General features: G+C 46.8%; 18 protein-coding genes and 2 pseudogenes across 18 annotated transcripts; 18 read left to right on the forward strand and 2 right to left on the reverse strand.

Annotated features, from left to right (window-relative positions):
* The first annotated feature begins 3,750 nt into the window (after positions 1–3,750).
* Positions 3,751–4,710, forward strand: LOC117436087 (olfactory receptor 1020-like). Its single transcript, XM_034062187.1, has one exon. It carries the CDS (start codon positions 3,751–3,753, stop codon positions 4,708–4,710), a length of 960 nt encoding a protein of 319 aa, XP_033918078.1.
* Positions 4,711–9,527: 4,817 nt separating this feature from the next.
* On the forward strand, positions 9,528–12,188 carry LOC101875302 (olfactory receptor 1020-like). Its single transcript, XM_034061568.1, has 2 exons — positions 9,528–10,315; positions 12,170–12,188. The coding sequence occupies exons 1-2, from the start codon at positions 9,528–9,530 to the stop codon at positions 12,186–12,188; spliced, it is 807 nt and encodes a 268-aa protein (XP_033917459.1).
* A 2,147-nt stretch (positions 12,189–14,335) lies between these two features.
* On the forward strand, positions 14,336–15,295 carry LOC101874493 (olfactory receptor 1044-like). The gene has a single exon (XM_005140505.2). It carries the CDS (start codon positions 14,336–14,338, stop codon positions 15,293–15,295), a length of 960 nt encoding a protein of 319 aa, XP_005140562.2.
* Positions 15,296–23,959: 8,664 nt separating this feature from the next.
* LOC101871145 (olfactory receptor 1020-like) lies at positions 23,960–24,919 on the forward strand. The gene has a single exon (XM_034062189.1). The coding sequence runs from the start codon at positions 23,960–23,962 to the stop codon at positions 24,917–24,919; it is 960 nt and encodes a 319-aa protein (XP_033918080.1).
* Positions 24,920–28,411: 3,492 nt separating this feature from the next.
* LOC117436089 (olfactory receptor 1013-like) lies at positions 28,412–29,368 on the forward strand (annotated as a pseudogene).
* Positions 29,369–37,532: 8,164 nt separating this feature from the next.
* On the forward strand, positions 37,533–38,483 carry LOC117436092 (olfactory receptor 1020-like). Its single transcript, XM_034062197.1, has one exon. It carries the CDS (start codon positions 37,533–37,535, stop codon positions 38,481–38,483), a length of 951 nt encoding a protein of 316 aa, XP_033918088.1.
* Positions 38,484–42,439: 3,956 nt separating this feature from the next.
* On the forward strand, positions 42,440–43,405 carry LOC117436093 (olfactory receptor 1020-like). The gene has a single exon (XM_034062201.1). It carries the CDS (start codon positions 42,440–42,442, stop codon positions 43,403–43,405), a length of 966 nt encoding a protein of 321 aa, XP_033918092.1.
* A 5,822-nt stretch (positions 43,406–49,227) lies between these two features.
* LOC117436094 (olfactory receptor 1020-like) lies at positions 49,228–50,187 on the forward strand. The gene has a single exon (XM_034062206.1). The coding sequence runs from the start codon at positions 49,228–49,230 to the stop codon at positions 50,185–50,187; it is 960 nt and encodes a 319-aa protein (XP_033918097.1).
* A 4,871-nt stretch (positions 50,188–55,058) lies between these two features.
* Positions 55,059–55,951, forward strand: LOC117436095 (olfactory receptor 1013-like). Its single transcript, XM_034062207.1, is given in 6 exon segments — positions 55,059–55,097; positions 55,177–55,381; positions 55,384–55,515; positions 55,518–55,717; positions 55,719–55,851; positions 55,854–55,951. Coding segments are annotated over 6 exon segments (807 nt in total).
* Positions 55,952–64,573: 8,622 nt separating this feature from the next.
* LOC117436096 (olfactory receptor 1038-like) lies at positions 64,574–65,533 on the forward strand. Its single transcript, XM_034062209.1, has one exon. It carries the CDS (start codon positions 64,574–64,576, stop codon positions 65,531–65,533), a length of 960 nt encoding a protein of 319 aa, XP_033918100.1.
* A 4,763-nt stretch (positions 65,534–70,296) lies between these two features.
* Positions 70,297–75,144, forward strand: LOC117436097 (olfactory receptor 1038-like). The gene is made up of 2 exons (XM_034062210.1): positions 70,297–71,222; positions 75,093–75,144. Exons 1-2 carry the CDS (start codon positions 70,297–70,299, stop codon positions 75,142–75,144), a joined length of 978 nt encoding a protein of 325 aa, XP_033918101.1.
* Positions 75,145–75,472: 328 nt separating this feature from the next.
* On the forward strand, positions 75,473–76,399 carry LOC117436098 (olfactory receptor 5G3-like). The gene has a single exon (XM_034062212.1). The coding sequence runs from the start codon at positions 75,473–75,475 to the stop codon at positions 76,397–76,399; it is 927 nt and encodes a 308-aa protein (XP_033918103.1).
* A 9,229-nt stretch (positions 76,400–85,628) lies between these two features.
* LOC117436099 (olfactory receptor 1020-like) lies at positions 85,629–86,606 on the forward strand. Its single transcript, XM_034062214.1, has one exon. The coding sequence runs from the start codon at positions 85,629–85,631 to the stop codon at positions 86,604–86,606; it is 978 nt and encodes a 325-aa protein (XP_033918105.1).
* Positions 86,607–91,801: 5,195 nt separating this feature from the next.
* Positions 91,802–92,557, forward strand: LOC117436100 (olfactory receptor 9G9-like; annotated as a pseudogene).
* A 6,618-nt stretch (positions 92,558–99,175) lies between these two features.
* Positions 99,176–124,739, reverse strand: LOC117436101 (olfactory receptor 1020-like). The gene is made up of 3 exons (XM_034062225.1): positions 124,158–124,739; positions 116,356–116,368; positions 99,176–100,128 (listed from the first exon to the last, which is right to left on the reverse strand). Exons 1-3 carry the CDS (start codon positions 124,737–124,739, stop codon positions 99,176–99,178), a joined length of 1,548 nt encoding a protein of 515 aa, XP_033918116.1.
* On the forward strand, positions 104,893–105,834 carry LOC117435997 (olfactory receptor 5F1-like). Its single transcript, XM_034061453.1, has one exon. It carries the CDS (start codon positions 104,893–104,895, stop codon positions 105,832–105,834), a length of 942 nt encoding a protein of 313 aa, XP_033917344.1.
* On the forward strand, positions 111,051–111,989 carry LOC117436005 (olfactory receptor 1052-like). The gene has a single exon (XM_034061550.1). It carries the CDS (start codon positions 111,051–111,053, stop codon positions 111,987–111,989), a length of 939 nt encoding a protein of 312 aa, XP_033917441.1.
* LOC117436065 (olfactory receptor 1038-like) lies at positions 117,736–118,689 on the forward strand. Its single transcript, XM_034062030.1, has one exon. It carries the CDS (start codon positions 117,736–117,738, stop codon positions 118,687–118,689), a length of 954 nt encoding a protein of 317 aa, XP_033917921.1.
* An 8,928-nt stretch (positions 124,740–133,667) lies between the features above and the next one.
* On the forward strand, positions 133,668–134,597 carry LOC117436008 (olfactory receptor 1102-like). Its single transcript, XM_034061556.1, has one exon. The coding sequence runs from the start codon at positions 133,668–133,670 to the stop codon at positions 134,595–134,597; it is 930 nt and encodes a 309-aa protein (XP_033917447.1).
* Positions 134,598–137,084: 2,487 nt separating this feature from the next.
* Positions 137,085–138,059, reverse strand: LOC101868559 (olfactory receptor 1020-like). Its single transcript, XM_034062226.1, has one exon. It carries the CDS (start codon positions 138,057–138,059, stop codon positions 137,085–137,087), a length of 975 nt encoding a protein of 324 aa, XP_033918117.1.
* Between the last annotated feature and the right edge of the window lie 2,771 nt (positions 138,060–140,830).

The following is a 140,830-nucleotide window of genomic DNA, read 5'->3' on the forward strand; positions in this document are numbered from 1 at the left end:
TTTTCCCATGAACATCCAAACCCTTTATAACAAGTAGGCTTGTTGGGGATGATTTCTTTCCTGTTGGGAGGATTGCTCTTCTTTAAGGACAAGTAAATACAATAATATGATGCCTTCATTTGCCACATGAATTAGTGATGCATTAAATAGATAAGAGGTCACATTGCAGTGATTTTCTGACTCTGTAGTCATGTTTGGGTCAATTAAAGAGAGACCAGATCCCTGATTGCAGTTCCATGGACTTGTAGCTTCAAGGGATAAACCAGCCCCTTCTCATCTCAATTATACTTGCATGTATTTCATCCTCTGTTCTTAGACTTAAAGAACATGTGTATATATAAACCTGTATGACAAGATGACTGCTGCTCATGTTACCCTTAAATATGCATTGACCTTAAAATGATGAGATGACCTTAAAATACACATGGTGCCTGTTGAGGAATGAGCATTACTCCTCCTTCCCCTCCCACTTCCCTCTTCCCATCAGCCCCTTTCCCAGCAAGATGACCATTTCTTCAGCACAATTCACCTTCTCCCTCCACCCTTCCCAAAGCAGCTTTGACTTCCCCATTCCCCAGCCTGTGCTCAGATGGTCACTGCACAAAGGCCCTTGACCCACCACCAATGCTCTTCTCAGGGTGCTGGTGGCTGCCTCTGCTGCAAGGACACATTGATGGCTCCTTTCAACACAGAGGACACCACAACCACCTTGTCCCTCTCTGCTAAGGTGCCCCCAGCCTGTCTTGGTGCTTGGAGCAACTGTTCCCCATGGGCAGGACTCAGCATTTTCCCTTTTTGAAGTCTCTGTGATTCCACCTGCACATTTTGGACCCAAAATTAGCCTTTGAAAAGCCATTTTGCTTCATATTCTCCAAATTTAAATATCCTCAGGGTGGCTCTTTGGTGCTCACAAGAGGAGGAAATGAAACCAAGAGTGGGACATATTGCATGGAGAGAACAGCAGCTGACAGCAGACAGGGTTTTGCTAAAGCTTTAACCCCTTTAAATGGGTTCAGAAGGTCCAGCTGAAGTTGTCTACACCAACCTCAGGCAGGGAGATGGAAGCATCTGCTGTTTCCCATTGCTAATGGCTCACACACTCAATGGCCATCTCCTCATCCCTATTTATCTCCTTCACCTTGGGTAGTACTTATATAACTAAGTTATAGATATATAAAGAGTAGAGGTCTGAAACATACACCTTGTATCTAACACCACTGAAAGCAGCCATTCTCAATACCACTGCTTGTGTAAACAGTGCAAAACATCACCCATCACACATCAAATACCCACATCTTCTCATACACAGAAGCATCCTTTTCTTTCTGGTCTCAGCTTTACACACACATGCTGACACTGCAGGTGTCTAAAGCCAGCTGAATGCAGTCCTGCCCATGGGTCTGTCCTTGCTCAACCCAACCTTCCCCTTCTCACTTTCACCCTTCCTCAAGATACAGGAAATGCAAATTTCTCCTTCTTGGGTTCAAAAACCATAAATCAGAATCTCAGGGAGGTTTGGGTTGCAAGGGCCAAAGCCACTTCCAACACAAAGTGTTGCCAACCTACTGAAGAATGAAAGTCTAATGTTGTACTTGGTAAAGGAGAAGTCACTAAGGAAAAGATAATAACAACTAAATATAAGGTTCAGTTTATTACTCTACTCACCTCACTGAAAATACTATCTCCTCATTTGCCCATGTAGGGACATGGTCTGGATGCAGAAGGACTGGCAGAGCAGTGAGCACTGCCTGGGCTGTTGGGTGCAGAGGGTGATGGGTTCTGCTCTGCAGGAGCCTGGAGAGTGCACAGGGGTTTGTGTCTTGAATCTCTATCAAGAGAACCCAAGGAGAACACCCTGGTGTGCAGGGCCCATCCCACAGTACCTGAGCAAGACAAGTAGGGCAGGAACACAGACCTGGGCCAAGTTCAACCAAGGCTCCAGAGCATCAGCAGTGCTGGTGATGAGGAGGCAGATTCAAGACCAAGCCAAGTCAGGTCGAGTCAATCCCTTGGGCAGGATCAGGTGCAAAAACTGCTAGGAAGGTGTGTGAGAAATCCTTGGTCACCCCCAACAGATTCCATAGGTGTGCTGAACTGCTGCTAAACTGGAAACCACAACTGCTCTAGGAAAGCTCAATCTGCCTGTTCTGAGCTTAAATAGAGATGGGGGAAAATAGGAAGAGGGTGAGGATGGAGCCCCAGCTGAGGCTGCTCAGGGGGATGAAGGCCTATTAGTTACAGCTGGGATAATTCCTCCCTGCCTCAAAATGCCTGTTTCTCACCCTTGAATACATTGGAAGTCCTGAGGCACCAGCTCAGCTGCAGGACATCCAGGCACTACATGTGGATAACCCCAGTGGGGATGGAAAACTGGGCTTTCCCTCCACAGAGGGACATCAGCAGCTGCAGAGATGGAGTCACTTGTGCTTCATGTCCCTTTTGAGGACTGTGTGCAAGATCTGGAATGTCTCTCAACCCATTCTCATTGTGTCAGTCTGTTCAGACCAAAACCTTTGCATGGTCCACAAGTATGTCAGAAGCATCCTATGAGCCCTCATCACTGCTGCTGTGCAGCTGTGCTCAGGCATGGCTCATCCATGCCATGTCTCTCAGATGCCCAAGCACCACAATGCCTTTCAGAGCTGATTTCACACCCTTTGCTTTTCCTTCTCTTTGTTTTCCTCTGCTAAAGCATGAGCAGCCCTGGAGGCTTCCTCCCAGGAGAGCACATGCAACTGTATTTACAGCCCCAGCACCACAAGCTGGGCTCTTGCAGTCTGCCAGGAGCTCACCTCTCTTCACATCAGGAGCTGAACAGAGCTGATGCTGGCACCTGGATGTTCTCTGCTGCACTGGGGATAAACCCTTGGCTCCCATCACTCGGTGGCAGAAGGAAGGCACAGGAGGTAACACCAGCACAAAGCACAGCCTCACCTGCACTGAGGCAGTGGGCTTGATTCTGCATGTTCTCGGGTCGTCTTTGGGAAAGCTGTGCCAAAAAATAGCTTTTCTCATTTCTTTATAATAAGATGGAGCAATGTCTGATGCAGGTTGTGTTTCTTTTTCATAGGCAGCTAAAGCAGATGCACTGAATTACTCAAGAGTTCAATGATGATGAATCTTATTTTGTTCTAAAGAAATGCAACATTTCAGATTCTCAGCAGAATACAGTCGCTGACAAATCGGCCTTTGGAATCAGCACGTTTTAACATCAACTCAGTTTACAAGCAAGCAAGTTAATGCCCATGAGTTTAGGAGGCTTCAGCGTGATGGAGCTCAGAGAGGTATAGATTATATCTTTACTATTGTGAATATTATGTGTTGTGAATGATCACAAATAGCTTCATAAATGGGATTTGGTGATTGAAATGATAATTACAAGCCAAGGGAAAATGTGTGCAGGTCATTAATATCTAAGCTGGGATTTCACAGGGAGTGTGGCTTTCTTTTGCTTCAGGTTTACATGCACTCCTATAAGGTCCCCCTGAGTTGTCTTCCAACACATATTGCCTCCACACTGAAAGTGAATAAACATCTGATTCTCTTAAATCTAAAAAGCACAAGTGTTACAAGGAATCTATAATTTTTAGTGTCCCATTGTATAGAATTGGGGTTAGAAAATACAGTAGAACATACTGAAACATGACAGTGAAACTACTCATTGGAGTAAAAAATGGTCCAGAAGTGCATATCTATATTTAATTGGTGTGATACTTCCCTTCCTTTTTTCTCAGAAAGTAATACATGATAATGGGAGGGAATCAGACACAGACTAAATTCATCCTGTTGGGAATTACAGACAGCCCTCATGCACAGACCCCGCTGTTTGTGATTCTTCTGCTGATTTATATTGTCACTTTGGTGGGGAACGTTGGCATTATCACATTGGTTCAGGTGTCTCCCAGCCTCCACACCCCCATGTACTTCTTCCTCACCCATTTTGCCTTCACTGACATCTGCTATTCCACAGTCATCTCCCCCAGGATGCTGGCAGACCTCTTATCAGAGGACAAAACCATTTCTTTCACTGCCTGCATGATGCAGTTCTTCACCTTTGTTTTCTTTGGCAGTGCCGAGTGTCACCTGCTGGCCATGATGGCCTACGACCGGCACGTTGCCATCTGCCAGCCCCTGCTCTATGTGACCATCATCTCCAGCCGTGTCTGCTGGCAGCTGGTAGCATCATCCTACCTATTTGCCTTCCTCAGTGCCATCATCTACACATGGTGTGTGTTTGGAGGTTCCTTCTGTGGTCCCAGCCACATTGACCACTTCTTCTGTGATGTTGTCCCTGTTCTAAAGCTCATGTGCTCTGACACCCACAGCAGTGAGATGATCATCTTTGCCTTATACACCATCAATGTGGTGGGCGCAAGCGTGGTCATTTTGCTCTCCTACATCTCTATTATCCGCACTGTTCTAAGGATGTGCTCAGCACACAGCAGGGACAGAGCTTTCCACACCTGCTCATCCCATTTGATGGTTGTTTCCATATTCTTTGGGTCAGGATTCTTCATATACCTGCAACCTCCATCTAGCCATGGCAGCCTGGATAAGGTGGCCTCCATCTTTTACACCGTGGTCACTCCCATGCTCAACCCATTCATCTACAGCCTGAGGAACAAGGAGGTGAAGGGAGCTCTGATCAAGTGTGTGAGGAGGTTGTTCAACAGCTGGCAACATACAAGACTTGTATCATGCAGGACATGAATACTCTACATCAAGTGAGAAAGACTAAACTAATGGGGTTTTCCACTCATCCTCATGACTTTATACCTGTTCTTTCACAGTTCCTGCACTAAAGTCAATGATGGTACTTAATGAGAAACAGAACCCCCCTTACATCTTCCTTGGAAGGAAACCAGGAGGAGCAGGAACCTCAAACCTCATTTCACTTCTCAGCTACCAGCATCTAGGAAAACATGACCTTGAATTATCCCAGGCCTCCTTTTCCTCACAGCAAACACCAATCAGCTTTATTCATTTCTCACTTCTGGCACTGATAAATAGCCACTTTTCTTGCAAGATTCTGGACCTTTTCCCTCAGCTCCAATATCTGTCATATGTGTCTATGTGTGTAAATAGATGTATGTGTGACAGAGGAATACACATTAAATGTATAAAACTGGTATTGCAAGTAAAGTGACACACACAGACTTGGACTCCATGTGTGGATCTACATGACTGTCCTGCACAGAATCATCTCTACCTTGAGACAAAACTTCTTTTCTCACCTCCTGGCTTGTTCTATAAATCAAAGGTTCACAAAAGTAAGTCCTCCAAGTGTCCTTTTCACCTCTGTTCAGTTCTACAGGTGTTGGGTGTCAGTGTTTGGCTGCATCTAATAGAGACTCCTGTTCTTTACTGTTTATTACTTTCTACCTTGGATGGTTGGGATACGCTGCCAGCAGCCTCACTGCTCACATCACCCCATGTCTGTCTTGTTTTCTCTCCCCTTCACGTCTAACTGAAGAACTTCTTTAGTGAGTTCATAAGTTAAACATGTGGAGCTGTTAAGTTACTTTGGAGATGAGTTGTGTTCTGGGAGACAGAATAGAACAAGATCAGAAACTGCTCTGAAGTTACTGACAAAGAGCATTTCTTAGGGATGGCAGCTCAGCATCTTCCAAGTAAGGAAACACTCAAGCTGGAAAGATTAAAGAGTCTTGACTAAGACTTGAAACCCATTTCCAAATAAAAGTGCTGCCCATCTATTCAAGAGCTGTCATGGTTTAAACCCAGTCTGCCATAAATCACACAGTCCCTCTCTCACCCCCCACCCCCTTCTTGCCCTCCCCCTGCTCCTGGAGGGATGGGGAGGAGAATCAAATGAAGGTAACTCCCATGGGTTGACATAAGAACAGTTCAGTAACCAAGGTATAACACAAATCACTGCTACTACCACCAGTAATAGTAATGATAAAGGAAACAACAAGTGAAGAGAATACAACACCTCACCAATTGCTGACTGATAACTCACCCCACCCTGCCGGACCGAACACCCAGTCCAACCACACCATCCCCTAGCCCTTCTGGGTAACTCCCCATTACATCCTGGCCATGATGTGCTGTGGTATGGAATACCTCTTTAGCTAGCCTGGGTCAGGTGTCCTGTCTCTGCTTCCTCCCGGCTTCCCCTCCTCCCTGGCAGAGCATGAGGCTCAGAAAGGCCTTGGTCAGACTGAACATTTGAGCAGTATCTACAAACATCAGTGTTATCAGTGTTGTTCCCAGGCTGAAAGTCAAAACCACAGCACTGCACCAGCTACTGAGGAGATAAAATGACTGTTACTGCTGAACCCAGGACAAGACCAGAATTCTAACATCATAGTTCAAAATGGAGGAGATACTAATGACCAGAGAATAACACTGAATGGAATGGTCAGTTGGTTATTTGCCTCACTGAGAAGACTATCTCCTCATTTGCTCATGCAGGGACATACTCTGAATGGAGAGGGACTGCAGAGCAGTGAGCCCTGGCTGGGATGTTGGGTGCAGCCAGAGAAAGGTTCTCATTTCATAGAATCATAGAATAGTTCAGGTTAGAAAGGACCTTCAGAGCATCCAGTTCCAACCCCCCTGCTATGGGCAGGGACCCCTCACACTAAACCATGGCACCCAAGGATGGTTTGCAGAAAGCTGGCCGGTACCACAGGGGTTTGTCTCTTTCATCTCTTTAAACAGAGTCTAAGGGGAAAACCCTGGTGTGCAGGGAGCATCGCACAGTACCTGAGCAAGAGAAGTAGAGCAGGAACAGAGAGCTGGGCCACGGTCAACCAATCATCAGGCAGGTTGGTGATGACAAGACAGGTACGAGACCAGGCCAAGTCAGATCAAGTCAATCCCTGGATCATGCTCAGGTCCAGCAATTGCTAGGAAAGTCTATGAGCAAACAGAGGTCTTCATCAAAGGATGTCACAGGTGTGCACAGCACCTGCCAAACTGGGAACCAGAACTCCTCTTATGAAGTTCAACCTCACTGGGCTGAGATTAAACAGAGAAGGGGACAAATGTGCAGAGGGTGGGGATGGAGCTGCAGCTGAGGCTCCTCAGGGAGATAAAGGCCTATTAGTTCAGCCTGGGATAATTCATCATTGCCTCAAAATGTGCATTTTTCATCATTGAATACAGTGGAAGCCCAGAGTCACCAGCTCAGCTGTTGGACATCCAGGCACTGCATGTGGGTAACCCCAGTGGGGATGGAAAACTGGGCTTGTGAGTGTCTGCAGATGGACATGAGCAACTCCAGAGATGGAGTCACTTGTGCCTCATATCCCATTTGGAGACCCACTGCAAGGTCAGAAATCTCTAAGCCCATTCTCATTCTGTTGGCAGGTCAAAGTGAAACCTTTGCAGAGTCCACAAGTATGTCAGAAGCATCCTATGAGCCCTCATCACTGCTGCTGTGCAGCTGTGCTCAGGCATGGCTCATCCATGCCATGTCTCTCAGATGCCCAAGCACCACAATGCCTTTCAGAGCTGATTTCACACCCTTTGCTTTTCCTTCTCTTTGTTTTCCTCTGCTAAAGCATGAGCAGCCCTGGAGGCTTCCTCCCAGGAGAGCACATGCAACTGTATTTACAGCCCCAGCACCACAAGCTGGGCTCTTGCAGTCTGGCAGGAGCTCACCTCTCTTCACATCAGGAGCTGAACAGAGCTGATGCTGGCACCTGGATGTTCTCTGCTGCACTGGGGATAAACCCTTGGCTCCCATCACTCGGTGGCAGAAGGAAGGCACAGGAGGTAACACCAACACAAAGCACAGCCTCACCTGCACTGAGGCAGTGGGCTTGCTTCTGCATGTCCTCTTTTCCTCTTTAGTAAAGCTGCATCAGAAATCAGCCTTACCTGTGTTGGGTTTCTTTAGAAGAAGAGGAAGCAATGGTTTGTGCAGGTTGTTTTCTTTCCCATAGGCAGCTACAGCAAGATGCTGTTATTTATTCAAGAGTACAATGAGGATGAATCTTATTTTGTTCTAAAGAAATGCAACATTCCAGATTGTCAGCAGAATGTAGTCACTAACAAATCAGCACATTGTAACATCAACATGTTTTTAATGCAAGCAGCTTGATGCTCATAGATTTAGGATGCTTCAATGTGCTGGAGCTCAGAAAACTATAAATCATGTGAATGTTTCTGTTAGGAATGATCTCAAACAGTTTGATAAATGTGGTTTGTTGATTGGAATGATAACTAAAAGCCAAGTGAAAATGGGTGCAGTTCATTCATGCGTAAGCTGGATTTCACTGGGACTGGGACTTTCTATCCCCCTGGTTTACATGTGTTACTATGAGGTTTTCAGGTGTCTTCTGAACAAATCACCTCTGAAAACTGAAAAGTGAAAGTGAAGAAAGATCTGATTCTTTTCTTTAATCTGAAAACACATGTGCTTGAATGAATTGATAGTTTTAAGGGTCCTAGCACTGAAAATGCCATTTGTTCCTTGAATGTGCTCCTTGTTCTTTTCAAGATACCTCAACTGTATAACACAAAATATATGTAATTTGGGTTAGAAAATTGTCCTGGTTTGAGCAGTAGCAGTCATTGTTCTCCTCCTTGGTAGCTGGTGCAGTTCTGTGGTTTGACTTTGGGGCTGGGAACGGTTGCTGATAGCAAGTATGTTTTGAGTTACTGCTCAAGTGTTTGGTTTGTCCAAGGCCTTTTCTGAGCTCATGCTCTGCCAGGGAGGAAGCAGAGACAGGACACCTGACCCAGGCTAGCCAGAGAGGTATTCCATACCATAGCACGTCATGGCCAGGATGTAATTGGGAGAGACCCGGAAGGGCTGGAGCTCTGGGGGGATGGAGGAGGTATCAGTTGGTGCTCGGTCGGGCAGGGTGGGGTGAGTTATGGGTCGGTGGCTGGTGAGGTGTTGTATTCTCTTCACTTGTTATTGGCTTTATCACTATTGTTTGTAGTAGTAATGGCAGTAGTGATTTGTGTTATACCTTAGCTATTAAACTGTGCTTATCTCAACCCGTGGGGGCTACATTCTTTGGATTCTCCTTCCTAAATCTCCAGGGAGCAAAGGGGGGAGTGAGTGAACGAACTGTGTGGACTTGGTTTAAACTGCGACAGTAGAATATACAGTAATTTAGCAATTGAACTGGCCATTGTTTGGATTAAACTGTGGTCCAAAAGTGCCTAAATAAATCCCTCGTTTTAAGTGTTCCAGCATAGAAAACCAAAGACACCATTTGTTGCTTCAGTTGCTTCCTGTTCTTTTAGAAATACTTCCACTGAAAACCAGAAAAACATAATTTGGGGTTAAAACTATAGCAGAATATGTGAATTTAACCAAAATGTGGAATCTAAAATAGTGACTGATAGTCAATAAATATGGTCCAAAAGTGAATGTCAACTTTTTAAAAGTGTTCTGTTTCTCTTCCTTTTGCCTCAGCAGGTAACACCAGGTGATGGGAGGAAATCAAACCCAGATTAAATTCATCCTGTTAGGAATTACAGACAGACCATGTGCACAGACCCCTCTGTTCGTGTTGTTTCTGTTGATTTACATTGTCACTCTGATGGGGAACGTTGGCATTATCACATTGGTTCGGGTGTCTCCCAGCCTCCACACCCCCATGTACTTCTTCCTCACCCATTTCGCCTTCATTGACATCTGCTATTCCACAGTCATCTCCCCCAGGATGCTGGCAGACCTCTTATCAGAGGACAAAACCATTTCTTTCACTGCCTGCATGATGCAGTTCCTTACCTTTGTTTTCTTTGGCAGTGCCGAGTGTCACCTGCTGGCCATGATGGCCTACGACCGGCACGTTGCCATCTGCCAGCCCCTGCTCTATGTGACCATCATCTCCAGCCGTGTCTGCTGGCAGCTGGTAGCATCATCCTACCTATTCGCCTTCCTCAGTGCCATCATCTACACATGGTGTGTGTTTGGAGGTTCCTTCTGTGGTCCCAATCACATCGACCACTTCTTCTGTGATAAAGTTCCTGTTCTAAAGCTCATGTGCTCTGACACCCACAGCAGTGAGATGGTCATCTTTGCCTTATACACCATCAATGTGGTGGGTGCAAGCGTGGTCATTTTGCTCTCCTACATCTCTATCATCCGCACAGTGCTGAGGATGTGCTCAGCACAGAGCAGGGACAGAGCCTTCCACACCTGTGCTTCCCATTTGATGGCTGTTTCCATATTCTTTGGGTCAGGATTCTTCATATACCTGCAACCCTCTTCTAGCCACAGGAGCCTGGATAAGGTGGCCTCCATCTTTTACACCGTGGTCACTCCCATGCTCAACCCATTCATCTACAGCCTGAGGAACAAGGAGGTGAAGGGAGCTCTGATCAAGTGTGTGAGCAGGTTGTTCAACCAGTGGCAACATACAAGACTTGTATCATGCAGGGCATAAATACCCTACATCAAGTGAGAAAGTCTAAACTAATGGGGTTTTCCACTCATCCTCATGACTTTATACATGTTCTTTCACAGTTCCTGCACTAAAGTCAATGATGGTACTTAATGAGAAACAGAACCCCCCTTACATCTTCCTTGGAAGGAAACCAGGAGGAGCAGGAACCTCAAACCTCATTTCAGTTCTCAGCTACCAGCATCTAGGAAAACATTACCTTGAATTATCCCAGGCCTCCTTTTCCTCACAGCAAACACCAATCAGCTTTATTCATTGCTCACTTCTGGCACTGATAAATAGCCACTTTTCTTGACAGATTCTGGACCTTTTCCCTCAGCTCCAATATCTGTCATATGTGTCTATGTGTGTAAATAGATGTATGTGTGACAGAGGAATACACATTAAATGTATAAAACTGGTATTGCAAGTAAAGTGACACACACAGACTTGGACTCCATGTGTGGATCTACATGACTGTCCTGCACAGAATCATCTCTACCTTGAGACAAAACTTCTTTTCTCACCTCCTGGCTTGTTCTATAAATCAGAGCTTCACGAAAGTAAGTCCTTCAAGTGTCCTTTTCACCTCTGTTCAGTTCTACAGGTGTTGGGTGTCAGTGTTTGGCTGCATCTAATAGAGACTCCTGTTCTTTACTGTTTATTACTTTCTACCTTGGATGGTTGGGATACGCTGCCAGCAGCCTCATTGCTCACATCACCCCATGTCAGTCTTGTTTTCTCTCCCTTCACGTGTAACTGAAGAACTTCTTTAGTGAGTTCATAAGTTAAACATGTGGAGCTGTTAAGTTACATTGGAGATGAGTTGTGTTCTGGGAGACAGAATAGAACAAGATCAGAAACTGCTCTGAAGTTACTGACAAAGAGCATTTCTTAGGGATGGCAGCTCAGCATCTTCCAAGTAAGGAAACACTCAAGCTGGAAAGATTAAAGAGTCTTGACTAAGACGTGAAACCCATTTCCAAACAAAAGTGCTGCCCATCTATTCAAGAGCTGTCGTGGTTTAAACCCAGTCTGCCATAAATCACACAGTCCCTCTCTCACCCCCCACCCCCTTCTTGCCCTCCCCCTGCTCCTGGAGGGATGGGGAGGAGAATCAAAAGAAGGTAACTCCCACAGGTTGAGATAAGAGCAGTCCAGTAACCAAGGTATAACACAAATCACTGCTGCTACCACCAGTAATAGTAATGATAAAGGAAACAACAAGTGAAGAGAATACAATACCTCACCAATTGCTGAGTGATAACTCACCCCACCCTGCCAGACCAAACACCTAGTCCAACCACACCGTCCCCTAGCCCTTCAGGGTAGCTCTCCATTACATCCTGGCCATGATGTGCTATGGTATGGAATACTTTTTTGGCTAGCCTGGGTCAGGTGTCCTGTCTCTGCTTCCTCCCGGCTTCCCCTCCTCCCTGGCAGAGCATGAGGCTCAGAAAGGCCTTGGTCAGACTAAACATTTGAGCAGTATCTACAAACATCAGTGTTATCAGTGTTGTTCCCAGGCTGAAAGTCAAAACCACAGCTCTGCACCAGCTACTGAGGAGATAAAATGACTGTTACTGCTGAACCCAGGACAAGACCAGAATTCTAACATCATAGTTCAAAATGGAGGAGATACTAATGACCAGAGAATAACACTGAATGGAATGGTCAGTTGATTATTTGCCTCACTGAGAAGACTATCTCCTCATTTGCTCATGCAGGGACATACTCTGAATGGAGAGGGACTGCAGAGCAGTGAGCCCTGGCTGGGATGTTGGGTGCAGCCAGAGAAAGGTTCTCATTTCATAGAATCATAGAATAGTTCAGGTTAGAAAGGACCTTCAGAGCATCCAGTTCCAACCCCCCTGCTATGGGCAGGGACCCCTCACACTAAACCATGGCACCCAAGGATGGTTTGCAGAAAGCTGGCCAGTACCACAGGGGTTTCTCTCTTTAAACAGAGTCTAAGGGGAACACCCTGGTGTGCAGGGAGCATCGCACAGTACCTGAGCAAGAGAAGTATGGCAGGAACAGAGAGCTGGGCCACGGTCAGCCAAGACTCCAGAGCATCAGGCAGGTTGGTGATGACAAGACAGGTACGAGACCAGGACAAGTCAGATCAAGTCAATCCCTGGATCATGCTCAGGTCCAGCAATTGCTAGGAAAGTCTATGAGCAAACAGAGGTCTTCATCAAAGGATGTCACAGGTGTGCACAGCACCTGCCAAACTGGGAACCAGAACTGCTCTTATGAAGTTCAACCTCACTGGGCTGAGATTAAACAGAGAAGGGGGACAAATGTGCAGAGGGTGGGGATGGAGCTGCAGCTGAGGCTGCTCAGGGAGATAAAGGCCTATTAGTTCAGCCTGGGGCAACTCATCATTGCCTGGAAATGGCCATTTTTCATCATTGAATACAGTGGAAGCCCAGAGTCACCAGCTCAGCTGTTGGACATCCAGGCCCTGCATGTGGGTAACCCCAGTGGGGATGGAAAACTGGGCTCGTGAGTGTCTGCAGATGGACATGAGCAACTCCAGAGATGGAGTCACTTGTGCCTCATATCCCATTTGGAGACCCTCTGCAAGATCAGAAACCTCTAAGCCCATTCTCATTCTGTTGGCAGGTCAAAGTGAAACCTTTGCACAGTCCACAAGTATGTCAGAAGCATCCTATGAGCCCTCATCACTGCTGCTGTGCAGCTGTGCTCAGGCATGGCTCATCCATGCCATGTCTCTCAGATGCCCAAGCACCACAATGCCTTTCAGAGCTGATTTCACACCCTTTGCTTTTCCTTCTCTTTGTTTTCCTCTGCTAAAGCATGAGCAGCCCTGGAGGCTTCCTCCCAGGAGAGCACATGCAACTGTATTTACAGCCCCAGCACCACAAGCTGGGCTCTTGCAGTCTGGCAGGAGCTCACCTCTCTTCACATCAGGAGCTGAACAGAGCTGATGCTGGCACCTGGATGTTCTCTGCTGCACTGGGGATAAACCCTTGGCTCCCATCACTCGGTGGCAGAAGGAAGGCACAGGAGGTAACACCAACACAAAGCACAGCCTCACCTGCACTGAGGCTTCTGCATGTCCTCTTGTCCTCTTCAGTAAAGCTGTGCCAGAGAACAGCCTTACCAATGTGGGTTTTCTTCATAAGAAGGGGGAGCAATGTCTTATATAGGTTGTTTTTCTATTACATAGGCAGCTGAAGCAAGATGCACTGATTTATTTGATACTTAAATGAGAATGAGTGTTAGTCTGTTATACAGAAATGCAACATTTCAGACTGTTAGGTGAATATAGTCACTAATAAATCACCCTTTAGAATCAGCCTGTTAGAACATCAACTCCTTTTTAAAGCAAGAAACTGAATGCCCATTGGTTTAGGTGCTTTATTGTGCTGGAGCTCAGGAAGGTATAAATCATGAATTTACCAATGTCAATGTTATTTGTTGTAAATGATCTCAAACAGTTTGTTAAATGTGATTTGGTGACTGGAATGATAATCAAAAGCCAAAGGAAAATGTCTGTAGGTAATGCATGTGTAAGCTGGGCTGTCACTGGGACTGAGAAATCCTCTTGCTCCACATTGATGTGCAATGCTGTGAGGATCCTCTGAGGTGTCTTCTGACACAAGTTTCCTTCACATTGCAAGTGATTAAAGATCTGATTCTCTGTTCAAACACATGTGCTTGACTAAATCCACAGCTTTAATTGTCCCAGCATAGAAAAATTAAAATGCCATTTACTGCTTCAACAAACTCCCTGTTCTGTTCTGAATACCTCATCTGAAAAACATAACACATATATATGTATGTCTATATGGTTAGAAAGTATATTGGAATAATAGAAAATGTAACAGGTACAGTTGTCATTGATTGCAGATAGATATGGTCCAGATCTGAATCTCCATTTTTGATCAGTTTGATGTTTCTCTTCCTTTTGCCTCAGCAGGTAACACCTGGTCATGGCCGGAAATCACACACAGATTGAATTCATCCTGTTGGGAATCACAGACAGACCATGTGCACAAACTCCTCTTTTTGTCTTGTTTCTGTTGATTTACATTGTCACTCTGGTGGGAAACGTTGGCATTATCTCATTGGTTCGGGTGTCTCCCATCCTCCACACCCCCATGTACTTCTTCCTCACCCATTTTGCCTTCACTGACATCTGCTATTCCACAGTCATCTCCCCCAGGATGCTGGCAGACCTCTTATCAGAGGACAAAACCATTTCTTTCACTGCCTGCATGATGCAGTTCTTCACCTTTGTTTTCTTTGGCAGTGCCGAGTGTCACCTGCTGGCCATGATGGCCTACGACCGGCACGTTGCCATCTGCCAGCCCCTGCTCTATGTGACCATCATCTCCAGCCGTGTCTGCTGGCAGCTGGTAGCATCATCCTACCTATTTGCCTTCCTCAGTGCCATTATCTGCACATTGTACACATTTGGAGGTTCCTTCTGTGGTTCCAACCACATCAACCATTTCTTTTGTGATGTTGTCCCTGTGCTAAAACTTGTGTGCCCTGATAACCACAGCAGTGAGATGCTCATCTTTGCCTTTCTTACCATCAATGTGGTGGGCACAAGCGTGGTCATTTTTCTCTCCTACATCTCTATCATTCGCACAGTGCTGAGGATGTGCTCAGCAGAGAGCAGGGCCAGAGCCTTCCACACGTGTGGCTCTCATTTGATGGCTCTTTCCTTGTTCTTTGGAACAGCATTCTTCATGTACCTACAACCTCCATCTAGACACAGGAGTCTGGATAAGGTGGCTTCCATCATCTACACCGTGGTCACCCCCATGCTCAACCCATTCATCTACAGCCTGAGGAACAAGGAGGTGAAGGGGGCTCTGGTCAAGATCAGGAGGAGGTTCTTAAACCACTGGCAACACGGAAAGGTTGTATCATCCAGGACATGAGCAGTTCATGTCAAGTGAGAAAGCCTATGGGACATTAAAACTATGTTTTTTTCCACTAATCTTCAAGATTTAATCTAGGTCCTTACACAGTTCCTGCACAAAAGTCAATGACAGCATTGAATGAGATACAGACCACTCAAATCACATCTCCCTTGGAAGGAAACCAAGGGGAGACTGAGCCTCAAACTTCATTTCACTTAAGATTCCCCAGCCTGGGGGAAGAAATTACCCCCAGTTATCCCAGGTTTCTTTCCCTCACAGAAAACTCCAATCAGCTTTATCCAGTTATAACTTTTGTCACTGATAAATATCTGTGTTTCTTGCAAGATTCTTGACCTTGTCCCTCAGCTCCAATAAAATTCCTCACTCTGACCTGTGAGCTCTTTATTAAAGCTGCTGGGGTGGGAGGGAACAGGAAGTGCAGTTTGACATTTGTTTGCTGGGAAACAGAGGAAAGGTTTCAAAAGATTCACTGCATTTGTTTGTGCCTTTCAAAGACCAAAATCTGGTGGGAATCAAGGTCTAAGCTGGACCCATTGAATATGTCGTGGTTTAAACCAAATCCTCACAGTACTCTCACTCATTCCCCCCTTTGCTCCCCCAACTCCCAGAGAGTTAGGAAGGAGAATCCAAAGAATGTAACCCCCATGGGTTTAGATAAGCACAGTTTAATAGCTAAGGCACAACACAAATCACTACTGCCATTACTACTACAAATAATAATGATAAAGCCAATAACAAGTGAAGAGAATACAACATCTCACCAGCCACTGACCCATAACTCACCCCACCCTGCCCTGCCGAGCACCAACCAATACCTCCTCCATTTCCCTTCAGAGCTCCATCCTTCCAGCTCTCTCTCCCAGTTGCATCCTGGGCATCACGTGCTATGGTATGGAATACCTCATTGGCTAGCCTGAGTCAGGTGTCCTGTCTCTTCTTCCTCCCAGCCTCCCCTCATCCCCAGCAGAGCATGTGCTCAGAAAAGGCCTTGAACAAAAACACCTTCAAAACATGCTGATATCAGCAACTGTTCCCAGCCCAGAAGTCAAACCACAGAACTGCACCAGGTACATGAAGGAGAAAAATGACTGGATGGCTGAACCCATGACATTATCCACCCCTTATTCCATACCATTCACGTCATGCTCAGATCTCACATTTTCAATACACCATCACTCTTAAGTCCACCCCTCGATCATGAGTCTATCTCTATGTTGCATCTCTGGACTGATGGCCTGAAGTATCTGGGCCCACCAGGCTCAAAATCATTCACCATCCCCTTCAGCAGTTCTACAGTTTGCTGCTGGGGACTCCATACAGCTGCCTTCCACTTCCAATGCTTCCAAAGCACAGGAGGTGCCCAGTGGACCAGATACTCGCCCATACTGTCCCACATGCCCTTCCATTCATGACTGTCCAGCCTTGGGGACAGTCTCCTGCTGCCCCTATATCCTTGTCTAACCCTAGACAAGACCCAAACCTGACTCTGCTTAACTTTGGGATCAGACAAATTGGTTGTGTGTAGAACACACTCTGTGTGTGTGCCACCATGCTGATCCCTAACACAATCAGCAGGCAGGTCCCAAGGGCACCCAAAAGCCATTCATAACCATCAGAACTCTCAGCTGCTGCTGCTGCACTTGTCACTGGGGCTGATGTAGCTGCCCTGCTTGCCAGCTCTCCCACCACCAGCTTCTCTTCTCCCGAGTCCGGATCTTCCTCCACTGCCTTGCTGGGAAGTGCTGTGTGGTCTCCTGCATCCTGCTGGGGCTCGGCGGGTGACTTCCGGGGGGACAATCTCGGCCGTCGCAGGGTTGGGAAGAACCGCGGGACTCACCTCCCCCGCTGCCTGGTCCTGCTGCTCAGCTACAGCTTCTCTCTGCTCCTCCTCCACGTCCTCCCACTTCTCTGCCACAGCCGTTTGGTTCCCGGAGCCGCTCTCTCTGGCAGCCTCAGCTGGTGCTGCCGGCTCCTGGGGCTGCTCCTTCCTGGCTTCACGCAGCCTCACGCAGATGGAGGCGAGGACAAGGGCAAGGATGGTGAAGAGCAGCAGGACGGCCTGGTACAAGTCCAAGTCCACTGCCACGTCCATCCCCCACTGCTGCCAGAGCCACACCATATTACAAGCCTCCGACACAAAGTACAGTGAAACAAAATCTTTAGCCCAAGCCCTATGACTGATAAACACAAATACATCTAATCTATACACAAAGTACCTGGCAAAATCCTGAAACTGTGAGAACCAGAGAAAAAACTCTAAGAGCCAATAAATCAGCATTGTGACAAGAGACCATAAATCCGCTCAGATCTGTTCTTATCTCAAACCCTCGGGCCCCACGTTGGGTGCCAAAAATGTCGTGGTTTAAACTAAATCTGCACAGTTCCCCCTTTGATTCCCCAGCTCCTGGAGAGTTAGGAAGAAGAACCCAAAGAATGTAGCCCCCACGGGTTGAGATAAGAACGGTTTAATTGCTAAGGCACAACACAGATCACTACTGCCATTCCTATTACAAATAATAATGATAAAGCCAATAACAAGTGAAGAGAATACAACACCTCACCAGCCACCGACCCATAACTCACCCCACCCTGCCTGATAGAGCACCGACCAATACCTTCTCCATTTCCCTTCAGAACTCCACCCTTCCAGCTCTCTCTCCCAGTTGCATGCTGGGCATCATGTGCTATGGTATGGAATACCTCATTGGCTAGCCTGGGTCAGGTGTCCTGTCTCTCCTCCCTCCCAGCCTCCCCTCCTCCCCAGCAGAGCACGTGCTCAGAAAAGGCCTTGAACAAAAACACCCCAAAACATGCTGATATCAGCAACTGTTCCCAGCCCAGAAGTCAAACCACAGAACTGCACCAGGTACATGAAGGAGAAACATGACTGATACTGCTGAACCCAGGACAGTGTCCTTTATCTGTCTAAAGAGAACCAGAAGAGAACACCCTGGTGTGCAGGGACCATCCCACAGTACCTGAGCAAGAGAAGTAGAGCAGGAACACAGACATGGGCCAAGTTCAGCCAAGACTCCAGAGCATCAGGCAAGTTGGGGATTATGAGGCAAGTCGAGCCTAAGCCAAAGCAAGACAACACAAATCAAGTCAATCACTGAATTAGGGTCAGGCCCAGCAGTTGCTGGGAAGGTACATGAGCAAGCTCTGGTCACCATCAAAGGATTCCTTAGATGTGCACAACTCCTGTTAAACTGGAAACCAAAACACAAACATATCCAAGCTTCCCTGGGCTGAGATTAAATAGAGGTGGGGGACAAATGGGCAGAGGGTGAGGATGGAGCCAAAGCTGAGATTGATCAGAAGGATAAATTCCTATTAGTTCAGCCTGGGACAATTCATCATTGCCTGGAAATGCCCATTTCTCACCCTTCAATACACTGGAAGCCCAGAGTCAGCAGCTTTGAATATCAATCAGAATCCCTCCCCAGGATGTAGCTTCACATATAAGAATTAATTCTGTAGAAATCTTCCACTGTTTAAAGACAACCCTGAACACTGAATCCAGGGTAACTGAGAGCTTTCTGGGTTTGAAAATAGCCAAAACGCAATGATGGGGGAAAATATCTTTCCTTTAGCTGTTGTGAGAATTAACTTATATTTCTGAAGTATATGGATTGTGAACAGACTGTTTATGTGCTCTGAAAAACAACAGTATGAAAGAACACATCACCTTAGGTGTAGGGGGAACATGGCTTCTACCTGCGGTCAATGAAGGAGCCAAAACCTATATCTTTAAATGCTATAGAGTTTGCAGGAGAAAGATCTTTGATATCAGAGAACTTCCTTTGAAAACTTCACCAAACTTTGTTTTCTTCTGATCTACTTTATTGGATATTTCTGCTTAGCCTGTATGTATGGAATCTTAGAGCCACAAAAAGCCCAAATCTGGCCTCAAAATAGAGGTACTGGAGAGGCACAATTGTGAATTCCAGCAATACATTGCCAGAGGATGTTATCACTCCCTACACCTGCCTGAGAGGAGGATGGAGCCTGGAGGGGACTCTTCCCTGCTCAAAAAGAACAAGGGATGGGACAAGAGGAAACGGCCTCAAGCTGCACCAGGGCAGGTTCAGATGGAGCTGAGGAACAATTCCTGCCCCACAGGGTGCTCAGCATTGGAACAGGCTGCCCAGGGCAGGGCTGCAGGCACCGGCCCTGCAAGGGTTCACCCCCCTCAGTGCCATGGGTTAGGGGTGGCCTTGGCAGGGCTGGGAATGGTTGGACTGGATGAGCTTGAAGCTCTTCTCCTTTTTGTCTCCCTTTTGCTTGGCCAATCAGAACAAACAGAAAGTGAATTCTACTGTTCCACTGAATCAACCTCCATTTCTAGACAGTGTTGTTAAACTCATTCAAGGACTTAAGGAAAGGACAAAACCACCTTTAGCCAGAGAAACAGAGATGGAAGCAAATAAGTGTGATGCTATGCAGGGAGATTTTTAGGTTTTGATGTACAAACCTCATTCAATGGTTTCCAGCACCATTAACCTCATCTCATTTCAGACAGCAAAGAATTTAAGTGTGTGACCTCTGTTATGAAAGAAGGATCGTTGAAAGTGTTTTAAGACGTGGTAGTGATGAATTCCCACCAAAGGGCAGATACTAACAAGGAACCCCTGTCCCCTGCTGCACACCATTGCTTTCTGTTCCCCTGTTGGCAGCAATAAAAGCCATGATCTCCATGGCAGCCTGACCACAGCAGAGCACACGAGCTGTGGTGTTGCTCAGCAGCCTTCAGACTTAATACATGACAACCTGGAGCAATGGCATTGCCTGCCCTGATGTCTACCCTGCTGCTTTCCTGCACAGAGAGTTGGTCCTTGCTGGAAAAACATGGTGTACACATAAAACCCCAAATACTCCAGTTTGTCTATGACCCCTGATCATAGAGCTGCAGCCTCTGTCAAGGCCATAGAGAAACTAGGAATTATGGCTGAGCCATAGAACTATCCCAGAGACATGGAATCATAGAAGGGTTTGGGTTGGAAGGGAGCTTAAAGCTCCTCCAGCCCCAACCCCTGCCACAGGCAGGGACCCCTTCCCATGGAGCAGCTGCTCCAAGCCCCTGTGTCCAACCTGGCCTTGAGCACTGCCAGGGATGGGGCAGCCACAGCTTCTCTGGGCACCCTGTGCCAGCGCCTCAGCACCCTCCCAGGGAACAGCTTCTGCCTCAGAGCTCAGCTCAGTCTCTCCTCTGTCAGGTTAAAGCCTTCATGGGGGTTATGGGGAACCTCCATCTACAGCCAAACATGACAGGAAAGTGCATGTCACACGGATCAGCCTGATCCCCCAGCAGTGCACACTGACACAGTCTTGGCATCATTTGGGGTTCCAATCCCTTCCAGAGCCATGTCAAGTGTACATCTGAACAGACAAAGATGGAGAGGAAATAAACCAACAGGCAATAAACAAGTAGATAAATCAGATTATCTGTGGCCTTCTTGCCCAAACCAGGTGTAGGGAGAAAGGAAGACTTAGAAATGGTTCCAAACCAACCCTGGAAGCCTAAGGAAGAGGCTGAGGAAACCAAAGTCCTTGGTGTCAGTGAAGCTCTGGTGTCCTCTGCCACAAAACCAGCAGATAAACATTGAGCCAAAGCCACTTCCAACACAAAGTGTTGCCAATCTACTGAAGAATGAAAGTCTAATGTTGTACTTGGTAAAGGAGAAGGCACTAAGGAAAAGATAATAACAACTGAATATAAGGTTCAGTTTATTACTCTACTCACCTCACTGAAAATACTATCTCCTCATTTGCCCATGTAGGGACATGGTCTGGATGCAGAAGGACTGGCAGAGCAGTGAGCACTGCCTGGGCTGTTGGGTGCAGAGGGTGATGGGTTCTGCTCTGCAGGAGCCTGGAGAGTGCCCAGGGGTTTGTGTCTTGAATCTCTATACAGAGAACCAAAGGAGAACACCCTGGTGTGCAGGGCCCATCCCACAGTACCTGAGCAAGACAAGTAGGGCAGGAACACAGACCTGGGCCAAGTTCAACCAAGGCTCCAGAGCATCAGCAGAGCTGGTGATGAGGAGGCAGATTCAAGACCAAGCCAAGTCAGGTCGAGTCAATCCCTTGTGCAGGAGCAGGTGAAACAACTGCTAGGAAGGTGTGTGAGAAATCCTTGGTCACCCCCAACAGATTCCATAGGTTTGCTGAACTGCTGCTAAACTGGAAACCACAACTGCTCTAGGAAAGCTCAATCTGCCTGTTCTGAGCTTAAATAGAGATGGGGGAAAATAGGAAGAGGGTGGGGATGGAGCCCCAGCTGAGGCTGCTCAGGGGGATGAAGGCCTATTAGTTACAGCTGGGATAATTCCTCCCTGACTCAGGATGCCTTTATTCCACCCTTGAATACAGGGGAAGTCCTGAGGCACCAGCTCAGCTGCAGGACATCCAGGCACTACATGTGGATAACCCCAGTGGGGATGGAAAACTGGGCTTTCCCTTCACAGAGGGACATGAGCAGCTCCAGAGATGGAGTCACTTGTGCTTCATGTCCCTTTTGAGGACTGTGTGCAAGATCTGGAATGTCTCTCAACCCATTCTCATTGTGTCAGTCTGTTCAGACCAAAACCTTTGCATGGTCCACAAGTATGTCAGAAGCATCCTATGAGCCCTCATCACTGCTGCTGTGCAGCTGTGCTCAGGCATGGCTCATCCATGCCATGTCTCTCAGATGCCCAAGCACCACAATGCCTTTCAGAGCTGATTTCACACCCTTTGCTTTTCCTTCTCTTTGTTTTCCTCTGCTAAAGCATGAGCAGCCCTGGAGGCTTCCTCCCAGGAGAGCACATGCAACTGTATTTACAGCCCCAGCACCACAAGCTGGGCTCTTGCAGTCTGGCAGGAGCTCACCTCTCTTCACATCAGGAGCTGAACAGAGCTGATGCTGGCACCTGGATGTTCTCTGCTGCACTGGGGATAAACCCTTGGCTCCCATCACTGTGTGGCAGAGGGAAGGCACAGGAGGTAACACCAACACAAAGCACAGCCTCACCTGCATTGAGGCAATGGGCTTGATTCTGAATGTCCTTGTGTCCTCTTCAGTAAAGCTGCATCAGAAATCAGCCTTACCTGTGTGGGTTTTCTTTATAAGAAGAGGAAGCAATGGTTTCTGCAGGTTGTTTTCTTTCCCATAGGCAGCTACAGCAGATGCACTGAATTACTCAAGAATTAATGAGGATGAATCTTATTTTGTTCTAAAGAAATGCAACATTCCAGATTGTCAGCAGAATGTAGTCACTAACAAATCAGCACATTCTAACATCAACTCCTTTTTAATGCAAGCAGCTGAATGCTCATAGATTTAGGATGCTTCAATGTGCTGGAGCTCAGAAAACTATAAATCATGTGAATGTTTCTGTTAGGAATGATCTCAAACAGTTTGATAAATGTGGTTTGTTGATTGGAATGATAACTAAAAGCCAAGTGAAAATGGGTGCAGTTCATTCATGTGTAAGCTGGATTTCACTGGGACTGGGACTTTCTATCCCCCTGGTTTACATGTGTTACTATGAGGTTTTCAGGTGTCTTCTGACCAAATTAGCTCTGAAGACTGAAAAGTGAAAGTGAAGAAAGATCTGATTCTTTTCTTTAATCTGAAAACACATGTGCTTGAATGAATTGATAGTTTTAAGGGTCCTAGCACTGAAAATGCCATTTGTTCCTTGAATGTGCTCCTTGTTCTTTTCAAGACACCTCAACTGTATAACATAAAATATATGTAATTTGGGTTACAAAATTGTCCTGGTTTGAGCAGTAACAGTCATTGTTCTCCTCCTTGGTAGCTGGTGCAGTTCTGTGGTTTGACTTTCGGGCTGGGAACGGTTGCTGATAGCAAGTATGTTTTGAGTTACTGCTCAAGTGTTTGGTTTGTCCAAGGCCTTTTCTGAGCTCATGCTCTGCCAGGGAGGAAGCAGAGACAGGACACCTGACCCAGGCTAGCCAAAGAGGTATTCCATACCATAGCACGTCATACCCAGGATGTAACTGAGAGTTACCCGGAAGGGCTGAGCTCTGGGGGGATGGAGGAGGTATCAGTCGGTGCTCGGTCAGGCAGGGTGGGGTGAGTTATGGGTCGGTGGCTGGTGAGGTGTTGTATTCTCTTCACTTGTTATTGGCTTTATCACTATAATTTGTAGCAGTAGCAGCAGTAGTGATTTGTGTTATACCTTAGCTATTAAACTGTGCTTATCTCAACCCGTGGGGGCTACATGCTTTGGATTCTCCTTCCTAACTCTCTGGGAGTTGGGGGAGCAAAGGGGGGAGTGAGTGAACGACCTGTGTGGACTTGGTTTAAACCACAGCAGTAGAATATACAGTAATTTAGCAATTAAACTGCCCATTGTTTGGATTAAACTATGGTCCAAAAGTGTCTAAATAAATCCATCGTTTTAAGTGTTCCAGCATAGAAAACCAAAGACACCATTTGTTGCTTCAGTTGCTTCTGGTATTTTAGAAATACTTCCAATGAAAACCAGAAAAACATAATTTGGGGTTAAAACTATAGCAGAATATGTGAATTTAACCAAAATGTGGCAGTTAAAATAGTGACTGATAGTCATTAAATATGGTCCAAAAGTGAATGTCCACTTTTTAAAAGTGTTCTATTTTTCTTCCTTTTGCCTCAGCAGGTAACACCAGGTGATGGGAGGAAATCAAACCCACATTAAATTCATCCTGTTAGGAATTACAGGCAGACCCTGTGCACAGACCCCTCTGTTCGTGTTGTTTCTATTGATTTACATTGTCACTCTGGTGGGGAACGTTGGCATTATCACATTGGTTCGGGTGTCTCCCAGCCTCCACACCCCCATGTACTTCTTCCTCACCCATTTTGCCTTCATGGACATCTGCTATTCCACAGTCATCTCCCCCAGGATGCTGGCAGACCTCTTATCAGAGGACAAAACCATTTCTTTCACTGCCTGCATGATGCAGTTCTTCACCTTTGCTTTCTTTGGTGTTAGTGAGTGTCACCTGCTGGCCATGATGGCCTACGACCGGCACGTTGCCATCTGCCAGCCCCTGCTCTATGTGACCATCATCTCCAGCCGTGTCTGCTGGCAACTGGTAGCATCATCCTACCTATTTGCCTTCCTCAGTGCCATCATCTACACATGGTGTGTGTTTGGAGGTTCCTTCTGTGGTCCCAACCACATTGACCACTTCTTCTGTGATGAAGTTCCTGTGCTAAAGCTCATGTGCTCTGACACCCACAGCAGTGAGATGATCATCTTTGCCTTTGTCACCATCAATGTGGTGGGTGCAGTTGTTGTCATTTTGCTCTCCTACATCTCTATCATTCACACAGTGCTGAGGATGTGCTCAGCACAGAGCAGGGCCAAAGCTTTCCACACCTGTGCTTCCCATTTGATGGCTGTATCCATGTACTTTGGGTCAGGATTCTTCATGTACCTACAACCCTCTTCTAGCCACAGGAGTCTGGATAAGGTGGTCTCCATCATCTACACAGTGGTCACCCCCATGCTCAACCCATTCATCTACAGCCTGAGGAACAAGGAGGTGAAGGGGGCTCTGATCAAGTGCAGGAGGAGATTGTTCAACCATAGGCAACTGAGACGAGTTCTGTCATCCAGGACATGAACAGTTCATGTCCAGTGTGAAAGCCTATGGGGCACTGAAATATTGAGATTTTCCAGTGATACTCATGACTTTATGGAAGTTCTTCTGCAGGTCCTGCACAAAAGTCAATGACAGTATTGAATGAGAAACAGACCCTCAATATGACACCATTCTTGGAAGAAAACAAGAGGAGGCTGAGCTTCAAACTTCATTTGTGTTCACAGTCCCCAGCCTGGAGGAAGAAATAACCCCCAGTTATCCCTGACATCATTTCCTCACAGGAAACACCAATGAGCTTCATTGAGTTACAACTTTTGTCATTCATAAACATGTCTCTCTTGCAAGATTCTTGCCCTTGTCCCTCAGCTCCAATAAAATTCCTCACTCTGACCTGTGAGCTCTTTATTAAAGCTGCTGGGGTGGGAGGGAACAGGAAGTGCAGTTTGACATTTGCTGGCTGAGAAAGAGTCAGAGAAAAGGTTTCAAAAGATTCATTGCATTTGTTTGTGCCTTTCAAAGAGCAGAAGTTGGTGGGAATCAAGGTCTAAGCTGCTCCTCTGAATAACAAGGACAATCCCTCCCCAGGCTTCAGCTTCACAAGAGATTCCATTTCAAAGAAGGCACCTATAGAGAATAGAAATCATAACTCAGAATGATGAATGTGCTGAGACCACCCAGTGGTAAGGACAATCTGGGTACATCAGGGGCTCATCCCATTCATTTTAAGGGGTGTTTGCTTTCATCTTAAGTCCTGTTTACTTAAATGGTGAGATCAATGGAATTCCTCTTGGAGATAAGCACCCACATCCCATGTCCATGCCCAGCTCATGCTAAAGCACACCAGGGAAAACCAAATTGTCTATGTCACCTACAAATTAAGCCTATTGATGGTGACTTAGGTCTGGGGCGAAAGTGTCTTCTACTTGTGGTCAACAAAGGAGCCACAATCAATGTAATTAAATGCTGAAAAGCCAGGAAGAACAAAGGCCTTTGAAATCAGAGCTTCCTTGGAAACCTTCACCACACCTTGGTTTCTTCCTTCTAGTTTGTCCTATACATGCAGTATGTATCTTAAAAGACCAACAGGAAGGGGAAAAGTGATACGTAATGACATAGAGCAGAGAAATCAGATTGTCTGTGGTCTTGTAGCACAAGCCAGTACTAGAAACCAAGCAAGACTTGCAAATCATTGCAAACCAAGTCTGTAAGCACAAGAAATCAGGTGGGGAAACAAAAGTCCTTGGTGTCAAGTGAAGCCCTGGACTCTTCTGTCACAAAATCAGCAGGTAAACATCATGCCAAAGCTATTTCCAAAGCAAAGTGCTGCCAATCAACTGAACACTGAAGACCTAATATTATACTTGGTAAAGGAGAATGCACCAAAGACCAGAAAATAACACTTGAATGTCATGTTCAGTTTCTCACTCTAATTTCCATCACTGATTGGATTATATCTTCATTTCCTCATGCAGGGATATGGTGTGGATGGAGAGGGACTGGCAGAGCAGTGATCCCTGGCTGGGCTGTTGGGTGCAGAGAGTAATGGGTTCTGCTCTGCAGGAGCCTGGAAAGTACCACAGGGGTTTGTGTCCTTAATCCATCTAAACAGAACAGAAGGAGAACACCCTGGTGTGCAGGGACCATCCCACAGTACCTGAGCAAGACAAGTAGGGCAGGAACAGGGACCTGGGCCAAGTTCATCCAAGACTCCAGAGCATCAGGCAAGTTGGAGATTATGAGGCAGGTCAAGCCTAAGCCAAAGCAAGACAACACAAATCAAGTCAATCACTGAATTAGGGTCAGGTGCAGCAATTGCTGGGAAGGTACATGAGCACATGAGCAAGCTTTGGTCACCATCAAAGGATTCCTTAGATGTGCACAACTCCTGTTAAACTGGAAACCAAAACACAAACAGAGCCCAGCTTCCCTGGGCTGAGATTAAATAGAGATTGGGGGACAAATGGGCAGAGAGTGGGGATGGAGCCAAAGCTGAGGCTGCTCAGGGGGATAAAGGCCTATTAGTTCAGCCTGGGACAATTCATCATTGCCGAGAAATGCCCATTGCTCACCCTTTAATACACTGGAAGCCAAGAGTCACCAGCTTTGAATATCAAGCAGAATCCCTCCCAAGGATGTAGATTCACAAGACATTTCAGAGAGAGGAAGAAATAGTAGATTTAATTAATATATTATACCTAATGTCAATATAATTAATTCTTGCATTTCATTAATGTTCAAATAATATAGAATAAAGGGTGAACTGTTCTGAGACCACACAGCATCAAGACACTTTGGGCACATCAGGGAGTCCTCCCATTGATTTTAAGTGCTCTATACTTAAATGGTGAGACAAATGGAATTCCAGCTGGAGAAAAATACCCACATCCCATATCCATGCCCAGCTCATGTTAAAGTACACCAGGGAAAGTAAATGGTGCATTTCACTGACAAATGAAGCCATTTCCATAGATGAAAGTCACTCTTGAGCACAGAATTGCTGGTAACTGAGAGCTGTCTGGGTCTGAAAGAAGCCAAAACATACAGATGGGGGAAAACAGCTTTCCTTTACCTGTTGGAGTTGGAATTAACTTGTATTTGAAAGGTGTATGGATGGTGAACAGTGTCTTTAGTGTACTCTGGCAAAGCACAGCAAGAGAGGAGATGTAGTCTAAGGTCTCAGGGAAAAGTGGTTTCTACCTGTGGCCAATGATGGAGACAGCATATAGACATATATAGAATCATAAAGCCACAGAAAAGCTCAAGCTGGACCTCAAAAGGTCATCTGGTCTGAGCTTTCATGGGAAAAGGAGCCTAGATGAGAAGCGTGATGTGTAGGGCTCATCCCTGCTTGATGAATTACCCCACTCTGCTGTCCTTATCTCCTGTTTGGTTTAACAAAGTTCCCAAAGCAGAGGGAACTGGAATGCTCAAAGGTTTACCCACACTTGATGCTAGGCTCCTAAGAGAGCTCTGCATTGCCATAGTCTTGTGTGTGGTGGATCCCACTCAGTGAACTGGCAATAGGAACCTCAGTTCAACATGCAGGGGAAGCAGAACTGTGAATTCCAGCAACACAAGAAACAACCTTGAGGTTTTGGAAATACATTTTATACTGGGAGCATCATTGCATGATTCTGCTTCAATCTGTGCACAGAAAGCACCTGCAAAATGCAGACAGCCCTGCCTATAGACACACACTTCCCACATCACATACATAAAGGAGATCCTCTCCAGAAAAGTTCAACATCATACATGGTAAAGGAGAAAGCTCTGAGGACAAGAGAATAATACATGAATTTAATGTGCACTTGATTACTCAACTTCCCCAACTGAGAGGACTATCTCCAAATCTGCCCATTCAGGCACATGGTCTAGATAGAAAGGGAATGCCAGAGGAGTGATCCCTGGCTGGGCTGTTGAGTGCAGTGTGATGGGTTCTGCTCTGCAGGAGCCTGGGGAGTTCCACAGGAGTTTCTTTCTTTAATCTCTTTAAGTAAAGCCAAAAAGGACCACATGGTGCACAGGGAGCATCCCACAGGACCTGAGCAAGAGAAGTATGGCAGGAACAGGGACCTGAGCCCAGTTCAGCCCAGACTCCAGAGCATCAGGCAAGTTGGTGATGATAGGAAAGATTCAGGTCTAGAACTAAGACAAACAATGTCAGATCAAGCCAAGTCAATCCCTTGTTCAGGATCAATTTGAGCAATTGTACTTCTCCATTGGCAACTTGTCCTTCCTCGACCTCTGCTATTCCTCTGTCTACACCCCCAAGATCCTTCTGAACTGCATCTCTGAGGACAAGAGCATCTCCTTTGCTGGGTGTGCTGCTCAGTTCTTTGTCTCTGCTGGCCTGGCCTGCACTGAGAGCTACCTGCTGGCAGCCATGGCCTATGACAGGTAAGGGCCATCTCCAACCCACTGCTCTATGCTGCTGCCATGTCCAAGAAGCTCTGCATAGGGCTGGTGCTCACCTCCTACCTCAGTGGCTTTGCCAGCTCTACCCTCATTGCCAGCTACAGGTTCACCCTCAGCTTTGTGACTCCATCGTCATTGATGACTTCTTCTGTGACCTGCTCCCACTGCTGAAGCTCTCCTGTGATGTCACAGACAGCTACCAGGCCCACCTCTACTTCATCCTCACCTTCAACATCATCCTCCCCTCTGCACTCATCCTCATGTCCTACGTCTCCATCCTGGTTGTTATCCTGAGGATGCTCTCAACCGAGGGGCAGTGCAAACAAAGCCTTCTCCCCCTCTGACACCCACCTCACCACCATCACCCTTTACTATGGCTCCATCCTCTTCAGTTACACTCAGCACAGCTCCTCCTGTGTCCTGGAGAGGGACAAGGTGGTCTCTGTGCTTTACACCGTGGGGACTCCCATGCTGAACCCCTTCATCTACAGCCTGAGGAACCAGGAGGTGAAGGAGGCACTGAAGACACTGCTCAAGAGACAGACAGCTTCCTAACAGAAGGATCCAGGGGTTATGGCCCCAAAGATGCTCACAGTGAGAAGTGCACCAACCTTGTCTTCCTTGTGTTTTCCTTTGTCACTTTTCCCATTACATGCAGGAACAGAAGCTCTTGTGATCCTGAAGTGCACCATGATGGACAGGAGATGTCACTGTGCACACAGACCTCCTGTCCTGCCCACCTCTCCCCACCCACAGTTTATATCTGCTATAAAATGGGATGTCAGCAGTAGCTGGGCTTGTTGCACATCACCTTCACACTGTGCTTTGTCTGAATTAAACACTCATTACTTAGGCCCAAACCAGTAGCTCAGCTGGAGCAAAATGTGTCAGAATCACTGAGTGGTTTGGGTTGGAAAGTACCTTAAGATCATCCAGTCCCAACCCCTGCCATGGGCAGGGACACCTTCCACTGGAGCAGCTGCTCCAAGCCCCTGTGTCCAACCTGGCGTTGAGCACTGCCAGGGATGGAGCATTTACCACTGCTCTGGGCAACCAGAAGTCATGAAGTAACATGTACCTGTGCCTGAGCTGTCCCAGTTATTTCTTCACAATGATGCCAGCTCCACATAGACATAATTCCATAGTCCTAGACTATTATCCCAATGAAACATTCACATGAGCATGGGTAGAGCAGGTCAAATTGGATGAACCAGGTGTAAGAAGCATAAATGCATCTGGGACTGAGTTCAGCTGCCTCAACATTGACTATTAACAACTGGAGATGCCCTGAGTCTGCCTCTGAGCTTTCAGATGCTGCTCCAGAACAACCCAACCCTTCTGAAGGTTGCATGATGTCCATGTCAAGTGCATGGCCATGTCCTTGGCCCTTCAGGACAGAGCAAATGGCAACACATTTCTATCTGAGGGCAACCAAAGCTGACTTGGGACATTTCACTGCATCTGTCTCTTGTTCTGCAGCTTAAGTGACAGTGCCCTGGTGCAGCTTGAGGCTGTTTCCTCTTGTCCCATCCTTTGGGTTCAAACAAACTGGAAACAGGTTTGAGGGGGGCAGCTGATCCAGTTTGACCTCCAGGAGGCTTCAGATCCTGACTGCAATTAGTTTAACCCAGAGAAAGCTGTTCTGAGATGCACAGACCATGCACAGAGGGTCCATGGTACAAGTCCTTCTGATGCTCAGACCTGTTCTGGACCACATCCATCCTCCCCAACTGCCCTAGGATGGGAGAAAACATCCTTTTATTCCCATCCATTCTAGAAGGGACCTGACTAGCTCATAACTAGACAAGGAATTGTAGATGCTGAGTCAGGTGACCCCATTCCCAGGCTTATTCTACAATCCACATTGATAATGGTAGAAAAACCACATTTCTGAAAGCCAGTCAGGGATGGAGGATGGATGTAGTGGACTTGAGCTTGACTCACAGCTGAACAGACACAAGCAAATCCATCCCAAGGCAAATAATGGCAAGAAGTTTAAAGTATGAGGTGTCATTGAGGAGGTTCAAAGGTGAGGAGAAATGAAATGAGCATCCCCAGCTCTCTATATTAGGGGGTCAACAGCAGGAAGGGACAAAGCACCCCATGAGCAAGAACCACATTATCTGCACATGTCATGCAGACAAGGATGTCTCTTTACAGAGAGAGTCTGACCAAGCTTGCATGGGCACAGAAAGCCTCCAGCAGGCCCCACATCCAGGCTTGCACAAGACAAGCACTCACAGCTATTTCCATCCCAAGTGATGCTGCTCACTGGCCCAAAGCAAGAAGTGCTCCTTGGGGCCCAACCACCTTCCAGGAGTCATCAGCTTTAACAAGACCTTCTGGGCTTTACCAAGGAACTTTCCTCATCACCACAACAGCTTCTCACAACACTTGCATGTGACTTACCTCATTCTTCAGAACAAGCCCTCAGAGATTCATTAGCTGGGAGAACAAGACAGAAACTTTCTCCTTTGTTAACCAAGTTCACTTCTACAGCTGCCTTGCTTGACAGAGCTGGTCCATGCCCAAAGGCAGTGAGTTGGAGGGTCAGTGTGTTGGCATCTTTGTGTATGAAGGACAAGTTCATGGGCCTGGATCATAGAATCCCAGCCTGGTTTGGGTTGGAAGGAGCTTAAAGCTCCTCCAGCTCCAACCCAGGGACCCCTTCCCATGGAGCAGCTGCTCCAAGCCCCTGTGTCCAACCTGGCCTTGAGCACTGCCAGGGATGGGGCAGCCACAGCTTCTCTGGGCACCCTGTGCCAGCGCCTCAGCACCCTCCCAGGGAACAGCTTCTGCCTCAGAGCTCAGCTCAGTCTCCCCTCTCTTGGGCAGGTTCAAGCCATTCCCCTTGTTCTGTCCCTACATCCCTTGTCCCAAGCCCCTCTCCAGCTTTCCTGCAGCCCCTTCAGGCACAGACAGGTTTATGGAGGAAAGTTTCTCTCTTATTGCTCTCAAATGAGCAAACCAACACCAGTATTTTCTAAGGAAGAATTTCCTATCCATCTATGCAGAATATAAACCCTTCTTCACTAACATAATATCTGCTATTAGGAACCCTTGTAAAATCAAACACACAACCAGGACACTGCACACATCCATTTTGCTTTCCTGCTCTGTCCAGGAAGTGTTTTATGGATGCTGAGCATTGAGGCTCTGCTGCATAAGAAGTCATTGTTCAATAGCACTGATGGATGCCAGGTTGGATGGGGCTTGGAGCAGCTGCTCCAGTGGAATGTGCCCCTGTCTGTAGCAGGGGATGGAACTGGATGAACTTTAAGCTCCTTTCCAACCCAAACCATCCCATGGCTGCATGAAAGCTGCTTTCACCTCCTCACTTTGGAGTGGGGTTTCTGAAGGACCCCAACACATCAGCACAGTGAGCTCATGTTTCCCATTAGGCTTAAACTGACTCTTCAGGCTATGGCCTGTGTCTGCTCTCAACACAACCACATTGGAGCTGTGTCTGCCCATCACCCTTCACTGCAAGTGCAGAGAAACAAACACTTGTTCCAGAAGAAACCCCTGATATGGAGGTTTAAAATAGATCCAAGCTGAATCCAAGCCCCAGATGCATCCTTGTCTGCATAAGGGGAACCTACAGTGACTAATACAGATGTGGAAACTTACAATTAGATAAGATAACCCCTTGGACCAGTGTGACTCAACCCTCAGACCATGGAATGAGAAATCATGAGTAAGGTGCAGCTGGGATGGAAAATCAGCTTTGCCTGGATGGACAGACATAAGGAGAAGAGGAGGTGATGGGGGAGCTCTGGACAACACTGAGAGTCTTTGAGCCATGAAACATGTTGGGCACATCTGGATACAACCTATGGCCAGAAGCATGGAGCATCTGTGTCATCAGCACCAGATGACATCCAAGGAGAAGCCAACACTGCTCAGACAGTGTCTGCAAAGGCTGTTCCCAGACCAAGTTGGGTGACTGCTTATCACAGGGGATGAAATTCCAGCCTGCTCCTAGGTCAGCATGGTGGTAGCTTTCCATGGGACAGACCCACCCAGGAAAGCAAGACACCAGCTACATCCTATGGAGGAAATAAGTACATTTCCTAGGAGGAAATGAGCAGATGGGCACATGAAGCTGAGAGCTGCTCTGGATGAGGTTCCCACCACCATGGGGATGGAGACCAGTAAAACAGTCACAAAGAGCAGCTTCTACAGGTTGGAGAAGCCCAAGAGGACAAACGTGGTCACACTCAAGTGGTTTCCTCCAGCCACTCTCTTGGCAGCAGGAGACAAAGAAACATGGGAAGAGGTTGGATCACTTCTCCCAGCTCATAGGAACACACAGGGCATGAGGTTAAGGCAGGATTTGGGGTTTGCTCTGTGAATGCACCAATGACTTGCAGATAAAACCATGATGGGTGAAGGTCATAAATAATATATTGAAAATAAAACCTTGATAAAATAATAGTCAATAGATCATGTATGGAAAGAAATTAAATTCAGGCTTAAATGCTAAAGCTCTGGCTGGGCTGTTACAGAAGGACTTGGTCCTGCAAAACAGAAGCATCTTCTCATGAACATCCAAACACTTCATAACAAGTAGGCTTGTTTGGGATGATTTCTTTCCTGTTGGGAGGATTGCTCTTCTTTAAGGACAAGTAAATACAATAATATCCTGCCTTCATTTGCCACATGAATTAGTGTTGCATTAAATAGATAAGAGGTCACATTGCAGTGAATTTCTGACTCTACAGGTATGTTTGGGTCTGGCCTCTGGTCAAATGTTCACTGCACAAAGGCCCTTGACCCACCACCAATGCTCTTCTCAGGGTGCTGGTGGCTGCCTCTGCTGCAAGGACACATTGATGGCTCCTTTCAACACAGAGGACACCACAACCACCTTGTCCCTCTCTGCTAAGGTGCCCCCAGCCTGTCTTGGTGCTTGGAGCAACTGTTCCCCATGGGCAGGACTCAGCATTTTCCCTTTTTGAAGTCTCTGTGATTCCACCTGCACATTTTGGACCCAAAATTGGCCTTTGAAAAGCCATTTTGCTTCATATTCTCCAAATTTAAATATCCTCAGGGTGGCTCTTTGGTGCTCACAAAAGGAGGAAACAAAACCAAGAGTGGGACATATTGCATGTAGAGAAAAGCAGCTGACAGCAGACAGGGTTTTGCTAAAGCTTTAACACCTTTAAATGGGTTCAGAAGTTCCAGCTGAAGTTGTCTACACCAACCTCAGGCAGGGGGATGAAGGCAACTGCTGTTTCCCATTGCTAATGGCTCACACACTCAATGGCCATCTCCTCATCCCTATTTATGTCCTTCACCTTGGGTAGTACTTATATAACTAAGATATAGATACATAAAGACCAGACATTTCAAATATCCACCTTGCATCTAACAACAGCACACCAGCTATTCTCAATACCACTGGTTGTGTAAACAGTGCAAAACATCACCCATCCCACATCTTCTCATACACAGAAGCATCCTTTTCTCTCTGGTCTCAGCTTTACACACACATGCTGACACTGCAGGTGTCTAAAGCAGCTGAATGCAGTCCTGCCCATGGGTCTGTCCTTGCTCAACCCAACCTTCCCCTTCTCACTTTCACCATTTCTCATGATACAGGAAATGCAAATTTCTCCTTCTTGGGTTCAAAAACCATAAATCAGAATCTCAGAGAGGTTTGGGCTGGAAGGGCCAAAGCCACTTCCAACACAAAGTGTTGCCAATCTACTGAAGAATGAAAGTCTAATGTTGTACTTGGTAAAGGAGAAGGCACTAAGGAAAAGATAATAACAACTGAATATAAGGTTCAGTTTATTACTCTACTCACCTCACTGAAAATACTATCTCCTCATTTGCCCATGTAGGGACATGGTCTGGATGCAGAAGGACTGGCAGAGCAGTGAGCACTGCCTGGGCTGTTGGGTGCAGAGGGTGATGGGTTCTGCTCTGCAGGAGCCTGGAGAGTGCACAGGGGTTTGTGTCTTGAATCTCTATCAAGAGATCCAAAGGAGAACACCCTGGTGTGCAGGGCCCATCCCACAGTACCTGAGCAAGACAAGTAGGGCAGGAACACAGACCTGGGCCAAGTTCAACCAAGGCTCCAGAGCATCAGCAGAGCTGGTGATGAGGAGGCAGATTCAAGACCAAGCCAAGTCAGGTCGAGTCAATCCCTTGTGCAGGATCAGGTGAAACAACTGCTAGGAAGGTGTGTGAGAAATCCTTGGTCACCCCCAACAGATTCCATAGGTGTGCTGAACTGCTGCTAAACTGGAAACCACAACTGCTCTAGGAAAGCTCAATCTGCCTGTTCTGAGCTTAAATAGAGATGGGGGAAAATAGGAAGAGGGTGGGGATGGAGCCCCAGCTGAGGCTGCTCAGGGGGATGAAGGCCTATTAGTTAAAGCTGGGATAATTCCTCCCTGCCTCAAAATGCCTTTTTTCCACCTTTGAATACAGTGAAGTCCTGAGGCACCAGCTCAGCTGCAGGACATCCAGGCACTACATGTGGATAACCCCAGTGGGGATGGAAAACTGGGCTTTCCCTTCACAGAGGGACATCAGCAGCTCCAGAGATGGAGTCACTTGTGCTTCATGTCCCTTTTGAGGACTGTGTGCAAGATCTGGAATGTCTCTCAACCCATTCTCATTGTGTCAGTCTGTTCAGACCAAAACCTTTGCATGGTCCACAAGTATGTCAGAAGCATCCTATGAGCCCTCATCACTGCTGCTGTGCAGCTGTGCTCAGGCATGGCTCATCCATGCCATGTCTCTCAGATGCCCAAGCACCACAATGCCTTTCAGAGCTGATTTCACACCCTTTGCTTTTCCTTCTCTTTGTTTTCCTCTGCTAAAGCATGAGCAGCCCTGGAGGCTTCCTCCCAGGAGAGCACATGCAACTGTATTTACAGCCCCAGCACCACAAGCTGGGCTCTTGCAGTCTGGCAGGAGCTCACCTCTCTTCACATCAGGAGCTGAACAGAGCTGATGCTGGCACCTGGATGTTCTCTGCTGCACTGGGGATAAACCCTTGGCTCCCATCACTCGGTGGCAGAAGGAAGGCACAGGAGGTAAGACCAACACAAAGCACAGCCTCACCTGCACTGAGGCAGTGGGCTTGCTTCTGCATGTCCTCAGGTCCTCTTTAGGAAAGCTGCATCAGAAATCAGCCTCACCAATGTGGGTTTTCTTTATAAGAGGAAGCAATGGTTTGTGCAGGTTGTTTTCTTTCCCATAGGCAGCTACAGCAGATGCACTGATTTATTCAAGAGTTCAGTGAGGATGAGTCTTATTTTGTTCTAAAGAAATGCAACATTCCAGATTGTCAGCAGAATGTAGTCACTAACAAATCAGCACATTGTAACATCAACATGTTTTTAATGCAAGCAGCTGAATGCTCATAGATTTAGGATGCTTCAATGTGCAGGAGCTCAGAAAACTATAAATCATGTGAATGTTTCTGTTAGGAATGATCTCAAACAGTTTGATAAATGTGGTTTGTTGATTGGAATGATAACTAAAAGCCAAGTGAAAATGGGTGCAGTTCATTCATGTGTAAACTGGATTTCACTGGGATTGGGACTTTCTATCCCCCTGGTTTACATGTGTTACTATGAGGTTTTCAGGTGTCTTCGGAACAAATTAGCTCTGAAAACTGAAAAGTGAAAGTGAAGAAAGATCTGATTCTTTTCTTTAATCTGAAAACACATGTGCTTGAATGAATTGATAGTTTTAAGAGTCCTAGCACTGAAAATGCCATTTGTTCCTTGAATGTGCTCCTTGTTCTTTTCAAGATACCTCAAATGTATAACATAAAATATATGTAATTTGGGTTAGAAATAGTCCTGGTTTGAGCAGTATCAGTCATTGTTCTCCTCCTTGGTAGCTGGTGCAGTTCTGTGGTTTGACTTTCGGGCTGGGAACGGTTGCTGATAGCAAGTATGTTTTGAGTTACTGCTCAAGTGTTTGGTTTGTCCAAGGCCTTTTCTGAGCTCATGCTCTGCCAGGGAGGAAGCAGAGACAGGACACCTGACCCAGGCTAGCCAAAGAGCTATTCCATACCATAGCACGTCATGTGCAGGATGTAACTGGGAGAGATGCGGAAGGGCTGAGCTCTGGGGGGATGGAGGAGGTGTCGGTCGGTGCTCGGTGGGGCAGGGTGGGGTGAGTTATGGGTCGGTGGCTGGTGAGGTGTTGTGTTCTCTTCACTTGTTCTTGGCTTTATCATTATTATTTGTAGTAGTAATGGCAGTAGTGATTCGTGTTATACCTTAGCTATTAAACTGTGCTTGTCTCAACCTGTGGGGGCTACATTCTTTGGATTCTCCTTCCTAACTCTCCAGGGAGCAAAGGGGGGGAGTGAGTGAACGAACTGTGTGGACTTGGTTTAAACCACGACAGTAGAATATACAGTAATTTAGCAATTAAACCGGCCATTGTTTGGATTAAACTATGGTCCAAAAGTGCCTAAATAAATCCATCGTTTTAAGTGTTCCAGCATAGAAAACCAAAAAAGACATTTTTTTGCTTCAGTTGCTTCCTGTTCTTTTAGAAATACCTTCACTGAAAACCAGAGAAAAATAATTTGGGGTTAAATATATAGCAGAATATGTGAAATTAACCAAAATGTGGAAGCCAAAATAGTGACTGATAGTCATTAAATATGGTCCAAAAGTGAATGTCCACTTTTTAAGTGTTCTATTTCTCTTCCTTTTGCCTCAGCAGGTAACACCAGGTGATGGGAGGAAATCAAACCCAGATTAAATTCATCCTGTTGGGAATCACAGACAGCCCTCGTGCACAGACCCCTCTGTTCGTGTTGTTTCTGTTGATTTACACTGTCACTCTGGTGGGGAACGTTGGCATTATCACATTGGTTCGGGTGTCTCCCATCCTCCACACCCCCATGTACTTCTTCCTCACCCATTTCGCCTTCACTGACATCTGCTATTCCACAGTCATCTCCCCCAGGATGCTGGCAGACCTCTTATCAGAGGACAAAACCATTTCTTTCACTGCCTGCATGATGCAGTACCTCATGTTTGGTTTCTTTGGTGTTGTTGAGTGTCACTTGCTGGCCATGATGGCCTACGACCGGCACGTTGCCATCTGCCAGCCCCTGCTCTATGTGACCATCATCTCCAGCCGTGTCTGCTGGCAGCTGGTAGCATCATCCTACCTATTCGCCTTCCTCAGTGCCATCATCTACACATGGTGTGTGTTTGGAGGTTCCTTCTGTGGTCCCAACCACATTGACCACTTCTTCTGTGATGTTGTCCCTGTGCTAAAGCTCATGTGCTCTGACACCCACAGCAGTGAGATGATCATCTTTGCCTTATTCACCATCAATGTGGTGGGTGCAAGCATGGTCATTTTGCTGTCCTACATGTCTATCATTCGCACTGTTCTAAGGATGTGCTCAGCACAGAGCAGGGACAGAGCTTTTCACATGTGTGCCTCCCATTTAATGGTTGTTTCCATATTCTTTGGGTCAGGATTCTTCATATACCTGCAACCCTCTTCTAGCCACAGGAGCCTGGATAAGGTGGCCTCCATCTTTTACACCGTGGTCACCCCCATGCTCAACCCATTCATCTACAGCCTGAGGAACAAGGAGGTGAAGGGAGCTCTGATCAAGTGTGTGAGGAGGTTGTTCAACCCGTGGCACCGTACAAGAGCTGTATCATGAAGGACATGAATACCCTACATCAAGTGAGAATGTCTAAACTAATGGGGTTTTCCACTCATCCTCATGACTTTATACATGTTCTTTCACAGTTCCTGCACTAAAGTCAATGATGGTACTTAATGAGAAACAGAACCCCCCTTACATCTTCCTTGGAAGGAAACCAGGAGGAGCAGGAACCTCAAACCTCATTTCACTTCTCAGCTACCAGCATCTAGGAAAACATGACCTTGAATTATCCCAGGCCTCCTTTTCCTCACAGCAAACACCAATCAGCTTTATTCATTTCTCACTTCTGGCACTGAGAAATAGCCACTTTTCTTGACAGATTCTGGACCTTTTCCCTCAGCTCCAATATCTGTCATATGTGTGTCTGTGTGTAAATAGATGTATGTGTGACAGAGGAATACACATTAAATGTATAAAACTGGTATTGCAAGTAAAGTGACACACACAGACCTGGACTCCATGTGTGGATCTACATGACTGTCCTGCACAGAATCATCTCTACCTTGAGACAAAACTTCTTTTCTCACCTCCTGGCTTGTTCTATAAATCAGAGCTTCACGAAAGTAAGTCCTCCAAGTGTCCTTTTCACCTCTGTTCAGTTCTACAGGTGTTGGGTGTCAATGTTTGGCTGCATCTAATAGAGACTCCTGTTCTTTACTGTTTATTACTTTCTACCTTGGATGGTTGGGATACGCTGCCAGCAGCCTCATTGCTCACATCACCCCATGTCAGTCTTGTTTTCTCTCCCTTCATGTGTAACTGAAGAATTTCTTTAGTGAGTTCATAAGTTAAACATCTGGAGCTGTTAAGTTACATTGGAGATGAGTTGTGTTCTGGGAGACAGAATAGAACAAGATCAGAAACTGCTCTGAAGTTACTGAGAAAGAGCATTTCTTAGGGATGGCAGCTCAGCATCTTCCAAGTAAGGAAACACTCAAGCTGGAAAGATTAAAGAGTCTTGACTAAGACTTGAAACCCATTTCCAAACAAAAGTGCTGCCCATCTATTCAAGAGCTGTCGTGGTTTAAACCCAGTCTGCCATAAATCACACAGTCCCTCTCTCACCCCCCAGCCCTTCTTGCCCTCCCCCTGCTCCTGGAGGGATGGGGAGGAGAATCAAAAGAAGGTAACTCCCATGGGTTGAGATAAGAGCAGTTCAGTAACCAAGGTATAACACAAATCACTACTGCTACCACCAGTAATGGTAATGATAAAGGAAACAACAAGTGAAGAGAATACAACACCTCACCAGCCACCGCCCCATAACTCAACCCACCCTGCCAGACTGAACACCTAGTCCAACCACACCATCCCCTAGCCCTTCCGGGTAACTCTCCATTACATCCTGGCCATGATGTGCTGTGGTCTGGAATACCTCTTAGGCTAGCCTGGGTCAGGTGTCCTGTCTCTGCTTCCTCCCTGGCAGAGCATGAGGCTCAGAAAGGCCTTGGTCAGACTAAACATTTGAGCAGTATCTACAAACATGGGTGTTATCAGTGTTGTTCCCAGGCTGAAAGTCAAAACCACAGCACTGCACCAGCTACTGAGGAGAAAAAATGACTGTTACTGCTGAACCCAGGACAAGACCAGAATTCTAACATCATAGTTCAAAATGGAGGAGATACTAATGACCAGAGAATAACACTGAATGGAATGGTCAGTTGGTTATTTGCCTCACTGAGAAGACTATCTCCTCATTTGCTCATGCAGGGACATACTCTGAATGGAGAGGGACTGGCAGAGCAGTGAGCCCTGGCTGGGATGTTGGGTGCAGCCAGAGAAAGGTTCTCATTTCATAGAATCATAGAATAGTTCAGGTTAGAAAGGACCTTCAGAGCATCCAGTTCCAACCCCCCTGCTATGGGCAGGGACCCCTCACACTAAACCATGGCACCCAAGGATGGTTTGCAGCAAGCTGGCCAGTACCACAGGGGTTTCTCTCTTTCATCTCTTTAAACAGAGTCTAAGGGGAGCACCCTGGTGTGCAGGGAGCATCGCACAGTACCTGAGCAAGAGAAGTATGGCAGGAACAGAGAGCTGGGCCACGGTCAGCCAAGACTCCAAATCATCAGGCAGGTTGGTGATGACAAGACAGGTACGAGACCAGGCCAAGTCAGATCAAGTCAATCCCTGGATCATGCTCAGGTCCAGCAATTGCTAGGAAAGTCTATGAGCAAACAGAGGTCTTCATCAGAGGATGTCACAGGTGTGCACAGCACCTGCCAAACTGGGAACCAGAACTCCTCTTATGAAGTTCAACCTCACTGGGCTGAGATTAAACAGAGAAGGGGGACAAATGTGCAGAGGGTGGGGATGGAGCTCCAGCTGAGGCTGCTCAGGGAGATAAAAGCCTATTAGTTCACCCTGGGATAATTCATCATTGCCTCAAAATGTGCATTTTTCATCATTGAATACAGTGAAAGCCCAGAGTCACCAGCTCAGCTGTTGGACATCCAGGCACTGCATGTGGGTAACCCTAGTGAGGATGGAAAACTGGGCTCGTGAGTGTCTGCAGATGGACATGAGCAACTCCAGAGATGGAGTCACTTGTGCTTCATGTCCCATTTGGAGACCCTCTGCAAGATCAGAAATCTCTAAGCCCATTCTCATTCTGTTGGCAGGTCAAAGTGAAACCTTTGCACAGTCCACAAGTATGTCAGAAGCATCCTATGAGCCCTCATCACTGCTGCTGTGCAGCTGTGCTCAGGCATGGCTCATCCATGCCATGTCTCTCAGATGCCCAAGCACCACAATGCCTTTCAGAGCTGATTTCACACCCTTTGCTTTTCCTTCTCTTTGTTTTCCTCTGCTAAAGCATGAGCAGCCCTGGAGGCTTCCTCCCAGGAGAGCACATGCAACTGTATTTACAGCCCCAGCACCACAAGCTGGGCTCTTGCAGTCTGGCAGGAGCTCACCTCTCTTCACATCAGGAGCTGAACAGAGCTGATGCTGGCACCTGGATGTTCTCTGCTGCACTGGGGATAAACCCTTGGCTCCCATCACTCGGTGGCAGAAGGAAGGCACAGGAGGTAACACCAACACAAAGCACAGCCTCACCTGCACTGAGGCAATGGGCTTGATTCTGCATGTCCTTGGATTGTCTTTAGTAAAGCTGTGTCAGAAAACAGCCTTACCTGTGTGGGTCTTCTTTATAATAATAGGGAGCATTTGCTTTTGCAGGTTGGTTTTCTTTTACATAGGCAGCTAAAGCAAGAGGCACTGAATTACTCAAGAGTTAAATGAGAATGAATCTTGTTTTGTTATAAAGAATTGAAGCATTCCAGATTGTCAGCAGAATATGGTCACTAACAATTCAGCCTTTGGAATCAGCACATTTAAACACCAACTCTGTTTTCAAGTAAGCAACTGAATGCCTATGGGTTTAGGGAGCTTCAGTGTGCTGGAACTCAGAGAGATATAAATCATGACTTCAGCAATGTGAATTTTATCCTTTTTGAATTACATTTAACACTTTACTAAATGCGAATTTAAGACTGGCATTAGAATTAAAAACAAAACCAAAATGTGTGGAGGTCATTAGTGTGTAAGCTGGGATTTCATTGGCAATGTGACTTTCTCTTGCTCCAGGTTTACTTGCACTCCTATGAGGTTCCTCCAAGCTGTCTTCTGATGCAAATTGCTCCAATCTGAAAGTGAGTAAAGATCTGATTCTTCAGTCAAACCTTAAGAATCAGGTGCTTGAATAAACTCATAGTTTATGTTTCTCAACAAAGAACAAATATGCCTTTTTTTTCTTCAACACCCTCTCTGTTCTCTTCCAAGTACCTCCTATGAAAAACAAAATCATATCATTTTGGTTACTAAATATTAATTCCACCAAAACATGTCAGTTAAACTGGTGATCGATTGTTGTTAAATATCCTCCAAAAGTGAATTTCTATTTGCAATGGTTTTGATATTTCCCTTCCTTTTCCATTTGTAGGTAACATATGGACATGAGAGGAAATCACACACAGATTAAATTCATCCTGTTGGGAATTACAGAAAAACCATGGGCACAAACTGCTCTTTTTGTCTTGTTTCTATTGATTTACATTGTCACTCTGGTGGGGAACGTTGGCATTATCACATTGGTTCGGGTGTCTCCCAGCCTCCACACCCCCATGTACTTCTTCCTCACCCATTTTGCCTTCACTGACATCTGCTATTCCACAGTCATCTCCCCCAGGATGCTGGCAGACCTCTTATCAGAGGACAAAACCATTTCTTTCACTGCCTGCATGATGCAGTTCTTCACCTTTGCTTTCTTTGCTACTGTTGAGTGTCACCTGCTGGCCATGATGGCCTACGACCGGCACGTTGCCATCTGCCAGCCCCTGCTCTATGTGACCATCATCTCCAGCCGTGTCTGCTGGCAGCTGGTAGCATCATCCTACCTATTTGCCTTCCTCAGTGTCATCATCTGCACATGGAGTATGTTTGGAGGCTCCTTCTGTGGTCCCAACCACATTGACCACTTCTTCTGTGATGAATTTCCTGTGCTAAAGCTCATGTGCTCTGACACCCACAGCAGTGAGATGATCATCTTTGCCTTATTCACCATCAATGCGGTGAGTGCAGTTGTTGTCATTTTGCTCTCCTACATCTCTATCATTCGCACAGTGCTGAGGATGTGCTCAGCACAGAGCAGGGCCAAAGCTTTCCACACCTGTGCTTCCCATTTGATGGCTGTTTGCTTGTTCTTTGGGTCAGGATTCTTCATGTACCTACAACCCTCTTCTAGCCACAGGAGCCTGGATAAGGTGGCCTCCATCATCTACACAGTGGTCACCCCCATGCTCAACCCATTCATCTACAGCCTGAGGAACAAGGAGGTGAAGGGGGCTCTGATCAAGTGTGGGAGGAGATTGCTCCACCATAGGCAACACAGACGAGTTCTGTCATCCAGGACATGAACAGTTCATGTCCAGTGTGAAAGCCTATGGGGCACTGAAATATTGAGATTTTCCAGTGATACTCATGACTTTATGGAAGTTCTTCTGCAGGTCCTGCACAAAAGTCAATGACAGTATTGAATGAGAAACAGACCCTCAATATGACACCATTCTTGGAAGAAAACAAGAGGAGACTGAGCTTCAAACTTCATTTCTCTTCACACTCTCCAGCCTGGAGGAAGAAATAACCCCCAGTTATCCCTGACATCATTTCCACACAGGAAGCACAAATGAGCTTCATTGAGTTACAACTTTTGTCATTCATAAACATGTCTCTCTTGCAAGATTCTTGACCTTGTCCCTCAGCTCCAATAAAATTCCTCACTCTGACCTGTGAGCTCTTTATTAAAGCTGCTGGGGTGGGAGGGAACAGGAAGTGCAGTTTTACATTTGCTTGCTGAGAAAGAGTCAGAGAAAAGGTTTCAAAAGATTCACTGCATTTGTTTGTGCCTTTCAAAGAGCAGAAGCTGGTGGGAATCAAGGTCTAAGCTGGACCTTTGAATATGTCGTGGTTTAAACCAAATCCTCACAGTACTCTCACTCATTCCCCCCCCTTGCTCCCCCAATTCCCGGAGAGTTAGGAAGGAGAATCCAAAGAATGTAACCCCCATGGGTTGAGATAAGCACAGTTTAATAGCTAAGGCACAACACAAATCACTACTGCCATTACTACTACAAATAATCATGATAATTCCAATAACAAGTGAAGAGAATACAACACCTCACCAGCCACTGACCCATAACTCACTCCACCCTGCCCGGCTGAGCACCAACCAATACCTCCTCCATTTCCCTTCAGAGCTCCATCCTTCCAGCTCTCTCCCCCAGTTGCATCCTGGGCATCACGTGCTATGGTATGGAATACCTCATTGGCTAGCCTGGGTCAGGTGTCCTGCCTCTCCTTCCTCCCAGCCTCCCCTCCTCCCCAGCAGAGCATGTGCTCAGAAAAGGCCTTGAACAAAAACACCCCAAAACATGCTGATATCAGCAACTGTTCCCAGCCCAGAGGTCAAACCACAGAACTGCACCAGCTACATGAAGGAGAAAAATGACTGGATGGCTGAACCCAGGACATTATCCACCCCTTATTCCATACCATTCACGTCATGCCCAGATCCCACATTTTCAATACACCATCACTCTTAAGTCCACCCCTCGATCATGAGTCAATCTCTATGTTGCATCTCTGGACTGATGGCCTGAAATATCTGGGCCGACCAGGCTCAAAATCATTCACCATCCCCTTCAGCAGTTCTACAGCTTGCTGCTGGGGACTCCATACAGCTGCCTTCCACTTCCAATGCTTCCAAAGCACAGGAGGGTTCCAGTGGACCAGATACTCGCCCATACTGTCCCACATGCCCTTCCATTCATGACTGTCCAGCCTTGGGGACAGTCTCCTGGTGCCCCTATATCCTTGTCTAACCCTAGACAAGACCCAAACCTGACTCTGCTTAACTTTGGGATCAGACAAAATGGTTGTGTGTAGAACACACTCTGTGTGTGTGCCACCATGCTGATCCCTAACACAATCAGCAGGCAAGTCCCAAGGGCACCCAAAAGCCATTCATAACCATCAGAACTCTCAGATGATGCTGCTGCACTTGTCACTGGGGCTGATGTAGCTGCCCTGCTTGCCAGTTCTCCAACCACCAGCTTCTCTTCTCCCGAGTCCGGATCTTCCTCCACTGCCTTGCTGGGAAGTGCTGTGTGGTCTCCTGCATCCTGCTGGGGGTCGGCAGGTGACTTCCGGGGGGACAATCTCGGCCGTCGCAGGGTTGGGAACAACCGCGGGACACACCTCCCCCGCTGCCTAGTCCCGCTGCTCAGCTACAGCTTCTCTCTGCTCCTCCTCCACGTCCTCCCACTTCTCTGCCACAGCCGTTTGGTTCCCGGAGCCACTCTCCCTGGCAGCCTCAGCCACAGGCGGTTCCCGGGGCCGCTCCTTCCTGGCTTCACGCAGCCTCATGCAGACGGAGGCGAGGACAAGGGCAAGGATGGTGAAGAGCAGCAGGACGGCCTGGTACAAGTCCAAGTCCACAGCCATGTCCATCACCCCCTGCTGCCGGAGCCCCACCGTATTACAAGTCTCTGACATAAAGTACAGTGAAACAAAAACTTTAGCCCAAGCCCCATGATTGTTAAACACAAATACATCTAATCCATACACAAAGTACCTGGCAAAATCCTGAAACTGTGAGATCCAGAGAAAAAAATGTGAGAGCCAATAAATCAGCACTGTGATGAGTGACTATAATTCCACTCAGATCTGTTGTTATCTCAACCCCTTGTGCCCCATGTTGGGTGCCAAAAAGAGCTGTCATGGTTTAAACCAAGTCCACACACAGCTCGTTCACTCACTCCCAACATCGCTCCCCCATCTCCCGGGGATTAGGAAGGAGAATCCAAAGAATGTAGCCCCCACGGATTGAGATAAGCACAGTTTAATAGCTAAGGTATAACACAAATCACTACTGCCATTACTACTACAAATAATAATGATAAAGCCAATAACAAGTGACAAGAATACAACACCTCACCAGCCACGAACCCATAACCCACACCACCCTGCCTGACTGAGCACCGACTGATACATCCTCCATTCCCCCAGACCTCAGCCCTTCCGGGTCTCTCCTGGTCACCTCCTGGGTATCACGTGCTATGGTATGGAATAGCTCTTTGGCTAGCCTGGGTCAGGTGTCCTGTCTCTGCTTCCTCCCTGGCAGAGCATGAGCTCAGAAAAGGCCTTGGACAAACCAAACATTGGAGCAGTAACTCAAAACATACTTGCTATCAGCAACCGTTCCCAGCCCGAAAGTCAAACCACAGAACTGCACCAGCTACCAAGGAGGAGAGCAATGACTGCTACTGCTCAAACCAGGACACCCACCTACTCAAAAACATTCTACAGTTACATTTAGGAAATGGAGGTGATACTAATGACCAGAGAATAACACTTGAGCATAAAGTTCAAGTGATGACTCTAATTCTCTCACTGAATAGACTATCTCCTATTTTGCCCATGCATGGATATGGTCTGGATGGAGAGGGACTGGCAGAAGAGTGAGCACTGGCTGGGCTGTTGGGTGCAGAGGTTGATAGAGTCTATCCTGCAGGAGGCTGGAGAGTACCACAGGGGTTTATCTCCTTAATCTATCTAAACTGAACAGAAGGAGAGCACCACGGTGTGCAGGGACCATAACACAGTACCTGAGCAAGAGAAGTAGGGCAGGAACAGAGACCTGGGCCAAGCGCAGCCAAGACAAGCAAGCTGGGGATTACAAGACAGGTCCACAACCAAGCTAAAACAGATCAAATCAATCCCCTGGTCAGGTTTAAGTCCAGCATTTGCTAGGAAAGACCATGAGCAAACCTAGGTCTAAGGATCATCAAAGGATTTCATAGGTGTGCACACCTCCTGCTAAACCAGAAATCCTCAAGTATAGTCCAACCACCTTGGCCTGAGCTTAAATAGAGATGTTGGGAAAATGGGCAGAGGGTGAGGATGGAGAACCAGCTGAGGCTGCTCAGGGGGATAACGGCCTGGGACAATTCATCAATGCCTCAAACTGCCCATTTCTCACCCTTCAATACAGTGGAAGCCAAGAGTCACCAGCTCAGCTCTTGGACATCCAGGCACTGCATGTGGATAACCCCAGTGGGGATGGAAAACTGGACTGTCAAGTGTGCACAGAGGGAAAACAGCAGCTGCAGAGATGGAGTCACTTGTGCTTCATGTCCCTTTTGAGGACTGTGTGCAAGATCTGGAATGTCTCTCAACCCATTCTCATTGTGTCAGTCTGTTCAGACCAAAACCTTTGCATGGTCCACAAGTATGTCAGAAGCATCCTATGAGCCCTCATCACTGCTGCTGTGCAGCTGTGCTCAGGCATGGCTCATCCATGCCATGTCTCTCAGATGCCCAAGCACCACAATGCCTTTCAGAGCTGATTTCACACCCTTTGCTTTTCCTTCTCTTTGTTTTCCTCTGCTAAAGCATGAGCAGCCCTGGAGGCTTCCTCCCAGGAGAGCACATGCAACTGTATTTACAGCCCCAGCACCACAAGCTGGGCTCTTGCAGTCTGGCAGGAGCTCACCTCTCTTCACATCAGGAGCTGAACAGAGCTGATGCTGGCACCTGGATGTTCTCTGCTGCACTGGGGATAAACCCTTGGCTCCCATCACTCGGTGGCAGAAGGAAGGCACAGGAGGTAACATCACGACAAAGCACAGCCTGACCTGCACTGAGGCAGTGGGCTTGCTTCTGCATGTCCTCTTTATCTCTTTAGTAAAGCTGCATCAGAAATCAGCCTTACCTGTGTGGGTTTTCTTTATAAGAAGAGGAAGCAATGGTTTCTGCAGGTTGTTTTCTTTCCCATAGGCAGCTAAAGCAGATGCACTGAATTACTCAAGAGTTAATGAGGATGAATCTTATTTTGTTCTAAAGAAATGCAACATTCCAGATTGTCAGCAGAATGTAGTCACTAACAAATCAGCACATTGTAACATCAACTCCTTTTTAATGCAAGCAGCTGAATGCTCATAGATTTAGGATGCTTCAATGTGCAGGAGCTCAGAAAACTATAAATCATGTGAATGTTTCTGTTAGGAATGATCTCAAACAGTTTGATAAATGTGGTTTGTTGATTGGAATGATAACTAAAAGCCAAGTGAAAATGGGTGCAGTTCATTCATGTGTAAGCTGGATTTCACTGGGACTGGGACTTTCTATCCCCCTGGTTTACATGTGTTACTATGAGGTTTTCAGGTGTCTTCGGAACAAATTAGCTCTGAAAACTGAAAAGTGAAAGTGAAGAAAGATCTGATTCTTTTCTTTAATCTGAAAACACATGTGCTTGAATGAATTGATAGTTTTAAGGGTCCTAGCACTGGAAATGCCATTTGTTGGCAATGACTTGTGTCCTTGTGTCCTCTTTAGTAAAGCTGCGTTTGAAAACATCCTTACCAACGTGGGTTTTCTTTACAGTAAGAGAGACCAATGCCTGACGCAGGTTGTGTTTGGTTTACACAGGCAGCTAAAGCAGATGCACTGAATTACTCCAGACTTAAATGAGAATGATTCTTCTTTTGTTGTAAAGAAATGTAACATTTCATATTGTCAGCAGAATACAGTCACTAACAAATGAGCCTTTGGTATCAGCCTGTTATAACATCAACTATTTTAATGCAAGCAACTTAATGTCCATAGGTTTAGGTGCTTTATTGTGCTGGAGCTCAGGAAGGTATAAATCATGAATTTAACAATGTCAATTTTATCTGCCGTGAATGATCTCTAATAATTTGATTAATGTGGTTTGATAACTGGAATGATAACCAAAAGCCAAGGGAAAATAGATGCATGTCATTAATGTGTAAGGTGGGTTTACAACCGGGATTGGGACTTTCTCTTGATTCATGTTAATGTGCACTCTTCTGAGGTTCCTCTGAGGTTTACTCTGGCACAAATTGTCTGTGAACTTAAAGTGATTGAAGATCTGATTCTTTTCTCAAATCTGGCAAACCCAAGTCCTTGAATAAATCCATAGTTTGAGTGTCCCAGCATAGAAATCTAACAATGACATTTGCTCCTGGTTCTTTCTGAAATACCTCAACTTAAATCCATTAAGTATATATAATGTGGGTTACAAAATGTAGTAGCATACACTAAAATGTAGAATCTCAAATATTCACTGACTGGAGATAGATGTGGTCCAGATTTGAATCTGAATTCTTGATCATTGTGATAATTCTCTTGCTTTTGCCTCAGCAGGTAACACCTGGTCATGGGAGGAAATCACACTCAGACTAAATTCATCCTGTTGGGAATTACAGAGAGCCCATATGTGCAAACTCCTCTTTTTCTCTTCTTTCTGTTGACTTACATTGTCACTTTGGTGGGGAATGTTGGGATTATCATCTTGGTTCGGGTGTCTCCCAGCCTCCACACCCCCATGTACTTCTTCCTCACCCATTTCGCCTTCACTGACATCTGCTATTCCACAGTCATCTCCCCCAGGATGCTGGCAGACCTCTTATCAGAGGACAAAACCATTTCTTTCACTGCCTGCATGATGCAGTTCTTCACCTTTGCTTTTTTCAGTACTATTGAGTGTCACCTGCTGGCCATGATGGCCTACGACCGGCACGTTGCCATCTGCCAGCCCCTGCTCTATGTGACCATCATCTCCAGCCGTGTCTGCTGGCAGCTGGTAGCATCATCCTACCTATTCGCCTTCCTCAGTGTCATCATCTACACATGGTGTGTGTTTGGAGGTTCCTTCTGTGGTCCCAACCACATTGACCACTTCTTCTGTGATGTTGTCCCTGTTCTAAAGCTCGTGTGCTCTGACACCCACAGCAGTGAGATGATCATCTTTGCCTTATACACCATCAATGTGGTGAGTGCAGTTGTTGTCATTTTGCTCTCGTACATCTCTATCATTCACACAGTGCTGAGGATGTGCTCAGCACAGAGCAGGGCCAGAGCCTTCCACACCTGCTCATCCCATTTGATGGCTGTTTCCTTGTACTTTGGGCCAGCATTCTTCATGTACCTACAACCTCCATCTAGCCACAGGAGCCTGGATAAGGTGGCCTCCATCTTTTACACCGTAGTCACCCCCATGCTCAACCCATTCATCTACAGCCTGAGGAACAAGGAAGTGAAGGGGGCTCTGATCAAGTGCAGGAGGAGATTGTTCAACCATAGGCAACTGAGACGAGTTCTGTCATCCAGGACATGAATAGTTCATGTCCAGTATGAAAGCCTATGGGGCACTGAAATATTGAGATTTTCCAGTGATACTCATGACTTTATGGAAGTTCTTCTGCAGGTCCTGCACAAAAGTCAATGACAGTATTGAATGAGAAACAGACCCTCAATATGACACCATTCTTGGAAGAAAACAAGAGGAGACTGAGCTTCAATCTTCATTTCTGTTCACAGTCCCCAGCCTGGAGGAAGAAATCACCCCCAGTTATCCCAGGCATCATTTCCACACAGGAAGTACCAATGAGCTTCATTGAGTTACAACTTTTGTCATTCATAAACATGTCTCTCTTGCAAGATCCTTGACCTTGTCCCTCAGCTCCAATAAAATTCCTCACTCTGACCTGTGAGCTCTTTATTAAAGCTGCTGGGGTGGGAGGGAACAGGAAGTGCAGTTTGACATTTGCTGGCTGAGAAAGAGTCAGAGAAAAGGTTTCAAAAGATTCATTGCATTTGTTTGTGCCTTTCAAAGACCAAAATCTGGTGGGAATCAAGGTCTAAGCTGGACCTTTGAATATGTCGTGGTTTAAACCAAATCCTCACAGTACTCTCACTCATTCCCCCCTTTGCTCCCCCAACTCCCGGAGAGTTAGGAAGGAGAATCCAAAGAATGTAGCCCCCACGGGTTTAGATAAGAACGGTTTAATTGCTAAGTTATAACACAAATCACTACTGCCATTACTACTACAAATAATAATGATAATTCCAATAACAAGTGAAGAGAATACAACACCTCACCAGCCACCGACCCATAACTCACCCCAACCCTGCCCAGCTGAGCACCAACCAATACCTCCTCCATTTCCCTTCAGAGCTCCATCCTTCCAGCTCTCTCCCCCAGTTGCATCCTGGGCATCACGTGCTATGGTATGGAATACCTCATTGGCTAGCCTGGGTCAGGTGTCCTGTCTCTCCTTCCTCCCAGCCTCCCGTCCTCCCCAGCAGAGCATGTGCTCAGAAAAGGCCTTGAACAAAAACACCCCAAAACATGCTGATATCAGCAACTGTTCCCAGCCCAGAAGTCAAACCACAGAACTGCACCAGGTACATGAAGGAGAAAAATGACTGGATGGCTGAACCCAGGACATTATCCACCCCTTATTCCATACCATTCACGTCATGCCCAGATCTCACATTTCCAATACACCATCACTCTTAAGTCCACCCCTCGATCATGAGTCAATCTCTATGTTGCATCTCTGGACTGATGGCCTGAAATATCTGGGCCCACCAGGCTCAAAATTATTCACTGTCCCCTTCAGCAGTTCTACAGCTTGCTGCTGGGGACTCCATACAGCTGCCTTCCATCTCCAATGCTTCCAAAGCACTGGAGGGTTCCAGTGGACCAGATACTCACCCATACTGTCCCACATGCCCTTCCATTCATGACTGTCCAGCCTTGGGGACAGTCTCCTGGTGCCCCTATATCCTTGTCTAACCCTAGACAAGACCCAAACCTGACTCTGCTTAACTTTGGGATCAGACAAAATGGTTGTGTGTAGAACACACTCTGTGTGTGTGCCACCATGCTGATCCCTATCACAATCAGCAGGCAGGTCCCAAGGGCACCCAAAAGCCATTCATAACCATCAGAACTCTCAGCTGCTGCTGCTGCACTTGTCACTGGGGCTGATGTAGCTGCCCTGCTTGCCAGCTCTCCCACCACCAGCTTCTCTTCTCCCGAGTCCGGATCTTCCTCCACTGCCTTGCTGGGAAGTGCTGTGTGGTCTCCTGCATCCTGCTGGGGCTCGGCGGGTGACTTCCGGGGGACACTCTCGGCCGTCGCAGGGTCCGGAACGGCCGCGGGACTCGGCTCTTCCGGCGCCTGCTCCCCCTGCTTGGCTACTGCCCCTCTCTGCTCCTCTGCCGCCTCCCCCGGATGCTCTGCTACAGCCGTTTGGTTCCCGGGGCCGCTCTCTCTGGCAGCCTCAGCTGGTGCTGCCGGCTCCTGGGGCTGCTCCTTCCTGGCTTCACACAGCCTCACGCAGACGGAGGCGAGGACAAGGGCAAGGATGGTGAAGAGCAGCAGGACGGCCTGGTACAAGTCCAAGTCCATGGCCATGTCCATCCCTCCCTGCTGCTGGAGCCCCACCGTATTACAAGTCAGTGCTGTAAAGTACAGTGAAACAAAAACTTTAGCCCAAGCTCCATGACTGATAAACACAAATACATCTAATCCATACTTAAAGTACCTGGCAAAATCCTGAAACTGTGAGATCCAGAGAAAAACCTCTAAGAGCCAATAAATCAGCATTGTGACAAGAGACCATAAATCTGCTCAGATCTGTTCTTATCTCAAGCCCCGGGCCCCATGTTGGGCACTAAAAATGTCATGGTTTAAACCAAAATCCGCACCATTCCTCACTCACTCCCCCCCTTTGCTCCACCAACTCCCGGAGAGTTAGGAAGGAGAATACAAAGAATGTGGCCCCCACGGGTTGAGACAAGAACGATTTAATTGCTAAGGCACAACACAAATCACTACTGCCATTACTATTACAAATAATAATGATAAAGCCAATAACAAGCGAAAAGAATACAACACCTCAAAAGCCACCGACCCATAACTCACTCCACCCTGCCCAGCCGGGCACCAACCAATACCTCCTCCATTTCACTTCAGAGCTCCCCCCTTCCAGCTCTCTCCCCCAGTTGCATCCTGGGCATCACGTGCTATGGTATGGAATACCTCATTGCCTAGCCTGGGTCAGGTGTCCTGTCTCTCCTTCCTCCCAGCCTCCCCTCCTCCCCAGCAGAGCATGTGCTCAGAAAAGGCCTTGGACAAAAACACCCCCAAAACATGCTGATATCAGCAACTGTTCCCAGCACAGAAGTCAAACCACAGAACTGCAACAGGTACAAGAAGGAGAAACATGACTGATAACTGCTGAACCCAGGACAGTGTCCTTTATCTGTCTAAAGAGAAGCAGAAGAGAACACCCTGGTGTGCAGGGCCCATCCCACAGTATCTGAGCAAGACAAGTAGAGCAGGAACAGAGACATGGGCCAAGCTCAGCCAAGACTCCAGAGCATCAGGCAAGTTGGGGATTATGAGGCAGGTCGAGCCTAAGCCAAAGCAAGACAACACAAATCAAGTCAATCACTGAATTAGGGTCAGGCCCAGCAATTGCTGGGAAGGTACATGAGCAAGCTTTGGTCACCATCAAAGGATTCCTTAGATGTGCACAACTCCTGTTAAACTGGAAACCAAAACACAAACAGAGCCCAGCTTCCCTGGGCTGAGATTAAATAGAGGTGGGGGACAAGTGGGCCGAAGGTGGGGATGGAGCCTCACATGAGGCTGGTCAGGGGTATAAAGGCCTATTAGTTCAGCCTGGGAGAATTCATCATTGCCTCAAATGCCCATTTCTCACCCTTCAATACACTGGAAGCCCAGAGTCACCAGCTTTGAATATCAAGGAGAATCCCTCCCCAGGATGTAGCTTCACAAGACATGTCAGAGAGAGGAAGAAATAGTAGATTTAATTAATATATTATACCTAATGTCAATATAATTAATTCTTGCATTTCATTAATGTTCAAATAATATAGAATAAAGGGTGAACTGTTCTGAGACCACACAGCATCAAGACACTTTGGGCACATCAGGGAGTCCTCCCATTGATTTTAAGTGCCCTATACTTAAATGGTGAGACAAATGGAATTCCAGCTGGAGAAAAACACCCACATCCCATATCCATGCCCAGCTCATGTTAAAGTACACCAGGGAAAGTAAATGGTGCATTTCACTGACAAATGAAGCCATTTCCATAGATGAAAGTCACTCTTGAGCACAGAATTGCTGGTAACTGAGAGCTGTCTGGGTCTGAAAGAAGCCAAAACATACAGATGGGGGAAAACAGCTTTCCTTTACCTGTTGGAGTTGGAATTAACTTGTATTTGAAAGTGTATGGATGGTGAACAGTGTCTTTAGTGTACTCTGGCAAAGCACAGCAAGAGAGGAGATGTAGACTAAGGTCTCAGGGAAAAGTGGTTTCTACCTGTGGCCAATGATGGAGACAGCATATATACACATATAGAATCATAGAGCCACAGAAAAGATCGAGCTGGACCTCAAAAGATCATCTGGTCTGAGCTTTCATGGGAAAAGGAGCCTAGATGAGAAGTGTGATGTGTAGGGCTCATCCCTGCTTGAAGAATTACCCCACTCTGCTGTCCTTATCTCCTGTTTGCTTTAACAAAGTTCCCAAAGCAGAGGGAACTGGAATGTTCAAAGGTTTACCCACACTTGATGCTAGGCTCCTAAGAGAGCTCTGCATTGCCATAGTTGTGTGTGGTGGATCCCACTCAGTGAACTGGAAATAGGAACCTCAGTCTAACATGCAGGGGAGGCAGAACTGTGAATTCCAGCAACATAAGAATCAGGCTTGAGGTTTTGGAAATACATTTTATACTGGGAGCATCATTGCATGATTCTGCTTCAATCTGTGCACAGAAAGGACCAGCAAAATGCAGAAAGCCCTGCCTGTAGACACACACTTCCCACATCACACACATAAAGGAGATCCTCTCCAGAAAAGTTCAATATCATACATGGTAAAGGAGAAAGCTCTGAGGACAAGAGAATAATACATGAATTTAATGTGCACTTGATTACTCAACTTCCCCAACTGGCACATGGTCTAGATAGAAAGGGAATGGCAGAGGAGTGATCCCTGGCTGGGCTGTTGAGTGCAGTGTGATGGGTTCTGCTCTGCAGGAGCATGGGGAGTTCCACAGGTGTTTCTTTCTTTAATCTCTTTAAGTAGAGCCAAAAAGGACCATAAGGTGCACAGGGAGCATCCCACAGGACCTGAGCAAGAGAAGTATGGCAGGAACAGGGACATGGGCCAAGTTCAGCCAAGACTCCAGAGCATCACGCAAGTTGGTGATGATAGGAGAGATTCAGGTCCAGGACTAAGCCAAAGAATGTCAGATCAAACCAAGTCAATCCCCTGTTCAGGAGCAATTTGAGCAATTGTACTTCTCCATTGGCAACTTGTCCTTCCTCGACCTCTGCTATTCCTCTGTCTACACCCCCAAGATCCTTCTGAACTGCATCTCTGAGGACAAGAGCATCTCCTTTGCTGGGTGTGCTGCTCAGTTCTTTGTCTCTGCTGGCCTGGCCTGCACTGAGAGCTACCTGCTGGCAGCGATGGCCTATGACAGGTAAGGGCCATCTCCAACCCACTGCTCTATGCTGCTGCCATGTCCAAGAAGCTCTGCATAGGGCTGGTGCTCACCTCCTACCTCAGTGGCTTTGCCAGCTCTACCCTCATTGCCAGCTACACGTTCACCCTCAGCTTTGTGACTCCAATGTCATCCATGACTTCTGCGACCTGCTCCCACTGCTGAAGCTCTCCTGTGATGTCACACACAGCTACCAGGCCCTCCTCTACTTCATCCTCACCTTCAACATCATCCTCCCCTCTGCACTCATCCTCAAGTCCTACGTCTCCATCCTGCTTGTTATCCTGAGGATGCTCTCGACCGAGGGGCAGCGCAAACAAAGCCTTCTCCCCCTCTGACACCCACCTCACCACCATCACCCTTTACTATGGCTCCATCCTCTTCATTTACACTCAGCACAGCTCCTCCTGTGTCCTGGAGAGGGACAAGGTGGTCTCTGTGCTTTACACCGTGTGACTCCCATGCTGAACCCCTTCATCTACAGCCTGAGGAACCAGGAGGTGAAGGAGGCACTGAAGACACTGCTCAAGAGACAGACAGCTTCCTAACAGAAGGATCCAGGGGTTATGGCCCCAGAGATGCTCACAGTGAGAAGTGCACCAACCTTGTCTTCCTTGTGTTTTCCTTTGTCACTTTACCCATTACATGCAGGAGCATCAGCTCTTCTGATCCTGAGGTGAACCATGATGGACAGGAGGTGTCACTGTGCAGACAGACCTCCTGCCCTGCCCACCTCTCCCCACACACAGTTTATATCTGCTATAAAATGGGATGTCAGCAGCAGCTGGGCTTGTTGCACATCACCTTCACACTGTGCTTTGTCTGAATTAAACACTCATTACTTAGGCCCAAACCAGTGGCTCAGCTGGAGCAAAATGTGTCAGAGAATCACTGAGTGGTTTGGGTTGGAAAGTACCTTAAGATCATCCAGTCCCAACCCCTGCCATGGGCAGGGACACCTTCCACTGGAGCAGCTGCTCCAAGCCCCTGTGTCCAACATGGCCTTGAGCACTGCCAGGGATGGAGCATTTACCACTGCTTTGGGCAACCAGAAGTCATGAGGTAACATGTACCTGTGCCTGAGCTATCCCAGTTGTTTCTTCACGATGATGCCAGCACCACATAGACATAATTCCATAGTCCTAGACTATTATCCCAATGAAACATTCACATGAGCATGGGTAGAGCAGGTCAAACTGCATGAACCAGGGTCAAGAAGCATAAAGGCATCTGGGACTGAGTTCAGCTGCCTCAACATTGACTATTAACAACTGGAGATGCCCCTGAGTCTGCCTCTGAGCTTTCAGATGTTGCTCCAGAACAACCCAACCCTTCTGAAGGTTGCATGATGTCCATGTCAAGTGCATGGCCATGTCCTTGGCCCTTCAGGACACAGCAAATGGCAACACATTTCTATCTGAGGGCAACCAAAGCTGACTTGGGACATTTCACTGCATCTGTCTCCTGTTCTGCAGCTTAAGTGACAGTGCCCTGGTGCAGCTTGAGGCTGTTTCCTCTTGTCCCATCTCTTGGATTCAAACAAACTGGAAACAGGTTTGAGGGGGGCAGCTGATCCAGTTTGACCTCCAGGAGGCTTCAGATCCTGACTGCAATTAGTTTAATCCAGAGAAAGCTGTTCTGAGATGCACAGACCATGCACAGAGGGTCCATGGTACAAGTCCTTCTGATGGTCAGACCTGTTCTGGACCACATCCATCCTCCCCAACTGCCCTAGGATGGGAGAAAACATCCTTTTATTCCCATCCATTCTAGAAGGGACCTGACTAGCTCATAACAAGACAAGGAATTGTAGATGCTGAGTCAGGTGACCCCATTCCCAGGCTTATTCTACAATCCACATTGATAATGGGAGAAAACCCACATTTCTGAAAGCCAGTCAGGATGGAGGATGGATGTAGTGGACTTGAGCTTGTCTCACAGCTGAACAGACACAAGCAAATCCATCCCAAGGCAAATAATGGCAAGAAGTTTAAAGGATGAGGTGTCATTGAGGAGGTTCAAAGGTGAGGAGAAATGCAATGAGCTTCCCCAGCTCCCTTTATCAGGGGGTCAAAAGCAGGAAGGGACAAAGCAGCCCATGAGCAAGAACCACATTATCTGCACATGTCATGCAGACAAGGATGTCTCTTTACAGAGAGAGTCTGACCAAGCTTGTATGGGCACAGAAAGCCTCCAGCAGGCCCCACATCCAGGCTTGCACAAGACAAGCACTCACAGCTATTTCCATCCCAAGTGATGCTGCTCACTGGCCCAAAGCAAGAAGTGCTCCTTGGGGCCCAACCACCTTCCAGGAGTCATCAGCTTTAACAAGACCTTCTGGGCTTTACCAAGGAACTTTCCTCATCACCACAACAGCTTCTCACAACACTTGCATGTGACTTACCTCATTCTTCAGAACAAGCCCTCAGAGATTCATTAGCTGGGAGAACAAGACAGAAACTTTCTCCTTTGTTAACCAAGTTCACTTCTACAGCTGCCTTGCTTGACAGAGCTGGTCCATGCCCAAAGGCAGTGAGTTGGAGGGTCAGTGTGTTGGCATCTTTGTGTATGAAGGACAAGTTCATGGGCCTGGATCATAGAATCCCAGCCTGGTTTGGGTTGGAAGGAGCTTAAAGCTCCTCCAGCTCCAATCCCAACCCCTTCCATGGAGCAGCTGCTCCAAGCCCCTGTGTCCAACCTGGCCTTGAGCACTGCCAGGGATGGGGCAGCCACAGCTTCTCTGGGCACCCTGTGCCAGCGCCTCAGCACCCTCCCAGGGAACAGCTTCTGCCTCAGAGCTCAGCTCAGTCTCCCCTCTCTTGGGCAGGTTCAAGCCATTCCCCTTGGCCTGTCCCTACATCCCTTGTCCCAAGCCCCTCTCCAGCTTTCCTGCAGCCCCTTTAGCCACAGACAGGTTTATGGAGAAAAGTTTCTCTCTTATTGCTCTCAAAGGAGCAAACCAACACCAGTATTTTCTAAGGAAGAATTTCCTATCCATCTATGCAGAATATAAACCCTTCTTCATTAAGTTGATATCTGCTATTAGCAACCTTGATAAAATCAAACACACAGCCAGGACACTGCACACATCCATTTTGCTTTCCTGCTCTGTCCAGGAAGTGTTTTATGGATGCTGAGCATTGAGGCTCTGCTGCATAAGAAATTATTGATCAATAGAACTGATGGATGCCAGGTTGGATGGGGCTTGGAGCAACCTGCTCCAGTGGAATGTGCCCCTGTCTGTGGCAGGGGATGGAACTGGATGAACTTTAAGCTCCTTTCCAACCCAAACCATCCCATGGTTGCATGAAAGCTGCTTTCACCTCCTCACTTTGGAGTGGGGTTTCTGAAGGACCCCAACACATCAGCACAGTGAGCTCATGTTTCCCATTAGACTTCAACTGACTCTCCAGGCTATGGCCTGTGTCTGCTCTCAACACAACCACATTGGAGCTGTGTCTGCCCATCACCCTTCACTGCAAGTGCAGAGAACCAAACACTTGTTCCAGAAGAAACCCTGATATGGAGGTTTAAAATAGATCCAAGCTGAATCCAAGCCCCAGATGCATCCTTGTCTCCATTAGGGGAACCTACAGTGACTAATTCAGATGTGGAAACTTACAATTAGATAAGATAACCCCTTGGACCAGTGTGACTCAACCCTCAGACCATGGAATGAGAAATCATGAGTAAGCAGGTGCTGGGATGGAAAATCAGCTTTGCCTGGATGGACAGACATAAGGAGAAGAGGAGGTGATGGGGGAGCTCTGGACAATGTTAAGAGTCTTTGAGCCATGAAACAACTTGGGCACCTCTGGATACAACCTATGTCCAGAAGCATGGAGCATCTGTGTCATCAGCACCAGGTGACATCCAAGCAAAAGCCAACACTGCTCAGACAGTGTCTGCAAAGGCTGTTCCCAGACCAAGTTGGGTGACTGCTTATCACAGGGGATGAAATTCCACCCTGCTCCTAGGTCAGCATGGTGGTAGCTTTCCATGGGACAGGCCCACCCAGGAAAGCAAGACACCAGCTACATCCTATGGAGGAAATAAGTACATTTCCTAGGAGGAAATGAGCAGATGGGCACATGAAGCTGAGAGCTGCTCTGGATGAGGTTCCCACCACCATGGGGATGGAGACCAGTAAAACAGTCACAAAGAGCAGCTTCTACAGGTTGGAGAAGCCCAAGAGGACAAACGTGGTCACACTCAAGTGGTTTCCTCCAGCCACTCTCTTGGCAGCAGGAGACAAAGAAACATGGGAAGAGGTTGGATCACTTCTCCCAGCTCATAAGAACACACAGGGCATGAGGTTAAGGCAGGATCTGGGGTTTGCTCTGTGAATGCACCCAATGACTTGCAGATAAAACCATGATGGCTGAAGGTCATAAATAATATATTGAATAATAATAACTTGATAAAATAACAGTCAATAGTTCATGTATGGAAAAAATTGTATTAAGGTTTAAATGCTAAAGCTCTGGCTGGGCTGTTATGGAAGGAATTGGTCCTGCAAAACAGAAGCATCTTCCCATGAACAACCAAATCATTTATAACAAGTAGGCTTGTTTGGGATGATTTCTTTCCTGTTGGGAGGATTGCTCTTCTTTAAGGACAAGTAAATACAATAATATGATGCTTTCATTTGCCACATGAATTCCTGTTGCATTACATAGATAAGAGGTCACATTGCAGTGATTTTCTGACTCTGTAGTCATGTTTGTGTCAGTTAAAGAGAGACCAGATCCCTGATTGCAGTTCCATGGACTTGTAGCTTCAAGGGACAAACCAGCCCCTTCTCATCTCAATTACACTTGCATGTATTTCATCCTCTGTTCTTATACTTAAAGAACATGTGTATATATAAACCTGTATGACAAGATGACTGCTGCTCATGTTACCCTTAAATATGCATTGACCTTAAAATGATGAGATGACCTTAAAATACACATGGTGCCTGTTGAGAACTGAGCATTACTCCTCCTTCCCCTCCCACTTCCCTCTTCCCATCAGCCCTTTCCCAGCAAGATGACCATTTCTTCAGCACAATTCACCTTCTCCCTCCACCCTTCCCAAAGCAGCTTTGACTTCCCCATTCCCCAGCCTGTGCTCAGATGGTCACTGCACAAAGGCCCTTGACCCACCACCAATGCTCTTCTCAGGGTGCTGGTGGCTGCCTCTGCTGCAAGGACACATTGATGGCTCCTTTCAACACAGAGGACACCACAACCACCTTGTCCCTCTCTGCTAAGGTGCCCCCAGCCTGTCTTGGTGCTTGGAGCAACTGTTCCCCATGGGCAGGACTCAGCATTTTCCCTTTTTGAAGTCTCTGTGATTCCACCTGCACATTTTGGACCCAAAATTGGCCTTTGAAAAGCCATTTTGCTTCATATTCTCCAGTTTTAAATATCCTCAGGGTGGCTCTTTGGTGTGTGCAAGAGGAGGAAATGAAACCAAGAGTGGGACATATTGCATGGAGAGAAAAGCAGCTGACAGCAGACAGGGTTTTGCTAAAGCTTTAACACCTTTAAATGGGTTCAGAAGATCCAGCTGAAGTTGTCTACACCAACCTCAGGCAGGGGGATGAAGGAAACTGCTGTTTCCCATTGCTAATGGCTCACACACTCAATGGCCATCTCCTCATCCTCATTCATCTCCTTCACTTCAGGTAATACTTATATAACTAAATTATAGATATATAAAGAGTAGACGTCTGAATCATACACCTTGTATCTAACACCACTGAAAGCAGCCATTCTCAATACCACTGCTTGTGTAAACAGTGCAAAACATCACCCATCCCACATCAAATACCCACATCTTCTCATACACAGAAGCATCCTTTTCTCTGTGGTCTCAGCTTTACACACACATGCTGACACTGCAGGTGTCTAAAGCCAGCTGAATGCAGTCCTGCCCATGGGTCTGTCCTTGCTCAACCCAACCTTCCCCTTCTCACTTTCACCCTTTCTCATGATACAGGAAATGCAAATTTCTCTTTCTTGGGTTCAAAAACCATAAATCAGAATCTCAGAGAGGTTTGGGTTGGAAGGGCCAAAGCCACTTCCAACACAAAGTGTTGCCAATCTACTGAAGAATGAAAGTCTAATGTTGTACTTGGTAAAGGAGAAGGCACTAAGGAAAAGATAATAACAACTGAATATAAGGTTCAGTTTATTACTCTACTCACCTCACTGAAAATACTCTCTCCTCATTTGCCCATGTAGGGACATGTTCTGGATGCAGAAGGACTGGCAGAGCAGTGAGCACTGCCTGGGCTGTTGGGTGCAGAGGGTGATGGGTTCTGCTCTGCAGGAGCCTGGAGAGTGCACAGGGGTTTGTGTCTTGAATCTCTATCAAGAGAACCAAAGGAGAACACCCTGGTGTGCAGGGCCCATCCCACAGTACCTGAGCAAGACAAGTAGGGCAGGAACAGAAGACCTGGAATAAGTACAGCAGAATAAGTGGAATAAGTTGACACAGCATCAGGCAAGTAGGTGATGATGAGGCAGATCCAGGAACAAGCCTATAGAGGTCAAGTCAATTTCTTGGTCAGGAACAGGTCCAAAATTTCCTAAGAAAATAAATGAGAAAGCCAAAATCACCATAGAATCATAGAATAGTCAGGGTTGGAAAGGACCTTGAGATCATCCAGTTCCAAACCCCCTGCCATGGGCAGGGACACCTCACACTAAACCATATCACCCAAGGCTTCATCCAACCTGGCCTTGGACCATCAAAGCATTCCAAAGGTTTGCAGAACTCCAGATAAATTAGAAAATAAAACTCCCCTAGAAAAACCTCAACCTCCCTGAGCTTCGATAGAGATAGGGGACAAATGGGCAAAGGCTCAGGATGGAACCCAGAGGAGACTGCTCACAGGCATAAAGGTGTATTAGTTAAAGCTGGGACAATTCATCACTGTGTGAAAATGCCCATTTCTCAGCCTTGAATACAGTGGAAGCCCAGAGTCACCAGCTCAGCTGTTGGACATCCAAGCACTGCATATCTGTGTAACCTCACTAGGAATGGAAATCTGGGCTCTCAAGTGTGCACAGATGGATGTTAGCAGCTCCAGAGATGGAGTCACTTGTGCTCCATTTACCATTTCCAGACCATCCTCAAGGTCAGATCTGTTTCTGAGCCCATTTTGTTGTGTCAGCGAGTTGAGACCAAAACTGTTACACAGTCCACAAGTATGTCAGAAGCATCCTATGAGCCCTCATCACTGCTGCTGTGCAGCTGTGCTCAGGCATGGCTCATCCATGCCATGTCTCTCAGATGCCCAAGCACCACAATGCCTTTCAGAGCTGATTTCACACCCTTTGCTTTTCCTTCTCTTTGTTTTCCTCTGCTAAAGCATGAGCAGCCCTGGAGGCTTCCTCCCAGGAGAGCACATGCAACTGTATTTACAGCCCCAGCACCACAAGCTGGGCTCTTGCAGTCTGGCAGGAGCTCACCTCTCTTCACATCAGGAGCTGAACAGAGCTGATGCTGGCACCTGGATGTTCTCTGCTGCACTGGGGATAAACCTTTGGCTCCCATCACTCGGTGGCAGAAGGAAGGCACAGGAGGTAACACCAACACAAAGCACAGCCTCACCTGCACTGAGGCAATGGGCTTGCTTCTGCATGACCACTTTTCCTCTTCAGTAAAGCTGTGCCAGAGAACAGCCTTACCAATGTGGGTTTTCTGTATAAGAAATGGGAGGAATGTGTGATGCAGTTTGGTTTTTCTTTTACATATGCAGCTAAAGCAAGATGCACTGATTTATTTGATACTTAAATGAGGATGAATCTTAGTCTGTTACACATAAATGCAACATTTCAGACTGTTAGGAGAATATAGTCACTAATAAATCAGCCTTTAGAATCAGCCTGTTAGAACATCAACTCCTTTTTAAAGCAAGAAACTGAATGCCCATTGGTTTAGGTGCTTTATTGTGCTGGAGCTCAGGAAGGTTTAAATCATGAATTTACCAATGTCAATGTTATTTGTTGTAAATGATCTCAAACAGTTTGTTAAATGTGATTTGGTGACTGGAATGATAATCAAAAGCCAAAGGAAAATGTCTGTAGGTAATGCATGTGTAAGCTGGGCTGTCACTGGGACTGAGAAATCCTCTTGCTCCACATTTATGTGCAATGCTGTGAGGATCCTCTGAGGTGTCTTCTGACACAAGTTTCCTTCACATTACAAGTGATTAAAGACCTGATTCTCTGTTCAAACACATGTGCTTGACTAAATCCATAGCTTTAATTGTCCCAGCATAGAAAAATTAAAATGCCATTTACTGCTTCAACAAACTCCCTGTTCTGTTCTGAATACCTCATCTGAAAAACATAATATATATATGTATAGGTATATTTGGTTAGAAAATATTTTGAAATAATGGAAAATGTAGCAGGTACAGTTGTCATTGACTGGGGATAGACATGGTCCAGATCTGAATCTTCATTCAGAATCCAGGAACAAACTTGCCAACACAGTTTTCAAGCTGACAAGCAGGTATTCTTTATTGCGGCGCCGGGAGACACGGGGGATAACTCCTCCTAACGTGTGTCTCCCTATTGCTACACAAGCCATCCTCATATAGTCCCTGGGCACGCATACATATTCATGAGGCTACGTATGGATTACATCCCTTTCCAGAAAGCTCCCTGCATGTGTACAGAACTGTGGTGGTCTCTGAGGGTCGTTTACTTCTTCCAACGATCTCCATCACTTCTGGCAGCCTTTGAAGCACGCGCAGTAGATGCTTGTACCAGTTTAATTGGTTTGTTAGCACCAGAACCATATTAATCCTCCTATCCTCCTACTTATCAGTTAGTTTACCCGCAGCCTATCCCGGACACCTGCTATTCCCAGATACTCCTTATCCCTGTGTCCTGTTAATCTAGACTGTTTTTCTTAAGACCACATCAACTATAACGATTTATCTTGTGCCAGTATGTTCTCTAGCTGTGCTCTATTTTTTCTATGTATTATGCACCTCAGTAATTTTCCACTGCTACTGTTACAAAGCCATTGAACTTAACATTGCATAAAACTAATTCTAAAGGTTTATATATTCTATTTTGTGATTTTTGTCTTCCCCTTGTTTCAATCTCCATTTTTGATCATTTTGATAATTCTCTTCCTTTTGTCTCAGCAGGCAACAGCTGATCATGGGAGGAAATCACACACAGATTGAATTCATCCTGTTGGGAATTACAGACAGACCATGTGCACAAACTCCTCTTTTTGTCTTGTTTCTTTTGATTTACATTGTCACTCTGGTGGGGAACGTTGGCATTATCACATTGGTTCGGGTGTCTCCCAGCCTCCACACCCCCATGTACTTCTTCCTCACCCATTTCGCCTTCATTGACATCTGCTATTCCACAGTCATCTCCCCCAGGATGCTGGCAGACCTCTTATCAGAGGACAAAACCATTTCTTTCACTGCCTGCATGATGCAGTTCTTCACCTTTGCTTTCTTTGCTACTGTTGAGTGTCACCTGCTGGCCATGATGGCCTACGACCGGCACGTTGCCATCTGCCAGCCCCTGCTCTATGTGACCATCATCTCCAGCCGTGTCTGCTGGCAGCTGGTAGCATCATCCTACCTATTCGCCTTCCTCAGTGCCATCGTCTACACATGGTTTGTGTTTGGAGGTTCCTTCTGTGGTCCCAGCCACATTGACCACTTCTTCTGTGATGTTGTCCCTGTGCTAAAGCTCGTGTGCTCTGACACCCACAGCAGTGAGATGATCATCTTTGCCTTTCTCACTATCAACGATGTGGGCACAAGTGCAATCATTTTGCTCTCCTACATCTCTATAATTCACACAGTGCTGAGGATGTGCTCAGCACAGAGCAGGGCCAGAGCCTTCCACACCTGCTCATCCCATTTGATGGCTGTTTCCTTGTACTTTGGGCCAGCATTCTTCATGTACCTGCAACCTCCATCTAGCCACAGGAGCCTGGATAAGGTGGTCTCCATCATCTACACCGTGGTCACCCCCATGCTCAACCCATTCATCTACGGCCTGAGGAACAAGGAAGTGAAGGGAGCTCTGATCAAGTGCAGGAGGAGATTGTTCAACCATAGGCAACTGAGACGAGTTCTGTCATCCAGAACATAGGTAGGATGATGCTACCAGCTGCCACTTCATGTCCAGTGTGAAAGCCTATGGGGCACTGAAATATTGAGATTTTCCAGTGATACTCATGACTTTATGGAAGTTCTTCTGCAGGTCCTGCACAAAAGTCAATGACAGTATTGAATGAGAAACAGACCCTCAATATGACACCATTCTTGGAAGAAAACAAGAGGAGACTGAGCTTCAAACTTCATTTCTGTTCACAGTCCCCAGCCTGGAGGAAGAAATCACCCTCAGTTATCCCTGACATCATTTCCTCACAGGAAGCACCAATGAGCTTCATTGAGTTACAACTTTTGTCATTCATAAACATGTCTCTCTTGCAAGATTCTTGACCTTGTCCCTCAGCTCCAATAAAATTCCTCACTCTGACCTGTGAGCTCTTTATTAAAGCTGCTGGGGTGGGAGGGAACAGGAAGTGCAGTTTTACATTTGCTGGCTGAGAAAGAGTCAGAGAAAAGGCTTCAAAAGATTCACTGCATTTGTTTGTGCCTTTCAAAGAGCATAAGTTGGTGGGAATCAAGGTCTCAAGCTGCTCCTTTGAATATCAAGGGGAATCCCTCCCCAGGCTGCAGCTTCAGACTGAGTTTCAGCTCAAGGAAGAAATTGTTGACTTAATTCATTGTAACTAATGTCAGGATGGTTAATAAATATAATTATGTTACATTAATCATAATATTAATAATAGAGGCTGAACTGTGCTAACACCACCCATTGTTAAGTGCAATTGGGGCACATCAAGGGGTCCTCCTACTCATCCTAAGTGCCCTATGCTTACATGGAGAGATACATGGAATTCCAGCTGGAGATAAGCACCCATATCCCTTTAGCATGAGCTGGGCATGAACAAGCACAAAAGGAAAAGGATGTATTTCATTGACAAATGAAGCCTGTGGCTCGTTTCCATAGATGAAAGACCATCTTGAGCACAGAATTGCTGGTAACTGAGAGCTGTATGGGTCTCAAAGCAGCCAACACACACTGGTGTGGGATAATAACTTTCCTTTGCCTGTTTGAGTGGGAATTAACTTATATTGAGAAAGTATATGGATGGTGAACAGTCTCTTTTGTGTGCTCTGGCAAAGCACAGCAAGAGAGGAGATGTTGCCTTAGGTCTCAGGGAAATGTGGTTTCTACCTGTGGCCAATGATGGAGACAAGAACAAATGTAATTAAATGCTGAAGAACTTGACAGGACCTTTGATATTAGACAGATTCACCATAACATGTTTTCCTACTTCTTGTTACATGGATATCTTGGTTAAGATTATATGTATAGAATCACAGAGCCACAGGAATCCCAAGTTGGACCTCAAAGGATCATCTGATCCAATCTTTTGTGGGAAAGGGAGCCTAGATGAGCAGTGTGATGTGTAGGGCTCATCCCTGCTTGATGAATTACCCCACTCTGGTGTCCTTATCTCCTCTTGGGATTCAGGAAGCTTCCAAAGCAGAGACACCTGAAATGCTTAAAGGTTTACCCACACTTGGTGCTACATTGCTAAGGGAGGCCTGGATTGCCATAGTCTTGTGTGTGATGGATCCAAACCAGGGAACTGTCCAGGGGAGGCACAATTGTCAATTCCAGCAATACAAGAAGCAGCCCTCAGGTTTTGGGATACATTTTATACTGAGAGCATCACTGCATGATTCTGCTTCAGTCATTGCAGGGGAAAGGGTCTACACAATGCACAAACTCCTGCTGGAGACACAAAATGCACACACCAAATATATACCAGATTTCATCTCAATCAAAGTCTAAAATTACACTTCAAAAAGGAGAACTCACTATGGACCAGAGAATGACACTTGTATATAATGTTCAGTTCATTACCCTATTGCCCTCACTGAGAACACTAGCTCCTATTTTGCCCATGCAGGGACATGTTCCAAATAGAGAGGGACAGTCAGAGCAGTGAGCACTGTTGGGTGCAGAGGGTGATAGGTCTGCTCTGCAGGAGCCTGGGGGCCACCACAGGGGTTTGTATCATTCATCACTTTAAACAGAGCCAAAGGGGACACCACAGTGAGCAGGGACCATCCCACAGTACCTGAACTACAGAAATATGGCAGGAACAGAGACATGGGCCAAGTTCAGCCAAGACTCCAGAGCATCAGCAGAGCAGGTGATGATGAGACAGGTCCAAGACCAAAACAAGATCCAGATGAAGTAAAGTCCCTGGTCAGGATCAGGTCCAGCAGCAGTTAGGGAAATCCATTAACAGACCTAGGTCACCATCAAAGGATTTTCTAAGTATGCACAACTCCTTCTAAACTGGGAACCACAATGCCTCTAATAAAACTCAACCTCCCTGGAGTGAGCTTAAATAGAGATGGGGGCAATTGGGCAGAGGGTGGGGATGGAGACCCAGCTGAGGCTGCTCAGGGGGATAAAGGCCTATTAGTTCAGTCTGGGACAATTCATCATTGCCTGGAAATGCCCATTTCTCACCCTTGAGTACAGTGGAAGCCCAGAGGCACCAGCTCAGCTGCAGGACATCCAGGCACTGCATGTGGATAACCCCAGTGGGTCTGGAAACTGGGCTCTCAAGTGTGCACAGAGGGAAAACAGCAGCTCCAGAGAAGGAGTCACTTGTGCTTCAGTTGCATTTAGGGATCCTTTGCAAGATCTGAAATGTCTCTAAACACACTCTCATTCTGTTGGCAACAACAGACAGAAACCTTTGCACAGTCAGAAGTATGTCAGAAGCATCCTATGAGCCCTCATCAGTGCTGCTGTGCAGCTGTGCTCAGGCATGGCTCATCCATGCCATGTCTCTCAGATGCCCAAGCACCACAATGCCTTTCAGAGCTGATTTCACACCCTTTGCTTTTCCTTCTCTTTGTTTTCCTCTGCTAAAGCATGAGCAGCCCTGGAGGCTTCCTCCCAGGAGAGCACATGCAACTGTATTTACAGCCCCAGCACCACAAGCTGGGCTCTTGCAGTCTGGCAGGAGCTCACCTCTCTTCACATCAGGAGCTGAACAGAGCTGATGCTGGCACCTGGATGTTCTCTGCTGCACTGGGGATAAACCCTTGGCTCCCATCACTCGGTGGCAGAAGGAAGGCACAGGAGGTAACACCAGCACAAAGCACAGCCTCACCTGCACTGAGGCAGTGGGCTTGCTTCTGCATGTCTTCGGGTCCTCTTTAGGAAAGCTGCATCAGAAATCAGCCTTACCTGTGTGGGGTTTCTTTATAAGAAGAGGAAGCAATGGTTCATGCAGGTTGTTTTCTTTCCCATAGGCAGCTAACACAAGATGCACTGAATTACTGAAGAGTTAATGAGGATGAATCTTCTTTTGTTCTAAAGAAATGCAACATTCCAGATTGTCAGCAGAATGTAGTCACTAACAAATCAGCACATTCTAACATCAACCCCTTTCTAATGCAAGCAGCTGAATGCTCATAGATTTAGGATGCTTCAGTGTGCAGGAGCTCAGAAAACTATAAATCATGTGAATGTTTCTGTTAGGAATGATCTCAAACAGTTTGATAAATGTGGTTTGTTGATTGGAATGATAACTAAAAGCCAAGTGAAAATGTGTGCAGTTCATTCATGTGTAAGCTGGATTTCACTGGGACTGGGACTTTCTATCCCCCTGGTTTACATGTGTTACTATGAGGTTTTCAGGTGTCTTCTGACCAAATTAGCTCTGAAAACTGAAAAGTGAAAGTGAAGAAAGATCTGATTCTTTTCTTTAATCTGAAAACACATGTGCTTGAATGAATTGATAGTTTTAAGGGTCCTAGCACTGAAAATGCCATTTGTTCCTTGAATGTGCTCCTTGTTCTTTTCAAGATACCTCAACTGTATAACATAAAATATATGTAATTTGGGTTACAAAACTGTCCTGGTTTGAGCAGTAGCAGTCATTGTTCTCCTCCTTGGTAGCTGGTGCAGTTCTGTGGTTTGACTTTCGGGCTGGGAACGGTTGCTGATAGCAAGTATGTTTTGAGTTACTGCTCAAGTGTTTGGTTTGTCCAAGGCCTTTTCTGAGCTCATGCTCTGCCAGGGAGGAAGGAGGGACAGGACACCTGACCCAGGCTAGCCAAAGAGGTATTCCAGACCATAGCACGTCATACCCAGGATGTAACTGGGGAGATTCGGAAGGGCTGGAGCTCTGGGGGGATGGAGGAGGTATCGGTCAGTGCTCGGTCAGGCAGGGTGGGGTTAGTTATGGGTCGGTGGCTGGTGAGGTGTTGTATTCTCTTCACTTGTTATTGGCTTTATCACTATTGTTTGTAGCAGTAGTAGCAGTAGTGATTTGTGTTATACCTTAGCTATTAAACCGTTCTTATCTCAACCCGTGGGGGCTTCATTCTTTGGATTCTCTTTCCTAACTCTCCGGGGAGCAAAGGGGGGGAGTGAGAGAACGAACTGTGTGGACTTGGTTTAAACCATGACAGTAGAATATACAGTAATTTAGCAATTAAACTGGCCATTGTTTGGATTAAACTATGATACAGAAGTGCCTAAATAAATCCATCGTTTTAAGTCTTCCAGCATAGAAAACCAAAAATGCCATTTGTTGCTTCAGTTGCTTCCTGGTATTTTAGAAATACCTTCACTGAAAACCAGAGAAAAATAATTTGGGGTTAAACCTATAGCAGAATATGTGAATTTAACCAAAATGTGGCAGGTAAAATAGTGACTGATAGTCATTAAATATGGTCCAAAAGTGAATGTCAACTTTTTAAGTGTTCTGTTTCTCTTCCTTTTGCCTCAGCAGGTAACACCAAGTGATGGGAGGAAATCAAACCCAGATTAAATTCATCCTGTTAGGAATTACAGACAGACCATGTGCACAGACCCCTCTGTTCGTGTTGTTTCTGTTGATTTACATTGTCACTCTGGTGGGGAACGTTGGCATTATCACATTGGTTCGGGTGTCTCCCAGCCTCCACACCCCCATGTACTTCTTCCTCACCCATTTTGCCTTCACTGACACCTGCTATTCCACAGTCATCTCCCCCAGGATGCTGGCAGACCTCTTATCAGAGGACAAAACCATTTCTTTCACTGCCTGCATGATGCAGTACCTCTTGTTCGCTATCTTTGGTGTTGTTGAGTGTCACCTGCTGGCCATGATGGCCTATGACCGGCACGTTGCCATCTGCCAGCCCCTGCTCTATGTGACCATCATCTCCAGCCGTGTCTGCTGGCAGCTGGTAGCATCATCCTACCTATTTGCCTTCCTCAGTGTCATCATCTGCACATGGTGTGTGTTTGGAGGTTCCTTCTGTGGTCCCAACCACATTGACCACTTCTTCTGTGATGTTGTCCCTGTGCTAAAGCTCATGTGCTCTGACACCCACAGCAGTGAGATGATCATCTTTGCCTTATTCACCATCAATGTGGTGGGTTCAAGCGTGGTCATTTTGCTCTCCTACATCTCTATCATCCGCACTGTTCTAAGGATGTGCTCAGCAGAGAGCAGGGCCAGAGCCTTCCACACCTGTGCCTCCCATTTAATGGTTGTTTCTATATTCTTTGGGTCAGGATTCTTCATGTACCTACAACCTCCATCTAGCCACAGGAGCCTGGATAAGGTGGCCTCCATCTTTTACACCGTGGTCACTCCCATGCTCAACCCATTCATCTACAGCCTGAGGAACAAGGAGGTGAAGGGAGCTCTGATCAAGTGTGTGAGGAGGTTGTTCAACAGCTGGCAACATACAAGACTTGTATCATGCAGGACATGAATACCCTACATCAAGTGAGAAAGTCTAAACTAATGGGGTTTTCCACTCATCCTCATGACTTTATACATGTTCTTTCACAGTTCCTGCACTAAAGTCAATGATGGTACTTAATGAGAACCAGAACCCCCCTTACATCTTCCTTGGAAGGAAACCAGGAGGAGCAGGAACCTCAAACCTCATTTCACTTCTCAGCTACCAGCATCTAGGAAAACATGACCTTGAATTATCCCAGGCCTCCTTTTCCTCACAGCAAACACCAATCAGCTTTATTCATTTCTCACTTCTGGCACTGAGAAATAGCCACTTTTCTTGACAGATTCTGGACCTTTTCCCTCAGCTCCAATATCTGTCATATGTGTGTATGTGTGTAAATAGATGTATGTGTGACAGAGGAATACACATCGAATGTATAAAACTGGCTTTGCAAGTAAAGTGACACACACAGACTTGGACTCCATGTGTGGATCTACATGACTGTCCTGCACAGAATCATCTCTACCTTGAGACAAAACTTCTTTTCTCACCTCCTGGCTTGTTTTATAAATCAGAGCTTCAGGGAAGTCAGTCATAGAACCATAGAACAGTTTGGGTTGGAAAGGACCTTAAGATCATCCAGTTCCTACCCCCTACCGTGGGCAGGGACACCTCACACTAAACCATGGCACCCAAGGCTTCATCCAGCCTGGCCTTGAACACTGCCAGGGATGGAGCATTCACAACCTCCCTGGGCAACCCATTCCAGTGCCTCAGCACCCTCACAGTAAAGAATTTCTTCCTTAGATCCAGTCCTAGATATCCACATAAATACCTGCATGCAACAGATTTCCATTGCTGGAGACAAACAGCCATTTCTGGGCTGTTCATTCATGTGATTTGCTTTAGAGACTGGAGATGCAACACAGTGAATTAAACACAAAGGGGCCTATTTCTTATGGTTGGGAGGAAATACCAACTGGTTGAAAGATTTACTTGAGCAGGAACATTGTTTATCCCAACTTTAAAGTTGGTTACTTGGATGTTTTACCTGGGTTTGCTTCTTTGCCAGAGAGCCCTTCAGGATATCCACATCAATGTCCATTCTTTAACTTACTGGTGAATTATGTAAAAGGTCTACTTTTGAATCAGCTTTAAGGGCTGGGAAATCCAACATTGATGATTCAATAACTGCTGAAAGTGTTGATAATGACTCAACATGTGGTTAAGTTCTTTACATTTGCACACCAACTGCTGGGACGAGGTTTGGTGCTTCCACAGATGTTGACAGAGGCCACATTCATCTTCAAGCAGATGTGGAGAGTGGGTTTTAGCACTCTTTCCTTATAAGCTGCACTGAGGGTGATTTGCTGCTGCATCTTCCAAGGACACACAAGGGCCCTCTATGGTTTCAGGATGTATTTATACTCATGTCTGTGACCTCAGGGGTGTTCCAGTCCATAGGAATAGAAGCTGGACAACAAGCAAGATCCACCCAGAGCATCAATCTCTTCATCTCCAGGTGCACTAATAAAGTCCAGGAACAATGTGCTGTAAATATGTGGATTTGAGGAGATGTCTTTCACCTTTTCCCCCATTGAGGACAGGAGGTGGGTGACAAGTGTCTGTCTACATAATTCATCCCTGATTATTCTCATTACTTTCTCAACTGCCTTTCCTAATGCTACTTCAACAGGATTTCAGCAATGCAAAGAAGAGTTCCTGCAACCATTTCTACTCTCACCATTGCTCCTTGTTAACATCTTCCTGTAAAACAACTCCAAACGTTGACTTTTGCCTTTGCTGACATCACTAAGACAGTAATTGTCTCCACACAAGATTTTATCATTTCCTTGGCGTTTTTCTAACCCTAATTTTGCTCTGAGCAGTGATGAGAAGCACAAGGAAACAGCAACCACCTGAACTCAACTCAATGCCAGAACTACAGTAGTACCTAAACAAAATCCTTCTCACTGGTATCTGTGCACTAGGTCCAAGTGTTGTGACATGTATTACCCACCACACTGTGGCCTTGGTGCATGGATTCATTAAACACTTCCCTGTCTACTTACTTGAAGAGATTCTAGTTTATGGAGCTGGAGATGTCCCTCTCTTAGTTTGTTTCATAGAATCCTGACTGGTTTGGGTCAGAAAGAACATTAAAGCTCCTCCAGCTCCAAGCCCAACCCCTTCCCATGGAGCAGCTGCTCCAAGCCCCTGTGTCCAACCTGGCCTTGAGCACTGCCAGGGATGGGGCAGCCACAGCTTCTCTGGGCACCCTGTGCCAGCGCCTCAGCACCCTCCCAGGGAACAGCTTCTGCCTCAGAGCTCAGCTCAGTCTCCCCTCTCTTGGGCAGGTTCAAGCCATTCCCCTTGTTCTGTCCCTACAGGCCCTTGTCCCAAGCCCCTCTCCAGGTTTCCTGCTTTGCCCATTAAGGTATTGAAAGGCAACAAAAATGTCTCCCTGGAGTCTTGTTCCCATCTTCCTGCCCATTCCAATCCTTTATCATGCTCCTCATGTGATCCTTCCCATCTCCATACTTCCAGTACTGGGAAGCTCTCCCTCAAGGTCTCCATCCTCCCTTGCCTTTCCAGCACAATGGATGGAAAAAGGTCAATGTCATTGTCAAGGAGAGCACAAGGACTGGGGCTGCCTCAGTCCACACTGAGGTTAAGAACCAAATACCCCAGGAAGTCCTATCCAGACAGAGGAAGGACAGGAGGGTGACCATGAGTAACCAGCATGGAAGTACCAAGAGTAAGTCAAGCCTGACCAACCAGAGTGCCTTGGGTGATGTCAGCATTGATGTTTGCATTAGCAAACAGTAGTGAACAGCATTTACCTCAACATTAAGAAGGTCACCATGATCGTCTGTTGGCTCTTTGCAGCCGAACTTGTGAGCTATGGTTTGAGTTCAATGAACTGAAGATGGGGGCAAAGCTGCTTCATTGCCTGACGGACGCTGGTACTACCTCCCATCAGCAAGGTTCCCATCACCTCCCTGCCATGATAATGTCAACCATGGCCCTTGTGCAGCTCTAACTGCCTCAGGAATGCTCCAAACGTGGATGTGAAAGGTGGGGTTGTTGTGTGGTTTGCTCTAAGGGAGCCCAAAGCTCTGTTGCTTGCTCAAGCTGAGCTCATCTCCTCTGGGTACACTTCATCCCCACACTAATCAGCACAGAGAAGAGATAATGACCTGCTGTGGGCTTTGTCACCTCCTGGGGCACAAAGACATTCACAGTCCCCACATCCCATCAAATAGGAAGGGGCTTTGCTGATGCTGGTTCATTGCCAGGCTCCCTGCACAGCTCCAGACACCTTCATCTTCACATCCATCTGCCAGAGCATCAGGAGGGCAGCAGAGACAGAGCTGAGATGTAAGTGAGGGGCAGCATCTTTCAGCCCATCATTCTCCTGTGCTTCTCTCTTGGCAACAAGCAGCAGCTCCTGTCTTCATCTCCTGCCCTCCTGCAGGCTCCTGGGCTTCTTGAGGATGCTCTGGGCTTCCCAGGGAGCTGCTTGTGCTGTGTCCTCCCCATGCAGCTGCTGAGAAGGCAGGTTTGGAGATCAGCCTCATGGAGAACACACAGGAGGGAGGGGAAACCAATACAAACCTCTGTGTAAACTTGCATAAGATCATAGCTTGGATTGGAAGGGACCTTAAAGCTCAGTCAGTTCCAACCCCCTCCATCCACTAGAGCAGGTTGTGGCTAACCTACACTTTCTATAGATCAGGAATCCATTCCAGTAACAAAGAAACCCAAGCAGAGAGGGAAGGAGCAGGTGGGTGGGAAATGCCCTCAAAAGCATGAAGGATCAACTGTGCACTGTGACAGCAACACGTTTCTGTGTGTTCCAGGTGGAGCCGCATGGTCTGCAAGCCCCAGGCTCAGCACTACCGCAGGCAATGAAGTGCAGCACTAAGGTCAAGCTGCTCGGGTGTGCAACCTCCCCACTGCTTTCCACAGGGCTCATTGCTCAGCATCTGCAGGTGAGCCAGAGGAGCAGGCACCACCTTGTGCCATGGGGTTGAAGTGCTTGAGCAGCCCTTTGTTCTCCCTGTGCTGGGACAGGACTTTCCCCAACCTGTTCCTCATTGATCTCAACTCTCCCTTTCCATCCTGCAGGACTGTCTCTGAGCAGCTCCCAGCACACAGAGGCTGTTGCACCTGGCACATCCCTGCCTGCTGGACAAGAAACCTCCAGCCAGCAGCTCACACACAAAGCACCATCCAGCCCATGGCACAAAGCAACTGCACCCAAGTGACCCAGTTCAGCCTGGTGGGGTTCACAGAGGAGCCGCTGACTCAGGGCAACTTGTTCCTGCTCTTCCTGCTCACCTACCTTGTCACCATCGTGGGCAACCTGGGCATCATCATCTTGATCAGGGCCAGCCCCCACCTCCACTCCCCCATGTATTATTTCCTGGCCAACCTGGCCTTTGTAGACCTCTGTTCTTCCACCATCATCACCCCCAAGGTGTTGGTTGACTTGATGCTGGACAAGAAGAGCATTGCTTATGCTGGGTGTGTGGCTCAGGTCTTCCTCTTTCAGCTCTTTGGGATTACTGAATGCTTCCTGCTGGCTGCAATGGCCTATGACCGTTATGTGGCCATTTGCCATCCCCTGCTCTACCCCCTTGTCATGTCCCCAAAGTGCTGTTTCCAGCTGGTGACTGGCTCCTACCTCGTGGGGCTGACCAATGGTGTGGGACAGACCATCAGCATGTCCACCCTGTCCTTCTGCAGCTCCAGCACCATCGACCTCTTCTTCTGTGACATTCCCCCTCTCATCTCCCTCTCCACCTCCAACACCACCCTCAGCCACATCATCCTGACCACTGCAGCATCTCTCTTTGGTGTGTCCAGCAGCCTGGTTGTCCTGCTCTCCTATGTGGCCATCATCCTCACCATCCTGAGCATCAGTTCAGCCGAGGGCAAGCGCAAAGCCTTCTCCACCTGCACCTCCCACCTCACCACTGTCAGCATCTTCTATGGGTCATCCTTCTTCACGTACTTAAACCCCAGCTCAGACAGCTCAAGAGGAGCAGATCAATGGGCTGTGGTGCTCTACACCATGGTGACTCCCATGCTGAACCCCTTGATCTACAGCCTGAGGAACAAGGAGGTGAAGGAGGCTTTGAGGAGACTCTTGAAAATAAAGTGATATTGAATGTGTTAAGTTTAGGAGCAGACAGAATGGAGATGTGGGGAGATGCTCAACTGTTTAAGTTTCTCAGATGGACAACATTTGCTGGGGGAGTCTTAAGCACCTTAACTTCCATGATGCACTGGCTGCTTTGATATCACCACCTGCATATACAAATAAGAACCTTGCAAATGCTTTAGTAATTCCCTGCACTCCAGGTATGTTCTGTGTTTTGTGTTGCACTAGTTTTGTTTGGGAAATGAGAATAAACATAGAGTGAATTCTGCTGTTGCACTAAATCAAACTCCATTTCTAGACAGTCAGGAAGGGCCATAACTAAAGGACACAAACACCTTTAACAGGATAAATAGAGAGGAGAGGAAATACCTGGAACACTGTGCAGGAAGTAATTTTAGGTTTTGATTCTCAAACCTCATTCAATGATTCCCAGCACCATTCACCTCATTTCATTTCACACAGCAAAGACCTTAAGTTAAATCTGGTTCTTGTGTGACCTCTGTAATGAATGAAGCACTTGGAAAGCATTTTAAGACATTGTAGTGATGAATCCACACCAAAGAGCAGACACTATCAAGGAAACCCCTGTCCACTTCTCCACTCCTTTACTTGCCATCTCCTGTAGACAGCAATGAAAGCCATGATCACCAAGGTGTCCTGAGCGGAAAAGATCATAGGAGCTATTGTTTTCTCAGCATCCTTCAGACCTGTTACATGGCAGCCCACGGCCTCACACTAGATGAAGTCACCCAGGGCTCTGTCCAACCTGGTGCCTGTTGACTTCACCCTGATAATCCTCACATTGAGAGCCCAGATCCACATCTGGAGGAGCACAGAGCTGAAGGATGCTCTGGGAAGACTCCTAGGAAAAGGTCTTGTTTCCTCCCACATTCAGGCTGGTAAAAAGATGTAACCAACTCGATGTAAAGAACATGGATGTTCTTGAGATTGCACCTACAGAGATGGTAACAGTGAGCACATAACATGGAGAGCTATGGAAGCTCTGAAATAGTCCTTAGGGTGCAGGGAGTAACTGAGGGCAATGGTGCAGAACACTTCATTGGGTGCAATGGCCACACTGAGTATCTGCTTCAGGGACCTGCTCCTTAGGGAAATACAGGATGGAGCAATGGAGAAATATCCCCAACCACACAGCACAGGCAATGCAGGGACAGGAGAGGATGCACCTGCGTGCTCTGCCCTGGCAGATGAGCTGCTGTGGGGCTGTCACACAGACATCTTCAGCCTGCTTTTGTTCTTGTGCTCTCTACACTTGTGACCCCACCTTGGACCCTCACTGTGGGATATGCTCTAGCTCACGGCTCCATGGGACATGTGGGATCCTGCTGGACAAGGCCATGAGTGAGTATTCCTGGGTAAAAAGGGTCAGCAAGGGACACAGAATCACATGAGGCAAGAAGGTCAATCTTCAAGGGGATTCATCTTTCTTTTCTCTGTCTCCTCATCTCTCTGCCCATCCCTTGTGGTACCTGATGACAAACACTAGAATCAACACATGAGGCCAGATAAGGAAATCATCAAGCCCATTGAGGAGCATCCAGCAGGAGAGGCAATTGAGAGAGGGTCCTTCAAACCTGACTGGAGCAGAGGGGAAGCTGCAAGGCAGCAGCAGGACACAGCTCATCTTCTGCTCTTCCTATGGAGGGTCTATCACTTCCATTGCCTATGGAAGAGCTGAAGTAACTCATGTCAGGTGAGATGAATTCAGGTTCTGTGCCTGTACTCAGCTGTGCAAACACACACTAGCACTGAATAACTGCTGCTTTCAGTAATGTGCCTAAAACCAGAGCTCCTAACATACACACATTGTAATTAAGGCTTTTAGGTGCACATCCAACCCTTCAGTGTTTGCTCATGCAAAAGACAAAGCTCAATGAGACAATGTTTTTACTGCTAAGACTGAAGGCAATGAATCCAACCAGACTGTGTTGGGCTGTAGCAGATGGGGACTCCACATGCATTTGTCTTCAGCCTCTATCTCCAGTTTCTACATATGAAATTCAAAATAAAGTCTTAATGTATGAGCAATTTAATGTATGAGCAATTTAATGTGACACCGAGATTGAGATCTCATATTCACAGAAGTCAGGGAATGCAAGGAAGTGTTCAAGGCCAGGTTGGATGGGGTTTGGAGTAACCTGCTCTAATAGAAGGTGTCCCTGCCCTGGACAGGTGGCTGGAACTGGATGAGCTATAGGGTCCTTTCCAAACCATTCCATCATTCCCTGATACAACAGCTCAACCAAACTATAACAGTGCAGATTCCCTCAATGCTAAATTTACTCTACTTTCCTCTATCCTGTGTGCAGCTGTGCTATGGTACAGAGAGCAATGCCAGCACCATGGAAGCCCTTCCCTTAGCCCATGATCAAGACCCCACACTGCAGCGATGAAACAGCCACTGATCCATGTCTCCAGTTCAGTTCCTTCACCATGGAAGAGAAGAACCACAGTTCAATCACCAGCTTCATCCTCCTGGTGCTGACCACTGACACAAAGCTGCAGCTTCTCTTGTTCATGGTGTTCACCTTAGCCAACATCAGCACCCTCTATCTGTGACTATCTCACAACTAAAGAAGGAATTGTAGATGTTGAGTCAGGTGACCCCATTCCCAGGCTTATTCTACAATCCCAATTGCATAATGGTAGGAAACCACATTTCTGAAAGCCAGTCAGGATGGAGGATGGATGTAGTGGACTTGAGCTGCCTCACAGCTGAACAGACACAAGCAAATCCATCCCAAGGCAAATAATGGCAACAAGTTTAAAGTATGAGGTGTCATTGAGGAGGCCCAAAGATAAGGAGAAATGCAATGAGCTTTCCCAGCTCCATATATTAGAGGGTCAAAAGCAGGAAGGCACAAAGCACCCCATGAGCAAGAACCACATTATCTGCACATGTCATGCAGACAAGGATGTCTCTTTACAGAGAGAGTCTGACCAAGCTTGCATGGGCACAGAAAGCCTCCAGCAGGCCCCACATCCAGGCTTGCACAAGACAAGCACTCACAGCTATTTCCATCCCAAGTGATGCTGCTCACTGGCCCAAAGCAAGAAGTGCTCCTTGGGGCCCAACCACCTTCCAGGAGTCATCAGCTTTAACAAGACCTTCTGGGCTTTACCAAGGAACTTTCCTCATCACCACAACAGCTTCTCACAACACTTGCATGTGACTTACCTCATTCTTCAGAACAAGCCCTCAGAGATTCATTAGCTGGGAGAACAAGACAGAAACTTTCTCCTTTGTTAACCAAGTTCACTTCTACAGCTGCCTTGCTTGACAGAGCTGCTCCATGCCCAAAGGCAGTGAGTTGGAGGGTCAGTGTGTTGGCATCTTTGTGTATGAAGGACAATGTCATGGGCCTGGATCATAGAATCCCAGCCAGGTTTGGGTTGGAAGGAGCTTAAAGCTCCTCCAGCTCCAAGCCCAACCCCTTCCCATGGAGCAGCTGCTCCAAGCCCCTGTGTCCAACCTGGCCTTGAGCACTGCCAGGGATGGGGCAGCCACAGCTTCTCTGGGCACCCTGTGCCAGCGCCTCAGCACCCTCCCAGGGAACAGCTTCTGCCTCAGAGCTCAGCTCAGTCTCCCCTCTCTTGGGCAGGTTCAAGCCATTCCCCTTGTTCTGTCCCTACATCCCTTGTCCCAAGCCCCTCTCCAGCTTTCCTGCAGCCCCTTCAGGCACAGGCAGGTTTATGCAGAAAAGTTTCTCTCTTATTGCTCTCAAAGGAGCAAACCAACACCAGTATTTTCTAAGGAAGAATTTCCTATCCATCTATGCAGAACATAAACCCTTCTTCACTAACTTAATATCTGACATTAGGAACCCTTATAAAAGCAAACACACAGCCAGGACACTGCACACATCCATTCTGCTTTCCTGCTCTGTCCAGGAAGTGTTTTATGGATGCTGAGCATTGAGGCTCTGCTGCTTTAGAAATTATTGATCAATAGAACTGATGGATGCCAGGTTGGATGGGGCTTGGAGCAGCTGCTCCAGTGGAATGTGCCCCTGACTGTGGCAGGGGATGGAACTGGATGAACTTTAAGCTCCTTTCCAACCCAAACCATCCCATGGTTGCATGAAAGCTGCTTTCACCTCCTCACTTTGGAGTGGGGTTTCTGAAGGACCCCAACACATCAGCACAGTGAGCTCATGTTTCCCATTACACTTCAACTGACTCTTCAGGCTATGGCCTGTGTCTGCTCTCAACACAACCACATTGGAGCTGTGTCTGCCCATCACCCTTCACTGCAAGTGCAGAGAAACAAACACTTATTCCAGAAGAAAACCCTGATATGGAGGTTTAAAATAGATCCAAGCTGAATCCAAGCCCCAGATGCTTCCTTGTCTCCATAAGGGGAACCTACAGTGACTAATTCAGATGTGGAAACCTACAACTAGGTAAAATAACCCCTTGGACCAGTGTGACTCAATGCTCAGACCATGGAATGAGAAATCATGAATAAGCTGCAGCTGGGATAGAAAATCAGCTTGCCTGGATGGACAGACATAAGGAGAAGAGGAGGTGATGGGGGAGCTCTGGACAATGTTCAGAGTCTTTGAGCCATGAAATAAGTTGGGCACCTCTGGATACAACCTATGGCCAGAAGCATGGAGCATCTGTGTCATCAGCACCAGGTGACATCCAAGGAGAAGCCAACACTGCTCAGACAGTGTCTGCAAAGGCTGTTCCCAGACCAAGTTGGGTGACTGCTTATCACAGGGGATGAAATTCCAGCCTGCTCCTAGGTCAGCATGGTGGTAGCTTTCCATGGGACAGGCCCAGCCAGGAAAGCAAGACACCAGCTACATCCTATGGAGGAAATAAGTACATTTCCTAGGAGGAAATGAGCAGATGGGCACATGAAGCTGAGAGCTGCTCTGGATGAGGTTCCCACCACCATGGTGATGGAGACCAGTAAAACAGTCACAAAGAGCAGCTTCTACAGGTTGGAGAAGCCCAAGAGGACAAACGTGGTCACACTCAAGTGGTTTCCTCCAGCCACTCTCTTGGCAGCAGGAGACAAAGAAACATGAGAAGAGGTTGGATCACTTCTCCCAGCTCATAGGAACACACAGGGCATGAGGTTAAGGCAGGATCTGGGGTTTGCTCTGTGAATGCACCCAATGACTTGCAGATAAAACCATGATGGCTGAAGGTCATAAATAATATATTGAAAATAAAACCTTGATAAAATAATAGTCAATAGTTCATGTATGGAAATAAATTATCTTAAGGCTTAAATGCTAAAGCTCTGGCTGGGCTGTTATGGAAGGAATTGGTCCTGCAAAACAGAAGCATCTTCTCATGAACATCCAAACACTTCATAACAAGTAGGCTTGTTGGGGATGATTTCTTTCCTGTTGGGAGGATTGCTCTTCTTTAAGGACAAGTAAATACAATAATATGATGCCTTCATTTGCCACATGAATTAGTGTTGCATTAAATAGATAAGAGGTCACATTGCAGTGATTTTCTGACTCTATAGGCATGTTTGGTTGCTGCATCTGGTCAGATGGTCACTGCACAAAGGCCCTTGACCCACCACCAAAGCTCTTCTCAGGGTGCTGGTGGCTGCCTCTGCTGCAAGGACACATTGATGGCTCCTTTCAACACAGAGGACACCACAACCACCTTGTCCCTCTCTGCTAAGGTGCCCCCAGCCTGTCTTGGTGCTTGGAGCAACTGTTCCCCATGGGCAGGACTCAGCATTTTCCCTTCTTGAAGTCTGTGTGATTCCACCTGCACATTTTGGACCCAAAATTGGCCTTTGAAAAGTCATTTTGCTTCATATTCTCCAAATTTCAATATCCTCAGGGTGGCTCTTTGGTGTGTGCAAAAGGAGGAAATGAAACCAAGAGTGGGACATACTGCATGGAGAGAAAAGCAGCTGACAGCAGACAGGGTTTTGTTAAAGCTTTAACACCTTTAAATGGGTTCAGAAGGTCCAGATGAAGTTGTCTACACCAACCTCAGGCAGGGGGATGAAAGCAGCTGCTGTTTCCCATTGCTAATGGCTCACACACTCAATGGCCATCTCCTCATCCTCATTCATCTCCTTCACTTCAGGTAGTACTTATATAACTAAGTTATAGATATATAAGGAGTAGATGTCTGAAACATCCACCTTGCATCTAACACCACAGAAACCAGCCATTCTCAATACCACTGCTTGTGTAAACAGTGCAAAACATCACCCATCCCACATCAAATACCCACATCTTCTCATACATAGAAGCATCCTTTTCTCTGTGGTCTCAGCTTTACACACACATGCTGACACTGCAGGTGTCTAAAGCAGCTGAATGCAGTCCTGCCCATGGGTCTGTCCTTGCTCAACCCAACCTTCCCCTTCTCACTTTCAACCTTTCTCATGATACAGGAAATGCAAATTTCTCCTTCTTGGGTTCAAACAAAGGAGCCTGGAGAGTGCACAGGGGTTTGTGTCTTGAATCTCTATCAAGAGAACCAAAGGAGAACACCCTGGTGTGCAGGGCCCATCCCACAGTACCTGAGCAAGACAAGTAGGGCAGGAACACAGACCTGGGCCAAGTTCAACCAAGGCTCCAGAGCATCAGCAGAGCTGGTGATGAGGAGGCAGATTCAAGACCAAGCCAAGTCAGGTCCAGTCAATCCCTTGTGCAGGATCAGGTGAAACAACTGCTAGGAAGGTGTGTGAGAAATCCTTGGTCACCCCCAACAGATTCCATAGGTGTGCTGAACTGCTGCTAAACTGGAAACCACAACTGCTCTAGGAAAGCTCAATCTGCCTGTTCTGAGCTTAAATAGAGATGGGGGAAAATAGGAAGAGGGTGGGGATGGAGCCCCAGCTGAGGCTGCTCAGGGGGATGAAGGCCTATTAGTTACAGCTGGGATAATTCCTCCCTGCCTCAAAATGCCTGTTTCTCACCCTTGAATACAGGGGAAGTCCTGAGGCACCAGCTCAGCTGCAGGACATCCAGGCACTACATGTGGATAACCCCAGTGGGGATGGAAAACTGGGCTTTCCCTCCACAGAGGGACATGAGCAGCTCCAGAGATGGAGTCACTTGTGCTTCATGTCCCTTTTGAGGACTGTGTGCAAGATCTGGAATGTCTCTCAACCCATTCTCATTGTGTCAGTCTGTTCAGACCAAAACCTTTGCATGGTGCACAAGTATGTCAGAAGCATCCTATGAGCCCTCATCACTGCTGCTGTGCAGCTGTGCTCAGGCATGGCTCATCCATGCCATGTCTCTCAGATGCCCAAGCACCACAATGCCTTTCAGAGCTGATTTCACACCCTTTGCTTTTCCTTCTCTTTGTTTTCCTCTGCTAAAGCATGAGCAGCCCTGGAGGCTTCCTCCCAGGAGAGCACATGCAACTGTATTTACAGCCCCAGCACCACAAGCTGGGCTCTTGCAGTCTGGCAGGAGCTCACCTCTCTTCACATCAGGAGCTGAACAGAGCTGATGCTGGCACCTGGATGTTCTCTGCTGCACTGGGGATAAACCCTTGGCTCCCATCACTCGGTGGCAGAAGGAAGGCACAGGAGGTAACACCAACACAAAGCACAGCCTCACCTGCACTGAGGCAATGGGCTTGCTTCTGCATGTCCTCAGGTCTTCTTTAGTAAAGCTGCATCAGAAATCAGCCTTACCTGTGTGGGGTTTCTTTATAAGAAGAGGAAGCAATGGTTTGTGCAGGTTGTTTTCTTTCCCATAGGCAGCTAAAGCAGATGCACTGAATTACTCAAGAGTTCAATGAAGATGAATCTTATTTTGTTCTAAAGAAATGCAACATTCCAGATTGTCAGCAGAATGTAGTCACTAACAAATCAGCACATTGTAACATCAACATGTTTTTAATGCAAGCAGCTGAATGCTCATAGATTTAGGATGCTTCAATGTGCAGGAGCTCAGAAAACTATAAATCATGTGAATGTTTCTGTTAGGAATGATCTCAAACAGTTTGATAAATGTGGTTTGTTGATTGGAATGATAACTAAAAGCCAAGTGAAAATGGGTGCAGTTCATTCATGTGTAAGCTGGATTTCACTGGGACTGGGACTTTCTATCCCCCTGGTTTACATGTGTTACTATGAGGTTTTCAGGTGTCTTCTGAACAAATTAGCTCTGAAGACTGAAAAGTGAAAGTGAAGAAAGATCTGATTCTTTTCTTTAATCTGAAAACACATGTGCTTGAATGAATTGATAGTTTTAAGGGTCCTAGCATTGAAAATGCCATTTGTTCCTTGAATGTGCTCCTTGTTCTTTTCAAGATACCTCAAATGTATAACATAAAATATATGTAATTTGGGTTAGAAAATAGACCTGGTTTGAGCAGTAGCAGTCATTGTTCTCCTCCTTGGTAGCTGGTGCAGTTCTGTGGTTTGACTTTCGGGCTGGGAACGGTTGCTGATAGCAAGTATGTTTTGAGTTACTGCTCCAATGTTTGGTTTGTCCAAGGCCTTTTCTGAGCTCATGCTCTGCCAGGGAGGAAGCAGAGACAGGACACCTGACCCAGGCTAGCCAAAGAGGTATTCCATACCATAGCACATCATACCCAGGAGGTAACCGAGAGAGACTTGGAAGGGCTGGAGCTCTGGGAGGATGGAGGAGGTATCAGTCGGTGCTCGGTGGGGCAGGGTGGGGTGAGTTATGGGTCGGTGGCTGGTGAGGTGTTGTATTCTCTTCACTTGTTATTGGCTTTATCACTATTGTTTGTAGTAGTAGCAGCAGTAGTGATTTGTGTTATACCTTAGTTATTAAACCGTTCTTATCTCAACCCATGGGGGCTACATTCTTTGGATTCCCCTTCCTAACTCTCCGGGGAGCAAAGGGGGGGAGTCAGTGAACGATTAGTGTGGACTTGGTTTAAACCACAACAGTAGAATATACAGTAATTTAGCAATTAAACGGGCCATTGTTTGGATTAAACTATGGTCCAAAAGTGCCTAAATAAATCCATCGTTTTAAGTGTTCCAGCATAGAAAACCAAAAAAGCCATTTGTTGCTTCAGTTGCTTCCTGGTATTTTAGAAATAATTCCACTGAAAACCAGAAAAACATAATTTGGGGTTAAATATATAGCAGAATATGTGAATTTAACCAAAATGTGGAAGCTAAAATAGTGACTGATAGTCATTAAATATGGTCCAAAAGTGAATGTCAACTTTTTAAGTGTTCTATTTTTCTTCCTTTTGCTTCACCAGGTAATGCCAAGTGATGGGAGAAAATCAAACCCAGATTAAATTCATCCTGTTAGGAATCACAGACAGCCCTCGTGCACAGACCCCTCTGTTCATGTTATTTCTGTTGATTTACATTGTCACTCTGGTGGGGAACGTTGGCATTATCACATTGGTTCGGGTGTCTCCCAGCCTCCACACCCCCATGTACTTCTTCCTCACTCATTTCGCCTTCATTGACATCTGCTATTCCACAGTCATCTCCCCCAGGATGCTGGCAGACCTCTTATCAGAGGACAAAACCATTTCTTTCACTGCCTGCATGATGCAGTTCTTCACCTTTGCTTTTTTCAGTACTATTGAGTGTCACCTGCTGGCCATGATGGCCTACGACCGGCACGTTGCCATCTGCCAGCCCCTGCTCTATGTGACCATCATCTCCAGCCGTGTCTGCTGGCAGCTGGTAGCATCATCCTACCTATTCGCCTTCCTCAGTGCCATCATCTATACATGGTGTGTGTTTGGAGGTTCCTTCTGTGGTCCCAACCACATTGACCACTTCTTCTGTGATGAAGTTCCTGTGCTAAAGCTCATGTGCTCTGACACCCACAGCAGTGAGATGATCATCTTTGCCTTTATCACCATCAATGTGGTGGGCACAAGCGTGGTCATTTTGCTCTCCTACATCTCTATCCTTTTTACAGTACTGAGCATGTGCTCAGCACAGAGCAGGGCCAGAGCCTTCCACACCTGTGCCTCCCATTTGATTGCTGTTGCCTCCTTCTTTGGTACAAAGGTCTTCATGTACCTACAACCTCCATCTAGCCACAGGAGTCAAGATAAAGTGGCCTCCATCATCTATACAGTCGTCACCCCCATGCTCAACCCATTCATCTACACCCTGAGGAACAAGGATGTGAAGGGGGCTCTGATCAAGTGCAGGAGCAGGTTCTTCAACCACTGGCAACATAAGAAAGTTCTATCATCCAGCACATGCACAGTTCATATCAACTGAGAAAGACTGTGATACACTACAACATTCTTACCAACAATCCCCATGATTTAATGTAGGCTCTTTCACAGCTCCTGCTCAAAATCCAATGACAGTATTGAATGAGAAACAGACCCCAAAATCACAGCATTCTGGCAAGAAAACAAGAGGAGACTGAGCCTCAAACTTCACTTCCGTTCACAGTCCCCAGCCTGGAGGAAGAAATTACCCCCAGTTATCCCAGGCCTCATTTCCCCACAGGAAACACCAATCAGCTTTCTCCGGTTATACCCTTGGTCACTGACAAAGACGTCTTTGTCTTGCAAGATCCTTGACCTTGTCCTTCAGCTCCAATAAAATTCCTCACTCTGACCTGTGAGCTCTTTATTAAAGCTGCTGGGGTGGGAGGGAACAGGAAGTGCAGTTTTACATTTGCTGGCTGAGAAAGAGTCAGAGAAAAGGCTTCAAAAGATTCATTGCATTTGTTTGTGCCTTTAAAGAGCAGAAGTTGGTGGGAATCAAGGTCTAAGCTGGACCTTTGAATATGTCGTGGTTTAAACCAAATCCTCACAGTACTCTCACTCATTCCCCTCCCTTGCTTCCCCAACTCCCGCAGAGTTAGGAAGGAGAATCCAAAGAATGTAACCCCCATGGGTTTAGATAAGCACAGTTTAATAGCTAAGGCACAACACAAATCACTACTGCCATTACTACTACAAATAATAATGATAAAGCCAATAACAAGTGAAGAGAATACAACACCTCACCAGCCACCGACCCATAACTCACTCCACCCTGCCCGGCTGAGCACCGACTGATACCTCCTCCATTTCCCTTCAGAGCTCCACCCTTCCAGCTCTCTCCCCCAGTTGCATCCTGGGCATCACGTGCTATGGTATGGAATACCTCATTGGCTAGCCTGGGTCAGGTGTCCTGTCTCTCCTTCCTCCCGGCCTCCCCTCCTCCCCAGCAGAGCATGTGCTCAGAAAAGGCCTTGAACAAAAACACCCCAAAACATGCTGATATCAGCAACTGTTCCCAGCCCAGAAGTCAAACCACAGAACTGCACCAGGTACATGAAGGAGAAAAATGACTGGATGGCTGAACCCAGGACATTATCCACCCCTTATTCCATACCATTCACGTCATGCCCAGATCCCACATTTCCAATACACCATCACACTTAAGTCCACCCCTCGATCATGAGTCAATCTCTATGTTGCATCTCTGGACTGATGGCTTGAAATATCTGGGCCCATCAGGCTCAAAATCATTCACCATCCCCTTCAGCAGTTCTACAGCTTGCTGCTGGGGACTCCATACAGCTGCCTTCCATCTCCAATGCTTCCAAAGCACAGGAGGGGCCCAGTGGACCAGATACTCGCCCATACTGTCCCACATGCCCTTCCACTCATGACTGTCCAGCCTTGGGGACAGTCTCCTGGTGCCCCTATATCCTTGTCTAACCCTAGACAAGACCCAAACCTGACTCTGCTTAACTTTGGGATCAGACAAAATGGTTGTGTGTAGAACACACTCTGTGTGTGTGCCACCATGCTGATCCCTAACACAATCAGCAGGCAGGTCCCAAGGGCACCCAAAAGCCATTCATAACCATCAGAACTCTCAGCTGCTGCTGCACTTGTCACTGGGGCTGATGTAGCTGCCCTGCTTGCCAGCTCTCCCACTATCAGCTTCTCTTCTCCCGAGTCCGGATCTTCCTCCTCTGCCTTGCTGGGAAGTGCTGTGTGGTCTCCTGTATCCTGCTGGGGCTCGGCGGGTGACTTCCAGGGGACACTCTCGGCCGTCGCAGGGTTCGGAACGGCCGCAGGACTTGGCTCTTCCGGCGCCTGCTCCCCCTGCTTGGCTACTGCCCCTCTCTGCTCCTCTGCCGCCTCCCCCGGATGCTCTGCTACAGCCGTTTGGTTCCCGGGGCCGCTCTCTCTGGCAGCCTCAGCTGGTGCTGCCGGCTCCTGGGGCTGCTCCTTCCTGGCTTCACGCAGCCTCACGCAGACGGAGGCGAGGACAAGGGCAAGGATGGTGAAGAGCAGCGGGACGGCCTGGTACAAGTCCAAGTCCACGGCCACGTCCATCCCCCCCTGCTGCCGGAGCCCCACCATATTACAAGTCATTGCTGTAAAGTACAGTGAAACAAAAGCTTTAGCCCAAGCCCCATGATCGACAAACACAAACACATCCAATCCATACACAAAATACCCGGCAAAATCCTGAAACTGTGAGATCCAGAGAAAAACATCTAAGAGCCAATAAATCAACATTGTGACAAGAGACCATAAATCCGCTCAGATCTGTTCTTATCTCAAACCCTCGGGCCCCACGTTGGGTGCCAAAAATGTCGTGGTTTAAACCAAGTCCCCCAGCTCCTGGAGAGTTAGGAAGGAGAATCCAAAGAATGTAGCCCCCACGGATTGAGATAAGAACGGTTTAATTGCTAAGGTATAACACAAAACCCCTACTGCCATTTACTACTACAAATAATAATGATACAGCAAACAGCAAGTGAAAAGAATACAACACCCCACCAGCCACCGACCCATAACTCACTCCACCCTGCCTGGCCGAGCACCATGTGCTCCCTCCTCCATTTTCTCTCCAGCTCCATCCCTCCAGCTTTCTCTTTCCCAGAAACCATCCTGGGCATCACGTGCTATGGTATGGAATACCTCTTTAGCTAGCCTGGGTCGGGTGTCCTGTCTCTGCTTCCTCCCGGCCTCCCTTCCTCCACCTGGCTGGAAAAAACCTTGAACAATAATACCCTCAAAACATGCTCAAACCATGACAACCTCAGTCTAACATGCAGGAGAGGCACAATTGTCAACGCCAGCAATACAAGAAACAGGCTTGAGGTTTTGGAATACATTTTATACCGAGAGCATCACTGCATGATTCTGCTTCAATCTTTGCATGGAAGGAATCTGCAAAATTCAGAATCCTCTGGCTGAAGATACAAACTTTCCACATCAAATACATGATAGAGGTTTTCTCCATAAAACTCTAACGTCATACTTGGCAAAAAAAAAAACCCAAAAAGACTATAGATCAGACAATAAGAATTGAATCAAATGTGCACTTTATTACACTATTTTCCTCATTCAGAAGACTATCTCCTATAGTACCCGTGCAAGGATATGGTCTGGATGAGGAGTGACCACCAGAGCAGTGAGCACCAGCGGGACTGTTGCATGCAGAAGGGTGATGGGTTCTGCTCTGCAGGAGCCTAAATATTGCCACAGGGGTTTGTGTCTTGAATCTCTATCAAGAGAACCAAAGGAGAACACCCTGGTGTGCAGGGCCCATCCCACAGTACCTGAGCAAGAGAAGTAGGGCAGGAACACAGACCTGGGCCAAGTTCAGCCAAGACTCCAGAGCATCAGGCAAGTTGGGGATTATGAGGCAAGTTGAGCCTAAGCCAAAGCAAGACAACACAAATCAAGTCAATCACTGAATTAGGGTCAGGTGCAGCAGTTGCTGGGAAGGTACATGAGCAAGCTTTGGTCACCATCAAAGGACTCCTTAGACGTGCACAACTCCTGTTAAACTGGAAACCAGAACACAAACAGAGCCCAGCTTCCCTGGGCTGAGATTAAATAGAGGTGGGGGACAAATGTGCAGAGGGTGGGGATGGAGCCCCAGCTGAGGCTGCTCAGGGGGATAAAGGCCTATTAGTTCAGCCTGGGACAATTCATCATTGCCTCAAATGCCCATTTCTCACCCTTTAATACACTGGAAGCCAAGAATCACCAGCTTTGAACATCAAGGTGAATCCCTCCCCAGGATGTAGATTCACAAGACATTTCAGAGAGAGGAAGAAATAGTAGATTTAATTAATATATTATACCTAATGTCAATATAATTAATTCTTGCATTTCATTAATGTTCAAATAATATAGAATAAAGGGTGAACTGTTCTGAGACCACACAGCATCAAGACACTTTGGGCACATCAGGGAGTCCTCCCATTGATTTTAAGTGCCCTATACTGAAATGGTGAGACAAATGGAATTCCAGCTGGAGAAAAATACCCACATCCCATATCCATGCCCAGCTCATGTTAAAGTACACCAGGGAAAGTAAATGGTGCATTTCACTGACAAATGAAGCCATTTCCATAGATGAAAGTCACTCTTGAGCACAGAATTGCTGGTAACTGAGAGCTGTCTGGGTCTGAAAGAAGCCAAAACACACAGATGGGGGAAAACAGCTTTCCTTTACCTGTTGGAGTTGGAATTAACTTGTATTTGAAAGTGTATGGATGGTGAACAGTGTCTTTAGTGTACTCTGGCAAAGCACAGCAAGAGAGGAGATGTAGACTAAGGTTTCAGGGAAAAGTGGTTTCTACCTGTGGCCAATGATGGAGACAGCATATATATACACATATAGAATCATAGAGCCACAGGAAAGATCGAGCTGGACCTCAAAAGATCATCTGGTCTGAGCTTTCATGGGAAAAGGAGCCTAGATGAGCAGTGTGATGTGTAGGGCTCATCCCTGCTTGATGAATTACCCCACTCTGCTGTCCTTATCTCCTGTTTGGTTTAACAAAGTTCCCAAAGCAGAGGGAACTGGAATGCTCAAAGGTTTACCCACACTTGATGCTAGGCTCCTAAGAGAGCTCTGCATTGCCATAGTTGTGTGTGGTGGATCCCACTCAGTGAACTGGCAATAGGATCCTCAGTCTAACATGCAGGGGAAGCAGAACTGTGAATTCCAGCAACCCAAGAAACAGGCTTGAGGTTTTGGAAATACATTTTATACTGAGAGCATCATTGCATGATTCTGCTTCAATCTTTGCAGAGAAAGGACCTGCAAAATGCAGACAGCCCTGCCTATAGACACACACTTCCCACATCACATACATAAAGGAGATCCTCTCCAGAAAAGTTCAATATCATACATGGTAAAGGAGAAAGCTCTGAGAATAAGAGAATAATACATGAATTTAATGTGCACTTGATTACTCAACTTCCCCAACTGAGAGGACTATCTCCAAATCTGCCCATTCAGGCACATGGTCTAGATAGAAAGGGAATGGCAGAGGAGTGATCCCTGGCTGGGCTGTTGAGTGCAGTGTGATGGGTTCTGCTCTGCAGGAGCATGGGGAGTTCCACAGGAGTTTCTTTCCTTAATCTCTTTAAGTAGAGCCAAAAAGGAGCACATGGTGCACAGGGAGCATCCCACAGGACCTGAGCAAGAGAAGTATGGCAGGAACAGGGACATGGGCCAAGTTCAGCCCAGACTCCAGAGCATCAGGCAAGTTGGTGATGATAGGAAAGATTCAGGTGCAGGACTAAGCCAAACAATGTCAGATCAAGCCAAGTCAATCCCTTGTTCAGGATCAATTTGAGCAATTGTACTTCTCCATTGGCAACTTGTCCTTCCTCGACCTCTGCTATTCCTCTGTCTACACCCAAGATCCTTCTGAACTGCATCTCTGAGGACAAGAGCATCTCCTTTGCTGGGTGTGCTGCTCAGTTCTTTGTCTCTGCTGGCCTGGCCTGCACTGAGAGCTACCTGCTGGCAGCGATGGCCTATGACAGGTAAGAGCCATCTCCAACCCACTGCTCTATGCTGCTGCCATGTCCAAGAAGCTCTGCATAGGGCTGGTGCTCACCTCCTACCTCAGTGGCTTTGCCAGCTCTACCCTCATTGCCAGCTACACGTTCACCCTCAGCTTTGTGACTCCAACATCATCAATGACTTCTGTGACCTGCTCCCACTGCTGAAGCTCTCCTGTGATGTCACAGACAGCTACCAGGCCCTCCTCTACTTCATCCTCCCCTTCAACATCATCCTCCCCTCTGCACTCATCCTCATGTCCTACGTCTCCATCCTGCTTGTTATCCAGAGGATGCACTCGACCGAGGGGCAGTGCAAACAAAGCCTTCTCCACCTCTGACACCCACCTCACCACCAACACCCTTTACTATGGCTCCATCCCCATCAGAGGATCATAGAGTGGTTTGGGTTGGAAAGCACCTTAAGATCATCCAGTCCCAACCCCTGTCAATAGCAGGGACACCTTCCACTGGAGCAGCTGCTCCAAGACCCTGTGTCCAACCTGGCCTTGAGCACTGCAGGTATGGAGCATTTACCACTGCTTTGGGCAAGCAGAAGTCATGAAGTAACATGTACCTGTTCCTGAGCCATCCCAGTTATTTCTTCACGATGATGCCAGCACCACATAGACATATTCCATAGTCCTAGACTATTATCCCAATGAAACATTCACATGAGCATGGGTAGAGCAGGTCAAATTGGATGAACCAGGGGCAAGAAGCATAAAGGCATCTGGGACTGAGTTCAGCTGCCTCAACATTGACTATTAACAACTGGAGATGCCTGAGTCTGCCTCTGAGCATTCAGATGTTGCTCCAGAACAACCCAACCCTTCTGAAGGTTGCATGATGTCCATGTCAAGTGCATGGCCATGTCCTTGGCCCTTCAGGACAAAGCAAATGGCAACACATTTCTATCTGAGGGCAACCAAAGCTGACTTGGGACATTTCCCTGCATCTGTCTCCTGCCCTGCAACTTAAGTGACAGTTCCCTGGTGCAGCTTGAGGCTGTTTCCTCTTGTCCCGTCTTTGGGATTCAAACAAACTGGAAACAGGTTTGAGGGGGGCAGCTGATCCAGTTTGACCTCCAGGAGGCTTCAGATCCTGACTGCAATTAGTTTAATCCAGAGAAAGCTATTCTGAGATGCACAGACCATGCACAGAGGGTCCATGGTACAAGTCCTTCTGATGGTCAGACCTGTTCTGGACCACATCCATCCTCCCCAACTGCCCTAGGATGGGAGAAAACATCCTTTTATTCCCATCCATTCTAGAAGGGACCTGACTAGCTCATAACTAGACAAGGAATTGTAGATGCTGAGTCAGGTGACCCCATTCCCAGGCTTATTCTACAATCCACATTGATAATGGTAGAAAAACCACATTTCTGAAAGCCAGTCAGGGATGGAGGATGGATGTAGTGGACTTGAGCTTGACTCACAGCTGAACAGACACAAGCAAATCCATCCCAAGGCAAATAATGGCAAGAAGTGTAAAGTATGAGGTGTCATTGAGGAGGTTCAAAGGTGAGGAGAAATGCAATGAGCTTCCCCAGCTCCCTTTAGTACAAGGTCAAAAGCAGGAAGGGACAAAGCACCCCATGAGCAAGAACCACATTATCTGCACATGTCATGCAGACAAGGATGTCTCTTTACAGAGAGAGTCTGACCAAGCTTGCATGGGCACAGAAAGCCTCCAGCAGGCCCCACATCCAGGCTTGCACAAGACAAGCACTCACAGCTATTTCCATCCCAAGTGATGCTGCTCACTGGCCCAAAGCAAGAAGTGCTCCTTGGGGCCCAACCACCTTCCAGGAGTCATCAGCTTTAACAAGACCTTCTGGGCTTTACCAAGGAACTTTCCTCATCACCACAACAGCTTCTCACAACACTTGCATGTGACTTACCTCATTCTTCAGAACAAGCCCTCAGAGATTCATTAGCTGGGAGAACAAGACAGAAACTTTCTCCTTTGTTAACCAAGTTCACTTCTCCAGCTGCCTTGCTTGACAGAGCTGGTCCATGCCCAAAGGCAGTGAGTTGGAGGGTCAGTGTGTTGGCATCTTTGTGTATGAAGGACAATGTCATGGGCCTGGATCATAGAATCCCAGCCTGGTTTGGGTTGGAAGGAGCTTAAAGCTGCTCCAGCTCCAAGCCCAACCCCTTCCCATGGAGCAGCTGCTCCAAGCCCCTGTGTCCAACCTGGCCTTGAGCACTGCCAGGGATGGGGCAGCCACAGCTTCTCTGGGCACCCTGTGCCAGCGCCTCAGCACCCTCCCAGGGAACAGCTTCTGCCTCAGAGCTCAGCTCAGTCTCCCCTCTCTTGGGCAGGTTCAAGCCATTCCCCTTGGCCTGTCCCTACATCCCTTGTCCCAAGCCCCTCTCCAGCTTTCCTGCAGCCCCTTTAGGCACAGACAGGTTTATGGAGAAAAGTTTCTCTCTTATTGCTCTTAAAAGACCAAACCAACACCAGTATTTTCTAAGGAAGAATTTCCTATCCATCTATGCAGAATATAAACCCTTCTTCACTAACTTAATATCTGCTATTAGCAACCTTGATAAAAGCAAACACACAGCCAGGACACTGCACACATCCATTTTGCTTTCCTGCTCTGTCCAGGAAGTGTTTTATGGATGCTGAGCATTGAGGCTCTGCTGCATAAGAAGACATTGTTCAATAGAACTGATGGATGCCAGGTTGGATGGGGCTTGGAACAAGCTGCTCCAGTGGAATGTGCCCCTGATACAGGCATTGGGATGGAACTGGATGAACTTTAAGCTCCTTTCCAACCCAAACCATCCCATGGCTGTATTAAAAGCTGCTTTCACCTCCTCCCTTTGGAGTGGGGTTTCTGAAGGACCCCAACACATCAGCACAGTGAGCTCATGTTTCCCATCAGGCTTAAACTGACTCTTCAGGCTATGGCCTGTGTCTGCTCTCAACACAACCACATTGGAGCTGTGTCTGCCCATCACCCTTCACTGCAAGTGCAGAGAAACAAACACTTGTTCCAGAAGAAACCCCTGATATGGAGGTTTAAAATAGATCCAAGCTGAATCCAAGCCCCAGATGCATCCTTGTCTGCATAAGGGGAACCTACAGTGACTAATTCCAGTGTGGAAACTTACAATTAGATAAAATAACTCCTTGGACCAGTGTGACTCAACCCTCAGACCCTGGAATGAGAAATCATGAATAAGCTGCAGCTGGGATGGAAAATCAGCTTTGCCTGGATGAACAGACATAAGGAGAAGAGGAGGTGATGGGGGAGCTCTGGACAACCCTGAGAGTCTTTGAGTCATGAAACAAGTTGGGCACCTCTGGATACAACCTATGGCCAGAAGCATGGAGCATCTGTGTCATCAGCACCAGATGACATCCAAGGAAAAGCCAACACTGCTCAGACAGTGTCTGCAAAGGCTGTTCCCAGACCAAGTTGGGTGACTGCTTATCACAGGGGATGAAATTCCAGCCTGCTCCTAGGTCAGCATGGTGGTAGCTTTCCATGGGACAGGCCCAGCCAGGAAAGCAAGACACCAGCTACATCCTATGGAGGAAATAAGTACATTTCCTAGGAGGAAATGAGCAGATGGGCACATGAAGCTGAGAGCTGGTCTGGATGAGGTTCCCACCACCATGGGGATGGAGACCAGTAAAACAGTCACAAAGAGCAGCTTCTACAGGTTGGAGAAGCCCAAGAGGACAAACGTGGTCACACTCAAGTGGTTTCCTCCAGCCACTCTCTTGGCAGCAGGAGACAAAGAAACATGGGAAGAGGTTGGATCACTTCTCCCAGCTCATAGGAACACACAGGGCATGAGGTTAAGGCAGGATTTGGGGTTTGCTCTGTGAATGCAACCAATGACTTGCAGATAAAACCATGATGGGTGAAGGAGGGGAGGCCGGAAGGAAGGAGAGACAGGACACCTGACCCAGGCTAGCCAATGAGGTATTCCATACCATAGCACGTGATGCCCAGGATGCAACTGGGAGAGAGAGCAGGAGAGGTGGAGTTCTGAAGGGAAATGGAGGATGCCGCGGAATGGACTCAGTCAGAGATCAATGTGATCAGACAAAAAGCCATTTATTACAAAGCATTAACTCCTTATATACTATTGCTTACACACACCTACAGCAATTTGGCATATCATGATTGGATACTTGTCTTGAAGACCCTTAGTGACTAACATAGAATTGGTTAAGCACAGGTGTGAGAACTTGACCTCGAACGCTTGCCAACAGTCCACAGTTCTCATAAGTCCGTGAATTACAGCTTCTTCTTATCTTGCTTGTTTAGGCTTCCTCAGGCCTCCCACGGCCTTGCTGTATCCCTCGGAGTTATTCAGAGCTCATATACCAAATATTCATTTTCCTGTGAGAACACTGTCTCCACAGGAGGAGGTATTGGTTGGTGCTCGGCCGGGCAGGGTGGAGTGAGTTATGGGTCGGTGGCTGGTGAGGTGTTGTATTCTTTTCGCTTGTTATTGGCTTTATCGCTATTATTTGTAGTAGTAATGGCAGTAGTGATTTGTGTTGTGCCTTAGCAATTAAACCGTTCTTATCTCAACCCGTGGGGGCTACATTCTTTGGATTCTCCTTCCTAACTCTCCAGGAGCAGGGGAATCAAAGGGGGAACTGTGCAGATTTAGTTTAAACCACGACATTTTTGGCACCCAACGTGGGGCCCGAGGGTTTGAGATAAGAAGAGATCTCAGCGGATTTATAGTCTCTTGTCACAGTGTTGATTTATTGGCTCTTAGAGTTTTTTCTCTGGATCTCACAGTTTCAGGATTTTGCCAGGTACTTTGTGTATGGATTGCATGTGTTTGTGTTTATCAGTCATGGGGCTTGGGCTAAAGATTTTGTTTCACTGTACTTTATGTCAGAGACTTGTAATACGGTGGGGCTCTGGCAGCAGGGGGGGATGGACATGGCTGTGGACTTGGACTTGTACCAGGCCGTCCTGCTGCTCTTTGCCGTCCTTGCCCTTGTCCTCGCCTCCGTCTGCGTGAGGCTGCGTGAAGCCAGGAAGGAGCAGCCCCAGGAGCCGGCAGCACCAGCTGAGGCTGCCAGAGAGAGCGGCCCCGGGAACCAAACGGCTGTAGCAGAGCATCCGGGGGAGGCGGCAGAGGAGCAGAGAGGGGCAGTAGCCAAGCAGGGGGAGCAGGCGCCGGAAGAGCCAAGTCCCGCGGCCGTTCCGAACCCTGCGACGGCCGACAGTGTCCCCCGGAAGTCACCCGCCGAGCCCCAGCAGGATGCAGGAGACCACACAGCACTTCCCAGCAAGGCAGAGGAGGAAGATCCGGACTCGGGAGAAGAGAAGCTGGTGGTGGGAGAGCTGGCAAGCAGGGCAGCTACATCAGCCCCAGTGACAAGTGCAGCAGCAGCTGAGAGTTCTGATGGTTATGAATGGCTTTTGGGTGTCCTTGGGACCTGCCTACTGATTGTGATAGGGATCAGCATGGTGGCACACACACAGAGTGTGTTCTACACACAACCATTTTGTCTGATCCCAAAGTTAAGCAGAGTCAGGTTTGGGTCTTGTCTAGGGTTAGACAAGGATATAGGAGCACCAGGAGACTGTCCCCAAGGCTGGACAGTCATGAATGGCAGGGCATGTGGGACAGTATGGGCGAGTATCTGGTCCACTGGGCCCCTCCAGTGCTTTGGAAGCATTGGAGGTGGAAGGCAGCTGTATGGAGTCCCCAGCAGCAAGCTGTAGAACTGCTGAAGGGGATGGTGAATGATTTTGAGCCTGGTGGGCCCAGATACTTCAGGCCATCAGTCCAGAGATGCAACATAGGGATGTCTCATGATCGAGGGGTGGACTTAAGAGTGATGGTGTATTGAAAATGTGAGATCTGGGCATGACATGAATGGTATGGAATAAGGGGTGGATAATGTCATGGGTTCAGCAGTATCAGTCATTGTTCTCCTTCTTGTACCTGGTGCACTTCTGTGGTTTGACTTCTGGGCTGGGAACAGTTGCTGATATCAGCATGTTTTGAGGGTGTTTTTGTTCAAGGCCTTTTCTGAGCACGTGCTCTGCTGGGGAGGAGGGGAGGTTGGGAGGAAGGAGAGACAGGACACCTGACCCAGGCTAGCCAATGAGGTATTCCATACCATAGCATGTGATGCCCAGAATGCATAATGGGGGAGAGAGCTGGAAGGGTGGAGCTCTGAAGGGAAATGGAGGAGGTATTGGTTGGTGCTCGGCCGGGCAGGGTGGAGTGAGTTATGGGTCGGTGGCTGGTGAGGTGTTGTGTTCTCTTCAGTTGTTATTGGCTGTATGATTATTATTTGTAGTTGTAATGGCAGTAGTGATTTGTGTTATACCTTAGCAATTAAACCGTTCTTATCTCAACCCGTGGGGGCTACATTCTTTGGATTCTCCTTCCTAACTCTCCGGGAGTTGGGGGAGCAAGGGGGGGGAATGAGTGAGAGTACTGTGAGGATTTGGTTTAAACCATGACATATTCAAGGGTCCAGCTTAGACCTTGATTCCCACCAGATTTTGCTCTTTGAAAGGCACAAACAAATGCAATGAATCTTTTGAAGCCTTTTCTCTGACTCTTTCTCAGCAAGCAAATGTAAAACTGCACTTCCTGTTCCCTCCCAGCCCAGCAGCTTTAATAAAGAGCTCACAGGTCAGAGTGAGGAATTTTATTGGAGCTGAGGGACAAGGTCAAGGATCTTGCAAGAGAGACATGTTTATGAATGACAAAAGTTGTAACTCAATGAAGCTCATTGGTGCTTCCTGTGTGGAAATGATGTCGGGGATAACTGGGGGTGATTTCTTCCTCCAGGCTGGGGACTGTGAAGAGAAATGAAGTTTGAAGCTCAGTCTCCTCTTGTTTTCTTCCAAGAATGGTGTCATATTGAGGGTCTGTTTCTCATTCAATACTGTCATTGACTTTTGTGCAGGACCTGCAGAAGAACTTCCATAAAGTCATGAGTATCACTGGAAAATCTCTATATTTCAGTGCCCCATAGGCTTTCACACTGGAAATGAACTGTTCATGTCCTGGATGACAGAACTCGTCTCTGTTGCCTTTGGTTGAATAATCTCCTCCCACAGTTGATCAGAGCCCCCTTCACCTCCTTGTTCCTCAGGCTGTAGATGAATGGGTTGAGCATGGGGGTGACCACGGTGTAGATGATGGAGACCACCTTATCCAGGCTCCTGTGGCTAGAAGAGGGTTGTAGGTACATGAAGAATGCCGTCCCGAAGAACAAGGACACAGCCATCAAATGGGAGGCACAGGTGTGGAAGGCTCTGGCCCTGCTCTGTGCTGAGCACATCCTCAGCACTGTGTGAATGATAGAGATGTAGGAGAGCAAAATGACAACAACTGCACTCACCACATTGATGGTGACAAAGGCAAAGATGATCATCTCACTGCTGTGGGTGTCAGAGCACACGAGCTGCAGCACAGGGGATACATCACAGAAGAAGTGGTCAATGTGGTTGGGACCACAGAAGGAACCTCCAAACACACACCATGTATAGATGATGGCACTGAGGAAGGCGAATAGGTAGGATGATGCTACCAGCTGCCAGCAGACACGGCTGGAGATGATGGTCACATAGAGCAGGGGCTGGGAGATGGCAACGTGCCGGTCGTAGGCCATCATGGCCAGTAGGTGACACTCAACAGTAGCAAAGAAAGCAAAGGTGAAGAACTGCATCATGCAGGCAGTGAAAGAAATGGTTTTGTCCTCTGATAAGAGGTCTGCCAGCATCCTGGGGGAGATGACTGTGGAATAGCAGATGTCAATGAAGGCAAAATGGGTGAGGAAGAAGTACATGGGGGTGTGGAGGCTGGGAGACACCCGAACCAATGTGATAATGCCAACGTTCCCCATCAGAGTGACAATGTAAATCAATAGAAACAAGACAAAAAGAGGGGTCTGCGCACGGGGGCTCTCTGTGATTCCCAACAGGATGAATTTAGTCTGCGTGTGATTTCCTCCCATGACCAGGTGTTACCTACAAATGCAAAAAGAAGGAAAACATCAAAATCGCTGCAAATAGAAATTCACATTTGGACCATATTTAACTACAATCGATCACCAGTTTAACTGACATGTTTTGGTGGAATTAATATTTTGTATTGTATTTTTTAAACCCAAATTATATGATTTTGTTTTTCATAGGAGGTGTCAAGAAGAGAACAGAGAGGGAGTTGAAGCAAATAAAGACACTTTTGTTCTTCTCTGCTGAGAAACATAAACTATGAATTTATTCAAGCTCCTGATTTTTAAGGTTTGACTGAAGAATCAGATCTTTACTCACTTTCAGATTGGAGCAATTTGCATCAGAAGACAGCTTGGAGGAACCTCATAGGAGTGCAAGTAAACCTGGAGCAAGAGAAAGTCACATTCCCAATGAAATCCCAGCTTACACACTAATGACCTCCACACATTTTGTTTTTGTTTTTAATTCTAATGCCAGTCTTAAATTTACATTTAACAAAGTGTTATTGATCATTCAAAAAGGATAAAATTCACATTGCTGAAGTTATTATTTATATCTTTCTGAGTTCCAGCACACTGAAGCACCCTAAACCCATAGGCATTCAGTTGCTTACTTGAAAACAGAGCTGGTGTTTAAATGTGCTGCTATCAAAGGCTGATTTGTAACTGACCATATTCTGCTGACAATCTGAAATGCTGCAATTCTTTATAACAAAACAAGATTCATTCTCATTTAAGTCTTGAGTAATTCAGTGCATCTTGCTTTAACTTTATATGTAAAAGAAAACCAACCTGCAAAAGCCAATGCCCCCTCTTATTATAAAGAAAACCGACACAAGTAAGGCTGTTTTCTGACCCAGCTTTCCTAAAGAGGACCCGAGGACATGCAGAAGCAAGCCCACTGCTTCAGTGCAGGAGAAGCTCTGCCTTGTGTTGGTGTTACCTCCTGTGCCTTCCTTCTGCCACCGAGTGATGGGAGCCAAGGGTTTATCCCCAGTGCAGCAGAGAATATCCAGGTGCCAGCATCAGCTCTGTTCAGCTCCTGATGTGAAGAGAGGTGAGCTCCTGCCAGACTGCAAGAGCCCAGCTTGTGGTGCTGGGGCTGTAAATACAGTTGCATGTGCTCTCCTGGGAGGAAGCCTCCAGGGCTGCTCATGCTTTAGCAGAGGAAAACAAAGAGAAGGAAAAGCAAAGGGTGTGAAATCAGCTCTGAAAGGCATTGTGGTGCTTGGGCATCTGAGAGACATGGCATGGATGAGCCATGCCTGAGCACAGCTGCACAGCAGCACTGATGAGGGCTCATAGGATGCTTCTGACATACTTGTGGACCATGCAAAGGTTTTGGTCTCACCTCTGCAAGAGAATGAGAATGGGATTAGAGGCATTTCTGGTCTTGCAAAGGGTCCCTAAATGTGACATGAAGCACAAGTGACTCCTTCTCTGGAGCTGCTGTTTTCCCTCTGTGCACACTTGACAGTCCAGTTTTCCATCCCCACTGGGGTTATCCACATGCAGTGCCTGGATGTCCTGCAGCTGAGCTGGTGACTCTGGGCTTCCACTTTATTGAAGGGTGAGAATTGGGCAGTTTGAGGCATTGATGAATTGTCCCAGGCCGTTATCCCCCTGAGCAGCCTCAGCTGGTTCTCCATCCTCACCCTCTGCCCATTTTCCCAACATCTCTATTTAAGCTCAGGCCAAGGTGGTTGGACTATACTTGAGGATTTCTGGTTTAGCAGGAGGTGTGCACACCTATGAAATCCTTTGATGATCCTTAGACCTAGGTTTGCTCATGGAGCTTCCTAGCAAATGCTGGACTTAAACCTGACCAGGGGATTGATTTGATCTGTTTTAGCTTGGTTGTGGACCTGTCTTGTAATCCCCAGCTTGCTTGTCTTGGCTGCACTTGGCCCAGGTCTCTGTCCCTGCCCTACTTCTCTTGCTCAGGTACTGTGTTATGGTCCCTGCACACCGTGGTGCTCTCCTTCTGTTCAGTTTAGATAGGTTAGGGAGATAAACCCCTGTGGTACTCTCCAGCCTCCTGCAGGATAGAATCTATCAACCTCTGCACCCAACAGCCCAGCCAGTGCTCACTGTTCTGCCAGTCCCTCTCCATCCAGACCATATCCATGCATGGGCAAAATAGGAGAGAGTCTATTCAGTGAGAGAATTAGAGTCATCACTTGAACTTTATGCTCAAGTGTTATTCTCTGGTCATTAGTATCACCTCCATGTCCTAAATGTAATTGTAGAATGTTTGTGAGTAGGTGGGTGTCCTGGTTTGAGCAGTAGCAGTCATTGTTCTCCTCCTTGGTAGCTGGTGCAGTTCTGTGGTTTGACTTTCGGGCTGGGAACGGTTGCTGATAGCAAGTATGTTTTGAGTTACTGCTCAAGTGTTTGGTTTGTCCAAGGCCTTTACTGAGCTCATGCTCTGCCAGGGAGGAAGCAGAGACAGGACACCTGACCCAGGCTAGCCAAAGAGGTATTCCATACAATAGCACGTCATGCCCAGGATGTAACCAGGAGAGACCCAGAAGGGCGATAGACTCTGCGGGATGGAGGAGTTATCAGTTGGTGCTTGGTCAGGCAGGGTGGGGTGAGTTATGGGTCGGTGGCTGGTGAGGTGTTGTATTCTCTTCACTTGTTATTGGCTTTATCATTATTATTTGTAGTAGTAATGGCAGTAGTGATTTGTGTTATATCTTAGCTATTAAACTGTGCTTATCTCAACCCGTGGGGGCTACATTCTTTGGATTCTCCTTCCTAATCTCCGGGAGATGGGGGAGCGATGGGGGGAGTGAGTGACCGAGCTGTGTGTGGACTTGGTTTAAACCACAGCAGTGGGTAACACTGTGGTCTGGTAATGGGTTTCCACTCTTAGTAAAAACTCATATTCTCTCCAGCTTGAATGTTTCTGTAGTTACAAGGTGCTGAGATGTCATTACTAAGAGATGCTCTTTGTCAATAACCTCACAGCAATTTCTGATTTCAGTGTATTCTGGCTCCCAGAAGACATTCCATCTCAGGGGTTGAGGAAGTAATAGCTCCAGATGTCTGGCTTGTGAAGTCACTAAGGGAACTTTCCAATTATATTTGAAGGGGGAAGAAAACAAGATTAGCATGGGATGATGTGCCCAATGAGATTGCTGGCAGCTTATCTCAACCATCTAAGCTGGAAAGCAATAAATAGTGAAGACATGAGCCTCTGGGAGACACAGCCATACATGGACAGCCAACACCATGTACAACTAAACAGAGAAGGAAAGGAGACTTGGGGGATTTCATGGAATGGTGAAGCACAGCATCATTGAATCACAAAATCTCTTCTCTCAACCTCTCATTCATGAAACAAGCCAGAAGGTGGAAATATACTTTTTTCTATGAAGACAGAGATGCTTCTGTGCAACAGTCATGCAATTGGGCAAGGAAGATCTGCTTAGGGGCAATGCCAAAGTAATGTAGCAGTGATTGTCACAGGAGCTTAAATTGCCTTTTCTCGTTGCAAACATCTCCTTGCTTACTGGTAATGGTTATACTGGGACCAATATAAACATGTACAGCAGAAATGGTTAGTATCTTATGTATTTACCCCCTCTCCTGACACATTCCTTTTGGGGGATGTATTTTATCCTATTTAAGAGATCAGCATACACAATTTCAAGTGAATTTAAGAGGATATGCTCTATTTGTGTGTATTGCTGCCTTTCTAGCTCCCCTCAGCAATGATAAGGTGCAGGTTCTGTCTTTGAATGATTTCCTTGGAGAAAGGAATAAGAGGTGGGCACAATAATAGTTCAGCCTGAAAGAGGCTGAGTCTTCAACAGGGAACCAGAAGTGGCATCTCAGGTACTGTTTTGGGGGATGGTGGTGGAACTAGATTTAAACTCCTCTCATATGTCTGTGTTTGAGACACGTGGTTATGTTATAAATCCTTTCTAAAAGGAAGTTTTACTTCCTAAGCTTAATCTGGCATGAAATCAGTTGCTTGAAAGTATTTGCTGTCTGCTTAAAATGTAAGTTGAATGCTAGAAATTAAAGGGAAAAGCACATTTTTAACAAGTCACCAGTGAGGATGGAAGATAGGGGAGAAGGAAAGATAAATGCATGTGCCCTTCTGTCTATTCTATGTATTTATTCTTATGAGATGAGAGCAGTTATTGAAATGCAGTTTAGCCCCCAAAGTAGCCACTAACCTTGTTATTAATCAGTGGTTTTTAATGAAAACCAACATATTGCTTTTATTTCTGAGCACTTAGACTAAAGAGCAACAAATTCAGACCCTGAGCTACCTGGGGTAATGAAAAGAGTCTCTGGGACATCATCAACCTGAAAAGCAGCATGAAAGTTAATATTCCTTTGCTTTGTGTATTATCAGAACAGTCAACATGAGCTGCTCTTCCCTTAATGTGGAGAAAACTGCAGGCAGATGGAAACAGTGAAGACCACAGTGATGTCCAAGGGAAAACTTGTTTTGTTGGCTTCAGACTTCCTTTGAAAGCAGTGGGTGAAGGTAGAAGATATATTCAAAGCTTGGTTTAAGAACTTGAGTGATAGATGTAGTCAGTGACTCCCTGCATGGATAGGTGGTTATGGACCATCTAAGCATCCTGCCAAGGTGCCTGGCAGTGTTCTTATTGTCTTCATTATCTAGAGAGTACAGGATTAAACCCCACTAATAATGAAGCAAGGGATTAAGCCATCATAACCAAGCTCATGGAAACCACCCCCCTGCCTGGGAACTGGGAGCCTCTTGGACCCTGATGGCTTGGGAAAACTGGACTACGGTGACAGAGTTTGTTTTCAAGGGGTTCACAGATTGCCTTGACTTCCAGGTTACCCTCTTTGTGCTTTTCCTGCTCATCTATGTCACCACTGTGATAGGAAACCTTAGCATCATTGCTGCAGTCTGGCTTGATTCCCAGCTTCAAACCCCCATGTACTTCTTCCTCGGCCACTTGTCCTTCTTGGATCTGTGCTACTCCTCTGTGGTGACACCCAAAATGCTGCTGAGCCTCTTGTCTGAAAGGAAGACTATTTCTTTTGCTGGCTGCTTCCTGCAGCTCTATTTCTATGCTGCTTTTGTAATCACAGAGTGCTACCTCCTGGCTGGGATGGCATATGACCGTTATGTTGCCATCTGCAACCCCTTGCGTTACTCCATCCTCATGTCCAAGAAGGTCTGTGTTTCCCTCTTAGCCGGGTCCTATGCAGTTGGGCTTTCTAATTCAGCCATCTTCACAGGCTTTGCATTGAGGTTGCCCTTCTGTGGCCCCAATGTCATTGACCACTTCTTCTGCGATGGGCCACCACTCTCAAAGTTGGCTTGCTCTGATACTTCCCTCAATCAAATGTTGCTATTTGCTTTTGGGGGCTTCAATAAGGTCACCACAATATCAGTCATCCTCATCTCCTATGGCCACATCCTCTTCACCGTCCTGAGGACAGGCTCTGTGCTGGGCAAAGCTTTTGGTACCTGTGCATCGCACCTAATGGTTGTTACCATCTTCTATGGGACCCTTATCTTCATGTACCTACGGCCCAGTTCCAGCTACAACCTGGGCAGGGACAAAATAGTTTCTGTCTTTTACACCATGGTGACCCCAATGTTGAACCCCTTCATCTACAGCTTGAGGAACAAGGAGGTAAAGAATGCTCTGAAGAGAACAGTGGGGAGAATGGTTATTTCCCTGCCAAAGGGGTAAATAGTTTGACACTTGGGCAGTAATGGGAATGGGGTTGGTGGTTTGGAGTCTTTTTGAGGTTGGAGAGAAGCTGTGATAATACTTCTATCTATTATTGTCCATTTTGTAGACCAGCTTTATCGATGTGGGCTTCATTTGCTGTACATTTGCCTCTTGATAGTGTATTTCATAACAGGAGAAACACATACTCACTGAAGAGCCACCAAAGGTTGATTTGTGATGAAACATGCTAAAATGTCCAGCTTATTCCTGAGTATTTGGAGGCAAGAATGTGTTGACTTTTCTTGTGTACCTGGCACTGCTTAAGCAACCCCAAACTGACTCTTTCTTGAAGGGAAATATGATGACAAGGCTCAGTCCTGTTAAAATAACCCATTTGTGAGGTTTCTGATGAGGACTTGGACTATTTTCTCACCTGCCTTTGGCCAGAGCCCACTTGTGGTTTCTTACACCTTGGACATCATTCATCAGTGTGGTGGACACTCTACCAAGTGCTGTACCTCTTCCAGCCATGAGATGTGATCTATGGACTTACGGTGAATTTCAGTGCTTCCAGGTAATCCCTATGACATATGGGAGCATACAGGAGAACACACAGAGCAGACCAAGGAGGTTTGGAGGAGAGAGGAGGAAGAAAAGTTCCCTAAAGCTGCAGGAAACAGGGAAGTTTGAGAGGAACTTCTTGGAATCTTCTTCCATAATCACAGACCATCAAAGAATGTTCAAAGGTGTTTGAAGATTTCCCTGCTGCACTTTAATCCTTCAAAGTGCTTTTTATAGTGAATAAATACTTCAAATGATATTGTTAATATACAGTGTAAAGGATTGGACAGTGATGGTTCCTAAAGGTACTGTTGAGTTGTTCAGTACATATATTCAAACTTCATGTACAGTAAAGCCATGCTGCATTAGTTGCAATAAAACTCTTATTGCTACGTTTATTCTCTCTTTTTCCTCTAAGCCTGTAGTTCTCTATCTACAAGACCATTAGTTGTGGGATATAACTGGCCAAAAGTGGAGTTTAATAAGTAGACATTACATCTGATCTCAGTATCCCTCCTTAGAAGGAACTAAAGACCTTGGCAAAATCACCATGGGAAATGGCTCAAGTAAATGATGGTACATAAAGATATAATAAAGATATATAAAGATATCAGCTGCATATAGAACATGTATCATGATTCTGACATATTTAACTTCAGGACACCTGAATTTCAGGTGGCTGAGGCCCACCCAGCCTATGGGTCATGGCACTTCCTTAGGTCATATTCAGTTCTATATAACTTCAATGTATTTTGTATTTGAAACTCCTCCTTTCCATTACCACCTTCATTATAAGAGGAAAATGAATATGCTCAAAACATCCTCAGACACAACAGAGCTGATACAAGACAAGGAATTTAGTGATAAACACTTTGAAGGTTTATACCTGATAACCTGATGACTGTGTAGCTGCTTTCTGCAAGTTGTTTTTCCTCCTTGTCATGCTGTTGTAAGAAGCAAAATAAGTTTATTCTGGCAATAACCTAATATGTGTTTTTATTCACCTTTTCAGGGAAGGGGAGGGTGTTTTGAGCTGTACCTGAAGGACTGGTAATAAAGTGGGAACAAACAGGAATCACTGGTGAAAGTGTTGGCACAGAAACCCCCCAGTTATAAACCCTGCTGTTAAAATATTGCCATTTGTAGAAGCTAAACCCAACCAAACACTCATCTGGGGTCACCACAGCTGTCTGTATTGCTCTTCTCCATCCATAGCTGGGTTTGTTGGGGCAGGTGCAGGGTGTTGCTGGTTGTGCTGGTGCCATTGATGGTTTCCTCCAGAAGCTCATGGGTTCCAGTGAGTCCTGCAGTGTTTCTCACCCATTCCTTTGGCCAACTGAATGGCACCACTGGAGTTCACAGGCTGGAAGATAACCTGGGACACCTCATGTGTCAGTCTGTATGTCACACTGAACTGAAGCGAGGTGAGCCCAAACCCATCCCATGTGTTCATCTCTCAGCCATCTCTATGCTCTCAGTGATACAAATCAGTAGCTCAGTGACAGTCTCCCTATGGAAGTGATGGATTCCCTAACATTGGACACTTAAGCTTCAGCTGGAGAAGGTGCTGGAACATCTAGCTTAGATCATGCTTTGCCTAGAAAGGTTGGACCAGATGATCCTTGAGGTCCCTTCCAACCTGTTGCTCTCTGGTTCTGATGGAGAACTTAGTCTGTTCATGTGACCATGTGTGGCTCTTCTCTGGACATGGCAAATCCTCCTTTGGGCTATATAGAGTCTATTGGTCCATCCAATTCCCCCTGAGATATCATAGGATGTATGGACACAGGTCTGGCAGCTATGGCTTGTGTCCTTTAGGGGGGGGCAGAGGGATGTATGGTGGGTCTCTGACAGTCCTGGACACCCATGTCTAAAGAGCTGAGCTACCACCTTCATTTCTACTGACTGCAAAGAGACTCTTGGCAGTTGCCTCATATACCAATGCTTAATGCTGCTGGCAACTGATGGATGAATAAATCCCACTTATGGATCAAATCTGATCCATATATGGCTCTGTTCATGCTGTCAGTCTAATCTTAAAGAATGGGCTTCTATTATATAGAACAAAAACTCAGCTATACTGAAAGAATCAGTGTGAATTGTAAACTCCCCAAAATGTTGCAGACACTGGAAGAATCTGGTGTCTATTGAGTGTGTTGAGCAGAGACAAATGCCACTGAAGTTACCATGAATACACTATCAGTTTCCTGCTACAACCCTCCCAAAAAAGGTTGCAGAAAGAACTGGATTAACATCACCCGTTTTCAGAACAGGCTGTAATGAAATGGGTTTGGTCTTGCAATAGAGGTGGAGCACTGGAATGACCTGACTCTGTGCAAAAAGGAGTCAAAAATGGGTAGCTGAGATACTCCTGGAAGTACCTGGAGCATAGTAAAAAGGTCTAATGGACAATCAGTCATGTTCTGACAAGTTGGTCCTGGACAGACCCTCCCCCTGTTCTTAACCATCCGTAGCCTTTCAGGCTCATCTAGTGCTTGGAAGCTTGGGTCAGCCTTCATCTTCATCTGTCTGCTTCAGGCATCCATCCCCAGGTAATTACCTAAGCTGCTTGCAGCAGGTGTTTAAGGTAATTGAAACTGCCCTTTGGCTGCTTCTTCACAAGAAGAATAACTTGTGTTTGCTTGGATCTCTGTTTTTCCTGTCCCTGGAGGCTGCTGAGTGTTGTAACAGGTTATAGATCTTTGTGACAACAATTAGAAGAGATTTTCCATCAGCCTGTGTGCATAGCTAAGCCTTTATTAGTAGTTTAGGCTGTTGTGACTCATGGGTTCTCATTCAGGGGCCAGCAATATACAATCGAGATCCATGTGTCTTAGAGACCTGAACTGTAGCCAAAGGTGTGACAAACACTTGTTCCCCAAGTGTTTGTGTCTGTTGCCTGCAAAGACCTTCAGGGACAGATATAAAAGCAACACATTGCTGCAAGTGAAGAACATCTGATGAAAACAGGATGGAAGCTCTTGAAGGTTCAGGAGAGACATTCCTGTTTGGAAGCTAGGAGATGGCTTCAAGAGATAATCCCCTTGATTTGCTGTGCAGATATCCAGTGTCATCTAATGTGGAAGAGAACTTGCAGCTCTAAGAGGTGACCTCCATCCACAGGTATGTGAGACCATACCATGAAAGGTCCAGGTTAGCCCTGCTCTGGTAGAAATCACTGCAGCAAATGGGGAGACTGCTCAGATTTATGCCAGGTAAAGATCTCCTCTGTGTTGGTTTAAAGAGATTAAATATTCCTGCTGGGATGTACTCATAGAATCCCAGACTGGTTTGGGATGAAGGGAGCTTAAAGCTCCTCCAGCTCCAAGCCCAACCCCTTCCACTGGAGCAGCTGCTCCAAGCCCCTGTGTCCAACCTGGCCTTGAGCACTGCCAGGGATGGGGCAGCCACAGCTTCTCTGGGCACCCTGTGCCAGCGCCTCAGCACCCTCCCAGGGAACAGCTTCTGCCTCAGAGCTCAGCTCAGTCTCCCCTCTCTTGGGCAGGTTCAAGCCATTCCCCTTGGCCTGTCCCTACATCCCTTGTCCCAAGCCCCTGTCCATCTTTCTTGTAGCCCATTTAGGCTCTGGAGCTTATCATGGTGCTTATGGTATGTTTAAGGAGCCTTGGAGAAGAAGAGAGGAGAAAACTCTCAAGGAAAGATTAACCTAACCATGGACCCTGAAATAGTGATATTCACATTAAAATGTAAAGAATATTTCTACGAAGAAGTATCCTGTTGATGGAAAATGGATCTTCACTGAGTCTTCTGGTCCTGACACTCATCTGGTGGGTAAGATTTTTATCCTCATCTTTAATCCTGTAAAGATTTAGTTGCTTTATTCTGAACCTTCATGTTATCAGGGACAGAAACCTGTAATTCACCCTTTCATGAGGGTGAGCAGCTTAACTTAGTGCCTAACTTAGACAACCAGAGTTGAGTTTGGTTCAGCACAGCTCAATGGTCTCATTATGGTGTTGACTCCTCTTAATTGTATATTCTCTCAACCATATTAAGGGAATAACATCTTCAGACCCAAATTTTGCTCATAGTCTCCTGGCTTCACTTCCCCAGCATTTCCAAGACTGTAATATTAAACTCTTCATGTACCGAATGAATTTTAGGGTCATGCAGCATCCTTTCCCTTCTCTTTCCTTAATTCCCAGCAAATTAAAGGCTCTTTTTCCTCCATCTCAGTGACTTTTCCAAAACCACCAAAGGAAATCTACAGTACTTTGAGGCTTATATGAGTTACAGCCAAAATCAGAGCTGTCTTCAGAGAAACTGAATCACAGGAGATGAGGGGCAGAGCTGATGGTTTGTGTCACATCACTCCCTCTCTGCTGCTGTAGCCACTGGTAGGTACAAGTGGGATTCACTGTAGGTACCAAAATGGGATTCAGTGATACAAATGAAAGGTGTTTGGGGGAGCTGGGATGCTTTCACTTCAGAAGGGGCCTCCTCTTTCCTTGGGCTGCATAGGAGGGCAAGCTTGGAGCAGCTGGCCACAGAGCAGTCCATTCCACTGTAGCTCCCTGGAAATGAATAGTGGGGATGCCCTCAATGTACAGGGTGTTGTCAAGTTATCCCATTCCAGTTCAAATAAAGGCATGGTTTCCACTGTCCTGTATTTTCCAGACCTTTTCCTTCCTTGGCAGATACAAAAGCCCTGAATGGCAGAGCAGAATCACACCTCAGCAGCAGAGTTCATCCTCAAGGGTCTCAGTGACCAAGTGGAGGTGAAGGCAGCCCTCTTTGTGCTGTTGCTGCTCATCTACACCGTCACCCTTGTGGGCAATGCAGGGATAATTGTAGCCATCCAAGGACACCCACAGCTCCACACATCCATGTACTTCTTCCTGGGCAGCCTCTCCATTATTGACATCTGCTTCTCGTCTGTGGTAGCCCCCAGGACTTTGGTGAACTTCCTATTGGAGAAGAAGACCATTTCCTTTGCTGGCTGCATGGGTCAAGCTTTCTTCTACATCGTGTTTGTGACAACTGAGTGTTTCCTGCTGGCTGTCATGGCCTATGACCGGTACGTGGCCATCTGCAACCCCCTGCTCTACTCCTCTGTCATGACTCGGAGGTTATGTGTGGGGCTGGTGGTAGGGTGCTACATTGGGGGTGTCCTGAACTCCATTATCCAGATGACCTTCATCATCAGGCTGCCCTTCTGCAGCTCCAATGTCATCAACCACTTCTTCTGTGATGTTCCTCCTCTCCTGGCTCTGTCCTGTGCCAGCACGTACATCAATGAGATGATCCTCTTCTCCTTGGCTGGTGTCATTGAGCTCAGCACCATCTCTGCCATTCTGGTCTCCTACATCTTCATCTTCTTTGCCATCCTGAGGATCCCTTCTGCTGAAGGCAGGCAAAAAGCTTTCTCCACCTGCATGTCCCACCTGACTGTGGTCACCATGTTGTATGGAACAACCATCTTCATGTATTTACGCCCTAGCTCTAGTTACTCCCTCAACACTGACAAAGTGGTCTCTGTCTTCTATATGGTGGTGATCCCCATGCTCAACCCCCTCATCTACAGCTTGAGGAACAAAGAGATGAAGGATGCTCTGAGGAGAACAGCAGAAAGAATCACAGTCAGGCTTTGAAAACCCTGATCCAGGGATGTGGTAACATGAGGATTTGTCCCAGAGGCTGTGGAGCCTTCACCCATGGACATGGTCAGAAGTTGCCTGAATGAGGCCAGGAGCAACCTGATGAAGTCAGCAGGACATAGTTATTGTTCAGAAAGGACATCTAGGAGGTCACTGCTCCTATGACTGGCAAATTATACACATAAACACATATGTATGTGTGTATATATATAAAAACACAATATTAAATGCTTCCTAAAGTATATATTTATATGTAACACAATATATTCTTGTGTTAAATGCGAACACCAACACACATGATACTGATTTTCCTTGCCTCAGTTTAGTTGGGGTCTCAGTGATTTATGGGGTGGGTAGGGCCCAGCTGGTATGGGCTTTTCCCAGGAAGGATGGAAACCCAAGATCTAAATGACCAATCTGATGTTTTAATGCAGATATGGAGCAATGGGATATCGTGCATGAGCCAAGTGAGTGAAACACGAATCCTTCACCAGGTCTGTGTTGGGAACCAGGCTGCTGAGTTAAATCACAGTCAAATTGGGCTTTGCCACCTCTTTCCCTTTCATTTTTCCTCCTCAAGTTGTGCCTTTCTCAAAGCCTTTAAGCGAGGCTCTAATGAGTTTTCTAGTTTATCCCCACTGTGGTTTGTTAAAAACAAAGGCAAGAATGTCATCAGTAGGGTTTGCCGCAGGAGAGTTGCACTTTGGTTTGAGGCAATGGGGATTAAAGAAACCCAAAGCAAACATGGAAACAAACACCCTGCAACAACAGGAAAACTGAAGGTAATGGAAAAAACCCAACCAAAAGTCTTTATTCCCTATGCAAGAAGTAATTCCTGGCACAAATTGCAGCTTCCCCATATCCTGGTTGCTATAAAACCGCAATGCCACCAGGGGGAACAGTCACCACAGGGTTTCCCCACGCACCCAAAACTTCCCTATTCCTTTAGCAGCTCATCACTCAAAGGTGAGAGATGTCCCTGATCCAACTGTGTTAACAAGCTCCTACGGGAGGGGATTTGGAGCTGATGGGCTGATAGGAAGGAGAAGGGTTGGCTGAGTCCTGGATGGAGATTTTCCATCTGTGGTCACTTGAGCTGTGGCATCACCAGTGGGAAAAACACTCTTTAATACAGGGGAAAATAACCCAAACAGGGATGTGACCCTGGGCAGCACTAAGAAATAAGTCTTTATTCTTTATTTGTACTTTATTCTTTATCCTTTATTCCTTATTTAGACTTTATCCTTTATTCTTTATTTATACTTTATTCTTATTCTTTACTCTTATTCTTTATTCTTACTCTTAAAGTTACCAGCCTGAAGCTGACTCTTACTGTTACCAGCAGGACATGACAGTATCCACATATGCCTGCTCTTTAGATGCCCATTTCCCCTTCAAAAGCTGCATTTCATCCACTTCTGAACAAAATCCATTCCTTTTCTATGTGATTTTTGTTCCTTCTTGGCACCATTGCTCTCTGTGGTCACCTCTGAGAGGTGCAAAATGGTCATAGGAGTCCCTTTAGGTATCAAAAGGTAGAAGATTTGGAGTAAGTGGCTAGAAAATCATGGATCTGGATTTCTTATACATCACCACCATCTATTGGACATTGTTGGGAATGTCCACTCCTTTTTATTTAAGACAAAACCTTCTTTTTCTTACATGCTGGGAAGCTTTGGATAGCCAAGTGACTTGTTCTTGCCCAGGAAACTGAGCAATAATAGCTAAATAAACTAAGGCCATCATGTTGCCTCTACAATTGGCTGATCCTATGTAGATAGTTTATTTTCTGACCCTGTTAAAGCAATGTCAGATGGTTTAAGAGCTTCAAAGTCCCCTCACATTTAGAAAGGATGCTTTAAACCCCACTTTTCCTAATGCAATTCTTGGCTGAGGCTTCAGGTTGTATAAAATGTAGGTTATTGTAGAAACATAGAGTGGTTTGGGTTGGAAAGGACCTAGGTTCCAACCCCCTGCCATGGTCAGGGACACCACACACCAGACCATGTCACCCAAACCCCTGTGTCCAACCTGGTCTTAAGCACTGCCAGGGATGGGGCAGCCACAGCTTCTCTGGGCACCCTGTGCCAGTGCCTTAGCACCCGCATAGTGAAGAATTCCTTCCTTACATCCAATCTGAACTTCCCCTGTTCCAGTTTGAGCCCATCACCCCTTGTCCTATTGCTCCAATCCCTGATGAAGAGCCCCTCTCAGCATCCTTGTAGCCCCTTCAGACACTGTAAACTGCTCTGAGGTCTCCATGCAGCTTCTCCAGGCTGAACAGCCCCAATGTTCCCAGCCTGGCTCCATACAGGAGCTGCTCCAGGCCCTGAGCATCCTCGTGGCCTCCTCTGGACTTGATCCATGTCATTCTGATGTTGAGGACATCAAATTCACTCTGCCTTATCAATGATTTTTCTCTTAAACAGTCTGGGCTATCCAGACACAATTTGAAGTGTTAATTCCTGGTATTTAAATGACTTCCTTCTCCATCAGTTGTTTCCTACAGATCCACAGATCCCTCTCAACAAGTGTCCCCATTGCACATCTTTAGTCCTGACAAAACCATCCCAGATTTTACAATGAAAACACATCAGATCTCAAAACAGGTAAGGTCTCAACTTCTATCCCATGTAGGTGAAGGATTTAACTCCTTGTTGTTGATGTATGTAAATCACACCCATCACCACCTAAACTATCCCAGGTGAGCAGCTGGGATTATTCAGGTGCTCTCGGATGCTGAATTAAACAGGTGAGGATGCCTATACAGTAACCAAGTTCCTGGGTTACTGGTGGATCCATCCTGGTTACCTGTATGGGGTTGGAACACCACCTTTTGTTATGGAATGTAAGTGCTAGGCAGGAATAACCAGGGTCATTCCCTACTAGGGCTTTCTGGGAGCAAAGAGGTGACTTTTGTCCTATCCTGGAAGGCCCTGCAGCCTCCTCTCATCTTTGGGAGCACAGCAAAGGAAGCATTTCTGATTGAAAAGTAAAGGCAACTGCATCAAAATGAAAAGGAAGTTGTGTTTTTATGTTTTCATTCTAAATAGCAGCATAAACTGAGATAAAGGAGAGCTGGATTTGTCCTCTGCTGAGGGTTGAATGCTTCTAAGAGTGCTTCCCAAGAGGTAATCTTGGTTTTGAATATGGATACAACACACTACATACTAATATGTACTAAACCACCTGTGGGGATTTTGAAGGCTGTATAAAACTCTTAAAGGCAACAATTTGGGGCTGGTATTGTTCAAATAACACCTTCTGGTGCCATTAATCTTAAACCCTGTTGGGTGTATCCTGACCTGGCTCTTGGGAGCCCTTTGGGCTGAGCCTTGCCTGGTCTGACAGCTCCCTGGTGGTTAATGTGTAATTCCCTGGCTTGTTTTATCCCTGGCTCTGTGAATACCACATGGACAAGGCTCTGGAAGGATGGGTAGATGCTGCATGGGAGAAGACAGAGCAGCATTACCCTTATGGCTGGAGCCTGGAGAAGCTGTGAGTATTTAAACTCATTTCAACTGGATCTGAGAGCAAAGAGGAAGAAATCCCTGATATGAAACCCCTGCTTTGTCCTGTGGCATCTACAGGATCCCCAGGGTTTGTAGCAAACCTTATCCCCTCTGCTTTATTTCAGGGCAGCAGAAACCATCACCTTGAGGAACCAGAGGGATGCTGGTGGTGTGAGCATGGAGCTCTTTTGCTTCACGTTTTAAATGACCCTTTTCTTCATTCATTAGACAGTTTGTGCTGTAAGACTCTCGAAAGAGCAGCTATCCAAACTGTGTTATAGCTCTATAGAGCTGGCCCCTTCCCCTTGTTCCTATACTGAGACCTTGAGGATAGCATCCACTATGAAGGCTTTGGACTGGCAGAGTGGAGACAGATGAGCTCTTAGGCAGAAGCTGTTCCCTGGGAGGGTGCTGAGGCGCTGGCACAGGGTGCCCAGAGAAGCTGTGGCTGCCCCATCCCTGGCAGTGCTCAAGGCCAGGTTGGACACAGGGGCTTGGAGCAGCTGCTCCAGTGGAAGGGGTTGGAGCTGGAGGAGCTTTAAGCTCCCTTCCAACCCAAACCAGGCTGGGATTCTATGGTTCTATGAGAACAAGCTAACTGCTACCTAACCAGCAGGTTGTGCTGCAAGGTTTTGCTTGGCTGTAGGGTCTCAACAGCAGCTGGACATTCTCCTATCCATAATGTCAAGAGTTACACCTTGGATAACACAAGCAACAAGTCTGCTTAGTGAGTCCTAGGGCAGCTTGTTGAAAGCTTGGCCAAAAAGCAAGATCTTATCAAATCGGACTAGGAAAGCCACAAATGGAGGTCCTTTCCCCATGAATACAGGGGTAAATATTCAGTTAACTCTTCAGCAGAGTGTGGACCCACAACCTGCATGGATAATATCTAAATGAATGCAGCAAGGTATGTGTTTTTAGTTCAATTTATCCCCATTCCAGTGAGTGGGTTCAAGCTGCAGGGAGATGTGATTGCTGGGGGGAAGCTGTTGTGTATAGCACAAGCTGCAGCCCTATAAACATCCCAGGTTTCATATCTGCACTTTGGATCTCTTCATAGCAAGCAGTTGGTTTGTCAAGCAAGAATAAGTGAGGGTGAGTCTTTGTTAATGGTGAGCTTCAAGTCAGTTCTCCAATGGCAGGAGATGTGTGTGTCTGGGCAGGTGATGCTGCTTCAGGGGGAGGATTGAGCCCCAGACCCAACCAGTTCGATTTTCATTGCTTGGGTCACATCTCCCAGCTCTGTGGTGATGTCTCAGGAGCTGCTTTGCCTCTGGCATCTCTATGTGAGCAGTGAAAAGCAGCTCTAAATCCCCATTAATACCACCAGGAGACCCCATGCGTTACTCATAGGACATCTGAAATGAGCAGTCTGGCTCTGGAGGTGGATCTCAGCCCTTCAGCAAAGGGTCATCAAATAGAGATGACTCTTCAGTATGGCTCTGCTTGTCAGATACCAGGCAGTGCACACTCCTGCTTTGCTCTCTGGTGTAACTCTGTCAAGTGATGATTAATGTTAGGCAGGAAAAATCAATGAGGGTTTATTTTACCTGTCGTAAGCTGTGATTTTAGGAGCTGCTGATTTCTCCCAGGGAGAATTTATCTTTGACCAAGCCTGAATGTATCTTTTATCTCCAAGTTAGGCATCGTGTCTAAAGCAAAGTGAGGTGAGAAATCCTGGCTCTGCACCATCCTGCCCTAAGGAAAGCCACATTTGCCCTCAAAGAGCTGCTGCTGGGACACAGAGAACAGCTATTTATTTCTCATGTACTCACACTGGGCTGGAAACACCCAAAAGATGAGAAATAATTCCCTTTTCCCAGCAATTACTCTGGAATTCAAGGACTTCCATGTGTCAATGGCTTGAGAGGAACTATGAGGAACCCTCCAGTTTACTCATTCTGGTGTTGCCCTCCCTCCTTGCCTTAAAATATCTGCTTGCTTCCAAGTGTGTTGGTGATGGTTGTGGTGTTTAGCCAAGACTGGCCTTGGGAACTTGGTATTTTCCTCTCTCAAAGAGAATTTACCTTCTATTGACATATGTATATGTATGTGTGTGTATATGTATATGTATGTGTGTGTATATGTATACATACACACTTTATATTGACTTAAAGTGGTGTAACTGATAGACAAAACCTGACATTCTTAACATTATTGAGGGATTTGGGCCTATTCAGCATTTCAATTTAAAGACATAAAGCAGGCAAACTGCTTACAGGTTCACTATGGTTGAAGATAACTATACATCCCCCTCTGAGTTTATTCTCCTGGGCTTCACAAACAGGGAAGACCTGCGGGTGATGTGCTTTGTCTTATTCCTTGCCATCTATGTGGTTACCTTCATAGGAAACCTGGGAGTGATTGCATTAATCAGAATGGATTCATGCCTACACACCCCCATGTACTTCTTCCTCAGCCACTTGTCTCTCCTGGATGTCTGCTACTCCTCTACCATCATCCCTCAAGCCTTGCTGAATGTTCTAGTGGAGAAGAAGGTGATTTCCTTCACTAGGTGTGCCACTCAGCTCTTCTCCTTTGCAACCTGTGCCACCACTGAGTGCTATGTGCTGGCTGCTATGGCTTACGATCGCTACATGGCCATTTGTAACCCCCTTCTCTACTCCACAGTCATGTCCCAAAGGCTTTGCATTGGGATGTTGGCTGGTGCCTACTTAGCTGGTGTGATCAGCTCTACCATACACACAGTTTCCATATTTCATCTCCCATTCTGTCGGTCCAAGATGATCAATCACTTCTTCTGTGATGGACCACCCCTGCTAGCCCTCTCCTGCTCTGACACCCACACCATTGAGGTGATGGTTTCTGCTGTGGTGGGGTTCAATGTACTGAGCACCACAGTCTTCATCCTCATCTCCTACTTGTCTGTCCTTTCCACTGTCATGCGGATGCCGACTGTGGCTGGTCAACGCAAAGCTTTCTCCACCTGTGCCTCTCACTTCATCTCCATTGCTTTGTATTATGGCAGCTCCCTCTTCATGTACCTGCGCCCCAGCTCCAAACAGTCCTCAAAGCATGACAAGGTGGTCTCCATGCTGTACTCTGTGGCTGTCCCCATGCTGAACCCCCTCATCTATAGCTTAAGAAATGCGGATATGAAGAAGGCCATGAGGAAAGCAAAAAGTAGAGTCCTCTCCTCTTTGTCCATTCATGGTTCCTAGTCAGCTGAAAGGAAAGGGCTACCCTGCCCTGGTGAGGAGAAGAAGCAGGCTGGATATTGCACCTTCAAGGATGATTGAATATTGTACCTTCAAGGATGGGTGGATATAGAACCTTCAAAAAGTAGGGACTAAACATACTAGGAAGCATGACACCTGGAAAACACACTTCTCCTTAAACCAAGGCTACATGCTGTGCTGGGATGGACAGGATTCTCTGGCTGCAGCCTGAGACCTGACAGTGACTGTGTATTGGAAAGAAAGTTGTTGTCCAGGGTCATTGTTACTTAAATATTACTTGAAATTAATATATTTTATAATTTCAATGTTGTTGAACTAACAATACACTTTATTTCAGGCTTCAGAGAGAGAAAAGGAGAAGGTCCATGGTGGCTTTGCCCTACTGGCATTAAAACAGTTGGTATTTGACCTCATGTTTTATACTAACAAATGATTTCTGGTGTTATTTCTGGTTTAAGGAAATATTAACTGATGTTTCCAGGTATGTTAACTCCAGAACACAAGGTTTGGTCATGTGAAATGACAGAGGGGAGACTGAGCTGAGCTCTGAGGCAGAAGCTGTTCCCTGGGAGGGTGCTGAGGCGCTGGCACAGGGTGCCCAGAGAAGCTGTGGCTGCCCCATCCCTGGCAGTGCTCAAGGCCAGGTTGGACACAGGGGCTTGGAGCAGCTGCTCCAGTGGAAGGGGTTGGGGTTGGAGCTGGAGGAGCTTTAAGCTCCATCCCAACACAAACCAGGCTGGGTTGCTGTGAACTAAAGCTGGGACAGTCTGTTGCTCAACAAAGCCCTGCTGGGAAATGGGGACAAGTCCTATCTGAGCCTCTGCTCTGCTGGGAATTTAAGTAGGGGTGGAAAGAGCCTGAGTGCTGCTGGGAGGGAGGATTTGGGGTCTTCTTCCCCCTTCAACAGCCAAGGTGCCGCTGGCCTGGGTCCCCTCACAAAGCTCATGGAGCAAGTGCAGTACCCAGCTCTCTGCTTCTGGGACTGCAAGCTGCATTATTCACCCTGCACAAGCACACCCAGGTATTCTTTGTGGCTCTTTTTGCCTTCATGTTCTTCTTTTCAATCTTCTTTGAATTACACAGTTTTCTTCTTTCCAAACTTTGATTGAGGGTTATTTCTCCCTCTGTTCTACTGGTTTTCACACTTCACAAACCTTGGGTTGAGCCCAGTGACCAATGGGGAAGAAAGACATTCAAAACCACACAGAAATCCTTCCCTACCCTCCTCCAGTGCATCCTCTGCACTCGCAGTCTGGTGCCTTCCAGCAGAAAACAAGGTTTACATTGAAATCATCTAAAGCCACCTGTATACTTCTCCTTCTTCCTTCCCCACACTTTCATAGCTCTGTTTTCTATCTGCCCCATCCTTTGTCTTTTCTAAATGTCTGAGACAAGGTTATCATTTAGTATTTCTGATGAGGGTTTTGTAATGACTCTTCATCAAGGAGAAGCTTTCAGGACACGTCAGCACTCAGGGTTCTTCAGATGAAGACTGGGAAATCTGAGCTCATCCTGTTATATCCTCAAAGCAGCCATGTAGAACAATGCTTGTGACCAAACTGTTGTACAGTCACTAGGAAAGTGTATGGAAATAAATGCATGTGATGGAAAGGACTCCCCATGACCAGTGCAAACCATCCACACAGAGGATGCTTTGCTGTGTTTCTTTTCAGCTCCTTTCACTGCAATATTAGATGATGTTTGTGGATGTCTGTTCAGCCTGGAGAAGAGAAGGCTTTGTGGAGACCTCAGAGCAGCCTTCCAGTATTTGAAGGGGGCCTATAGGGAGGCTGGTGAGGGACTATTCATTAGGGACTGTAGTGATAGGACAAGGGGTAACGGGTTGAAACTTAAACAGCAGAGGTTTAGACTGGGTCTAAGGAAGAAATTCTTTACTGTGAGGGTGCTGAGGCACTGGAATGGGTTGCCCAGGGAGGTTGTGAATGCTCCATCCCTGGCAGTGTTCAAGGCCAGGTTGGATGAAGCCTTGGGTGATATGGTTTAGTGTGAGGTGTCCCTGCCCATGGCAGGGGGGTTGGAACTGGATGATCTTAAGGTCCTTACCAAACCTAACTATTCTATGATTCTATGATTCTATGATTTAAAGGGCTTCCTGAGGGAACCACTGAAAGAAAGAGGTATGTGATAGCTGGGGAAATGCAAAGCAAAGTGTCCTGGGCCTGTCTTCCTGGGCAGGTCTCTGCAGCAGAACTGCTCTTGCAGGTGCTGATGCAGCCAGAAGGAGTTGGGAGGGAGAGGAATTGAGAGGTTATTTGTGTGATTGTCATGGTTTGAGCATGTTTTGGGGGTGTTTTTGTTCAAGCTTTTTTCCAGCCAGGTGGAGGAGGGGAGGCTGGGAGGAAGGAGAGACAGGACACCTGACCCAGGCTAGTCAATGAGGTATTCCATACCATAGCACGTGATGCCCAGGATGCAACTGGGGGAGAGAGCTGGGGAGGAAAATGGAGGAGGGAGCATGCGATGCTCAGCCAGGCAGGGTGGAGTGAGTTATGGGTCGGTGGCTGGGGGGGTGTTGTATTCTCTTCACTTGCTGTTTGCTGTATCATTATTATTTGTAGTAGTAAATGGCAGTAGTGATTTGTGTTGTGCCTTAGTAATTAAACCGTTCTTATCTCAATCCGTGGGGGCTACATTCTTTGGATTCTCCTTCCTAACTCTCCGGGAGTTGGAGGACTTGGTTTAAACCACGACATTTTTGGCACCCAACGTGGGGCCCGAGGGTCTGAGATAAGAACAGATCTGAGCGGATTTATGGTCTCTTGTCACAATGTTGATTTATTGGCTCTTAGAGGTTTTTCTCTGGATCTCACAGTTTCAGGATTTTGCCAGGTACTTTGTGTATGGATTGGATGTGTTTGTGTTTGTCGATCATGGAGCTTGGGCTAAAGCTTTTGTTTCACTGTACTTTACGCCAATGACTTGTAATACGGTGGGGCTCCGGCAGCAGGGGGGGATGGACATGGCTGTGGACTTGGACTTGTACCAGGCCGTCCTGCTGCTCTTCACCATCCTTGCCCTTGTCCTCGCCTCTGTCTGTGTGAGGCTGCATGAAGCCAGGAAGGAGCAGCCCCAGGAGCCGACAGCACCAGCTGAGGCTGCCAGAGAGAGCGGCCCCGGGAACCAAACGGCTGTAGCAGAGCATCCGGGGGAGGCGGCAGAGGAGCAGAGAGGGGCAGTAGCCAAGCAGGGGGAGCAGGCGCCGGAAGAGCCAAGTCCCGCGGCCGTTCCGAACCCTGCGACGGCCGAGAGTGTCCCCTGGAAGTCACCCGCCGAGCCCCAGCAGGATACAGGAGACCACGCAGCACTTCCCAGCAAGGCAGTGGAGGATGATCCGGACTCGGGAGAAGAGAAGCTGGTGGTGGGAGAGCTGGCAAGCAGGGCAGCTACATCAGCCCCAGTGACAAGTGCAGCAGCAGCAGCTGAGAGTTCTGATGGTTATGAATGGCTTTTGGGTGCCCTTGGGACCTGCCTGCTGATTGTGATAGGGATCAGCATGGTGGCACACACACAGAGTGTGTTCTACACACAACCATTTTGTCTGATCCCAAAGTTAAGCAGAGTCAGGTTTGGGTCTTGTCTAGGGTTAGACAAGGATATAGGGGCACCAGGAGACTGTCCCCAAGGCTGGACAGTCATGAGTGGCAGGGCATGTGGGACAGTATGGGTGAGTATCTGGTCCACTGGGCCCCTCCAGTGCTTTGGAAGCATTGGAGATGGAAGGCAGCTGTATGGAGTCCCCAGCAGCAAGCTGTAGAACTGCTGAAGGGGATGGTGAATGATTTTGAGCCTGGTGGGCCCAGATATTTCAGGCCATCAGTCCAGAGATGCAACATAGAGATTGACTCATGATCGAGGGGTGGACTTATGGGTGATGGTGTATTGGAAATGTGAGATCTGGGCATGACGTGAATGGTATGGAATAAGGGGTGGATAATGTCATGGGTTCAGCCATCCAGTCATTTTTCTCCTTCTTGTAGCTGGTGCAGTTCTGTGGTTTGACTTCTGGGCTGGGAACAGTTGCTGATATCAGCATGTTTTGGGGGTGTTTTTGTTCAAGGCCTTTTCTGAGCACATGCTCTGCTGGGGAGGAGGGGAGGCTGGGAGGAAGGAGAGACAGGACACCTGACCCAGGCTAGCCAATGAGGTATTCCATACCATAGCACGTGATGCCCAGGATGCAACTGGGGGAGAGAGCTGGAAGGGTGGAGCTCTGAAGGGAAATGGAGGAGGTATTGGTTGGTGCTCGGTCGGGCAGGTGGAGTGAGTTATGGGTCGGAGGCTGGTGAGGTGTTGTATTCTTTTCGCTTGTTATTGGCTGTATGATTATGATTTGTAGTAGTAATGGCAGTAGTGATTTGTGTTGTGCCTTAGCAATTAAACCGTTCTTATCTCAACCCATGGGGGTTACATTCTTTGGATTCTCCTTCCTAACTCTGCGGGAGTTGGGGGAGCAAGGGGGGGAATGAGTGAGAGTACTGTGAGGATTTGGTTTAAACCACGACATATTGAAGGGTCCAGCTTAGACCTTGATTCCCACCAGATTTTGGTCTCTGAAAGGCACAAACAAATGCAATGAATCTTTTGAAAACTTTTCACTTACTCTTACTTTTCTCAGCCAGCAAATGTCAAACTGCACTTCCTGTTCCCTCCCACCCCAGCAGCTTTAATAAAGAGCTCACAGGTCAGAGTGAGGAATTTTATTGGAGCTGAGGGACAAGGGCAAGAATCTTGCAAGAGAGACATGTTTATGAATGACAAGAGTTGTAACTCAATGAAGCTCATTGGTGCTTCCTGTGTGGAAATGATGCCTGGGATCATTGAGGGTAAGTTCTTCCTCCAGGCTGGAGATTGTGAAGAGAAATGAAGTTTGAAGCTCAGTCTCCTCTTGTTTTCTTCCAAGAATGGTGTCATATTGAGGGTCTGTTTCTCATTCAATACTGTCATTGACTTTTGTGCAGGACCTGCAGAAGAACTTCCATAAAGTCATGAGTATCACTGGAAAATCTCAATATTTCAGTGCCCCATAGGCTTTCACACTGGACATGAACTGTTCATGTCCTGGATGACAGAACTCGTCTCTGTTGCCTTTGGTTGAACAGTCTCCTCCCACACTTGATCAGAGCCCCCTTCACCTCCTTGTTCCTCAGGCTGTAGATGAATGGGTTGAGCATGGGGGTGACCACGGTGTAGATGATGGAGACCACCTTATCCAGGCTCGTGTGGCTAGAAGAGGGTTGTAGGTACATGAAGAATCCTGACCCAAAGAACAAGGACACAGCCATCAAATGGGAGGCACAGGTGTGGAAAGCTTTGGCCCTGCTCTGTGCTGAGCACATCCTCAGCACTGTGCGAATGATAGAGATGTAGGAGAGCAAAATGACAACAACTGCACTCACCGCATTGATGGTGAATAAGGCAAAGATGATCATCTCACTGCTGTGGGTGTCAGAGCACATGAGCTTTAGAACAGGAACTTTATCACAGAAGAAGTGGTCAATGTGGTTGGGACCACAGAAGGAGCCTCCAAACACACTCCATGTGCAGATGATGACACTGAGGAAGGCGAATAGGTAGGATGATGCTACCAGCTGCCAGCAGACACGGCTGGAGATGATGGTCACATAGAGCAGGGGCTGGCAGATGGCAACGTGCCGGTCGTAGGCCATCATGGCCAGCAGGTGACACTCAACAGTAGCAAAGAAAGCAAAGGTGAAGAACTGCATCATGCAGGCAGTGAAAGAAATGGTTTTGTCCTCTGATAAGAGGTCTGCCAGCATCCTGGGGGAGATGACTGTGGAATAGCAGATGTCAGTGAAGGCAAAATGGGTGAGGAAGAAGTACATGGGGGTGTGGAGGCTGGGAGACACCCGAACCAATGTGATAATGCCAACGTTCCCCACCAGAGTGACAATGTAAATCAACAGAAACAAGACAAAAAGAGGGGTCTGCGCACGGGGGCTGTCTGTGATTCCCAACAGGATGAATTTAGTCTGCGTGTGATTTCCTCCCATGTCCAGGTGTTACCTACAAATGCAAAAAGAAGGAAAACATCAAAATCACTGCAAATAGAAATTCACATTTGGACCATATTTAACTACAATCGATCACCAGTTTAACTGACATGTTTTGGTGGAATTAATATTTTGTATTGTATTTTTTAAACCCAAATTATATGATTTTGTTTTTCATAGGAGGTGTCAAGAAGAGAACAGAGAGGGAGTTGAAGCAAATAAAGACACTTCTGTTCTTCTCTGCTGAGAAACATAAACTATGAATTTATTCAAGCTCCTGATTTTTAAGGTTTGACTGAAGAATCAGATCTTTACTCACTTTCAGATTGGATTCAATTTGTTGTCAGAAGACAGCTTGGAGGAACCTCATAGGAGTGCAAGTAAACCTGGAGCAAGAGAAAGTCACATTCCCAATGAAATCCCAGCTTACACACTAATGACCTCTACACATTTTCTTTTTGCTTTTAATTCTAATGCCAGTCTTAAGTTTGCATTTAACAAAGTGCTATTTATAATTCAAAAAGGATAAAATTCACATTGCTGAAGTTATGATTTATATCTTTCTGAGTTCCAGCACACTGAAGCATCCTAAACCCATAGGCATTCAGTTGCTTACTTGAAAACAGAGCTGGTGTTTAATGTGCTGATTTCAAAGGCACTCACACATTTGGAATGTGACCATATTTCTCTGACAATCTGAAATGCTGCATTTCTTTATAACGAAATAAGATTCACAGAATCACAGAATCAGAGATTCCCAATGGTTGGAAGGGACCTCAAAAGATCATCTAGTCCAACCCCCCTGCAAGAGCAGGGTAACCTAGAGTACATCACACAGGAACTTGTCCAGGCAGGCCTTGAATATCTCCAACGTAGGAGACTCCACAACCCCCCTGGGCAACCTGTTCCAGTGCTCTGGCACTCTCACAGTAAAGAAGTTCTTCCTGATGTTCAGGTGAATTGAGCCATCTACTCAACATGATATGGGACTGACCAATGCAGACTTTGTCACTAATCTTGGATAAACTAATTTTCACTTTTGTAAGTGTGAATCTGGCTGTGGAAAGACTGAATTAATGAATAGGCCTCACAGAGAACAAGAATCAACAAGGCAAGTTTTGACTTAGAAGTTAACTTTTTCAAAATGAGTGATTTAAGCTGAACTATTCAAAATCCTGTGATATTTGGGGGCATGATAAGTGTATCATAGAGAATTTTAAAAGTTAATTTCTTCCTTTTTTTAAGAATCATGTAAGTTGTATAAGTGCATTTCCTATCCACTCAGCAGAAATCAGGTCAACCCTACTTACAGCTACATTAGCATTCAGATCAAGCTCAGTTAACTCTCATTTCCACCCCAACATCTTATTATGGCAGTCCGTCTAGGATCTTCATGGCACAACAGATTTTCTCATCCTTTCCACATTTGGCCACTTCAAGGTGTGCTTTCAGTTCCTCTGACTTGCACTACAACAGACCAAAGCATTCTTTGTGAGCTCATGGACCAAGTTTTGCTCAGAAGTTGTGTCATCCACATCCAAATCCTGATTCCACCCAAGCAGGCTGTAACATCCCTCAGCAGGTTTGAGCATGCATTATGTATCACCTCACAAAACAACCTTCGTGGAGAAGACATAATAATGTTGCATTGGAAAAAAACATGAGAATTTTTTGCACTTTCTGGGATAATTCTTTGAAAGACACAATATGCTCTAGGTTACAAAGATTCATCCTCATTTAACTCTTGAGTAATTCAGTGCATCTGCTTTAGCTGCCTATGTAAACCAAACACAGCCTGCATCAGACATTGCTCTCTCTTACTGTAAAAAAAGCTCACGTTGATAAGGCTGATTTCTGATACAGCTTTATGAGAGAGGACCCAAGGACATGCAGAAGCAAGCCCACTGCCCCAGTGCAGGTGAGGCTGTGCTTTGTGTTGGTGTTACCTCCTGTGCCTTCCCTCTGCCACTGAGTGATGGGAGCCAAGGGTTTATCCCCAGTGCAGCAGAGAACATCCAGGTGCCAGCATCAGCTCTGTTCAGCTCCTGATGTGAAGAGAGGTGAGCTCCTGCCAGACTGCAAGAGCCCAGCTTGTGGTGCTGGGGCTGTAAATACAGTTGCATGTGCTCTCCTGGGAGGAAGCCTCCAGGGCTGCTCATGCTTTAGCAGAGGAAAACAAAGAGAAGGAAAAGCAAATGGTGTGAAATCAGCTCTGAAAGGCATTGTGGTGCTTGGGCATCTGAGAGACATGGCATGGATGAGCCATGCCTGAGCACAGCTGCACAGCAGCAGTGATGAGGGCTCATAGGATGCTTCTGACATACTTGTGGACCATGCAAAGGTTTTGGTCTGAACAGACTGACACAATGAGAATGGGTTGAGAGACATTCCAGATCTTGCACACAGTCCTCAAAAGGGACATGAAGCACAAGTGACTCCATCTCTGGAGCTGCTGATGTCCCTCTGTGGAGGGAAAGCCCAGTTTTCCATCCCCACTGGGGTTATCCACATGCAGTGCCTGGATGTCCTGCAGCTGAGCTGGAGCCTCAGGACTTCCCCTGTATTCAAGGGTGGAAAAAAGGCATTTTGAGGCAGGGAGGAATTATCCCAGCTGTAACTAATAGGCCTTCATCCCCCTGAGCAGCCTCAGCTGGGGCTCCATCCCCACCCTCTTCCTATTTTCCCCCATCTCTATTTAAGCTCAGAACAGGCAGATTGAGCTTTACTAGAGCAGTTGTGGTTTCCAGTTTAGCAGCAGTTCAGCACACCTATGGAATCTGTTGGGGGTGACCAAGGATTTCTCACACACCTTCCTAGCAGTTGTTTCACCTGCTCCTGCACAAGGGATTGACTCGACCTGACTTGGCTTGGTCTTGAATCTGCCTCCTCATCACCAGCTCTGCTGATGCTCTGGAGCCTTGGTTGAACTTGGCCCAGGTCTGTGTTCCTGCCCTACTTGTCTTGCTCAGGTACTGTGGGATGGGCCCTGCACACCAGGGTGTTCTCCTTTGGTTCTCTTCATAGAGATTCAAGACACAAACCCCTGTGCACTCTCCAGGCTCCTGCAGAGCAGAACCCATCACCCTCTGCACCCAACAGCCCAGGCAGTGCTCACTGCTCTGCCAGTCCTTCTGCATCCAGACCATGTCCCTACATGGGCAAATGAGGAGATAGTATTTTCAGTGAGGTGAGTAGAGTAATAAACTGAACCTTATATTCAGTTGTTATTATCTTTTCCTTAGTGCCTTCTCCTTTACCAAGTACAACATTAGACTTTCATTCTTCAGTAGATTGGCAACACTTTGTTTTGGAAGTGGCTTTGGCCCTTTCAACCCAAACCTCTCTGAGATTCTGATTTATGGTTTTTGAACCCAAAAGGAGAAATTTGCATTTCCTGTATCATGAGAAAGTGTGAAAGTGAGAAGGGGAAGGTTGGGTTGAGCAAGGACAGACCCATGGGCAGGACTGCATTCAGCTGGCGTTAGACACCTGTAGTGTCAGCATGTGTGTGTAAAGCTGAGACCACAGAGAAAAGGATGCTTCTGTGTATGAGAAAATGTGGGTATTTGATGTGGGATTGGTGATGTTTTGCACTGTTTACACAAGCAGTGGTATTGAGAAAAGCTGGTGTGCTGTTGTTAGATGCAAGGTGGATGTTGGAAATGTCTGCTCTTTATATATCTCTAACTTAGTTATATAAGTACTACCCAAGGTGAAGGAGATAAATAGAGATGGGGAGATGGCCATTGAGTGTGTGAGCCATTAGCAATGGGAAACAGCAGTTGCCTTCATCCCCCTGCCTGAGGTTGGTGTAGACAACTTCATCTGGACCTTCTGAACCCATTTAAAGGTGTTAAAGCTTTAGCAAAACCCTGTCTGCTGTCAGCTGCTTTTCTCTACATGAATATGTCCCACTCTTGGTTTCATTTCCTCCTTTTGTGAGCACCAAAGAGCCACCCTGAGGATATTAAATTTGGAGAATATGAAGCAAAATGACTTTTCAAAGGCCAATTTTGGGTCCAAAATGTGCAGGTGGAATCACAGAGACTTCAAAAAGGGAAAATGCTGAGTCCTGCCCATGGGGAATAGTTGCTCCAAGCACCAGGACAGGCTGGGGGCACCTTAGCAGAGAGGGACAAGGTGGTTGTGGTGTCCTCTGTGTTGAAAGGAGCCATCAATGTGTCCTTGCAGCAGAGGCAGCCACCAGCACCCTGAGAAGAGCATTGGTGGTGGGTCAAGGGCCTTTGTGCAGTGAACATCTGAGCACAGGCTGGGGAATGGGGAAGTCAAAGCTGCTTTGGGAAGGGTGGAGGGAGAAGGTGAATTGTGCTGAAGAAATGGTCATCTTGCTGGGAAAGGGCTGATGGGAAGAGGGAAGTGGGAGGGGAAGGAGGAGTAATGCTCATTTCTCACCAGGCACCATGTGTATTTTAAGGTCATCTCATCATTTTAAGGTCAATGCATATTTAAGGGTAACATGAGCAGCAGTCATCTTGTCATACAGGTTTATATATACACATGTTCTTTAAGTGTAAGAACAGAGGATGAAATACATGCAAGTATAATTGAGATGAGCAGGGGCTGGTTTTTCCCTTGAAGCTACAAGTCCATGGAACTGCAATCAGGGATCTGGTCTCTCTTTCATTGACCCAAACATGACTACAGAGTCAGAAAATCACTGGGATGTGACCTCTTATCTATTTAATGCAACACTAATTCATGTGGCAAATGAAGGCATCATATTATTGTATTTCCTTGTCCTTAAAGAAGAGCAATCCTCCCAACAGGAAAGAAATCATCCCAAACAAGCATACTTGTTATAAATGATTTGGATGTTCATAAGAAGATGCTTATGTTTTGCAGGACCAATTCCTTCCATAACAGCCCAGCCAGAGCTTTTGCATTTAAGCCTTAAGATAATTTTTTCCATTCACGAACTATTGACTATTATTTTATCAAGTTATTATTTTCAATATATTATTTATGACCTTCAGCCATCATGGTTTTATCTGCAAGTCATTGGGTGCATTCACAGAGCAAACCCCAGATCCTGCCTTAACCTCATGCCCTGTGTGTTCCTATGAGCTGGGAGAAGTGATCCAACCTCTTCCCATGTTTCTTTGTCTCCTGCTGCCAAGAGAGTGGCTGGAGGAAACCACTTGAGTGTGACCACGTTTGTCCTCTTGGGCTTCTCCAACCTGTAGGAGCTGCTCTTTGTGACTGTTTTACTGGTCTCCATCCCCATGGTGGTGGGAACCTCATCCAGAGCAGCTCTCAGCTTCATGTGCCCATCTGCTCATTTCCTGCTAGGAAATGTACTTATTTCCTCCATAGGATGTAGCTGGTGTCTTGCTTTCCTGGATGGGCCTGTCCCATGGAAAGCTACCACCATGCTGACCTAGGAGCAGGCTGGAATTTCATCCCCTGTGATAAGCAGTCACCCGACTTGGTCTGGGAACAGCCTTTGCAGACACTGTCTGAGCAGTGTTGGCTTTTGCTTGGATGTCATCTGGTGCTGATGACACAGATGCTCCATGCTTCTGGCCATAGGTTGTATCCAGAGGTGCCCAACTTGTTCCATGGCTCAAAGACTCTTAACATTGTCCAGAGCTCCCCCATCACCTCCTCTTCTCCTTCTGTCTGTCCATCCAGGCAAAGCTGATTTTCCATCCCAGCTGCTGCTTACTCATGATTTCTCATTCCATGGTCTGAGGGTTGAGTCACACTGGTCAAGGGGTTATCTTATCTAATTGTAAGTTTCCACACTGGAATTAGTCACTGTAGGTTCCCCTTATGGAGACAAGGATGCATCTGGGGCTTGGATTCAGCTTGGATCTATTTTAAACCTCCATATCAGGGGTTCCTTCTGGAACAAGTGTTTGGTTCTCTGCACTTGCAGTGAAGGGTGATGGGCAGACACAGCTCCAATGTGGTTGTGTTGAGAGCAGACACAGGCCATAGCCTGAAGAGTCAGTTGAAGTCCAATGGGAAACATGAGCTCACTGTGCTGATGTGTTGGGGTCCTTCAGAAACCCCACTCCAAAGTGAGGAGGTGAAAGCAGCTTTTATGCAGCCATGGGATGGTTTGGGTTGGAAAGGAGCTTAAAGTTCATCCAGTTCCATCCCCTGCCACAGACAGGGGCACATTCCACTGGAGCAGCTGCTCCAAGCCCCATCCAACCTGGCATCCATCACTTCTATAGATGAATAATTTCTTATGCAGCAGAGCCTCAATGCTCAGCATCCATAAAACACTTCCTGGACAGAGCAGGAAAGCAAAATGGATGTGTGCAGTGTCCTGGCTGTGTGTTTGATTTTATAAGGGTTCCTAATGGCAGATATTAAGTTAGTGAAGAAGGGTTTATATTCTACATAGATGGATAGGAAATTCTTCCTTAGAAAATACTGGTGTTGGTTTGCTCCTTTGAGAGCAATAAGAGAGAAACTTTAATCCCTAAACCTGTCTGTGGCTGAAGGGGCTGCAGGAAACATGGAGAGGGGCTTGGGACAAGGGCCTGGAGGGACAGAACAAGGGGAATGGCTTGAACCTGCCCAAGAGAGGGGAGACTGAGCTGAGCTCTGAGGCAGAAGCTGTTCCCTGGGAGGGTGCTGAGGCGCTGGCACAGGGTGCCCAGAGAAGCTGTGGCTGCCCCATCCCTGGCAGTGCTCAAGGCCAGGTTGGACACAGGGGCTTGGAGCAGCTGCTCCATGGGAAGGGGTTGGGCTTGGAGCTGGAGGAGCTTTAAGCTCCTTCCAACCCAAACCAGGCTGGGATTCTATGATCCAGGCCCATGACATTGTCCTTCATACACAAAGATGCCAACACACTGACCCTCCAACTCACTGCCTTTGGGCATGGACCAGCTCTGTCAAGCAAGGCAGCTGGAGAAGTGAACTTGGTTAACAAAGGAGAAAGTTTCTGTCTTGTTCTCCCAGCTAATGAATCTCTGAGGGCTTGTTCTGAAGAATGAGGTAAGTCACATGCAAGTGTTGTGAGAAGCTGTTGTGGTGATGAGGAAAGTTCCTTGGTAAAGCCCAGAAGGTCTTGTTAAAGCTGATGACTCCTGGAAGGTGGTTGGGCCCCAAGGAGCACTTCTTGCTTTGGGCCAGTGAGCAGCATCACTTGGGATGGAAATAGCTGTGAGTGCTTGTCTTGTGCAAGCCTGGATGTGGGGCCTGCTGGAGGCTTTCTGTGCCCATGCAAGCTTGGTCATTGGAAGGGAGCTCAAGGCTCTTTTAGTTCTAACCCCTGCCATGGGCAGGGACCCCTTCACTAGAGCAGGTTGCTCCAAGCCCCTGTGTCCAACCTGGCCTTGAGCACTGCCAGGGATGGGGCAGCCCCAGCTTCTCTGGGCACCCTGTGCCATTGTCTCCTTGTGCAATACAAGACATAATTCCTTGCAGGAAGCAGGAGGGCAGGAGAATGGTTTCATGCTTCAGAGATGGGGTCTGTAGAGGGGAATTTGATTGTTCTGGGTTGTATCTTTGTTAGATAAACCATGAGGAGCTGTTTATTTTGTGGTGGAGCAAGAGAACCCCAGAAGGAACATCACAGAGCACGTGGGTTTTGTGAATGCTGTTGTACCATTTAGAATGGTTTGGTTGCTTTTTAAGGTTATAGTAGCAGACAGCAGCTAAAATACAGGTTATACTAAATCTATCACTGTAATGCTGGGCATCCCACCCTGATTAATTCTGTCATGCTGCAGGTTGTGCATAGAGCTAAACCCTGTGTGCTTCTTCTGCCTGGATAGATGGTTTATCTGATTTTCCTTTCTGAATATAAGCCAGGCTCTTTGATACCAGTTTTACAGTGATTTCCTTTGCTGATGGTAAAGCCATACTCAGTGCACTGCAGAGATTGACTGACAGTGACAGACACCCCACAAGCAGCACAGTGTTTTCTATGATCTTATCCTAAAGTTGAGCTGCTTTACCCAACAGTTTTCTTATCTCTTTCCTTGGTCTCTTTCAAATATCTCTTTATGTTGCAGTGATTCCTTCTATACCCCTGTGGAGTCTGCTCTGTATCCCTCACTAATTCTGTGATTAAAAGGCAGGATGTAGTCGTGTATTTCCATATATTTGGAACTCTTAAGTATGAATTTTAGAAAGATGAGGTGCAGGAAAAGATGTTAAAAGGCCAAGATTTGTTGTGCTATTTTTGTTTTTAATGGTTTCTCCATCATGATGGCACCTCACCATTTCCATGTACTCCATAGAAGAATAACCCTGAAATAGTGAAATACAGGAGAAGTTATGGAAGAATAAATGGGGTTTTTCTCTTTGCAGTGCACAGGCAAAATGACCTTTAAGGAAAACCTCTATGGGGAAGGCTTTGTAAGATGTTGAATGTTCTATTTTAGTTTGAGGGTTGGACTTGATGATCTCAAAGGTGTTTTCCAACCCAGCTGATTCTATGATTCTAAATCCTAGAATTCTAGAATCACAGAGTGGTTTGGGTTGGAAAGCACCTGAAGTTCAGCTGCTTCCAACCCCCCACGCATGGGCAGGGACATCTCACACTGACCATGTCACCTCTAAAGACGTGGTCTAGTGTGAGATTTTCATTCTTGATGTCACTAATTCATTACAGGAAGTGCTGAACACCTTCTTTTACTCTTCCTTTGTTAGAATTTGGGAGGGTGACACTGGAATGTGATTTATATCATGACTATGCAACAGATAGATGTGTATTAGAATGAATATAATAGGGAACACTTGGCAGTGTAACCTTGCCAGAATAAAACCTTCATTGTTTCACCAAAGTGATTTTTGATGAATGTTGATGCAAATGAAGCAAACCTCTGATAAGGAGAGGTTTTGCCATCCAGGCTCTGGGGATTGTTGGGCTTTTTAGGTGCCATGTGTCTCCATTAACTATTGATTATGGCTCTGTGAATACATCTTACAGTGCTTTAGGAGAAGATGGCTGAGGAGAATCAAACCAAGCAAGTGACAGAGCTGACTCTTGTGGGACTGAGGGACAACCCGCGACTGCAAGCGCCTTTGTTCATCCTCTTCCTCCTCATTTACTTCACCATGCTGGTGGGGAACCTGGGCATGGTTGTGCTCATCAGCAGCAGCGCTCAGCTGCAGTCCCCCATGTACTTTTTCCTTAGCAACTTATCTCTCCTCGATGCTTGCTACTCCTCGGTGGTGGCTCCGAGGACATTTATGAACCTTCTCATGGAGAAGAAAACAATCTCTGTCATCGCCTGTGCCACCCAGCTTTACTTCTTCATAGCCTTTGGCACCACCGAGTGCTTCCTCCTGGCTGCGATGGCGTACGACCGCTCCATGGCCATCTGCAAGCCCTTGCTGTACTTGTCCATCATGTCCCATTGGGTCTGCATGCTGCTGGTGGCCAGTTCCTATGTGCTTGGCCTGCTGCACTCCTGGGTACACACAGAGTTCACCTTCAGCCTGCCTTTATACCAGCCAGGCAACATCAACCACTTCTACTATGAAATCACGCCTGTTCTGGCCCTCTCCTGCTCCGACACATGTGTCAATAGGTATCTGATACTTGGCCTTGGTGGGCTGGTGGAGATGGTGACCATCTCAGCAGTCCTGGTCTCCTACACCTTCATCCTCGCTGCTGTCTCTAGGATCAGCTCTGCTCAGGGCTGCCCCAAACCCTTCTCCACGTGCACCTCTCACCTGGCTGGAGTCACCATCTTCCACAGCTCCATCCTCGCCCTGAGCTTCCGACCAGGGTCTGGCAGCAGCCTGAGCACAGATAAGGTCTTTGCTGTGCTCTACTCGCTGGTGGTGCCCATGCTGAACCCCCTGATCTACAGCCTCAGGAACAGGGAGGTGAAGAGAGCCCTGAGGAACTTTGTCAGGTGGAAGTAGCTTTGGCTCCATGTTTAGCTGCTGGTTCTGTGAGGAAGGTCCCCAGAGCTTCACTTGACACCAAGGACTTTTGTTTGCCTTCCCTATTCCTTAGTCTTAAAGACCTGGTTTGGAACCATTTCCAAGTCTGTCTTCCTATGCCTGGTTTGTGCCACAACACCACAGTCTGATTTACCTGCTGTATTTTATTGTCTGTACCCCCTCTCTCTTGGTCTTTTCAGATGGGCACTGGACATTAGCTCTGGGCTCGTTGCTAGCCCTGTCAAAATGCTCTTCCACAGCCATCAGCATCTCTCAGTTGATGGCTTAAAACCTGCCTTAGGACCTCTTCTTATTTTCAGGACCATTCTCCCCTGTCACTAAAGGGCAATGATTTTTTTCTGTACCAGTGCAGGAAATGAAACGAAATAATGAATGAAGTATATTTAAGAGAAAAAATGGCATTAACCTCACGTATGTTATAGGCACTGCTCTGAGATCTCTATCCTCTCTGTTACCTATGGATAAAGCTAGGTATGGTATCTAAAGATGAGATTTGATAGCTAATTGTTAGGTAGATAAGGCTGTTGAATGATACTGTCTTAAATGCTCACACCAATATAGGCCAGGTTTGAATCATCTCCAGAGAATCCCATATTCTCCTCCAAAACATTCAGGCTGATGTAAGAGCACCTGAAGCAGAGGACAAAGGGACCCATGTCCAGCTCTTCCTGCCCAAAAGGTGCTTGCTTTTTGAGGTGTCAGAACCATCTATAGGGAGGACCTCTGTCATGTATTTGATGTGGGAAGTGCACATCTATAGGCAGGGGCTGCTGCATTTTGTAGAACCCTTCTCTGCACAGATTGAAGCAGAATCATGGAATGATGCTCCCAGTGTAAAATGTATTTCCAAAACCTCAAGCCTGTTTCTTGTGTGGTTGGAATTCACATTTGTGCCTCCCCTGCATGTTAGACTGAGGTTCCTATTGCCAGTTCACTGAGTGGGATCCACCACACACAAGACTATGGCAATGCAGAGCTCTCTTAGGAGCCTAGCATCAAGTGTGGGTAAATGCTTGAACATTCCAGTTCCCTCTGCTTTGGGAACTTTGTTAAACCCAAGAGGAAATAAGGACCCCAGAAGGGGGTAATTCACCCAGCAGCAATGACCCTACACATGACACTGCTCATCGGGACTCCTGTTTCCACAGAAGCTCAGACCAGATGATCTCTTGAGGTCCAGCCTGGCCTTTCTGTGCCTCTCTGATTCTATATGTATAGTCTAAACCAAAATAGCCAACAGAATGCAAGACAACCAGGTGTGGTGAAGGTATTGAAGGAAGCTCTGTGATATCAAAGGTGTCTCTTCTGCCCATCTCCTTATCATTTAATTATATAGATTCTGTCTCCTTTATTGAATGCAAGTTGAAGCCACGTTCCTCCCATCCCTATGACAGTGTGTGCTTTAGTACTGTTGTTTTTCTGAGCACATAAACAGTCTGTTCACCATCCATATACTTTCCCAATAGAAGTTAATTCTCACTCACAACAGGTAAGGGAAAGATACTTTCCCCCATCAGTGTGTTTTGGCTTTATTGAGATCCAGTCAGCTCTCAGTTCCCATCAGTTCTGTGTTCAGGTTTGTCTTCCATCTATAAAAGTTTCCTACACTCTTAAATAGTATCTGAAATAGACAATTAGGTTTCCTGGGGTGGTTTAGCATGAGCTGGGGATGGACATGGGATGTGGGTGCTGATCTCCAGGTGGAATTCCATTTCTCTCACCATTTAGCTAAAAGGTTATTTCAGATGAATGCAAAACACCCCTTAAAATGAGTGGGAAGAGATCCTGATGTGCCTGAAATGTCCCTAACAAGGGTTGGTCTCAGCACATTCATCATCCTCTATTATGGATTTTATTGTCTACAGTTTGTTCCTGCAAGTGAAATCTCTTGTGAAGCTGCAGCCTGGGGAGAGATTCCCCTTGATTTGATATTCAAAGGTGCAGCTTAGACCTTGATTCCCACCAACTTCTGCTCTTTGAAAGGCACAAACAAATGCAATGAATCTTTTGAAACCTTTCCTCTGTTTCCCAGCAAACAAATGTAAAACTGCACTTCCTGTTCCCTCCCACCCCAGCAGCTTTAATAAAGAGCTCACAGGTCAGAGTGAGGAATTTTATTGGAGCTGAGGGACAAGGTCAAGAATCCTGCAAGAAAAAGACTCTTTATCAGTGACCAAGGGTATAACCGGATAAAGCTGATTGGTGTTTCCTGTGGGGAAATGAGGCCTGGGATAACTGGGGGTAATTTCTTCCTCCAGTTGGGACTGCGAATGGAAATGAAGTTTGAGGCTCAGTCTCCTCTTGTTTTCTTGCCAGAATGCTGTGAGTTTGGGGGTCTGTTTCTCATTCAATACTGTCATTGGCTTTTGAGCAGGAGCTGTGAAAGGACCTACATTAAATCATGGGGATTGTTGGTAATAATGTTGCAGTGTATCACAGTCTTTCTCAGTTGATATGAACTGTGCATGTGCTGGATGATAGAACTTTCTTATGTTGCCAGTGGTTGAAGAACCTGCTCCTGCACTTGATCAGAGCTCCCTTCACCTCCTTGTTCCTCAGGCTGTAGATGAATGGGTTGAGCATGGGGGTGACGATTGTATAGATGATGGAGGCCACTTTATCCTGACTCCTGTGACTAGATGGAGGTTGTAGGTACATGAAGACCTTTGTACCAAAGGAGGCAACAGCCATCAAATGGGAGGCACAGGTGTGGAAGGCTCTGGCCCTGCTCTGTGCTGAGCACATGCTCAGTACTGTAAAAAGGATAGAGATGTAGGAGAGCAAAATGACAACAACTGCACTCACCACATTGATGGTGACAAAGGCAAAGATGATCATCTCACTGCTGTGGGTGTCAGAGCACATGAGCTTTAGAACAGGGACAACATCACATAAGAAGTGGTCGATGCGGTTGGGACCACAGAAGGAACCTCCAAACACACACCATGTGTAGACGATGGCACTGAGGAAGGCGAATAGGTAGGATGATGCTACCAGCTGCCAGCAGACACGGCTGGAGATGATGGTCACATAGAGCAGGGGCTGGCAGATGGCAACGTGCCGGTCGTAGGCCATCATGGCCAGCAGGTGACACTCAGCACTACCAAGGAAAGAAAAGATGAGGAACTGTATCATGCAGGCAGTGAAAGAAATGGTTTTGTCCTCTGATAAGAGGTCTGCCAGCATCCTGGGGGAGATGACTGTGGAATAGCAGATGTCAATGAAGGCGAAATGAGTGAGGAAGAAGTACATGGGGGTGTGGAGGCTGGGAGACACCCGAACCAATGTGATAATGCCAACGTTCCCCACCAGAGTGACAATGTAAATCAATAGAAACAATACAAAAAGAGGAGTTTGTGCACATGGTCTGTCTGTAATTCCCAAGAGGATAAATTTAGTTTGTGTCTGATTTCCTCCCATGACCAGGTTTTACCTGCCGAGGCAAAAGGAAGAGAAACGTCAAACTGGTCAAAAACTGAGATTCAGATTAGGACCATGTCTAAGTCCAAGCAGTGACCATTTTAACTGCCACATTATAGAATTTTCCAATGTATTTTCTAACCAAAATTAGATATATTTTATATTTTTCAGATGAGGTATTTAGAAAAGAACAGGGAGTTTCATGAAGCAGAAAAGTCATTTTGTTTTTCTGTTCTGGAATAGCTAAAAACCTGGAGTTACTCAAGGACACTTGTTTGCAGGTTTGAGCAAATATTGAGATCTAGATTCACTTTCACTTTGAAGGAAATTTTCATCAGAAGACACCTCAGGGGAACCTCTCAGGATGGCAAATAAATGTGGAGCAGGAGGATTTCTCATTCCAAGTGAAAGCCCAGTTCACACATGCATGTGTAAGACATTTTTCGTTGGCTTTTGATTATCATTCCAGTCACCAAATCACATTTAATGAACTGTTTGAGATCATTTACAACAAATAACACTGACATTGGTAAATTCATGATTTACACCCTTCAGAGCTACAGCAAACTGCAGCATCTCAAACCTATGGGCATTGAGTTGCTTGCTTTAAAAAGGAACTTAGTTGAAACAGGCTCATTCAAAAGGCTCATTTGCTAGTGATTATATTCTGCTGGCATCTTGCTTTAGCTGCATCTGCAATAGAAACACAACCTGCATCACATATTGCTCCATCTTCTTATAAAGAAAAGCCAATTTGGTAAGGCTGTTTTCTGACACACCTTTAACAAACAGTACACTAGAACATGAAGAGAAAAGCCCATTGCCTCAGTGCAGGTGAGGCTGTGCTTTGTGCTGGTGTTACCTCCTGTGCCTTCCCTCTGCCACCGAGTGATGGGAGCCAAGGGTTTATCCCCAGTGCAGCAGAGAACATCCAGGTGCCAGCATCAGCTCTGTTCAGCTCCTGATGTGAAGAGAGGTGAGCTCCTGCCAGACTGCAAGAGCCCAGCTTGTGGTGCTGGGGCTGTAAATACAGTTGCATGTGCTCTCCTGGGAGGAAGCCTCCAGGGCTGCTCATGCTTTAGCAGAGGAAAACAAAGAGAAGGAAAAGCAAAGGGTGTGAAATCAGCTCTGAAAGGCATTGTGGTGCTTGGGCATCTGAGAGACATGGCATGGATGAGCCATGCCTGAGCACAGCTGCACAGCAGCAGTGAGGAGGGCTCATAGGATGCTTCTGACATACTTGTGGACCATGCAAAGGTTTTGGTCTGAACAGACTGACACAATGAGAATGGGTTGAGAGACATTCCAGATCTTGCACACAGTCCTCAAAAGGGACATGGAGCACAAGTGACTCCATCTCTGGAGCTGCTGTTTTCCCTCTGTGCACACTTGACAGTCCAGTTTTCCATCCCCACTGGGGTTATCCACATGCGGTGCCTGGATGTGCAGCACCTGAGCTGGTGACTCTGGGCTTCCACTGTATTGAAGGGTGAGAAATGGGCAGTTTGAGGCATTGATGAATTGTCCCAGGCCGTTATCCCCCTGAGCAGCCTCAGCTGGTTCTCCATCCTCACCCTCTGCCCATTTTCCCAACATCTCTATTTAAGCTCAGGCCAAGGTGGTTGGACTATACTTGAGGATTTCTGGTTTAGCAGGAGGTGTGCACACCTATGGAATCCTTTAATGGTCCTTAGACCTAGGTTTGCTCATGGTCTTTCCTAGCAAATGCTGGACTTAAACCTGACCAGGGCATTGATTTGATCTGTTTTGGCTTGGTTGTGGACCTGTCTTGTAATCTCCAGCTTGCTTGTCTTGGCTGCGCTTGGCCCAGGTCTGTATTCCTGCCCTACTTCTCTTGCTCAGGTACTGTGTTATGGTCCCTGCACACCGTGGTGCTCTCCTTCTGTTCAGTTTAGATAGGTTAGGGAGATAAACCCCTGTGGTACTCTCCAGCCTCCTGCAGGATAGAATCTATCAACCTCTGCACCCAACAGCCCAGCCAGTGCTCACTGTTCTGCCAGTCCCTCTCCATCCAGACCATATCCATGCATGGGCAAAATAGGAGAGAGTCTATTCAGTGAGAGAATTAGAGTAATCACTTGAACTTTATGCTCAAGTGTTATTCTCTGGTCATTAGTATCACCTCCATTTCCTAACTGTAACTGTAGAATGTTTTTGAGTAGGTGGGTGTCCTGGTTTGAGCAGTAGCAGTCATTGTTCTTCTCCTTGGTAGCTGGTGCAGTTCTGTGGTTTGACTTTCGGGCTGGGAACGGTTGCTGATAGCAAGTATGTTTTGAGTTACTGCTCAAGTGTTTGGTTTGTCCAAGGCCTTTTCTGAGCTCATGCTCTGCCAGGGAGGAAGGAGAGACAGGACACCTGACCCAGGCTAGCCAAAGAGGTATTCCAGACCATAGCACGTCATAGCCAGGAGGTGACCAGGAGAGACCTGGAAGGGCTGAGCTCTGGGGGGATGGAGGAGGGATCGGTCAGTGCTTGGCCAGGCAGGGTGGGGTGAGTTATGGGTCGGTGGCTGGTGAGGTGTTGTATTCTCTTCACTTGTTATTGGCTTTATCATTATTATTTGTAGTAGTAGCAGCAGTAGTGATTTGTGTTGTGCCTTAGCTATTAAACTGTGCTTATCTCAACCCGTGGGGGCTACATTCTTTGGATTCTCCTTCCTAATCTCCGGGAGATGGGGGAGCGAGGGGGGGAGTGAGTGAACAAGCTGTGTGTGGACTTGGTTTAAACCACAGCAGTGGGTAACACTGTGG

This window comes from Melopsittacus undulatus, chromosome 4 (genome assembly GCF_012275295.1).
Source record: "Melopsittacus undulatus isolate bMelUnd1 chromosome 4, bMelUnd1.mat.Z, whole genome shotgun sequence".
Taxonomy (NCBI): Eukaryota; Metazoa; Chordata; class Aves; order Psittaciformes; family Psittaculidae; genus Melopsittacus; species Melopsittacus undulatus.

Excerpts from the sequence above, each read along its gene's own strand:
- LOC117436087 (XM_034062187.1), top strand. The coding sequence starts at position 3,751 with ATGGGAGGGAATCAGACACAGACTAAATTCATCCTGTTGGGAATTACA.
- LOC101875302 (XM_034061568.1), top strand. The coding sequence starts at position 9,528 with ATGGGGAACGTTGGCATTATCACATTGGTTCGGGTGTCTCCCAGCCTC.
- LOC101874493 (XM_005140505.2), top strand. The coding sequence starts at position 14,336 with ATGGCCGGAAATCACACACAGATTGAATTCATCCTGTTGGGAATCACA.
- LOC101871145 (XM_034062189.1), top strand. The coding sequence starts at position 23,960 with ATGGGAGGAAATCAAACCCACATTAAATTCATCCTGTTAGGAATTACA.
- LOC117436092 (XM_034062197.1), top strand. The coding sequence starts at position 37,533 with ATGGGAGGAAATCAAACCCAGATTAAATTCATCCTGTTGGGAATCACA.
- LOC117436093 (XM_034062201.1), top strand. The coding sequence starts at position 42,440 with ATGGACATGAGAGGAAATCACACACAGATTAAATTCATCCTGTTGGGA.
- LOC117436094 (XM_034062206.1), top strand. The coding sequence starts at position 49,228 with ATGGGAGGAAATCACACTCAGACTAAATTCATCCTGTTGGGAATTACA.
- LOC117436096 (XM_034062209.1), top strand. The coding sequence starts at position 64,574 with ATGGGAGGAAATCACACACAGATTGAATTCATCCTGTTGGGAATTACA.
- LOC117436097 (XM_034062210.1), top strand. The coding sequence starts at position 70,297 with ATGGGAGGAAATCAAACCCAGATTAAATTCATCCTGTTAGGAATTACA. Across the intron at positions 71,223-75,092 it reads AGGAGGTTGTTCAACAGCTG|GTGGAGCCGCATGGTCTGCA; the intron begins GCAACATACAAG and ends TGTGTGTTCCAG.
- LOC117436098 (XM_034062212.1), top strand. The coding sequence starts at position 75,473 with ATGGCACAAAGCAACTGCACCCAAGTGACCCAGTTCAGCCTGGTGGGG.
- LOC117436099 (XM_034062214.1), top strand. The coding sequence starts at position 85,629 with ATGGGAGAAAATCAAACCCAGATTAAATTCATCCTGTTAGGAATCACA.
- LOC117435997 (XM_034061453.1), top strand. The coding sequence starts at position 104,893 with ATGGCTTGGGAAAACTGGACTACGGTGACAGAGTTTGTTTTCAAGGGG.
- LOC117436005 (XM_034061550.1), top strand. The coding sequence starts at position 111,051 with ATGGCAGAGCAGAATCACACCTCAGCAGCAGAGTTCATCCTCAAGGGT.
- LOC117436065 (XM_034062030.1), top strand. The coding sequence starts at position 117,736 with ATGGTTGAAGATAACTATACATCCCCCTCTGAGTTTATTCTCCTGGGC.
- LOC117436101 (XM_034062225.1), bottom strand. The coding sequence starts at position 124,739 with ATGGGAGGAAATCACACGCAGACTAAATTCATCCTGTTGGGAATCACA.
- LOC117436008 (XM_034061556.1), top strand. The coding sequence starts at position 133,668 with ATGGCTGAGGAGAATCAAACCAAGCAAGTGACAGAGCTGACTCTTGTG.
- LOC101868559 (XM_034062226.1), bottom strand. The coding sequence starts at position 138,059 with ATGGGAGGAAATCAGACACAAACTAAATTTATCCTCTTGGGAATTACA.